This window comes from Peromyscus eremicus, chromosome 12 (genome assembly GCF_949786415.1).
Source record: "Peromyscus eremicus chromosome 12, PerEre_H2_v1, whole genome shotgun sequence".
Classification (NCBI taxonomy): Eukaryota; Metazoa; Chordata; class Mammalia; order Rodentia; family Cricetidae; genus Peromyscus; species Peromyscus eremicus.
This window is the reverse complement of record NC_081428.1, coordinates 4,541,102-4,663,057: the sequence shown is the minus strand read 5'-3', so window position 1 is coordinate 4,663,057 and position 121,956 is coordinate 4,541,102. Positions and strand designations below refer to the sequence as shown.

The 121,956-nt window shown below is 46.5% G+C and overlaps 3 protein-coding genes across 5 annotated transcripts in view; 2 read left to right on the top strand and 1 right to left on the bottom strand.

Moving 5' to 3' along the window:
* The first annotated feature begins 16,202 nt into the window (after nt 1-16,202).
* On the top strand, nt 16,203-67,507 carry Morc3 (MORC family CW-type zinc finger 3). Of its 3 annotated transcripts, none has more exons than XM_059277806.1 (17): nt 16,203-16,342; nt 24,022-24,094; nt 26,194-26,326; nt 27,556-27,770; nt 29,520-29,667; nt 31,499-31,646; nt 36,702-36,830; nt 37,401-37,520; nt 39,054-39,151; nt 48,737-48,841; nt 50,949-51,071; nt 51,176-51,250; nt 53,613-53,655; nt 57,584-57,747; nt 62,323-63,211; nt 64,898-65,055; nt 66,209-67,507. In XM_059277806.1, exons 1-17 carry the CDS (start codon nt 16,304-16,306, stop codon nt 66,360-66,362), a joined length of 2,814 nt encoding a protein of 937 aa, XP_059133789.1. In that variant the 5' UTR covers nt 16,203-16,303; the 3' UTR covers nt 66,363-67,507. The 3 variants fall into 3 exon arrangements, with proteins under 3 accessions (XP_059133789.1, XP_059133790.1, XP_059133788.1); XM_059277807.1 differs by having other exon boundaries at nt 53,610-53,655; nt 64,940-65,055; XM_059277805.1 differs by having other exon boundaries at nt 53,610-53,655.
* Nucleotides 67,508-81,906: 14,399 nt separating this feature from the next.
* Chaf1b (chromatin assembly factor 1 subunit B) lies at nt 81,907-105,514 on the top strand. The gene is made up of 14 exons (XM_059277128.1): nt 81,907-81,972; nt 82,442-82,628; nt 83,337-83,469; nt 85,185-85,302; nt 86,182-86,285; nt 89,099-89,195; nt 91,254-91,338; nt 91,764-91,857; nt 94,775-94,844; nt 94,924-95,015; nt 97,943-98,105; nt 99,328-99,759; nt 102,951-103,045; nt 104,096-105,514. The coding sequence occupies exons 2-14, from the start codon at nt 82,503-82,505 to the stop codon at nt 104,206-104,208; spliced, it is 1,722 nt and encodes a 573-aa protein (XP_059133111.1). The 5' UTR covers nt 81,907-81,972; nt 82,442-82,502; the 3' UTR covers nt 104,209-105,514.
* Nucleotides 105,515-117,150: 11,636 nt separating this feature from the next.
* The window catches only part of Cldn14 (claudin 14), a 10,643-nt gene continuing 5,837 nt past the window's right edge, over nt 117,151-121,956 (bottom strand). Inside the window, exon 2 of the mRNA XM_059277657.1 lies at nt 117,151-118,432. Coding sequence (XP_059133640.1) covers nt 117,632-118,351 — 720 coding nt within the window. The 5' untranslated portion in view covers nt 118,352-118,432 and the 3' untranslated portion in view covers nt 117,151-117,631. The remainder of the gene's footprint in view (nt 118,433-121,956) is intronic.

Below are 121,956 nucleotides of genomic sequence, written 5' to 3'. Positions count from 1 at the left end.
TCCTACACCGACGGCCTGGAGCAGTCGGGACTGCTGACTCTGGCCTCTTCCCTTTGCTCTCTCCTCCCTGGGATCTCCTGACCCTCTGCTGACACTGCTGTGCCGTAAAATAATCCCTCGGGCTTGGTGGCATCGGCTCTCCCTCTCCCAAGCCTCACTGCCTCCTGCCAGCTACCCTACTTACGTCCTGGCTTGGAGCCACGTCTAACTCTGCCAGTGAGTGCCATGCGCCTTCCAGACCTGCCTGCTTGGCGACACATTTTAGGCAAGAGCACTGTGTACTCTACTCTCCAGGCCTCGTGAGGCACGCGCTCTCAGAGCCTGCGCCTACTATACCAGGCTGGGAGTTCCGAGTTTGATTACTACTGCTCTTCTCTGTTTGTGTTGTTTTTGAAGTGCAAGTTGGTTTTTTTTTGTTGTTGTTGTTATTATTTGTTTTAATCTAATTACATGGGAGGGGCAGTTAGAGGTCACTTGTGAAAGTCAGTTCCGTTTTATCATGTAGGTTCTTGGGATTGAACTCCCGACCTCAGGCTTGGCAGGAAGTGCTTTACCCATTGAGTCATCTTAACCCTCTCTCAGCATTTCACTCCTTGTACAACAGAAAAGCAATTTATGTCCCTGGTCTCAACACAGCACGGGGGCTCACAGGACCTGGTCTGCCTAAACAAGGGCTGAAAAGTATATTTTAAAAATACATCTAGGTATACAGGTAGTCACACAAATACCTGTTGGAAATCACATGGGGATTGTGGTCAAGGGAATATGCTTAAAGTAAAAGCATTTGTCAATGGGTCACTAAAGTCTATCCGTGTAACCTTGGACTCACACTTGCTTGTACTTGTAAGTTCTGTGACTCACACTTGCTCATACTTGGAAGTTCTGTGACTCACACTTGCTTGTACTTGGAAGTTCTGTGACTCACACTTGCTCGTACTTGGAAGTTCTGTGACTCACACTTGCTTGTACTTTGGAAGTTCTGTGACTCACACTTTTGTAGGTGCAAACAATTCACAGTATGAGGAAGTAGCCACACCCCGCCTAATAATCAGTGTCACATCACAGTGAAAACGTAGGACAAAAATCACGGGTGGGCGTTCACGCCTGTAATCCCGGCACTCTAGAGTCTACAGCAGGAGGATCACTGCCAGCCTGAGCTGTGTCCAGAGTTTCAGACCCGCTTTGGCTACTGCAAGACCTTGTCTCGGAGGAAAAGGGGGAAAACCAACCGACCTGATGACTTACCCGTACACCCCAGCATTTGTGAGGCTGAGGCAGAATACCCGAGAAAACCTGTTGTCAGAGAAAACTGGGAGGGGCGGGAGACACAGCTCAGCAGTGAAGAGCGCTGTCTGCTTGTGGTGGTGTGAAAGGAAATGGCCCCAAAGGGAGAGGCACTAGGAGGAGGTGTGGCCTTGTTGGAGGAAGTGTCTCACTGTGGGGGTGGGCTTTGAGGTCTTTTTCTCAAGCTTCACTCTGACAGTCAGTTGACTTCCTGTTGTCTATAAGATGTAGCATTCTCAGCTCCTCCAGCACCACGTCTGACTGCACGCCACCAGGCTCCCCATCATGAGGACACTGGACTAAACCTCTGAAACTGTAAGCCACTCAGACTAAATGTTTTCTTTATAACAGTTGCTGTGGTCATGGTGTCTCTTCACAGCAAGAAAAACCCTAAGTAAGACACTGCTCTTGCAGAGGACCTAGGTTCAATTCCCAACACACATATGGAGGCTCACAATGGTTGTAACTCCACTTCTAAGGGATCTGACACCATTCCCTGGTCTCCTTGGGCACTGCACACATGTGATGCACAGATATACATGCAGGCAAAACACTTACACACATTAAAAAAAGAAAAACCTGGGGCCAATGAGATAGCTCGGCTGGTGGAGACGCTCGCCGCCAAGCACAGTGACTTGAGTTTACACTCTAACACCCAGGTGGAAGAGAGCGGACTCCCAAAAGCTGTCCTCTGACCTCACACGTGTGCACACACATGGGTACATACATAAACACACATGTATACACACAATAAGTATAAGAAAAGGAAAAAAACACAAATCAATACCTTCTTTACATCATCAGTTTCTATTAGACCATGAATTTCAACTCTTGACGTCTATGTGGAGATTTACAAATTTAGCACGGTGCTGGATAGTTTTGTGTCAACTTGACACCAGCTAAAGTCATCTGAGAAGAGGAAATGTCTCCATATGATCCAGCTGTAGGGCATTTTCTTAACTAGTGACTGATGGGGGAGGCCCAGCCCATGGTGAGTGGTGCCATCCCTGGGCTGCTGGTCCTGGGTTTTAGAAGAAACCAGGCTGAGTCTGAGGCAGATGGGAGTGCTGTCCCCATTACTCATCTGTCATGTGGTGGCACGGGCTGGGGAGAGATATACCCTACCCCAGATGGGAGAGTTGGCCCTGAGGTCATAACTGCCCCTTATCAGCCAGTCCTGGGCAATTCAGTAAAGCCAGCACTGAAGGTGTAGGTATGGGGTGTGAAAGCAGGAGAACTGGCCCCGCCCTTGCTCTTTGCTGCAAGGGGTGAACTAGCCAGGGTGGTGCCGGAGAGCTCACCCTGATGGTGAAGATGGGGGAGAGCTGGCGGGCTGACAAACACTGTAACTACCAAAGCCAAGAACCAAGGTTAAGTGTTGGCCCAACCCAACATCCACCCCATCTGTGATCTGCTGGGGGTGGAGGGGGAGCAGTGGTCCTGTGGACCGAGAGCTGCAGGACCTCCAGGATACAGGGCAGCAGCAGGGTGTCCAGGAAGATTCCCAGTGAGGGACCAGTGTTGATAGCGTAGCAGAGACCAGGGGCCTCGAGCCAGACCAACGATTCTTTGCAATGAACGCCTGAATATAAAGATGTACAGATAAAGGGGTTTACTGTGTGACTCATGGTGTCACACTGCAGCTTCTATGATGACATTTTCTCCTTTCTTCCTTTTTTTTCCTTTTACCTCCCTTTTCTATCTTAAATTTTATTTTGTTTTATTTTGTGGGGGGAGGTTGCAGGGGCAAGGGTGGATGCAAGGGGACCAGAGATGGGTGGGTTCGGGATGCATGTGTGCGTGGGTGTGCCCAAAACAGCTTGACCACAGCTGCCATGGCAGGCTTACTGGCAGGCAATACCCGGTTCCAGGAAAAGCCATACACCACCCTGGCACCACCCAAAAATGGGCCTGCATCTAAGGGGAAGTATCTGGCATTCCAAACATTCCAATTTTTAGATATGATTGGATAAGATTATCCCTGAGCCTAACACACACCTATTCCCTTTTTACCAAGATACCCTTAGACAAATAAATGTCAGCCAATCAGGGTCCTGAACCTTGGAAATCTCACCCAATCTCTGCTATGAAGAAAAAGCCCGCTGGGGCTCAGGCTCTCTGTTCTCACCACTGCGAACACTCACTCACATGTAGGATTCGGTCTCCGTGGTGGTCTTTTGAGGGGTCCCTGCAATCTGGGCATAACATATGATGTGAAAGACGCAACAAATAAATAAAAAAGAAAGTTTTTTTAAAAAAAAAAAAGCAGGTTAAGCAAGCCATGAAGAGCAAGCCAGTGAGCAGCATCCCTCATGGCCTCTGCATCTGCTCCTACCTCCAGATTCCTGCCCTGTTTGAGTTCCTGCCCTGACTTCTTTGATGATGAACGGCGATGTGGACGTGTAAGCCAAGTAAACCCTTTCCTCTATAGCTTGCTTTTGGATCATGGTGTTTCGTCACAGCAATAGAAACTCTAAGACAAGCACCGTTTTTCTTCTTGATATTGTATGCGAGGGGGCGCAACAAAGTAACCACAGACATGACCTCTCCATTAGGGGGAGGGTTCTTATCGTGGATAAGAGAGAGGAACTATCCAGAGGCATCTGGAAGACTCTAGAGAAGAGAGAGAAAAAAAGCACTGTACATGGCCAGGGCTAGGGAAGCGGGAGAGAGAGAAGATGCAGTGAGAGAGGGAGAGAGAGAGAGAGAGAGAGAGAGAGAGAGAGAGAGAGAGAGAGAGAAGGCAGTCAGAGGGCTTGGGCATGGGGACTTATAAAGGGACTGAGTAGCTTAGGGGAGGGACTCCTGGAGATAAAAAGCCATTTCACAAGTTCCTGCCGAACGCTGAAACCCTATAGTCTAGCTTGAGCTCATTTCTAGACATACAGAGGGCCTGAGACCTAGCGGGTATCTAGAACATCTTACTGATTTCTGCAAATATCAGATATAACAATCTGCATTTATTAACTAGGATCTTACTAAGTAGGTTTATGCAAGGTACCCAAGAAGAAAGCATCACGAGGTGATGTGCGTGTACCTCTTGGCTGTTGCAAAGGTGTAGGGGGCAGCATGTGGACTCAGGTTGTCTGAGTTTGACTCAGCTTCCTGTAGGCGGTGTTTTTGGTCAGGACCACGGATTCCCCAATAAACAACACAGAGACTTACTAATTATAAATGCTCTGACGATAGCTAAGGCTTGTTACTAACTAGCTCTCACAACTTAAATCAACCCATTTCTATTAGTTTACATGCTGTCACATGGCTCATGGCTTGTTGCCTCATTTTCTACAAGTCCTGCTCCCTCTGTGTCTGGCTGGCGACTCTGCCCTTCTTCCCCAAGTTCTCTGTCTCGCTCTCCCGTCTAACCTCTTTCTGCCTAGCTATTGGCCAGCTGGCTCTCAATTAAACAAATGAGAGCGACCATCTTCACAGTGTACAAAGGGATTGTTCCACAGCAGCTTCCACGTCCATGTCCTCGTCTGGCAGACACTCTGTGCCTCTGTTTCTTGTCTTTGTTTTTTGACACGGAGTCTCATCTCTCTCAGGGTTACCTCTAGCTGTCTCCGTCACTGAGGATGATTTTGAACTCCTGATCTTCCTGCCTCTACCTCTTTCGTGCTGGGATTACAGGTATGTGCAATGCCCTCCAGCCTCTGCAGTGTGGGTGCTGGAACCCAGAGCTAAGCAAGCACTCGGCCAACTGAGCCAAATCTCCAGTCCATCTGTGCCTCAGTTTGGTATTTTCTTTCTCCTCAATGAGTAAGTATCTGTGCCCACCACGAAGTCCACTGCTCCAGCTCCGTTCTCCTCCCAGAAAGAGTGAGATTGACCCCAAGAGTCGCTACACTGGGGCAGGCAGTGTGTTGGTAGGGGTGGTGCTGGCCAAGGGTAACAGGCATAGACGACAACATTCCTGGTGTTCTTCTAACGGGGTGTCAGTCGAGTGAAGACTGTGTGTACATGCATAAAACGATCCCTGCTGCAGGGACCGGGCAGAGTGCCCAGCACCTCACACGCACGGTTTCGATTCTTCCTGTTCTGTTAACATTTCCAAGGCAGCAGAGCTGAGGCCAGGAATCAAAACCAAAGTCCCTCAGACTCCCTGTAGCTCAGCACTGTCAGCCTGGTGTTAAGAAATCCGGAACAGGAAAGAGGCAGCCTGCAGTGAAAGCCAGTTAGTACTGGTTTCTTGAGCTGCCCCACCCAGCCACAACTTCCTGGAAACCAGCCTGTCCTGGGGCCACAGCACACAGGAAGCCTTCCCCAGGCAAGGAAGGAAATGAAGGGGAAGAGGAAGAAGCTATTAAACCTGGAATTCAGTTGTCTTCCCTGCTGAGTGTCAAGAAATTCCAGCACTACTGATAAAGCCAATTATCTGCAGAGATAATGTGTGTTTTCCCAAAGACAACTCAAACATAGCAAATGAAGAGTGTTAAGTCACAGACCCTGGGACAAAAGGCTGAGATGCCTACTTAACATATCGAAGCCAACCTAGTTCCAGGTTCTCCCTTGCACCCTCAGCCCCTACAGGGTCCTACTGGCTTGCAGGCCCCTCCCCAAACTCCTCCAGCCCAGGGGGCTGGGCTACCCTTCCCCATATTTTCCAGTTGTTTTGGTTACCTGCTGTAGTTGGGCCTCCTGGCCGCTGCACTGGGTTCTCCTCTCCTCACGTGGCTCTGCTTTGGGTCACAACGTTTGTAACCTTGAGTTTCAACCTGTTAGCACAATAGCTCAAGCTGCACACGCCAGGGAGCCAGGGCACAATTTCATTTACAAAGGAACCTCCTAGTGAGGAAAACCAGTAGACACGGCCAGATGCTTGTATTTAAGCTTTACTTAATCTTTTCAAACTTGTTGTGAATTATGCTCTTTAGACAATAGAACTTAGGAAGTCACAGGATCCTCAGCCCGGCAGTGATGGTGTGGACCTTTAATTCCAGCACTTGGGAGGCAGAGGCAAGAGGATCTCTGTGAGATCGAGGCCAGAGTGGTCTACAGAGCTGTCTACAGGACAGCCAGAACTACACAGAGAAACCCTGTCTGGGGGCCAGGTGTGAGGGGGGGGGGAGAAAGCCACAGGATCCATATAAAAGATGTGACTCTCCCTTGAGAAGCCCATACTCACACTTGGGTATATATTAATCTTTTCCAAAGTGCCTCTCTTTGTATTAACTCCTATGCTTAATCTGTGCCATGAACTCCGACTCTGTTTCATACTGCTTGTCATATTCTTTTCTGCAGTGAAAGGAAGGTTCTGTGGATGAAAAGAACTCAGAATGCCATGCCTGGCAGCCCAGGGGGTGGGGGATGGGGGTGTGGGGGATGGAGGATAGGGGTGGGGGGTGAGGGTGGGGGATAGGGATGGAGGATAGGGGTGGGGGATGGAGGTGGAAGATGGGGGGGTGGAGGATAGGGGTGGGTGGTGGGGTGGGGATGCTTCTTCTTCCTCTGCCTCTGACACCACCAGGTACTCTTTTACAGCTCAGTGGGACAAAGGAGACCAATGAACATTCAGGACAAATACTGTTAAAAAAAGAAGCTGTTGAATGCCACTCAGCCGCCGCTGGCCATCCCATAAACACAAACCAGGAACCAAATCTGAGCTTCATCCAGAGTCAGTCCGGGAAGTCAGAGCAACATCTATTCTCCATTTTTTTTATCATTAGCAATTTTATAGAGAACCAGAACAATGGCAATAAGGCAAGTCTGTCCTGTTCCTCTCCTCTGGTGGGTCAGATTCCCTGTCTCTTTCAACCTCAACTTCTGCCCCCACCACTGAGTGGGGGTGTGGGGGGGTGTGAGTGTGTATGGGGGGCAGTTGCAAACATCAAGTCCACTGCGTCTTACATTCCTTCTCAGCCACCAATGTGGGTGACATCTAGATGTAAGATTAACTCAGAATAAACCATTAACCAGATGTACACACCAAGATGCTTTCAAAGTGTACACACAGATGCTAATCTACATCATTGTAACAAGCCCCCACACCTTAGTGTAATAAGTGCCAAGAAAAACCACCCTGACCCAGACTTGACCTGCAAGACCAAAACCAGGACCAAGAAACAGAATCCCACCAATCCCTGATCTTGCCTCAAGATCAGGCCACAGAATCCCACCAATCCCTGAGCATGAAATCCCACCAATCCCATGCCTGAGTTTGCCACAGAATCTGACCTCATAATCCCACCAATCCCTAAGCCTACTCCAAGATCAGGCGACAAAAATCCCACCAATCCCAGGTCACCCTGGAAAGCACCCTCCCCAAGGAATCCTATGTAAACCCTGTCTTCTGCTCAGTCCTCTGCTGCTTTGCCCTCCCAATACATCTCTTGTGTGAGGTTTGTTATGTGGTGTGATTTTGTGGTGTTCCTTGGCTCCCTACGGCAGGCAGGATACCTTTCCCTTTAGAGCTGTTACATATGCACTGGGGAAACCTTCACCCAAAGCAGAGCTGGAACACATTTATTGGGGAAGCTTTTTGTTTGTTTGTTTGTTTGTTTTTGTTTGTTTCTTTTTGAGGCAGAGTTTCTCTGTGTAGCTTTGGCTGTCCTGGATCTTGCTCTGTAGACCAGGCTGGCCTCGAACTCACAGAGATGCACCTGCCTCTGCTTCCCAAGAGCTGGGATTAAAGGTGTGTACCACCACCACCTGGCTGTAGTTCTGCTTCTTGCTAACTGTTCTTACTAACTGATGAGGATCAACCACACAAAGGGGATGCATGATTTGGGCAAGTTCCCTGTGTAGATGCTGGCCAGCAATTACAGACTTTCTATTCAGCTTTCAGAGTGTCTCTGTGTGTTCTCTGGTGGACTTACCTCACAGCATGTTGGAGAAGCCAGCAAGATTCCAGAGACTGAAACATCAGGATGCCGGGGGTCTTGGATCCCCTGGGTCGCCAACATTTGGGGAATATACAGTTCCTAGGTGGTGTGCATTCTGAGACATTCCAGGACCCCAGGGACTTCTCTTGTCTCTGCTCCTATAGACACAGAGGTTCCCAATGCCTTCACCCTAAACAGGAAACTACAGAAAGTCACCTGGATTGTCCCCTCTGAAGGGAAGTCTGCTTATGGTACCTTCTTGCGTTGGACAGGACAAAGCCCTAATTCCTGCCTGGGATCTGCATGAGATGCCACTGGATCACTCTGTTTCAGTCTGTGGTGGTCACCCATGGTTGTCTTTATTGCTGTCAGTCTGTGTGTCTGTCTGTTGGTTGGAGAAACAGATCTAAAATGGAAGGGGGAGTGAGCAGTACCAAGACACCATTGAGGTGCATGCTGAAACACTTCCGGGAGGAGTTTGCAGACTAGGATGGATCTACTGAGCACTGGCTCTCTCTGGGCAAGACCCACCTCCCTGACTCAAGACCTACGCCGCCTTGTTCAGGACCAAATCCTTACCCAGTTACCCAGAGAAGCCCAAATTCTCCACCTGTTCTCTCAGCCCTGTAGGAGGAAATTGACATCCCCCTCCGTATGTCTCACTGTAGCCCCTGGACACACCAGGGAGGAGAAAGTAGCCCCTTGCCCTGCCAGTGTGTGTGTTGGGGGTTATTCTCTTCTAGCTCAGGCCCCCACCCCCTCCCTTCCGACATCACCTAGAAACTTCTTCCAGCATGTTCACCCCTGGCTCTGACTGCTTAGTCACCTCTGTCTCAGTCCATGTCCTCACTCTGCTCCCCAGAATGGTGCTCTCTACTCTGGGAGCACCTCCTGTAGGTGAGTGTGTTGCAACTCTCGGGGAAAGGTATCCTGACTGTTCGGGAGTCAGGCGGCACCTTGAGCTTCGGGAATAGCTCTGGCAACTGGAGCTGCGATGGGACAGTTTAGTGCTAGAGGAAAAGTATCCCAGACACCTCCTGCTGCTAGGACAGCTCTGATAGCTGGAGCTGCAATGGGACAGCTCAGCACTGGAGGGAAAGGTATCCTAACTGTTTGGGAGTCGGGCCTAGAGCTGCTGGGACAGCTGAGCTCTGGAGGGAAAGGTATCCTGACTGCTCGGGGGAGTCTGGCTATACCTGGTGTGGTGAGAGATGGTCTCCCAGAAGGATATAGTAATCCTGCTCCTCTCCTGGAGAGTTACTACAGCTGAGCTTTGCTCAGCCCCCACTTAAGGGGCCAGCAGAGCTCTGCTTCCTTCTCTGGCCCAAGATGTTGCTTCTTTTGCTTCATTCTGCAAAATGCAGGGAAAACCCCTGCAGAAATGTAGCAGTCTCCTCTGGCTCCAGCAAAGAAAAGTTGTTACTTTTTCTGCACCACCTAGCTCAGTCCTCTAAGGGGCATCTCAGCAATGTTCTTCTGTTCAGCTCCGCCTTGCTTAGCCTTGCTCGGCCTCCTAAGGGAACATCTCTGCAAGGGTTTTTCTGCTTAGTTCCTAAAGGGACGTCTCAGCAAGGTTCTTCTCTGCACTGGTGAATGAAGATCTTCGCACCCAAAACTCCTTTGAGAAAGAGATTTATTTGGGAAGGAGGAGTCCAAGAGAGTGGCTGCCTCTACCAGGGTGGGAAAGAACAGCTAACATCTGAACAGGCAGGGTGGTTTATATAGGGTTTCTTATGGGCGGAGTTTCTCCAGGGAGAAGATTTTCTGTCCAAGGATTGGTTAGATTTTTCTGCTCAGGGATTGGTTAGTTTTTTTCTGCTCAGGGATTGGTTAGTTTTGTGGGTTAGGGGCAGAGATGGCCCTGATCTCAAAGCCAAACTGTGTTTCTTTCACTGGCCTTTCCTAGCTTTTTGGCTCTAATTGTAAGGCCAGGGCACATTTCTTTCACTGACTCTGATTCCAGGGACAAAGGGTGTTTCTTTGGAACTGGTTTCAGAGTCAGGGCATGTTTTCTTGGTTCTGGGTTTGGGGACAGAGTGTTTCTTTCTCTGGCTCAGGTCCCATATCCAGGATATGTTTCTTTCCCTGGTTCTGGGTCAGGGTGGGTTTCCTTAGCCAGCCCCCTTTCCCTACACCTCCTCTGGTCCCTCTCTGGTCCCGAGAGCAGTAGCATCACCAGTCTCTCCTCTTGTCTAGGGGAGTGTGTACAAGAAAGGGGAAATAGTTCCCCTGCTGCACTGGTGGTAGCAGTGGGTGGGTGGTCTCTTCTACCTCAGGCCCCCTCTTCCCTCCACACAGAGTGGCTCTGGCTACGGGGACTTCAGGAGGAATTTCCCCGAGGCAGAGGCAGCCTCCATCTTTCCCTTATGGGAGGCACCTCTGGGAACCCAAGACCTGAAAGTTCCCACTCTCCACCTTACATGGTTTATGTATGCCTTTCAACCAAGGATCTGTATAATTAGAAAACTCAGAACCCACCATTCTCCAAAAACCTCCGGCTTTCATTAGCCTCTGGAGACTGCTGTCTTCTACACCACCAGCTGAACTGGGCTGACTGTCAACAGCTCCTGGCCCACCTCTTCACCTCAGGCATGAAGAGGGTAAGAAAGCAGCCCTCCCGCAGGGTGGGGGATTGCTTGAGGACAGTGCAGCCTGAATAAAGCAGATGTTCCCTTCTTCCTGACCTGACTGGGACCCCAACACTGACCAAGGTAGGGAAACTCTGGACAGTTTCAACAGGGCCCTTTTAGGAGAACTGAAAGCAGCTGCTAGGACACTCACTAATCTGTCTAAGGTGAGCAAGGAAATACAAGAGCCCCAAGAACTGTCCCTGGCTTCCTGGAGTGCCTCTGAGAGGCCTGCCAGCTCTTGACCCCGGTAGACCCAAACATTCCAGATAAACAACAAGCAATCGATACTGCTTTTGTTGTACGGTCAGCACCAGATAGTAGAAAAGGCTTCACAAGTTCGAAGGGTTTGAGGGTAAAAATAGGTCACAGTTATTAGAGATTGGTCACAAGGTTTGCAATGACTGTGACTCTGTAGAACAGTGGTTCTCAACCTTCCTACAAATATAAAGACCAATAAAAGAGATCCCAGCGGGGGAAGCCAGAGACATTGGGAGAGGGAGACTAGAGAGGGGCCAATGTGCTTATTGTAAACAAAAAGGACACTGGAAAACTAAATGCCCCAATCGAAACAGTAAAGAAGGAAGGCCTGGGTCAGAGCTGATAGGACCGGGGCTCCGTTCACTGAGCACCCAGGAGCCCGAGGCTGTGGCCATCTAGCCAAAAGACTTCATCCTGTTTCTTCCAGTTGGCTGGCTTTTTTGCTGGCAGTTGCCACGACAGTCATGCTAACAGAAGAAGCTGACCAACTGACTTTGGGGAGGAACTGTTCCTCCTCAGTATTGGTAAGTTTTCATCGACACCTTCTCTGGATAGGTGGAAGTCTTTCCCATCCTAATCGAACAGCCTCAGTGGTCACCAAGACAGTCCTTCAAGAGTTCATTCCTAAATTTGGATTGCCCCTTTCCCAGGGGGTCTGACAATGGCCTGGTCTTCATGGCCAAATCTGGCAACATTCCTAATTGTTGATTGGAAACTGCATCATGCCTGTAGGCCACAGAGCTCAGGACAGATAGAAAACATGAATGGGTGTAGTTGGAAGTTTTCCTGTGTCCTGCCCAACCCTGAAATCCCACAGCCACTTATAAAACAATCACTCAGAGGCTTATATTAATTATCAACTGTATGGCCAATGCAGGCTTCTTGCTAGCTAGCTCTTTCACCTTAAATTAACCCATTTCTATTAATCTATGTATCGCCACATGCTCTGTGGCTTTACTTGTGTCCCATTACATGTTGCTTCTTGGACCGTGGTTTGGCATCTCTCCCATCCTGCCTTTCTCTTTCCTGTATCGCTACTTGGATTTCCTGCCTGCCTCTAAGCTGCCTTGCCATAGGCCAAAGTAGGTTATTTTTTAACCAATAGGAACAACATATATTCACAGCATACAGAAAGACATCCCATAGCAAATGGGACCTTAAAGGAGACTTTAGGTATGTCCTTGAGACCAGTGAAAATTGGACCAGCCTCCCACCTTTTGTCCTAAGCACCAGGTGCTGCCAATATCCAGGTGTTTTCACCTCATTTGAAATCATGTTTAGGAGACCTCCTCTGCCCTGAAATATTCATAAAGCAGAAATTACTATCCACTTCCTCTTCAAGTCCTTACAGGCCCTACAACAGACCCAAAGGGCTACTCACCAGACGGTTCAAGAGGCCATGCCCTTTTGCCTATGTCTGAGCCTGCCCACAAGTTCCAGCCTGAAGAGTTTGTGTGGGTAAGGAGGTCCTGACCCACAGTCTGCAGCCAGCATGGTACAATCCATATCCCGTGGTCACTACCACTTCCACAGTAGTGAAGACCACCAATGTCACTCCATGGATCCACCACACCTCACTGAAGGAGGCTACCGAGGGCAGTAACAGATGGATCATCATCAGGTCATCTGACCCCCTGAAAATAAGACTGATATGGGCCCTATAATTATGGTTGTCCTATTTTGTCCTTTTGTCTCCCTGTGGGAAAGGCCCAAAGCCCCTCTGAGCCAGGAACTTGTGTATGGGAATTAAAAAAGACTGGGCCCAGGAGCTCATGGCCAGTCTGTTCTCTGAGACCCAACCGACCTTCCAGGTAGATCTCTGTAAAATATTACATGGTTTGCTTACTCCTGGGGAGGAATACAGCTCTGGGGCTGTGAACCCACCAGTGAAGAGATAGGACTCCCATCTATGCAGTACCATGCCTGCCCAGATGACAGCTCCCTGAGCTGCCAGGAGCCCGGCAAATACCACTGTGCTCAGTTGTGAAACCAAGTCTTCCTGGGAGCATGGTGATCCTTTCACAGTCCCAGAAAAAAAAACACACACACACAAAAAAAACACTTGGGGTCCTCTGACTCATTGGCCCAAAGTGGCCCATCTGGGTACCCCTAGAATATGAGCCCCCTAAGGTGGCAAGCCCTGAAATCCAATTTCCCCAGGAATTCCTTTAATAACTCCAGGGAATAGAGGTTCAGGAATCAGCAGAGCCAGCCCCTCAGTGTTCAGGATGCTGGAAAGAGTTTATCAGAAACTTTACCATTCTCAACCAGACATAGGTCAGAACTGCTGGCTGTGCCTAGACCCCAACCCCCACATTATGTTGAGATGGAACCGATCATACACACAGGGTTGTCTCTTCAAAGGATGGATAGTTTGCTTTTCACTCAGAAGATTGGGAATGGATATGGCTAGAAGGCTGGTGACCTCTGTGCTGTCTGTAGGGCCAGGCCACAGCTGGCTCCCCAGACTCATGTTTATTCCAATCATCCTCCCTAGACTCTTAACTTGGGCTTAAGGCATGACTACATCGAAACTCCTCATAAGGTACATGTGACCTCTTCCGTAAAGAAAGAAGATAAGATTAGGATAGGGGGCAAGGGACAGCCAGAGCCCACCAATTCTTCTCTAGATGCAAGAATATCACATTCTTCTATATATACATGTACATATATATAATTTTCTTTCTTTTTTTTTTAAAGATTTATTTATTTATTATGTATACAGTGTTCTGCCTGTATGTGTCCCTGCAGTCCAGAAGAGGGCACTGGATCTCATTACAGATGGTTGTGAGCCACCATGTGGGTGCTGGGAATTTAACTCGGGACCTCTGGAAGAGTGGTCAGTGCTCTTAACCACTGAGCCATCTCTCCAGCCCGAATATCACATTCTTAAGATGAATAGAACCCATGAATGGAGAGATGCTTAGTGGTTAAGAGCACTGGCTGCTTTCCCAGAGGACTGGTTTGGGTTCCCAACCCCCACATGGCAGCTCACAAAACATCTGTAACTCCAGTTCCAGGGCATCTAATGGCTTCTTCTTGTCTCAGGCAGGCAGCGTTAATAGACAGCGGTCTGGAATAAAGAGCACTTAATCTGCACAAGGGGAACTGGGTAAACTTTATGCTTCTGTATTACTTGAACTTTTACAAATAAAATTATTTGGCTGGAATCTCCAGCTCACTCCTGCTTGAATCCCAAAAGTTTCATTCCTCTTTCTCTCCAAACCCCACCCTCTCCGAGAATCTCCAACAAAGAAAAGGCACCAAAAGCCCAATGCCGCATTCTGGCAGCTGCAGCAGCTCCTCCCCTGAAGTTGCCAGTGGCCCAAGACCCCGCCTAAATTGGTCAGCTTTTGACCACACTTGGGCACAAACCCAGCTTGTGGAGGACATGTCATCACCCCTCACCTACAGGGTATATGAGCTGCCTGCTTTAGTTCTGCTGCATTGTAAGCATTGCAGTTCCCATGGAAAAGGATCCTGGCAGTCGGAAGGTAAGGAGTACCACAAAGTGACCGTAAGCATACTAGCTCACAGCCCTGCTCCAGGGAAAGGTTTTCCCAATGTAACACCTCTACCCTGGCAGGGGAGGGTTTCCCCAGGGAAAGTGTTCCAGTTCTGCTCAGCTCTGCTCCATTCTGGCAAAAGAAGTTCTCACCCAGACCTCATTCAAGATATTTATTAGGAGGGAAGAATCCAGGAGGGTGGATGCCTCTGCCAGGGTGGGAAAAGGCAGCAGAAAGCTGAACAGGCACAGGGCTTATGTAGGTCTTTTTAGGGGTGGAGTTTTTCCAGGGTGGAGATTTCCAGGGTGGGAATTGTTTGGATTTCAATTCCTGAGCTTGGACAAACTCAGAGATTGGCTGGATTTTGTGCTCAGAGATTGGTTGATTTCATACGCAGGGAATGGTTGGTTTTCCTGCTTAGAGATTGGTTGTTTTTTGTACTGAGTTGGCCAGGGGCAGAGTGTGTTTCTTTGGCTCTGGTTTCAGGGTCAGAGTATGTTTCTTTGGCCTACTCTTTTTTACCCTACATGCATAACTTCTCTGGCCCCAATGTCTGGGGCTGGAGGACTCACCCGGGAGTTGCTTTGCTCAAATAAACCTGTTCTTTTACTTTTTCAGTTCGACTTGATCTGGCTTACTGCATCGACAGAGAAACCTATTATCCCATTACAGAAAAACCTATTAAAAATGTATGACTTTCATAAGGTTGCAGTAAATATTCTTGCAGACTTCTCAACCCTGTCTTGTACTATTCAACAGCCCTTGCTTGATTCATTTCCACATCCGACTCGGTGCAATACTGGGCTCAACACACACGATGAATTAGCGTGTCCGTGGCTATACTGCTGCCAAGACAGGCTCAATAAAAACCAGTCAGAGAGCAGGCCTAAGTTTCTGTTTACTGTAAGGCAATACCCAGTTCCAGGAAAAGTCATAAACTGGCACCACCCCAGAACAGGCCAATCAGCATCCAAGGGGAACATACCTAACATTCCAAACTCAGGATTTCTGACCGTTAGAGATACGATCACCAGATGTCCCTGAGCCCAGCACATGCCTACCCCCTTTCACCAAGATACCCTAGACAAATGTCAGCCAATCAGGCTCCTGAACCCTGGAAATGCCCTCACCCCAGCCTATGCTATGATAAAAACCCTACCCCGACCAGGCCTGGAGCTCTCTGCTCTCACCACTATGTCAGACAGACGGAGAGCCCAAGCTTGAGCTTGAATAAAGGCTCTTTGCTTTTGCATATGCTTGAAAAAAGGTTCTTTGCTTTTGCGTATGGATTTGTCTCCTGTGGTCTTTCAGGGGTCTCCGAAATCATGGCATAACAACCACCAAGATAAAAGCTGATCATTTTCAGGCAAATCCAAAATGCAATTATTTTCTTTGTTTTGTCTCGTAAGGTTTCAATAATATCCTTACTAGTGGACATGGAATACAACTTTGCAGTGCGATTCTCATTCGAGTTTATCTAGCTTCTCCACACACATCATTCTTGGCGCCAATCTTCAGTCTCCAGGTCCAGCTAGCAGCAGTTTGTGCCCGCTGCCTGCGCGCATGCGCCTTACGCCTGAGTGTGTGTTGGGGGCGGGTGTGCTGCGCGCGCAGCTGGCCCGACCGAGTCCGGCCATCCTGCCTACACTCCCGATCCGGCTTGGCCCGAGGCGGAAGTGAGTGGGCGGGGCCTCGCGGGGCGGCCCGCCCCGGAAGTGGGCTGGACCTCGAGCCCCGCGGCGGACTCCGAGCCTCCCAGTCGGGCTGCGGCCGAGGCCGGTCCTGGCTTTGTAGCTCTCTCAAGATGGCGGCGCAGTCACCCAGCGGGATCCGCCTCAGCGCGGTGAGCAGCCGCGAGGGGAGGAGCGGGCCGGGTCCCAGGAGGGCGGGCGGGCGGGCCCGCGAGGAGGGTGGCAGTGGGCGGCGGCGGCGCCAGGGCCCGGCGCGGCGGCCGGGGGGGTCGCGGCGCGGCCGCAGAGCCGCCGCCATGTCGCTGCGCTCGGAGGAGCGGCTGGCCGTGAGGCGACCGGTGCGCGCCGGGCGGCTCGGGCCGGGCTGCCGTCCCCGCCCGCCGCGGGCGGCTTCCTCCTCTCGGGCTCCGCGGCCGCCGCCAGCTGTCGTCGGAGCCGCGCCCTCCCCCGCCGACCCGCCGGGCCCCGAGCAGCCCGCAGGCGCCCAGCCGCACGGCTCGGTCGGGGGCGGCAGCCCGTGCAGACGCCGTCCCCACCCGGGTCCGTGTCGCGCGGGCCTGGCCCCGAGGTCCCGGGCCTCTCGTCTCCTCCCCGCCTGCCGGGTTTGCCGCTCTGCCTCTGCTCCCGACCGTGGCCGATTCTGACAAACCCTTGTGGAGCAGTTGGGAGGGGTCGCACAAAACGACTTATACTTTCGGATCCAAAACATGGTGGGCGTGGCTTCCTCACCTGATGATTCCTGCAAAGTTTTGCATCTGCAGGCCCCGAGGCTCCTGGCGGGGAAAGTACTTCCTCAGCCGCGGAGGAGGTGGACGTCTGGAGGGTGGCTGCTGGGGTTGGGGTGTCGGGGCTGTGGTGTGGCATACCTGTAACCCCCGCGCTCGGGCGACTGACTGAAGCAAGCCAATTCCGGGACAGTGTAGGGGATACGGGGAAGCCCTGCCTCAGACAAACACGAAAAGGTACTCAGTGTTGTTATATTTCATTGCTGGGCGGTACGGATTTCCGGGAGCACCTTCCGTAGTTTCTCGTTGGCTCTGGAAGAATGCGTCTGCTCCACGTTCATTCATTTGTCGGTGTTCTTCATGCGGGATGTGATAGTCCGAGTGTGCATGGAATGTTGCCCGGTTTCATTGCCTCTGCCTCTTTGTGAGGTTGAGCGTTCTTCACGTTTTCTGTTATGTTTTTGTTTTAAATTGCCTGTTCATACAGTTTGCCCAAATTTTTTCACGTTTATTCATTTTATGTGTATGAGTGGTTTGCCTGCATGTGTGCATGTATGTTACCCTCCTGTGTGCCTGGAGATGAGAAGAAGGATTCAGATCCCTTCACTTACTGAGGGTGTGAGGTGCTGGGAACTGAACCCTGATCCTCTGTAAGGGCAGCAGGTGCTCCTGCCACTGAGCCATCTCTCTAGAGCCCTAGTTTGGTCATTCTTATTCCCCTTTCTTTTGAGAGAGAAATCGTACTGATTTATGAGACTTGTTTACATATTCCAGGTCAAGGGCCTTTGGTTAAATAGTTTGTTTAATGAAATGGTGTTTTAGTAGTTAAAAGAGTAACTTTATCCCTTCTTTACGAGTTCTTAGTTCTTCTCCCCAACTGGGTTAATCTGGACAGAGTAATAACACTCACCACTCTAGAGCCAAAAGAGTTCTTGTTCCCAGGGAAATAATAGAAATTATTCTGTGTCAGGGCTAGAGAGGTGCCTCAGCAGTTAAGAGCACTGGCTGTTCTTCCAGAGGTCCCAGCAACCTCATGGTGGCTCACAACCGGCTATAATGAGATCTGATGCCCTCTTCTGGCATAAAGGTGTACATGCAGATAGAGCACTCATACATAAAATAAATAAATCTTAAAAAAAAAAAAAAAAAAGGAAGAAAAGAAATTATTCTGTGTCAGTTCTGGGTAACCAAGGTCCTGGAGCAGGGATATAGATTGCCTTGAGTAATGAGATGGTGGTGGTGGTGGTGGTGGTGGTGGTGGTGGTGTGTGTGTTAGGGGTTATCCAACAAGGGTCTTCTTCCTGTTTGCCAGGAAAGTGTTCTGTTGCTGTAGCCCCAGTCTTATGGAAGCGTCTAAAAACAAAATAAAGTCATAGATGAGTACATTGGCCACATAATTGGCTAGAGTGTCAGGTAGCAGAGCAGGGAGATCTCTGCTATGCCTAACAATACATTGAGTTTTACCTACTGAGAATGTTAGGTCAGATGCAGGGTTGATGGTAAAGAGCTCTAAGAGGGACTGAAAAGTCAGGCCTTGTGGCACAGGTTGTAATCTCATCTACTCTGAAGGCTGAGGAAGGGGGAGTATAAATTAGGCCTGCCTGGGCTACAGAGTGAGTTCAAGGCCAGCCTGGACAGCGTTCTCAAACTAGAAGGGAAAGCAGACTCGGGCTGTATTTCAGTGGGACAGTATCTGCCTTCCATGTGTCAGGCCGAAGTTCAATCCCCAGCACTTGAGAGGCGGGCACTAAGGATAGTTCACGGGAATTTTGGCTGCTTTACAACATTCCATTTCTCAATCATGGTGTTGTAGTTAGCCAGACACGTACAGGATCTTGAATGCAGATGAAGCTTCAGGGAGCTTCCATTCACACCAGTTAGCTTCAGATATTATTAGTTCTGCTACAGAGTTTGAAATCTCTATTCTGGGTCAGGGATGTAGCCTAGTGTAATGACACACACACTTAGCACGTGCTAGGTCCTTGGTGCTACCCCAGTACGAAAAATAAAGACAAGTGCTGTTTCTTTTAAAAGTCACATCCAAGTGACTAGGCGTAATTGCACACACATATAAGTGTTGTGGAATATTTGTTTAAATATGTAAAGATGTGTTGCTGTTTTGCCTTGCCTAAAGCACCTGATTGGTCTAATAAAAAGCTGAACGGCCAGTAGTGAGGGAGGAGGTTTAGGCAGAACTTCTGGGCAGGGAGAGTTAAGTAGGAGGAGGAATTTAGACTTGAGGAAGAAAGAAAAGGAGACAAGATGCCAGGGGCCAGTCAGATAGACAGAGAGGAAGCAGGAAAGTAGGACATACAGAAAGAAAGAAAGGTAAAAAGCCCCGAGGCAAAATGTAGATGAATAGAAACAGGTTAATTAAGTTAGAAAAGCAATGGAACAAGCATAAGATAAGGCTGAGCATTCAAATAGGTCTCTGTGTCTCTTTGGGAGCTGGTTGGTAGCCCAAAGAAAGTTCCAACTACATATAAGCCCAACACTAAGAAGGCTGAAGCAGGAGGATCAAGAGTTCCAGGCCAGCTTGGACCATGTTTCTTGGCCCTTTTCCTAAATAAGAAAGATAAGCCACAGCCTGAAGAGTACTCCCAGCTAGAGTCATGATCAGGAGAAAAAGGTGAATTAGATGTTTAATTGGTTCTGGATCGAGTTCCCACCCTCCCCACCTCCTTACATATTACATTCTCTGATTCTTCAAAATGGGGGTGAAGAGCTAGGGGAATGGCTGAGTTTAGTAAAGTACATTGAAAGCATGAAGACCTGAGATCAGATCCCCAGCCCCCAGTAAAGTGTCCATAATCTATCTATAATGTCAGGGAGATATCTTGAGCTCTCTCTCCAGTTAGTCTAGACAGACTGGTCAGCTCCAGGTTAGTGGAAGACTGTCTCAAAAATAAGGTGAGCATAATTGTCAACCCTGTCCTTCACATTCATGTACACTTATGCACACCCAACACACAAAAAGATTGAATTGATACTGGGACTGGTAGTGTGTTTTTATAGTTCTAGTTACTCAAGAGACTGAGGCAGGAGAATCACAAGTTCAAGGCCAGCCTGGACGGACAACTTAGTGAGCCCCTGTCTCAAAATATAAGAGGACTGGGGATATAGCCTAATGGTAGAGCACTTGGCCTGGCAAGGGCAAGACTCTAGATCCCATCCCCAGTATACATAAAGACAAACAAACAAGAAAGCTTGGCCTGTGCCTGTAATCCAGCACTCAGGAGGTACAGGCAAGCTCTGTGAACTCTGAGTTTCATCTACATAGATGAGTCCAGGCCAGTCAGAGTAGCATTGTGAAACCCTGTCTCAAAAGTAAAGATCGAATGAAAGGAGGAAGCAAGCAAACCAAATTCCTTAAAATTGTCAGCGTTGCCAAATAGAGTGTTGTTGAAACCCTGGGTTCATCCCTTTTCAGATACACCCAGCATTTATCAGTTGTGAGTCCTTGACTGAATAGTCCCGTCTTGGGGACTTCCTTTAACCTTTCCACAGGACTGTTGAGACTTATACTCCCTTAGTAAGCACTTGCTTAGTAATTAACAGCATAAGCTGGTCCTGCCCTCATGACCTCACTCCTGACATAGATGATTGGACGTGTAGTTCCTTTGTACCCAAGATTCCAATCCGAAGGATGAGTGTGATAACTTTACCCATAACAGGATTGTGTTTTAAGTTTTTGAGGAACCATCATACTGTGTTCCATAGCAGCTGTACATTTTACATTCCCACCAAGTGTCAGCCTAAATAACAGAATGGCTCTCCAGAACAGCAGATTGCATTAGCAGGGAATTGCAGGCGGAATATAGTAACCATCATGGATGTAGCGAGGCCAAGGAAGACAAGCATGCTAAAAGGAAAGGGGAAAGGGTTGTGTTTTGAACAATTGTCCTTGGCTGCAAGGACCAGGAGCCAAGGATCCTGTTAGCCCAAGGCTGATCATTGAGTTTCTGGACAGGTGACATTGCAGAGCTATTTTCATCTATATACGAGGCTGTGGTTTTAGCAGTCTTTTGTGATGGTTTCTGTTACCTGGCAAATACTTTCATGGATATTCCCTCCCTATGTGGCTTTCCCTGGTTTTATTTTGGTCCTGACATGTGGTGGTATTGTGTTCCCCAAAATATTGTGCACCCTAATGAACTTATCTGGGGTCAAAGAACAGAACAGCCACTAGATACAGAGACTAGAAAATGGTAGCACTCACACCTTTAATTATAACATTCCAGAGGCAGAAATCCCTCTGGATCTCTGTGAGTTCAAGGCTACATTGGAAACAGCCAGGCATGGTGACACACGCCTTTAATCCCAAGAAGTGAGCCTTTAATCCCAGGAAGTGAGGGCAGAAAGCAGAAAGATATATAAGGCGTAAAGACCAGGAACTAGAAGCTTTTAGCTGGTTAAGCTTTTAGGCTTTTGAGCAGCAGTTCAGCTAAGATCCATTCGGATGAGGACTCAGAGGCTTCCAGTCTGAGGAAACAGGATCAGCTGAGGAACTGGTGAGGCGAGGTAGCTGTGGCTTGTTCTGCTTCTCTGATCTTCCAGCATTCACCCCAATAACTGGCCTCAGGTTTGATTTTATCTTTAAGATTCCTGCTACACTGACAACTGGCTTATTTTTGTAGGCTCCTTTTAAGCACAACTAAGGGGAGTTTCAGGGTCAGCTACATAATTGGGTAAGCAAGCACCAGTTAACATTAGTATATTTTTAATTAGCTGAGGTTTAGTCTTATCACTTTTGGACACATCTGCACAAGCTTGGATGTGACTCAGAAGGGGGCTGCTGGGTTTGTCCTTGAGACACTGTGAGGCTGACTTAGACCCTCCGTGTTCATTCTCTCCCTCAGCCCTGAATGTAAGGGTCTTGTAGATAAATGGTCCTTTGTTGGAGAAGACACCTGTTTGCCCTTCTCAGAGGACTGGAACCTGAGTTCAGTTGTGAAAGTGGGAGAGTTTAACCCCTTCAAAACCCAAGATGCGTGTACCTGTTAAGCAAGTCCTCTGCTTCTAGTGTATGGGCACACCCCACCCCCACCCCCGTTTTCACTGTTAGTTGGGTTACTAGGAAGTGGGGTGTGCTATGGAGGCCGATCAACAGCTGTGGTGTGGAGAGGTTGGGATGCTATAAGTTCAGAGCCAGGTTACCTTAGGACACCTTTGGCCCCCTTAATAACCATGTACTGCCCTCCTCTGTGGCTTGAAACGTACCAATAGACCCCTGGTTTCCATCCAGCCGAAGGGTCAAGGACTTCTGTCCAGAGCAGCTGGTGCTGAAAGCAGTGTTTTCTTTCCTAGCTTTACTGTGTCTGGAGCCTGATGGACCAAAGGTCTTGACATGTGTCTGCCTTGTTCTGCTACTGTAAATATCTCATCAAACCATTCCCATATTGGGCCATGGGTTTGAGGTAACCTAAACCTGTGTTCCAGCCATGGGCACTTAGATTTGGCTCTACAATGAACTGCCTCTTACCCCTTTGAGGTGAGAGCTATATTTTTTCATGTTGCCACTGTCCTTAGATGTGTAGTTCTAAATTTTGATATAGTTTGATTTATATACGTTTTTGTTCTATTCAAGAAATGATTTCCAAATCTAAAGTCATGAAGCTTTTTTTTAATCTGTTATTTTAGGTTTTTGATCCATTATGTGTTGTAATTTAGGAATTTGGTTTCCCAGTACCATTTGTTGAAAAGGCCTTTTTCCTGTGAGTGATCTTGGCACTGTATGTATAGGGTTTGATTGCAGGTTGCTTGCTGACTTGCTAGTGTGAATCTTGTTTTGGTTGTCCTAGGAGTCCACAGCTTGCTCAGGTTATCCTGTAGGGAGCTGATGTCTTTTGTTGCCTAGGTTTTATTTGTTCGTTTTTCTTGAGATCTTCAACAGCCCATGCTGGCCTCCCAACTTAAACTCAATAAGGATGACCTTAAATTTCTGATATCGTGATTCCCAGGTGATGGAATTACAGGCTCTTGATTACCATGCGCAATTTTATGAGGTGCTGGGGGTTAAGCCCAGAACTTTATGCGTGTTAGGCAAGTGGTCTACGTATTGAGCTACATCCTCTTGGGTTGGGGAAGTAGAGGCAAGGGGAGCAGAAATTTAAGGTGAGTTCTAAGCTACCCTAGAATACACAACTCCCCCCACACCCCAACAGAGTAGCTCACTGTAGCTCTGGCTGTCCTGAAACTCACTCTGTAGACCAGGCTGGCCTTGAACTCACTCAGAGATCCACCGGCCTCTGCCTCCCAAGTGCTGGGATTAAAGGCATGTACCACCAAGCCCAGCTAAAGATTTTATTTTTTATGTATATGAGTAATTTGTCTGCATGTACATATGCACACCAGAGGATGGCATCCCACAGTTGTGAGCTGGGAATTGAACTCATGACCTTTGGAAGAGCAGTGAGTGCCCTCAACTACTGAGCCATCTTTCCATCCCTGCCCTTTTAAAAAAAAAGTGTTTAAATTAAGTGATTATGTGTGTGCATTAAGCTTCCTATAGCATAGGGCTGATTGGCCTCTCTCTCCTTCATGTCTTCATATCTGTTATTGAGAGTAAAGTCATACTTTAACACCTTGGAAATTGCAGTGGTTTGTTATTTGAAGAAGTCATGGATACATACCAGGCCAATGTTCAACTTCAATAAACTTGGAATAGATAATACAACCAACTCAGAGTGTCAAATACTAAGTCTCTGTGAGGCTGCCAGCAATGGTTACTTAGTAAGGTTATTAGACCAATCAGGATGCTAATGAGCAAACACCTCTTGGCAAAGTCTTGTCTCAAAGTAGTGAGGTTTAGGAATTGATGTTTGTCAGACTTTAGGGTCTCAGCTGGGTCATTTAAAAACAGGTCTTACAAGGGAATTGGGAAAGCTATGGCATCGTGGACATAAGGAGACAAGTTCTTGATGGGTAAGCTATTGAGTTGTTTCCCCAGCCTTCCAGGAAGCTTCAAGGTTTTATCTCTTTGGAGCAAGCAATTAAGTCATTTTTTATTTCGTCTCAGCGTTGTTTAACACAGAGACAATGTATATTGGGTCTTGTGCTCATAATTAAGGATACATTAAATTATATGAATTGTTGGTTTGTTTCAGCTTTGCCCGAAGTTTTTACACACAAATTCTACTAGTCATACTTGGCCATTCAGTGCAGTTGCTGAATTAATAGGTATGTAAATTGATATTTCATATGCTATCTGCTAATGTAATTATAACTTAATAACTTCTGAAAAGTAATATGCAACTATACTTGTTAAAATATATCCTGAATAACATTGGTGTAAAAGCTGAATTAACAGTTGTTTAAGTTTATAGCACATGAATCACTCCTCACCTTCCCCATACTACCAGGTGTTTCCATAGCTTTCTTTTAGTTCTTAATGTGCTAAGTTTACAAAGCACTTACAGTGCAAATATTTTTACTAATTGTGAAAGTAAAAAAATAAGAATTATGCTTCACAGTGTGTGTAACATATAGAGTGGATTCATCCTTCATGTGTTAGAATTAATATGTTAAATTTATGATAGTTTCTTATTTCCTCTAAGGGAATGATGAGGTCCAGGAATATGCCTCTACTGAGCATGAGGCAATATATAAGTTATATTCAGATTTGTATCATGAGGTCATGATTTTCTTCTTAGGAAATTACATGAGCAAGAATAGGGTTTTTTTTGTTTTGTTTTTATTTTTCAATGTAGGCTTATGTTTTAAAGGAGGAAATGTTATTCTCAGGAGTTTCTTTGTATATTTTACAATGGGATCTTTATCAAAGGAAGGTCCTACCTGAGATATGGGAGGAGGAGGGACTTCTGAGTGTTTGTTTGTTAAGGAAGGGTCTCTAGGCTGGCCTGGAACTCACAGTAAGTCTTGGTCCTCAGTTTCTCTAGTGCTGGACTTGCAGGATGAGCACCCTGCCCAGCTTGCAGGAGCCCCTTTCCTTTGGTATACTGCTAAGGTTTTTCTAACATCAGAGCCAACGAGCATCCAGTTGATTGTATTTTTCTTTCCCAACTCTACAATGGATGTGCTACATATAACACTGCGAGTGTTCTTTGTTTTTAAATGGCAGCCTAGCAGAGACACCCAGGCCTGACAGTTGTGCTCCCTACGGTATTAACAAGTTAAGTTCTTAGTGAAATACTATTTTATCTTTCCTGAAGTGGTTGGAAGAGATTAATTGTAAGATCCTTTATAGAACACTAGTTTAAAAGCCATTTTAAAATTATTATTATTATTAATTTGGTTTTTTTCAAGACTGGGTTTCTCTGTGTAGCTTGAGCCTGTCCTGGAACTCACTCTGTAGACCCAGGCTGGCCTCGAACTTTTTTTGAGGTTCACCTGCCTCTGCCTTCCAAGTGCTCTGATTAAAGGGGTACACCACCACCGCCCAGTTTGATTTTTATTATTATTTTTTTTACATCCAACCAAAGTTTTCCTTCCCTCCTCCCCTCCCAGCCCTTCCCCCTCCCCCTCCCCCTCCCCTCCTCAGTTTCTATTCAGAAGAGGGCAGGCCTCCCATGGATAGCAACCAAACATGGCATAGCAAGCTGCAGTAAGACAGGGCACTTCCCCTGTATTAAGGCTGGATAAGGCAACCCAGTATGAGGAAAAGGGCCTCATTATTTCTAATAAATACTTCTAAGTATATTTCAATTAGGGGCTATTCACATGGATCTTGGATAAGTCACAAATTGATTTTATTACTGATAAGTTAAATATTTTTCTTTTTTAACATAGTCCTTTATTGTGCCTGTTCTGAGAAATGAGTATATAAACACGATGTTAGGGTTAAAGTGAGAAATGTACAGTGATGGAGTTGTACAGTTGGAAGAAACTTCACACGAATCCCAATGGTAGATACTTGTAGGAGGTAAATCTTCCATCTGTATGTAGCTTAGAAGAAAGGGATACTTTCTCATTCTGAACTGTTAGTTAGCTTCTGTGTCGACTCCTAGTACTCTGCTCTCAGTTCTGTTTCCCTCAGGATAGATAGACAGGCTGGTTTTAGGTCTTTGGGAGCATGGTGTCTCACACTTCAGTGTGGTGGTCACCAGTCTTCATTCCCTGCGTGTTGTGAAGGGCTGGGGGAGCACTAATTCTGATGCGGTCAGTGGAGGCAGTTTAGTTGTGTGTTTCAAACCGTAGGAAGTCCTAACAATTAGCTTTTAAAGTAATAATGGTATTCTAGTGCTTGTTACAACATTGTTCTAATGAACGGCTTCTTTAAAATACAGAATCAGAACTTCTCAAAACCCTTTGTCTTCCAGATAATGCTTATGATCCTGATGTGAATGCTAAACAGATCTGGATTGATAAAACAGTGATTAATGACCGTATATGCTTGACTTTCACTGATAATGGCAACGGGATGACTGCAGATAAGTTACATAAAATGCTGAGGTGTGTACAACACGTTATACTTCAGAAAGTGATGGCTTCTGCCTATTTGAAAATTTACTTGTGTCATACAAAACACCATTTCATGTCCTGAAGTTTGTTTTTAAACACAAAATGCCATCTCCACAGTGTGATCAGGTCTTCATTATTTCCTACAACTAGATTAGTAGGCACTCCCTCCATGCTCGTTACCCTTCCCCGTGTCTGCCTTACCTGCAACTCCAGCATTCCTTTAGGGTTGGAGCACATAGGTAGTAGCTATTTTTACTTTGGTGTGAATTAGGCTTACCTAATAGAGTTTCTATAGAGTTTACTGTGAGAATCGAGGAGTGTCTTTAAAGAGCTTGGGAGAATGAAGGGACATAAAATATTCATGCGGCCTCGGTGAAGTGTCTACACTGGGTACAGAATTAACAGTATAGAGCAGAGGGAGAATTCAGAAGCAGAAGCCTTCTGTTGTCTGCTGTGGGATGTCTTTCTGTATGCCGTGACTATGGGTTACTCCAATTGGCTAATAAATAAAGCTGCATTGGCCTATGGCAGGGCAGGATGGAGACAGGCAGGAATATCCAAGAGAGATAGTGAGAGGAGAAAGTAGAGTGGGGGGAGACGCCAAACCGCCAACCATGGGACGCAGGTAAAGCCACGGCACACATGATGATACATAGATTAATAGTTACGGGTTCAATCAAGTTATAAGAGCTAGCTAGCAAGAAGCCTGAGCCATAGTCCATATCATTTAATATTAAGCCTCTGAGTGATTATTTTGTAAGTGGCTTCGAGACTGCTGGGGCCAGGTGGACTAGAGAAACTTATGGCTACAGTTGTCTTCTTAAATGTTCCTTATGTTGCCAAAAAGTCAAATTGACGCCATCATTAATCATGCCACATAGCCTTGTTCAGAACAAGAGAATTGTTTATATCTAGAGGAAGTGATCTGTGGCCTGAAATCTGAAGGTTTGTAGACCTCCTGTTATAGCCCAGACATTTAGCCGTACATTCCAGGTGATGAGCTGGTGTAAATCCCTGAAACCCATTCTCAGAGATGTGGAAACACATCAAGGTGGGTCAAAGTCAAGATTATTTATACTCCCAGGGTGGGTGGAATCAGCATTTGAATCCAGGCTTTTTATTTAGTATTAAATTTATTAAATTTTCAAAAGGTACTTATACTCACTGAATTTTTAAAAATGAATGAGTGTTTATTGTTTGAATCGTTCTTCTCTTTATAGCTTCGGCTTCAGTGACAAAGTCACCGTGAATGGTCACGTCCCGGTTGGATTGTACGGGAATGGATTCAAGTCGGGTTCTATGAGACTGGGCAAAGATGCAATAGTTTTTACCAAAAATGGAGAAACCATGAGTGTGGGATTCTTGTCTCAGACCTATTTGGAAGTCATAAAGGCGGAACATGTTGTTGTCCCTATCGTGACATTCAACAAACACCATATCCTTTTGATTTTGGAATTAATCTGCAGAGAAACTTAAAAAAATCTGGACACTCCTTTTTATCTTCCTCAATTCTTGCCTTGCCCTGTCTTTTGTTTTAGAAAGGGTCCCTCCATGTTAGCCAGGCTTGCCTCCAAACTGCTGATTTTTCCATCCCATCCAACCAAAAGCTGGAATTAAGAGCACATAGCACCATACCATTGTCCTAGTTGGGGTTTCTATTGCTGTGACAAAACAGCATGACCAAAAAGCAAGTTGGTGAGGAAAGGGTTCATTTGGCTTACACTTCCAGATCATAGTCCTTCATTGGAGTATGTCAGGACAGGAACTCAAGCAGGGCTGGAACCTGGAGGCAGGAGCTGATGCAGAGGCCGTGGAGGGGTGCTGCTTACTGACTTGCTTCCTATGCTTGCTCAGCCTGCTTTCTTAAAGAATCCAGGACCACCAGCCCGGAGATGGCACTATCCACCATGGGCTGCCCCCCCCCCCCCCCCCCCCCCCGTTGATCACTAAATGAGAAAATGCCTTACAGCTGGGTCTCATGGAGGCATTTCCTCAACTGAGGCTCCTTCCTCTCCGATGACTCTAGCTTGTGTCAAGTTCACACATAAAACCAGCCAGCACACTCATGCAAAATTTTGTTGTTCTTTTTAAAATTATTTTTATGTGTGTATTGTTTGTCTGCATAGTGGATATGCACCATGTGCATTTGTGGTGTCTGTAGAGGTCAGAAGAGGGTGTTGGTTCCCCTGGTACTGCAGTTACAAATGGCTGTGAGCTGCCATGTGGGTACTGAGAATCGAACCCTCTCTACAAGAGCAACAAGTGCCCTTAACCACTGAACTAGCTCTCTAGCCCCCTAATTCCTGTTTTTTTAAATCATGTATATTTCATTTCTTGTCTGTATATACTTCTTTTACCCTGTGCCTGAAGCCCAGCGTTTGTTTTTTCTTTACTGGAAATTTGCTGTGGAAATCTTCAACATAATGAGGTTATGGTTGTAGTTGTTTGGTTGTTGGTTGGTTGGTTTGAAACAAGGTCTCACTAGGTAGCCCTGGCTGGTCCTGAAAAGTCACAGCGATTGCCTGCCCTCCCTGCTTCCTGCGTGCTGGGATTGGAGGTGCAGGTGCCCCCATGTCTAGTCTGTTGATTGTTTTCCAGGGCTGCAGGTGCAGCTTAGTAGTAGAGGACCTGGGTGTGGTCTGTAGACCACAGGAGGGCAAGCTTACTCCATAGCTCTCCTTGTTCTTCAACAGGGCTTCGTGTGTGGTAGAAATGACTGGACTCCACCTCTTAGGCAGCGGGATTACAGGCATGAGCCACTTTGCCTACCTTTTATATAGTTCCTTATTTCAAGCTTATTGTGGATTAATGAGAAAGCCTGGCTTGAAAGTTTCCCTAATAGTGAAAAAAAAGCAGGATGATTTGAGGAACTTATTGACATAAATCACTGAGTTAGTTAGAAATAATGAGTTTGCTCTCTTTTCCTCCCCCTTTTACAGTTGAAGTGAGTTGCCTGGAACTCACCCTCCTTCCTTACCTCACCCAGCTGGGTTATCGGTAGATTCCACTGAGCCCTGGGACATGCTCACTTTTCATCTTTCCTTGTGTTCATTTGAAATCACATTGCTTTTTTAAGAGTTATAAATAATTTAGGGATTGGTTACTTTGAGTTTGTTAAAGTTTGCTTCTGTATTGTAATTGTATAAATTTTGTTGTTGATTTCAATCTTTAACTAAGGACATACGTCAGATGATTAATTTAGCAGAATCAAAAGCAAGCCTAGCAGCAATTCTGGAACATTCTCTGTTTTCTACGGAACAGAAATTAGTGGCAGAACTTGATGCTATTATGGGTAAGAAGGGGACAAGGATCATCATTTGGAATCTTAGAAGGTAATTGTAGACCTCTGTTGGTAGTTGACCGTTTGGGAAGTAAAGTCCATGCACAGAGTTGGTTGCATTATGTTTAGCCTTATTACACAGACTAGAAATGAATGGTATACTTCTTCATTTGTGGTTTCTTTTACTTTCTCTTTCTTTCTTTTTTTCCCCGTTTTATTTATTATGTATACAGTGTTTTCCCTACATGTTTGCCTGAATGCCAGAAGAGGTCATCAGACCTCATTATGGATGGTTGTGAGCCACCATGTTGTTGTTGGGAATTGAACTCAGGTCTTCTAGAAGAGCAGCTAGTGCTCTTAACCTCTGAGACATCTCTCCAGCCCTGTAATATGTGTTTTCTGAGGATGTTTTATTGAACCCACTTTGGTTTCAAAGAATTACTTCAAATTGCTCTAAAAATTTCCTGATCCTATCATTAGTTTTGTTTGTTTGGTTAGGGTTTTTTAAGACAAGGTTTCTCTGTGCAGTTTTGGTGCCTGTCCTGGATCTCACTGTAGACCAGGCTGGCCATGAACTCACAGGATCCGCCTGGCTCTGCCTCCTGAGTGCTGGGATTAAAGGCGTGTGCCACCACCACCTGGCTATTATTAGTTTTTAATAGTATTATGTCTCTATTATTCCATTCCTAGGCTCAGAAACAAAAACTACCTTAAAAAAAAAAAAAAAAAAGAAAGAAAAAAAGATGAAATACTAGCTAGGAAGAATAGCTTGTAAAAATTAGACTGCATGAGCTAACAATCCAGCAAAATTTTGCCTTGCTAAAAATTTCAGCTCTTGAGTTTGTGAGATGGTTCAATGGGTAAAGATAAGCTTGCAGCCACGCCTGCAGTCCCTCAGATGGTATGGAAGAAGAGTGACCTCACCAAAGTTGTTCTTAAATCTTTAAGTCTCTCTCTCTCATGCACACAATACGTAAATGAAATAAATTTAAAAATTAAAATTAGTCCTTCTTTGTCCTTGGATACACTCCTTTACAGTCAAGAGCTTTAAATCTCAATAAGTAGTTGTTAGAAGTCTGCAGTAATTGAACCGTGGAAACAAAGCACAAATGGTGTGAAACTAAAGCGCTTTAGCATTTGTTTTCCTGATGTACTGCATCTCCTTGTGCTTGCCTTCACCTTCTCGAGAGTCCCTCTTTCTGGTTAGTTCTCCTCTTGTCAGTCAAGCTCTCTGGTTTTCAGTAACTGGTAATTCATGTGCCGTGTGGCTCTCGCGTCCCCTATGGTGCAGTGCAGGGCACTTGGCTCAGGCAGCACCCACATTGTGCTGTGGCCACACTCCCTTCCTGTGCTGTGCTTCTCTAGTCAGGCAGCCTCTGACCTTTGCTTGATCCTGTCCCTTCAGAAAGTGACATAAAGGTAACTAGTGTGAAACCCTTGGGTCCTCAGGTGTCTCCAGCTCTTGTATTTATCAGCACGGTAGTTGGCTGCTTTTCACACTGACATGAGTTCAGGTTCAGTTGTTCACCACCTCACCTGTTCAGAAGCATGTGGATTGTGCATAGCCTGACACCATCAGAGACTGCTGTAAAATCAATGCTGTGTCCTTGGGAATGCCAAGGAACGGAGTTTCTGTGTTGTTAGGCTTTCTCCAGGGGCACTATGCCATGTTATGTTCTGCCTAGCAGCTCCTGGTTGATGTGGTTTTCCTGAGTCCTCCTGGTGCTTCTTCTTTGTCTTGGATTGCTTTATACTTGACCCCTGACCCCTGTCCTACTGGGTTTTTTTTGCTTTTTTATTTGTTTTTTCTTACCATTTAGTATTTGCTTATTTTTCTTGATGTAAAGTTAAATTTTGCTTCTTTCTGAATTCTTTTCTTACAGTTACAAAAATGCAACAGAATTTGATTTTGAAAAGGATAAATATGACATCAGAATTCCCGAGGATTTAGATGACATTGCAGGGAAGAAAGGGTACAAGAAACAAGAAAGGATGGACCAGATTGCCCCTGAGAGTGACTACTCCTTAAGGGTATGTACTCAGCTGTCGCTGGAAACGAGCACTCAGAAAGCACTGAGCTCTTAGGCTTGCATTAGCCACTTGGGTTGTCTCTACTGAAAGTGTGTTAGACGTGAGTCACCATACTAACCTGCTCATTTGGGCACTGGTGGTGTTATTTGCTGTGAAAACCCTTTTTAATACGTGGGTTGGTGTATAGCTTAGTTGATAAGTGCTTGCTTCGTATACACAGGGCCCTAGGTTTGACCCATGGTACCACATAAGCTGGGTATGGCGGTGCATAGCTGTAATCCTAGAACAGGGGAGGTGAAGGCCAAAGGGTCAGGACTTCAAGGTCATCCTTGCCTACAGAGAGTTAGAGGCCAGCCTGGGTTACAGGAGACACAGTCTCAGAGAGAGCAGGGAGGAAGAAAACCTTGTTTTAAGTTTGAAGACATCAGTTCATATGGTGCTTTTGCTTCTCCACTCTGCACTGAGTTCATTGGAGTTGGCGAATCCATACATCTTAGGTTACCATACTGATGGATTCAAGTCACCGAACACCAAATCAGTGTTTTAAAAATGTGATGCTTTAGGATACACACCTAATACACCTTGATTTGTCTTCTAAAGCAATACATTATTGACCAGATATATACAGTAGTGACATTTGTAGTAAGTATCTCTTGAGGTTTGACTGCAGAAGTAGGGTTGTGTTTGTGCGAGTAAGTGTGTTAGTTACTTTTCTCCCGGTGCAGACACCCTTGAGTAGCACTTGAAGAAGGATGGTTTACTTCAGCTTACACTTCTGAGGAAGCTGTGATAGAAGGGAGAGGCAGAGAGGACAGAAGGAGGAAGATTTTGCTGAGCCAGCTTTCTCCTTCTTAGGTATTTTGAGACCCCAACCCAGGTGCCACCCACTTTTAGGGTGGATCTTTCCATGTAAATTAATCTAGGAAATCCTTAAAGGCACCCCCAGAGATTATCTCCAAGGTGACTCTCAGTCCTGTTCAGTTGACAGTGTGAACGTCACATGTGCACACTCACAAAGTGACTCTCAGTCCTGTTCAGTTGATGGTGTGAATGTCACATGTGCACACTCACAAAGTGACTCTCAGTCCTGTTCAGTTGATAGTGTGAACGTCACATGTGCACACTCACAAAGTGACTCTCAGTCCTGTTCAGTTGACAGTGTGAACGTCACATGTGCGCACTCACAAACTGCAGTGCTGGGATGTTGGTAACAGGATCAGTGTTTCTTGATTTGAATGAGAGGATACTAATTTTATGCTTTTTGTGCTAAAGTTATTACGTAACCCAAGCCAAGAATCTGACCTTTGCAATGTACATTTTCTGAGGTCTGAGGTATACATAATAGCAAATGTATACTGTTCGTCATATCCTGTTAAAGTCATGTTTAAGGGTGGAACAGGTCCCAGGCAATGAGAGCAAACAGTTCGTCTTGCAGTCTTTATAGAGACCATGAGTGGGTTTTAGAAAAGACATCATACCATGTCCTTGAAATCAGAAGCCAGGGGAAAAGTAAGAAATGTTCAGATTTTACTTTTCTACTGAGTCTTTCATCTGTTCTCTGAATTATTCAACACATTTTGTTCAGAGATTTCTTATAGTAATGGGGAGACGGAAGAACGTGTTTTAGCGTTTAATGGTTGTTTTTCAGTTTTCTAAGGTTTTCTGTTTCCTGGGTAGCCTGGACTGGCCTTCCGTCTCAGTCTTCCTGTCTCAGCTTTTTAATTGCTGAGATCTAGGCATGTGCCATTATGCCAAGCTTAGGTTGTCCCGTGTTAAGTGAAGACAAGCTGGGCGTGGTGGCTCACATCTCTCTCTTTATCACTCTGGAAGCTCAGGCAGAGGATTGCTCTTAGCTCAAGGCTGGCCTGGACTGCAGAGTGAGTCCCCATTTCAAAAATCTTCCCCCCAAAAAGAAAGGAATGAAAACATGTTTTGAGCTGGGCGTGTTAGCACAGTTTTGGGACCCCCCCACTGGAGAGACATAGAGGCAGAGGATGAGTGTACACAGTCGTTCTCAGCTACGTGGAAATAAATTGGAGTCCAGGCCTCCCGAGAAAAACACCTGCCAAGCTGACAGCATTCTCCTGTTCCAGATCGCTTGTTACTTTTTGCCTAAGACATTGTTTAGCTTGTCTTTAAATTAGAACACCAATAATGAAAGGTCAGGGTCAGAAAATGTCCTTTTTGTATGTTCTTTTCTCATCCATTTATTTGTTGTTGTTTTTTTAACTTAAAAAAATTAGTCTTTGGCCAGGCAGTGGTGGTGTATGACTATAATCCCAGCTCTTGGGAGGCAAAGGCAGGCCTTTGCCTTTGAGGACAGCCAAGGCTACAAAGAGAAACCCTATCTCAAAAAAACGCCTTCCCCCAACAATTCTTTGAGAATATGTACATGTATGCAGTGTCTTTTGTTCATATCCACCCCTCTCTTCCCCTTTGTTCTTTTGAAGCAGGGTCTCTTCGCATGCTGGCCTCAAACTTACTCTGTAGTAAAGCTGACCTTGAGCTCTGATTCTCCTCCCTCTACTTCACAGGGTGGGTATAGGTGTGAGCTTTCACTCCTGGTTCCTGTTGGGACCAAGCCAATCCAAGGCCTTCTGAGAGATCCTGAAGAAAGGACAAAGGGAATACTGTGTCCTTGCCTAGGATCAGACTTGGCAAGGTCTGGTTTGGGGCTGGGGACATGGCCTCTAGGGAGTCAAGGTTTTGTGGGAACCCAACTTTTACCCCTGAAGGGCTGTGGCTCTTAGTCCCTGAGACATGGTATGCTGGTCTGTGACACACTTAAGATGTCCTGTGTTCCCTTTGCACAACCATACTTGATTAGTTCAGCTGACCTTGTCCCGTTTTCCCTGTAACAGTATATGGGATGCTGTGCTGCTTAATAAACTTGCTGGCATGAGCCGCCAGCTTTATTTTCTCATCCTGGCCCTCCTCTTTGACGTCTTGAAGTTTAGACCCTCCTTCCTGCAGGTTTCAGTCAGGTATATGTGAACATTTTCTAAAAGCTTTAAATAAAGCCAGGCAGTAGTGCACACCTTTAATCCCAGCACTCAGGAGGCAGAGGCAGGTGGATCTCTGTGAGTTCTGAGGTCAGCCTAGTCTACAGAGTAAGTTCAGGACAGCCAGGGCCACACAGAGAAATCCTGTCTCGAAAAACAAACAAATTTTAAATGATATTTATACATAGCACTTGACAACTTTGATTCAGTAATGTGTCAGTATCTATGTAGATCAGCACATTTTTCACTGGTCTTAGTGTCATTGAGTGTCACTGCTCTAGAAGTGGTAGGACCTAGGAGAAGGGAGAGATAAATGAAGAGACGAAAGTCTCATGCAATAGCCAACTTTATTCAGAGCCTCAGACAGTTTATATTCTGAGGGTTAGTACGCCTTTAACCCCAGCATTCAGGAGGCAGAGGCAGGTGGATCTCTGAGTTCGAGGACAGCCAGAGCTACACAGAAAAACCCTGTCTCAAAGAAACAAAAAGTTCTCATGAGTTCACGGTGTATACAATCCCAAGGACAAGCCACACAGGGCAAAAACATTTTCTGTAGAGGCAAACATATAAAGGGTAGTTTAAACATTTAATTGAATAACAGCAGCAAGCAGTAGTGAATAATCTGAAGTCAACTCACTCCTCTCCCTGCAATGGGGAGAACCATGAAAGCACATGCCAAAAACAGTTTCTCCTGAAGAAACTGAAGTCACAAGACTCGTGTTTAAGTGTTCTCACAAGCGTGAAGAATTTTCCTCACACGGCTCCATTCCTGAATTGTGTTCTGACAATTGAGTTTGTTTTGGAGAAAGATCTCACTGGGTAGCCACAAAGTGGAGATCCTCCTGCTTGGGCTCTGAGTGTTGGAGTTTATAGGTGTGCTGGTGCACACCCGAAATGCTCCTCAAGGAGGTAGAAGCAGGAGAAGTACGTGTTCAAAGCTGTCTTTAGCTATATGTTGAGTTCTAGGTAGCTTGTTGATTTAGAAATGTATTATATAGAAATGATAGGATAAAAAGTAGATTATTGAATCTACTCTAAAAAATAGAAATGATAGGATAAAAGGGTATTGAATCTACTCTGAAAAGAAAAAAAGAGGATATAGATATGATAAAAAGTAGGTTATTGAATTTACTAAAAAAAAGTATAGAAATAATAGGATAAGCCGGGCAGTGGTGGCACATGGATTTAATCCCAGCACTTGAGAGGCAGAGCCAGGTGGATCTCTGTGAGTTTGAGGCCAGCCTGGTCTACAGAGTGAGTTCCAGAACAGGCTCCAAAACTACAGAGAAACCCTGTCTTGAAAAACAACAAAAAAACAAAAACAAAAAATAATAGGATAAAAGGTAGATTATTCAACCTACTCTAAAAAGCAAAGGGGGAGGATATAGATAGAAGATAAAAAGGTAGACTATTGAATTTACTTTTAAAAAGCAACTACTAGTTTTACATATTTTTTATTGGATTGGGTTTTTGTATATTGTATACAAATTTTGTATATTGATACAAATTTGAGGTAAATTGTTAGAATATACTGTACATACACTTCTAATCTTGTTCAGGTATTGGGGAATCACATGCCTTTAATCCCAGGAAGTGATGCCTGGGCAGAGAAAGCTATATAAGGCGTGAGGAGACAGGAGCTAGAGGCTTTTCAGGCTGAGGAGTCCTAGAGGTGAGATGTGGCAGTGGCTTGTTCTTTGTCTCTCTGATCTTTTAGCATTATCTGGATCCGGGATTTTTATTAAAAGACCATTTTTAGAAATTCGTATTGCAGTTTGTGCTATTTTGAGACCCTGTCTCAAAAAAAATTCTTTTGAAATCAGAATAACTAATGTCATTTCGTGTTGTTTTCATTGCTTGATACTTGAGTAGAACCCAGGCCCTCCTACATGTTCAGTGCATACCTTTTTCATGAACTCTACCCCACCTCTATAGTCTGTGTCGCTTTAGTGAGGAGTTAAGGCGTTCGTTACCACATTCATATCTGAGTAATACTGAATACATCTATGAATAAGTCTTTGGAAAAGACAGATTTTGCTTTGTTTCTCTCCAGGCTTACTGCAGTATTTTATACCTAAAGCCACGAATGCAGATCATCCTGCGTGGACAGAAAGTGAAGACACAGCTGGTCTCCAAGAGCCTTGCCTACATTGAACGTGATGTGTACCGGCCTAAATTTCTAGTATCCTTCATGTCTGAGGCTGTGCAGACAGAGGGACACACATTCAGTCAGTTGTTCTTTCCCTCTCTGTTCCTGGGACGTTAAGGAGTTAACGTTCATTTGTGTGTTCGTAAGTGGGTGCATGGAGATGAGCACGGCTTGCAGGAGCCCTCCTCTTTCACCGTGGGTCCCAGGGGTGGAAGTCCGTTTGTTTGCCAGGCTTGTGGCCAGCGTCCTACCTGCTGCTCCATCTCACGAGCCCTCCCCACAGCAGTCTGGTCTCCAGATTTGCTTTCTTTGGGACTTACTTATTTTTAATAGATTTATATATTTTCATTTTATATGTATGAATGTGTTGCCTGCGTGTATGTATATCACGCGGTGCCTGGTGCTCAAGGAGGCCAGTGGCGTATGAGATCCCCTGGGACTGAGACTGCTGTAAGGCGCCATGTAGATGCTGAGACTCAAACTTGCATCTCATGGAAGGAGACCCGTCTATGCAGTCCCTGTGTGTCGGGGTTTATTAGTATACAGAAAGAGTCATGCAAGGGAATGAAGTGTTGTGCTCAGAATTTTCCTTAATATTTCAAGACTAGAACAGTGAGAATTACTTTTGGGTTCAACTGCAGAAATAAAGATCATTATGGGATAATGATGTATCACAAAAATAGACTCATCAAGGCTTATGAAAAAGTGGGATGTCAGTTAAAGGTAAGGTTTATATTTGAAAAAAAATGATTTTAGCAAAAGAGTAATTTATTTTCTGCTCATGACTTTTTAGGTGTCAGTCTTTTTGGAGGTGGGAAGGGGTGTTTGCTTTCTGACAGGGTCCCTCTATGTGTCCCTGGCTGTCCTGAAATTCATTGTGTAGACCAGGCTGCCCTTGAACTCACAGAGATCCACCAGCCTCTGCCTCCCGAGTGCGGGGATTAAAGGTGCATGCACCACACCTGGCTGGATATCAGTCTTTTAAAGTAACATTAGCCTGTCATTGGCCGTGGTCACTTGTCATTTGGTTCTCCATCCTACAAGAGGAGACGGAGTATTTACTTTATCTTACAGATTTGGAGATGGGGACTAGTAAGTAGTTGCCCCAGACTTAGGGAGTGTGGTTCTTAGACGCAGAGGTACATCTCTGTGCTGAGTTGTTTGGAGGGAAGTTTGGGTGTTTTGTCTTTTGTGTGTGTGTGACCATCTCACTATGTATCACAGGCTGGTCTCAAACTGAGCTAGCATGACTCCTGTAGATGCCAGTCTCTCAACTGCCTTTGGATGTGGGTCACGTGATTAATGAAATGAATTTGATTGGTGTTTGTTTGTTTGTTTAACTTGGCTGTTTCTGTTGGTGTTTATGGAACCAGCCTAAAAAGCAGTAGCTGATAGGTTAGAACTGCCCTCCTCCCATGTGAGGCCACAGGTTAGGCTTGGTACCAGGGGCCTGTTCCCCGAGCCATTTTTCTGGCCCTGGAATTACTGCCCTTTTAAGTAACTTTCATTGTTGTAATATTAGTTTAGGTTTTTTGTCATAACCTACCATGTAGTTTGTTCTGCATACATCAGAGCATCTGTATTTTCTAGTATTGGGTGATAATCATGAGCACACATGGCCCTGTTAAAGGTAAGGACTTAGATAAGGACTCTCGAGGCACAGGGGCCGTGTTAACCTGTGTGCCCTTCCAGCTTTGCATGGGCTGCTGAAGTGAGCACGAGTGAAGGGTTCAGGCACGCTTTCTCTTTGTCCCCAAGTATATTGGTTTCATTCTTTTCAACTTATTCGAAGTTCCTGTAGAATGTATTATACATTCTGACAGCATCGTAGTGTGGGTTCGTTTAGACTGCTGTTTGTACCAGGTGTAAGAAGGAGACATGAACTACAAGCTGCAGGTGCCTGTGGTACAGTGGTTTACAGGTGGCAGGATGAGGGGCTGCTGGTGTGGGTGCTCCGACACCAGGACTGTGCTCACCCGTGGCTGTGCTTGTGAAAGTCCCTGCACTGAATTCCGTGTGGTCCTTTCCTTTGGTTAGTTTGCTCACAGTTCTCATCTAGACGGACACCTGCCAGGAGTGGGTGTGGAAGAAGCTCTAATATATCCAGGAATTAACTTAATAAAAAACACTAAGCACTTACCAGGAAATTTCAGGGGAGTCATATAAAGTATAAGAAAGCAGTTTATGATGTAAATCTTTGTTGAAGGATATAGTAAACATGTGTTATGTCTGAAATGCTGTTTCATTATATTTCAGGCAAACAACATGGGCGTTGGAGTGGTTGGAATTATAGAATGTAATTTCCTTAAGCCAACTCATAATAAGCAAGATTTTGACTATACTAATGAGTACAGGTATGTTGCCCATTTATATACTAATGTTCTGAGGAAACATGTTCCTGAGATGGCTGGAATATTCACCCCTTTAGCCAGAGAACATATTTGAGATGGGGTAGACCTGTCTAGACTGGCCTTGAACTAGCTATGTAGTCTACTCTGCCTTGAACTTCTGACAGTCCTTCCTACACCTCCCAAGTGCTGCAATTACAGGTAGGTACCCCAATACCCACAGGCAGAGATTTGCTCTATTTTCTGTATCATGTTGAGATATAGAATTGTATATTCTGCTCATGGTGGGATAGATGACAAATTCTGAGATGGAAGAGAAGACCAGCCCCTTTTCTATATGAGTTACTCACCGTTTTAAAGTTCTGTAGTGTAGGGCTTCTCTCCTTTTTATTTTCTAAATGTATACATATGTGTGTCTGTGTGGATCTGTGAACATGTGAATGCAGATGTCCACAGAGTCCAAAAGAAGGTTGGATCCCTTGGAGCTGAAGTTATAGGAGGTTGTAAGCCACCTGATTTCGGTACTGGGAACCGAACTCAGGTCATCTGCAAGAGCAGTAAGCTCTCTTACCCTTTGAACCATCTCTCCAGCCCCATACATTTTCTTTCTGGATGTCTTTTTATTTGCTATGACCAAAGCAATTTATAAAAGAAAGCATTTAATTTGGGGCTTACAGTTCAGAAGTTAAATCCATGACCATCACAAATGAGAGCATGATGGCAAGTAAGCATAGCACTGGAGCAGTGACTAAGCTTCACCTTTGCCCACAAGCACAGGGCAGAGAAGAAAGCTAACTGGGAAATGGTGTGAGCTTTGGAAACCTCAAAGCTCACCCACCAGTGACACACCTCCTCCAAGGCCACGTTTTTCTAATCCTTCCCAAATAATCCACCAACTTAGGAACCAAGTATTCAAACATAAGAGCCTAGGAGAGCTGTTCTCATTCAGTCCACCACAGTCCACTCCCTGGCCCAGGTAGGGTCATAGCTATAATGCAAAGTTCATTTAGTCCACCTGTTGCTGGAGAACTTTTCTCCAGCTCCCGCCACCAAGTCCCTCCAGTCCCAGAGCCCACTTATAAAATAAACACACAAACTCTTACATTATTTAAACTGCTTGGCCATTAGCGTAGGCCTGTCATTGTCTAGCTCTTTCTCTTATATTTAGCCCATTTCTATTAATCTTTACTTTGCCTCATGGCTCATGGCTTACTGGTACCTTACATCTTCCTTGTCCTGGCAGTGGCTCCAGCCAGTCTCTCTCCTCCCTTCCTGTTCCCTCAATTCTCTTCTCTGTTAGTCCCGTCTATACTTCCTGTCTGGCTATTGGCCAATCAGAGTTTATTTACATATAGCGATATCCACAGCACTTCCCCTTTTCTTCTTTTTTTTAAAAAGGAAGGTTTTAACTTTAACATAGTAAAATTACATATAACAAAACAATTATCAAGCAAGAATTACAGTTACAATATTAAAGAAGAGATCCTATCTATCTTATATTTGTGAGTTTAAGGTTTTATATCTAACTTATCTTTTATCATAACTAAGGAAAATTGTAAGTATCTAGTCTTTAACCACATTAAAGACCTCAGAAGGATATAACACTGCCTGAGAAATGGGAGAAGGATGCAAGCAACTTTTGGGAGTCTTGCAGGGTAGACAGAGACAGCTGAGCCTGGACAGTCATCCAAAGTTTTCTTGTAAAGTTGGGGCATCTGTCTTCAGCCCACAGGCCTAGAGTCTCTTATTCACTTTTTTCTGTGTCTTGTAGAATGTCTGGCAGTTTTCTCTGCAAAGCAGGAACCTGAAGGACCATTTTGTCAAGCAAAGTTCAGTGGTCACCTTTCTATGGGTCCTGCATGTCCAGTTGATCAAGCAGTCCAGGCAAGAACAGTTTCTTGCCCAAATGGCCATTTTTGTCAAGGTGAAGATAAACTCCATATGGAGTGTCTTCGATGCCCATCCTCCTCTCTGAAGTAAATCGGTGCTGTCAGGAGCAGACATGTCTCACTGTCCAAAAAGTCTAAATTTTTAAAACATTTTAAATGCCATATTCTGTAGGTCTTTGAAGTGTTTGAAGACTACCTATCTATCTGCAATATATCTATGTATACCTAGAAGACTTAACTAACATGGCTACAAATATTATCATAGATGACTAACTATTAATCTATTTTTTAATTATCCATTACAATTTTAAATGAGTTACATAAACATAATACCTCAAACAAGAATAGAAATATATATACAGTATAACAAAATTAAGTTTAAATTTGTATCAATAAATTAAAATCTGTAGCAATGTAAAACATTTTAAACAAGTTGTTACTCTTTAAAAGTAGGTTCATTAATCTACCCTTTCATCCTATCATATCTAAACTATCCCCCTTTTTTTTTTTTGAAAGAGATTGTATTTATAATCAACCTGCTTTAAATAAAAATATTGGTTTTTCTCTGTCCCACACCAGAGGGCTCTTCTGATTTGGGACACAAGAATCTCTTAACCATTTTTTTTTTTTTTTTTTTTTGAGCAATATGTCTGGGTTTAGAGGGGGAGTGAGCCAATTCCATCTCTAAAGCCAGCTTGGTATATTTTGGAATTTGGGCGTAGCTTCTCTTACTACTTCCTGCTGGAGGGGGGCGCTGTATCTTATGGGGACACAAAGAAAATTTTAGGATCATGGAGTAGTCCGTGAGGCTGTATCGTCTGAGCCAGTTGCCTTGAAACCATTCTGAATGTTGAATCATCTAGGCCATGGTGTCACTGGAGACCTTTCAGGGGGTCTTGGCTGGTCAAACCTGATGTATCTTAATCTGGAACAAATCCATAGTCTCTGGCTTTCTGTGGAAACAAAAGCAGAGACTCTTTTCCAAAGCAACATATCCTTATATCCAAATTTTGAAGTCAAGGTACCTTTAAAATACACATTTTGGCATAACTCAACAGCTTTTACAATCAAATGTTTTTCTGCAGTTACGAATATCAAAGAGAACATAATCCAGATTCTCTGTGTGGTAGCCATCTTTACGTGGCTTATTTTTTTATATTAGCTTGAGCCTATTCTTTTTAAACTGCAGCCTTCTAAGCCTGAAATGGCGCAGTGGCTGCTGGCTCCGCCCACTTCAGCTTCCCAACATGGTGGTGGTCCGCTTTCCGCCAGCTCTGGGAGCCGTAACTCTCAGAAATAGTGGGTCTACGCTTTTACCAAAGTAGCGTGTAGCCCAGAAACCTCTTTTTTTGTTTTGTACTAGCAAAGGCTAAATCCACCACACAGCTTAATGTGCCACTTGCAGAGGCCTCATTCCCACCATACTGTAGGTCGAGAGCGCACACTAGGAACCCACAAGTAACTCAAACCGGCAGCTGCTGCTCATTTGAGAGAGACAATTAGGAAGCTGTTTTTAGCTCTGTTTTAGAATCTTTTTTCTAAGTTTTTAGGTGGAAACTCTTGCCACCACGTTGGACGCCATTTGTTGCTGGAGAACTTTTCTCCAGCTCCCGCCACCAAGTCCCGCCAGTCCCAGAGCCCACTTATAAAATAAACACACAAACTCTTACATTATTTAAACTGCTTGGCCATTAGCGTAGGCCTGTCATTGTCTAGCTCTTACTCTTATATTTAGCCCATTTCTATTAATCTTTACTTTGCCTCATGGCTCATGGCTTACTGGTACCTTACATCTTCCTTGTCCTGGCAGCGGCTCCAGCCAGTCTCTCTCCTCCCTTCCTGTTCCCTCAATTCTCTTCTCTGTTAGTCCCGCCTATACTTCCTGTCTGGCTATTGGCCAATCAGAGTTTATTTACATATAGCGATATCCACAGCATCCACCTTCAAAAGTCCCTGTAGTCTTTCACAGTCTCAGCACAGGTCAAAAGTTCAGAGTCTCTTCTGAGACTCAGGCAATCTTTTAAAAACCCCTGGAAAATAAGAAAAAGCAAACTGTGTTCTTCCACAAAATATAGGTTGTCATTCAAACGCAAGGAGTAAGGAAGGGCGTGGAGAAGAAGTAAATACTGGACCAAAACAAGATCCAAACCTATCTTGGCAAACTTCAATGTCTGATGTCAAAAGGCTTAGATAGCTTTTCTCTTTCAGCGGTTTGTTTGTTTTTGAGAAGGAGCTTCTCTCTGTAGTCCTTGCTGTCCTGGAGCTTGTTGTGTAGAGCAGGCTGTCCTCGAACTCACAAAGATCCTCTTGCCTCTACTGGAATTAGAGGCTTTGTTGACTGCAACACACTTCTCCCTCTCCGGCTGGTTCCACACCCTGTCTGCACTCTCCATGGCAGACACCCCACAGCTGGCCCCTCTAACATCCTAGGGTCTCCAGCACAATCCAGACTTCACTTGGACAGCTTCATACAGTGTCCTCTTCGTGCCTCCATACAGGGACTTCCCACAATACAGCTGGTTTCAATAGCTTTCCTTAACTGAGGAAGAAGTTTGCACAGCTCCTTCACTCCACTTTGCCTCTGCTTCCTGCTTGGGATGGAGACTGACCCCTCCCTGAAATTCATTTGCATAAGTGTGGTGATATTGTGTCCCCTAATATATTGTGCACCCTAATAAACTTATCTGGGGCCAGAGAACAGAACAGCCACTAGCTAGACATAGAGGCCAGAAAATGGTGGCGCACACACACATACCTTTAACCTTTCAGAATTTACACCAATAGCTGGCACCGAGTTTTTTATTAATTAGACCCTTTAAGATTCATGTTACACGTAAGTTTTCCTTTGTTGCTTCTTTTTAGGAACAGACAATTCCTAGGCCTTTTCATTATACAAGTTGGAAGTTTAGCTGGTTGGTATCTGCATAAGAATAATTGCTAAACCTGGTGGTGGTTGCTTGCGCCTTTAATCCCAGCACTCTGGAGGCAGAATTTCTGTGAGTCCAGCCTGGTCTACAAAGTGAGTTCCAGGACAGGCTCCAAAGCCTGTCTAGAAAAACGAGGAAAAAAATAACCGATAAGCTGGGCATAGTAGCACATATTTGTAGTCCTAGCAGTGGGGAGGCAGAGGCAGGCAGATTTCTGTGAGTTCCAGGACAGCCTGGTCTACATAGTGATTTCTAAGTCACAGAGACACAGAGAACCTGTCTCAAAAAAACAAAACAAACAAACAAACAAAATAGTCACTAATAACCATGTTAATGTTAGGCTATCTTGAAATCTCCCCTGCCAACAAAATTATTCTGAAGATTTTCAATTTAGCCTCAGGCATATTCTTAGGACAAGGGCAAAAACCACCCAGATTCTTGGCCCAATTATTAAATGAATGATCACTAGCCCAGCTGTAACATTGTTTCCTTCTGTATCCTCTTGAGCTGCACCCCAGTAGTCCATATTGCTCTCAGCCTTGCTGGGCACAGCTGGGGCACAGCTGGGAGCATTTGCCTTCAGACCAGAAGTTCAGTAACAGTGAAGACACAAAAATGCTTCAGCATAAAATAAGCACAGAGTCCTCACTGTCCCGGACTGGATTTGGAGCGGAAAGCATGCCGACAGTGGGCACACCAGCAAGTGTTGTTGGAGACCAGTAGTCTGTAAGATACAGTGAGACTGGGGGATGCCAGCAAGTGTCCGTGTCAGTGGTCACAGTAAGAAGTGGTGCAGACCTGTAATCCCCGTGCTGAAGAGGCTAAGGCAAGAGAGCCTGTGAGCTAAGGCAGCTTAGAGACTGAGGCCCTGACGGGAGTTGACTGGGAAAAGCACTTGCTGCCACGTCTGCTGCTCTGAGTTTGATTTCTGGGATCTACACGGTAGCTGGAGAGAACCAACTCCTCCAAGTTGTCTGACCTCTAAAGGGCGTCATGGTACACACACACACACACCAGTAAGTAAATGTAATAAAAATTTAAGAATTAGGGTCTGTCTCCAAAAAAGACCATTAAGAGGGTAACAGAACTTATTTTCACAGACTTAGAAAATAAAATATTTCTATTACTTATTTTCTAAGTGCAAACATTTAAGGAAGATGTGTTATGAATCTCACAAACTCTTTGAAAGCTATTATGAAAGTACATAGCCTTGATAATAAACCCAGGCACATTGTGAAAAGAAGGTTATATGGACCCGTTACTGTTACTGATTTAAAATAGTAGCAAATACTATTAAAACCAAAGGGGCTATATTCTGAGAAATTACTGGTAAAAATTGTTTTATGTTTATTTATTTTGAGCATCTGTGTGGTTCACAAGGAAGTTAGTAAGTTCAGGGAGTCAGCTATCTACCACCATACACCCTGAGGGGCCATCAGGGTCAGTGACAAACACTTCTGTTTAATGTCAGGACCCTGATGGGTAGTTTCAATATTGAAAAAACAGCATCATTGATCACATTGATTGAAAAAAACCAAAAATACCAGGTGTCTTCATATCCATGGAGAAGTGTACTTGATTAAGTTCAGTACCCGTTTGTGAACTTTTTGGGGTTGGGGGGGGTTTTTTGGCTTGTTTGTATGTTTTATGTGCTCTTCATTAAGTTCAGTACCCGTTTGTGAACTTTTCTTGTTTTGGGTTTTTTGGCTTGTTTTCATGTTTATTTTATGTGTGGGGTGTTTTGCCTGCATCTGTAACTATGGACCATTCGTATGTCTAATGCCTGTGGAAGCCGGAAGGTGGCTTTGGAGCCCCTGGAACTGGAGTTAGGGATGGTTATGAGCTACCGTGTGGGTGCTGAGACTCAAACCTGGGTCCTGTTGAAGAATAGCCAGTGTTCTAACCACTGAGATATCCCTCCAGCCTCAAGTTTGTTTGAGACAGGGTCTCACTATGTAGCTCTGGCTGGCCTAGAACTTGCTATGCAGACGAGGCTGGCCTCAAACTCCAAGATCTGCCTGCCTTGGCCTCCTAAGTTGCTGGGATCTAAGGTGTATACCTTAACCAGCCCCCATTTGTGAGGTTTTTAAAGGAACCACTTATAACCAAGGGCATGCTAAGCCGAGGTAATTTATAAAGGAAGTGAGTAACATTTCTAATGGCAGCTTAGTGGTAGTTTCCTCTAAGAGCGAGAACGAATGGGAATATCAGCTGTTCACCATTGTTGCAGGGCAATAGCTGACATAATCCAAGGAAGGTAAATGAAGTGAAGGACTAGTGGCTGGCAAAATTGCTTGGTGGGGGGGGGTAGTGCTGGCTACGCAAGCCTGGCAACCCGAGTTTGATCCCTACTCCTGGAAGTGGTCCTCTGACTTCAACGTCTATACCCACACACACGTCGTACATTAATATAAGTCATTTAATTCAAATATTAAGAGACTGGAAAGAAAAATAACAATTAGCTGGGCTGGTGACTCACACCTATAATCCCAGTAATAGGGAAGCTGAGGCAGGGGCATTGAATGCAAGACTTCTCTGGTCTGCAGAATGAGGTGTGAGACTCTAGCTCAATAATAATAATAATAATAATAATAATAATAATAATAGTAATAGAGTAAGGGAAAAAATATCACCTTTATGAAGAGTCTGTTATCTGAGAGTACGGAGACATATAAATTAAGAATGGAATTGAAGGTGATTGATTTCTTGAAACACATGTGCGTTGGCGTCAGTACTTAATAAGCCTGTTTTATATTCTATCCAGTAAGTCCCTACAGAAGAAAGCACATGGACTAATTTTGAATGTTTATGAATTGTTGGTGTGTTTTTGTTTGTTTATTTGTTTTGAGTTGTTTTGTTTTGTTTTGAGACAGGGTTTCTCTGTTTCAGCCCTCACTAGCCCAGAACTCTTTGTAGACCAGGCTGGACTAGAACTCAGAAAGATGTGCTTGCCCAGTCCTGGGATTAAAGGCACGTACCACCATGCCCAGCTTTTTCATTGTTGGGATTTTCTTCTCTTCACAGTATTCCTTTAGTCGTTGCTAGATTGCACTAAACTTGTAGGAACTAAGAAGTCTATTTTAGTGGGATGATGGACAGATGGTCTAAAACTGGATGGCTTTTTATGCCTCTGAGCATTCAGTTTATTTCAGAGGTTATAGCGTAGTAGGAAAGTGATCGTCTCTAAAACTGTTGGTTTGTGGCAGTACTGGAAAGAGAACCCAAGGGCTCCAGCTTGCTGGGCAGGTGCTCTACCACTGATTCCATCTCAGTTAGGCAGGCTATTTATGTAGGACCAAAAACATTGGTAGCATAGACAAAAATTAAAACATGAAAAGGACCTGGTAGATGTTGACACATGTAGCAGGGTTGGCATTCTTAGATCCCTTGATAGCTGTGGAGATTATTGGCTCTTTTTGAAAACCAGTAGTCTATTAAGTAAAACTGTATATTAATATACATCCTTTGAAGACTTGTTCCCACTAAGAAGAAATGAATGTAGTTCAATAGCTTGAGTTATGTAAATGATGATTAAAATGATAGACAGGTGTGACTTTAGGAAGGAAGATGAGTTGTCATTAGGGCATCTATGTGTCGGTGATAGAAGCACTTCCTGAGGGATCAAAATAAAGCCTCCGGCTGGGCATTAAGTGGGAATAAGTTACATGGTGATAGTTCTCAGAAGCAGGGATAGGTGTTATCTTTGAGTTCATAGTCAGCCTGGTCTACATAGTGAATTTCTGGATGAAAAACTAGGAAAAAGAAAGAGAGAGAGAGAGAGAGAGAGAGAGGGAGGGAAGGAAGGAAGGAAGGAAGGAAAGAAAGAAAGAAAGAAAGAAAGAAAGAAAGAAAGAAAGAAAGAAAGAAAGAAAGAAAAAGCTGTGAAGCAGTGACTTTATTAGTTGGGATTGAAATGCAAGGGGCTTCTGGTTCTCTCGGTATATTGCTTTGCAGCTGTACTGGCTAGTTGTGTGTGAACTTGACACAAGCTAGAGTCATCAGAGAGGAGGGAGCCTCAGTTGAGGAAATGCCTCCATGAGACCCAGCTGTAAAGCATTATCTCAGTTAGTGATCAATGAGGGGAGGCCCAAGCCCATGGTGGTGGTGCCACCCCTGGGCTCCTGGTCCTGGGTTCTATAAGGAAGCAACTGGGCAAGCATGGGGAGCAAGCCAGTAAGCAGCACCCCTCCACGGCCTCTGCGTCAGCTCCTGCCTCCAGGTTCCAGCCCTGCTTGAGTTCCTGTCCTGACATAGTCCAGTGAAGGACTATGATCTGAAAGTATAGCCAAATAAACCTTTTCCTCCCCAACTTGCTTTTTGGTCATGGTGTTTTGTCGCAGCAACAGAAACCCCAACTAAGACAATAGCGTGCGTCTCAGCAGTGGTAGGTCCTAGTATCTATCCTACTGCTCTTTCTTCTGGGTGCTTCGTATCTATCCTACTGCTCTTTCTTCTGGGTGCTTCGTACGTATTAGATAAGTACACTGTTGCTGAGCTGTACCTCCAGTCCTCCCTATCCCTTTCCTTCACTTTTTGCGTACCCCCCCAGTAATCTAGGAATTTACAACAATCTTTACAGAAAGAAAGGTGGCATACTTGAATGTTTTTTATTAGTCATACAATTGGAGGTTTTTGTTTCTACTCACAATATTGTTATAATCATTGTTAGATTTTGTTTTATGTTTATGTTTTGTTTTATGTTTACTTTTTAAAAATTGATCTTGAATTGATGTTTTATTTTTTCTTGAATTAATGTTATGATTTATTTTTTTAAGGCTTACAATACTAGCATTAGGAGAAAAGCTGAATGATTACTGGAATGAAATGAAAGTGAAGAAAAATGCAGAATACCCTCTAAATTTGCCAGTCGAAGACATACAGTAAGTACTGAATGCTAGGTCCTTTTAAAGGTGATGGTGCTTCTGTGGCTTTGCACAAACGTAGGGCTCACACGAGAAAGTAAATAAACACACTCCACATTAGTGAGTAGATGTGTATTTATTTATTTATTTTATGTGTATGTGTGTTTTGCCTGCATGTATGTTTTTGTGCACCACTTGTATTCCTGGTTGGAGAGGGCGTTGAAGGACCTGGAACTGGAGAGGTTACTCAGTGTTAAGAGCTGTTCCAGAGGACCCAGCTTTGACTTCCAGCACCACCTACCTGCTGGTTCAGCAACAGTCTAACTCAGTCCCAGGGAATCCTACAGCCTCTTGTGGCCTCTCTGGGCACCAGGCACTCACCTGGTGCATAGATATACATGCAGGCAAAACTCTCACACACATAAAATGAAACAATAAAGTAAAAAAAAAAAGAAAAAGAATTGTACAGTATGATGCCTGGCATGTGCTCATTAGTACATGTAGCACATACTAATAATTCTACAAATGAGCAGTGAGTAAAATCCCTATGCAGTGATAGGCAACAATAGAAAGGTACTGGGCCTGTGCCTTTGTGAGCATGAAAGACCTTGCCAGGATTTGGAATCCTAGAAATCTTAGGGAACAAGGGTTATTAGGTTAGTTTGCTTTCTTAATTTTGTAAACATTGAGTTCATTTGAAGTTGTATGTTCATGAGGCCTTGTTTATACAGAATACCTGTTCTGCCTCTGAGCTTCACCCTGGGCCCATGCTGGGCAAGCATGTCAGTGAGCTGTAGTTCAGCTCTTGTGGCCTGCAACAAGGACCCACTAAGCTTACTTTGGCTTCGAATTTGCCTCCCAAGTGCTGGGATGAAAGGTGTGTGCCCCATGCTCTGCTTCTACCCACTGTTTAAAACTGTATTGAAAAGTTATTGGTGAGGGGCTAGAAATACCTCAGGCAATACAGTGCTTGCTGGCAAGTATGAGGATCTGAGTTTGATTCTAGAACCCAGGTGTGACAGCTGGGCATGGGAGCATGCACTTGTAATCCTTGCCTACATGGCCCACGAGAGAACTGCCTCAAAAAACTAGGGTGGATGGTGTTGCTAAAGAAAGACACTGCAGGTTGACCTCTGCCTTCCACAAGCACATGTGCACACACAAGCATACATGCACACAAACGTTCACAGCAAAGAAAATGTTATTGGTGAGTCAGCTCTGTGATCCAGCACTCAGTGATCAGAGAATAGAGGACGAAGAATTTGAAGCCAACTGGGCATGGTGACATACACCTTTAATTTCAGTATTCAGGAGGCTGAGGTAGGTGGATCTCTGAGTTGAGGCCACCCTGGTCTACAAAGTTTGAAGTCAGTCTGGAGTTGAAACCCTTAAGAAAGTCTTCTGTAAAATGTGTCTTCATAATTTTTTTAAAATTTTTTACCTAAGTATATGGTTGTTTTGCTTGCATGTCTGTGTAGCTCATGAGTGTCTGGTGTCCACCTCGCTGTTGGATGCCCTGGAACTGGAGTCCCAGATGGTTGTGAGTTACAAGTGTGTGCTGAGACTTATACTTGGGTCTCCTAGAAAGAAGCAAGTGCTCTTATCCAATGAGTTCTCTCTCTAGCTGGCTGTGTACACCTCTTCCTAAGACAACCTCCCTCCCCTCTCCCTCACTTTCCCCTTTGTCTTTCAAGACAAGGTTTCTCTAGGTAACCCTGGCTGTCCTGGAACTTGGTCTGTAGACCAGGCTGGCCTCAACTCAGATCTGCCTTCCTGTGCTGCCTACCAAGTGCTGGGGTTAAAAGTGTACACTATCACCACCTCCCACCCTCACTCCCCAAGACAGGGCCTCATTATAGCCCTGGGTGGCCTAGAACTTACTGACATTCTTCTGCCTTTCAAGCGCTAGGAGTAAAGAGACATTTGTTCTATTAAAATGATATGTGACCTTAACCTCTGCAAAGTTGCCAACTTTAAAAACTTCATTATACATTAAATACAGTTTGATCATACAGTTTTCAGGATTGGAGATAAGGAAATATTTAGTGTGGAAACAATGTAGAAAAGAAATGGAATACTTGAGTCCATAATTCCATTTTAATATTTTGTTTTTGTTTTGTTAAAGGAAGCGCCCTGATCAGACATGGGTTCAGTGTGATTCTTGTCTAAAGTGGCGAAAATTACCAGATGGAATAGATCAGCTTCCAGAAAAATGGTACTGCTACAATAACCCTGACCCACAGTTCAGGTACCAACCAGACCGCAGTGCCCTTTCTGAGAGGCAGACAGCACTGGGGGAGGGGGCGGGTGGGACTGCTGACGTGTGACTCTCCTGTCATCTTTGTTTTCTAGAAATTGTGACGTTCCAGAAGAACCTGAAGATGAGGACTTGGTCCATCCCACTTATGAGAAAACCTACAAAAAGACGTGAGTGTCGTAGAGTGTGGTGAGCAGTGATCCCGTGAAGAGCACTGGTGTGTGCAGTGTCGTAGAGTGTGGTGAGCAGTGATCCCGTGAAGAGCACTGGTGTGTGCAGTGTCGTAAAGTGTGGTGAGCAGTGATCCCCGTGAAGAGCACTGGTGTGTGCAGTGTCGTAGAGTGGTGAGCAGTGATCCCCGGGAAGAGCACTGGTGTGTGCAGTGTCGTAAAGTGTGGTGAGCAGTGATCCCCGTGAAGAGCACTGGTGTGTGCAGTGTCGTAGAGTGTGGTGAGCAGTGATCCCGTGAGGAGCACTGGTGTGTGCAGTGTCGTAGAGTGTGGTGAGCAGTGATCCCGTGAAGAGCACTGGTGTGTGCAGTGTCGTAGAGTGGTGAGCAGTGATCCCCGTGAAGAGCACTGGTGTGTGCAGTGTCGTAGAGTGGTGAGCAGTGATTCCCGTGAAGAGCACTGGTGTGTGCAGTGTCGTAGAGTGGTGAACAGTGATCCCCTGAAGAGCACTGGTGTGTGCAGTGTCGTAGAGTGGTGAGCAGTGATCCCCTGAAGAGCACTGGTGTGTGCAGTGTCGTAGAGTGTGGTGAGCAGTGATCCCGTGAAGAGCACTGGTGTGTGCAGTGTCGTAAAGTGTGGTGAGCAGTGATCCCCGTGAAGAGCACTGGTGTGTGCAGTGTCGTAGAGTGTGGTGAGCAGTGATCCCGTGAAGAGCACTGGTGTGTGCAGTGTCGTAGAGTGGTGAGCAGTGATCCCGTGAAGAGCACTGGTGTGTGCAGTGTCGTAGAGTGGTGAGCAGTGATCCCGTGAAGAGCACTGGTGTGTGCAGTGTCGTAGAGTGGTGAGCAGTGATCCCCTGAAGAGCACTGGTGTGTGCAGTGTCGTAGAGTGTGGTGAGCAGTGATCCCATGAAGAGCACTGGCAGTGCCGCTCTGTGTCAGCATGTGCTGTGAGGACCCAGGTTTGCTGGCTTCGCTGCACGTGCTCTGCTAAGTAGAATTTGGCCTTTGGGGCTGTGTTAGATGAGCTGGGCAGAAACACTCCTGTTAGGAGCCTCCGTCTTGACAGAAAAGGTGCCATGTACATTGACAATGAGAAGTTGATGAGCCTGGCCTAGAGAGATGGCTCGAGGTTAAAAAGCTATTCCCCAGAGGATGCAGATTTGACTCCTGGCACCCATGTGGGAGCTCGTAGCCACCTGACACTCCAGTCTTAGAGGACCCAGCATCCTCCTCCTGACCTCCTAGGGCAGTGCACACATGTGGTACGCAGGCAGAGATGCAGGCAGAACATACATACATTAAAACAGGTGAAGTCTGTCTGTAAAGGGCACAGTCCTGTGTTAGGAGCTCAAAGGAGAGTTCTTCTGGCCTGGCCAGGGACAGCAAGGATGGTATGGACCAGGAAGTTTCATGAAGGAGGTCACTTCTATAATCAGTCTTCACCGGGTGGTAAGAGTGTAGTACGTGGGTACAGTCAGTCATTTGTAGGGCTCAAGCAGTGTGACTAGGGGTAAACAGGAAGTGGAGATGAGCTATGGAGCAGTTATGTAATGCACTGAACATAGAAGGCTAAGAACCTTTTGTGTGTGTTACATGGATGTGTGTGTGTGTGTGGAGACCACGGGTCAGTGTCAGCTGTCTTCATTTGCGCTCTTTTTTTGTTTTTGTTTTGAGACAGGATGTTGCTATGTAATCCCATCTGGCCTAGAACTTTCTATGTAGACCAGGCTGTCCTCAAACTCACAGAAATCCTCCTGCCTCCACCACCCAAGTACTGGGATTAAAGGTGTGCACCATTGCACCAGGCTCTTCCGTCCTGTTTTTTTTTAGTTTGACTGGCCTGCCAGTGAAGGACAGGGCCCCTCCAGGCCCCCACTCTGCAGCACTGGGGTTAGATGTGTGTCGTGCCCAGCTTGTACTTGGAGTCTAGGGCATTCGAGATTGGTTTCTCATCTCAGGTTTGCTCAGCAGGCACCTTGCTAACTGAGTCACCACACACACACACACGCACATCCATGGTCTGCTAGTATTTACATAATTTTAGAGTGGTTTTGGAAGTAATGAAACCACTTTAAAGCCTTTAATATCCTTGTTTATGTTTATGTAATGTGGCTTAGGCAGACATTAAGTGTTACTAAGGTTTTTTGTTGTTTTTTAATTAAAGGGGAGAATGTGTATGGGGTGGGGGTTACTCCATAGTCTAAATGTTCACCAGTGATCATAATGAAATCAAAGCTAAGTTTATTGTAGATATTTGAGTAACTTGATAGTGAAATAGATATATCATTTGAAAATAGGATTGTGGAAATATTGATAGGCTAAATATCAAGATGTTCATTTTCATCTTTCTTTTAAAGCAGCAAGGAGAAATACAGGATCAGACACCTGGAAATGATCCCTCGGGTAATGAATCCTTCCATTTTATATCTGTCTTAATTTTTAGAAGTACTTGGTTTAACTGATGCTGAATTCTAAAGTTTTGGACTTTTATAACCAGTTGAAAGGAACTTGTTGCATTCACACTCTCTCTTTTTAGTGCCCATTCTTGCTCTTTTCCCCAAGTCTTCCTAGCCCAACAGTGTCTTCAGACTGTCCTATTAATATTTAGTGGTGTATCATCGAGGTAAGGCAGCCTTTCACAAATCTTGTCAGGCACTCAGAATTGCTGAAATGAAGAGAATAAATGTCTGTGGAGTGCACAACCATAAATGGGACTTGGACCTCATCCTTATTCGCCTAAAGTTGAGGAAACATCAGGGAAGAGGTGGTGGGATGATGATGAGGACCAGAGGGCCAGGAGGAGAGAGTGAGTTGAGAGCTCTGTGACTGTCAGCACAAGGTCAGACTAGTCAGCTTCCCACTTGAAGGGAGGGGCATTGTCAGCTGTTGATGGTACTAGGGGAGTCAGTTTTCCTTTTTTCTTTCTTTCTTTCTTTCTTTCTTTCTTTCTTTCTTTCTTTCTTTCTTTCTTTCTTTCTTTCTTTTTAATTCCTTTTAATTTTTTATGTGCATTGGAGTTTTTTGTTTTCCTGCATGAATGTCCATGTGAGGGTGTCAGATCTCCTAGAACTGGAGTTACAGACAACTGTGAGCTGCTGTGTGGGAGCTGTGAATTGAACCAGGCTCCTCTGTAAGAGCAGCCAGTGCTCTTAACCGCTGAGCCATCTCTCCAGTCCTGTGGGTCAGTTTTCTTTAAGGGTATGGCTCCTGTAGGTTGACTTGGCTCCAGTGGGCGGCTCCACCACTTTATCTAAGGGCAGCCTGGATTGGATTTCAAAGAATCTTGTTATTAGAGAGCTGTTTGTGGGGGAGGCTGACAAGGGAGTCGTGAGGTGGAGGCCAGGCAGTCTGATGAGCTATGGGCAGGCTGGGTGGGATATTTTGGCTGACTGTAAATATTTCTAGGAGGCCAGGCAGTCTGATAAGCTATGGGTAGGCTGGTGGGATATTTTGGCTGACTGTAAATATCTCTTGGACAGGAAATCTTGGTCTGCCTGGGGTGTAGGTTTACTTGTAATTGCATTGCGGTGCTTTCTCGTGTGGTGTGGGGAGTACAGGATTTGGGAGAAGAACAGTGGGATGACTTTGGTTTTGAAAGTACTGTATGATTATTTTCACTTTCGTTCCAGTTTCTCAAAAGGATGTTTTTGTTCTATTTTCTAAGTTGTTTGTGTGTTAGGTTCACAGCCTAGCAAATCTCTTTTGTCTTTGTAGCCACTTACAGTCTGTCTTGTGTGTTTGCTTTGTTTATCTCCTCACTGTCTGTCACACGAGTCTGGAGATGGCTCAGCCAGCTAAGAGCACACTGTGCGAGTGTGAGGAGCGGAGGCGCGGGTGCCTGGCACCCAGGAGTAAACGGCTCGTAGTGAGTGAGTGTGACCCAGTGCGTGGGAGGCCGAGACAGGGTTCCCAGAAGGTTTTTGGCCAGCGATTCCAGCCAAATGGGCAAGCTTCAGGTTCAGTGAGACCCTATGTCAAACATGAGGTGGAGAGTGAGTGAGGAAGACTGTAGCTAGAGTTTTCCTGCCTGGCCCACAGTCAGGACAAATCTCTTTCACCTGCCAGTCCCACAGCCCTCAGACCCGACCAAGTAAACACAGAGACTTATGTTGCTTTCAAACTGTATGGCCGTGGCAGGCTTCTTGCTAACTGTTCTTATAGCTTAAATTAATCCATTTCCTTTAATCTATACCTTGCCACATGGCTCGTGGTTACCGGCATCTTCACAAGCTGTTTCTCATCGTGGCGGCTGGCAGTGTCTCTCTGACTCAGCCTTCCACTTCCCAGCTTTATTCTCCTCCTTGCCCCGCCTACACTTCCTGCCTAGCCAACGGCCAATCAGTGTTTTATTGATTAATCAGCAACACATTTGCCATACATCCCACAGCACTTCCCCCTTTTTTTTTTTTTCAAAAAGGAAGGTTTTAACCTTAACAAAGTAAAATTACATATAATTTGGGAATTTGGGCGTAGCTTCTCTTACTACTTCCTGCTGGAAGGGGGTGCTGTATCTTATGGGGAAACAAAGAAAATTTTAGAATTATGGAATAGTCCGTGAGGCTGTATCGTCTGAGCCAGATGCCTTCAAACCATTCTGGATGTTGGATCATCTGGGCCATGGTGTCATCGGAGATCTTTCAGGGGGTCTTGGCTGGTCAAACCTGATGTATCTTAATCTGGAACAAATCCAGAGCCTTTGGCTTTCTGTGGGAACAAAAGCAGAGTCTCCTTTCCAAAGTAACATATCCTTATATCCAAATTTTGAAGTCAAGGTATCTCTAAAATATACATTTTGCTATAACTCAACAGCTTTTACAATCAAATGTTTTTCTGCAGTTAAAAATCCCAAAGACAACACAATCCAGATTCTCTGTGTAATATCCATTTTTACGTGGCTTATTTTTTATACTACCTTTACTGTCTCTTTAAAGACTTTATTTTTAAAAACTGTTTATTTCTTTATATAACTGTATATATTCCTTTTTCTCTCTTTCAAGCCTACATACATTTTTACATACATTGTAAACTATTACATCTGAATCTGTCTTATTGTGAATTTATTGCTTTAAACTGCAGCAGCTGTGGCTGCTGGCTCCACCCACTTCAGCTTCCCCACATGGCCGTGGTACTTTACCATCAGCTCTGGGAGCTATCGTGGGTCTATGCTTTTATCCAAGCAGCGTGTAGTCCAGAAACCTCTCTTTTTTTTTTTGTTGTTTTGTACAGCAAAGTCTAATTCCACCATGCAGCTTAATGTGCCACTTGCAGAGGCCTCATTCCCGCCATACTGCAGGTCGAGCACACATGCCAGGAACCCACAAGTAGCTCAAACCAGCAGCTGCCGCTCATTTGAGAGAGACAATTAGGAAGCTGTTTTTAGCTCCGTTTTAGAATCTTTTTTCTCAGTTTTTAGGTGGAAACTCTTGCCACCACGTTGGACGCCATTTGTAGCTTAAGTTTTCCTGCCTGGCCCACAGTCAGGACAAATCTCTCTCACCTGCCAGTCCCACAGCCTCAGACCCGACCAAGTAAACACAGAGACTTATATTGCTTTCATACTGTATGGCTGTGGCAGGCTTCTTGCTAACTGTTCTTATAGCTTAAATTAATCCATTTCCATTAATCTATACCTTGCCACATGGCTCGTGGCTTACCGGCATCTTCACATGCTGTTTCTCATCGTGGCGGCGGCTGACAGTGTCTCTCTGACTCAGCCTTCCACTTCCCAGCTTTATTCTCCTCCTTTCCCCACCTACACTTCCTGCCTAGCCAACGGCCAATCAGTGTTTTATTGATTAATCAGCAACACATTTGCCATACATCCCACAGCAGAAGACAGCCAGCATTGGCCTCTGCCCTCCACAAGCTTGAGTCCACATGTGCACACATGCACACACAGCCATATACGTGCACATACACAAACAGTAATAAGATGTGAAACCATGCTACCCTCGTAGCAGGCTGGATTAGTTTACTGGTCCATTTACCCATTTCTAATTAGCAAAAGAAATCCACATGTGGGGCTGGAGAGATGGCTCAGCGGTTAAGAGCACTGGCTGTTCTTCCAAAGGTCCTGAGTTCAATTCCGAGCAACCACATGGTGGCTCACAACCACCTATAATGAGATCTAGTCCCCTCTTCTGGCTTGAAGACATACATGCCGGCAGAACACTGTATAAATAATAAATCTTAAAAAAAAAAAAAAAAGAGAGATCCACATGCTTAGGATGATTCTCAGTATCTTCCAAGGTAAAAGGAAAAAGATTGTGTGTATCTTGTGTTTGGTAACTATTACATTAAAATAGTTCCTTTTTCTTTTTTCCTCCAACAGATTAATCCTGAATTACTGTATCCAACAAGTGTTTCAAGTCAGAGCTTTTCTCCTATGAAGGAGAATCTTCCAAGACCACATCTTTCAGAAGTCGGGAGTCCCTTTACAACAAGGCTTATAAGTAACCACCTTGTTTCACCTCAGTCTGAACCTGAGAGCAGCAGGTTAGTGGTGTCTCTTGTTTAGCAATAATGCAATTCTAAGAAATTAGAGTTCATGTGAATGTGAAAATTCTCAAGGATTTTCCCTATTGTCTTCAACTACATAGTTAAGTTAGCTAAAAACCATTAACTGAGAGCTATAATAGCACATACTGGTAATCTCAGCACTCAGGAGGTTCTTGTTTGTCTGTGGAGAGTTGAGGCCAGCCTATGTAAGACTGTTGTTTTGGGGGAGGGAGGGAAAGCAAGATTTTACAGGCACATGGGTGTGGGTGTGTGGTTTGATCAGATCTCTACCTCTTGCTGGGTTGGTGGCAGAGGCGCATAATCCTAGCTCCTTGGGTAACTAAGGTCTGCTTGGAGCTACAGAATAAGAGTTCTAGGCTTTTGTACACCCCATCTCAAAGCAAGAAGCATGGGAGACCTAGGGCTATATAGTTTAATTGTGTGAGCACCTCCCTATTGTGCACAAGCCACAGAAACCACACCCTGTTTGACACACTTGAGTTAGCAAGTGTAGTGAGCAAGAAGCAGAACTACAGAAGCAAAAAAGCAAGGGTAGTGCATGTGGGGACTTTGCCTGGACCGGTGGACCTAGTCTTTGGTGGAGTAGATCTTTCTTGGATCGGTGGACCTAGTCTTTGATGGATTAGATCTTTCCTGGACCGGTGGACCTAGTCTTTGGTGGATTAGATCTTTCCTGGACCTGTGGACCTAGTCTTCGATGGAGTAGCTCTTTCCTGGACCTGTGGACCTAGTCTTTGATGGAGTAGCTCTTTCCTGGACTGGTGGACCTAGTCTTCGATGGAGTAGCTCTTTCCTGGACCTGTGGACCTAGTCTTTGATGGAGTAGTTCTTTCCTGGACCGGTGGACCTAGTCTTTGATGGAGTAGCTCTTTCCTGGACCTGTGGACCAGCTCTTTCCTGGACCGGTGGACCTAGTCTTTGGTGGAGTAGATCTCTCCTGGACCGGTGGACCTAGTCTTTGGTGGAGTAGATCTTTCCTGGACCGGTGGACCTAGTCTTTGATGGAGTAGCTCTTTCCTGGACTGGTGGACCTAGTCTTTGATGGAGTAGCTCTTTCCTGGACCTGTGGACTTAGTCTTTGATGGATTAGATCTTTCCTGGACCTGTGGACCTAGTCTTTGATGGAGTAGCTCTTTCCTGGACCGGTGGACCTAGTCTTCGATGGAGTAGCTCTTTCCTGGACCGGTGGACCTAGTCTTCAATGGGGTACCTCTTCTGTTCCTGTTTTGGCGGGTGTTCAGAATGGCGCCTCTGACATGGTGTCAGTTGTGTCAAAGTCTGGGGCCTGTTAACAGTATGTAGTATAAAAATCACTGCCTTTATAATGGCCAGTGACCATCTTAGTTATTTATTCTGTCCTTGTTATAAAACACCCTGACAAAAGCCACCTAAGGGGCCTAGAGATGGCTCAGCAAGTAAGAGCACCAGCCGCCTGTCCAGTTAGGATTCCCAGGGGATCTGACGTCTCCTGCTGGCCTCCCTGGGTATTGTATGCATGTGATACACAGACATAACATTTAGACAATTAAAGAAAAAGGACAACTGGGGAAGGTTCATTGTGGCTCAGCTTGGGGTACAGCCTATCATCAGGGAAGTTGTGGCAGCAGGACTTGTTGCATGTTGTCACATGGCATCTAGGGTCAGGACTCAGACGCAGTGAATGCTAATGCTCAGCTAGCTTTCTCTCTGTGCAGTCTAATAGGCGGATTAAGGAGTCTGTTACAGTATCACTGAGTCTCTAGTCTCTCTGTCTCCACCCTCTAGTGCTCAGTGCTTCTTCCCTTGGGTGCTGGGGATGTGGACTCAGGTCTTCATTCATTCTTTCTTTTTTAGATTTCAAGATAGGGTTTCTCTGTGCAACAGCTCTGGCTGTCTTGGAACTTGCTTTGTAGACCAGGCTGGCCTTGAACTCACAGAGATCCTCCTGCCTCTGCCTCCCAAGTGCTGGGATTAAAGGCATGTGCCATCACCACCTGGCATCAGGTCCTCATTCTTAAACAGCAAGTACTCTTACCTCCTAAGATATCTACCCAGCCTCAAGACAATTTCCAATTTGGGGGAATCATTTTATATGAAATTGACTTGGGCCAGCAGGTCATCCTTCAATAATTGGTCCTAAGTGGGAGGTGGGCAGCAGATGGGAAGGTGAAGAAGAAAGGAAAGCTGAGGTCAGGAGGTCTGGCACAAGCTATGTCTTATGTCAGGCAGGCACATAGCTCAGCACTACATCTTATGTACAGGTTTTCCTGAAAGGGAAAACAGGAAGGACTAGCTTCAGTAGGAAGCTCGTCAGACAGTAATACACAAGGGGAATGTACAGATTGCACACAGCAGCCTGAGGACTGATGGTCATCACCCTGTACAGTAGGAAGAGTTGGCTTCTCAGCATCCACAGCCCCCTAAGGTCCTGCCTGGCCCCAGGCCATTACTGGCTCTACCAAGCTCATTCCTGATTTTAGACAAGGAACTACATTGCTTCACAATATTTCAGTGAAAATCTTGGATTAGACTAGCTCTCAACACACAATAATAGAGAATCTGTTGGGCTTTGATCACTGTTGGTTTCAAGAAAGGCTCTGATTTAGGGCTTGTATTTATTGTAGTGCTTAGAAACCACCTGTGAAGAGATGTTTGTCAGCATAGACAATTGGTACTCTAAACGGATCAATGGTGGGCTGTGGTGGCGCACGCCTTTAATCTCAGCACTTGGGGGGCAGAGGCAGGCGGATCTCTAAGTTCAGGCTAGTCTGGTCTGCAGAATGAGTTCCAGGGCTACACAGAGATACCTATCTTGAAAACCCAAAAGAGCCCGGCAGTGGTGGTTCACACCTTTAATACTAGCACTCGAGAGGCAGAGGCAAGTGGATCTCTGTGAGTTTGAGGCCAGCCTCATTTACAGAGTGAGTTCCAGGACAGCTAGGGCTGTTACACAGAGAAACTCTGCCTTGAAGGAGAAAAAAAAAACCAAAAAACAAAAACCAGAGAGAGAGAGAGAGAGAGAGAGAGAGAGAGAGAGAGAGAGAGATCTCAATAGTCAATTATTTCCTAATAGTAAAAGGAGAAAATAATTTGTATCATTAATTCAACATTAGGACTGAATAGTGTGATATTGAAAAAGTCAACCTGGGCATTCTTAGAATTTCATGATAATTAGAGAGTTGTTACAGTACCTTGTTGGGATGATCACTCAAGTCCTTTGAGCACTGAGTCCTTAGTGGAGCTGGTTTAGAAGACTGAAACTGAAGAAATCGTACCTCACTGGGGATAGATGTGAGGGTGTGTAGCTGGCCCTACTTTCTGCCTGTTCTGCCAAGATGGAGGGTCCCAGCTCCACATGTCCATCCCCACTGAACCTCCTGCTGCCGTGGTTTCCTTCCCACGGTGACTGTGTGTCCTCACACTGTGAGCCGGATGAGCTCTTCCCACGGTGACTGTCCTCACACTGTGAGCCGGATGAGCCCTTCCCACGGTGACTGTGTGTCCTCACACTGTGAGCCGGATGAGCTCTTCCCACGGTGACCGTGTCCTCACACTGTGAGCCGGATGAGCCCTTCCCACGGTGACTGTGTGTCCTCACACTGTGAGCCGGATGAGCTCTTCCCACGGTGACCGTGTCCTCACACTGTGAGCCGGATGAGCCCTTCCCACGGTGACCGTGTCCTCACACTGTGAGCCGGATGAGCCCTTCCCACGGTGACCGTGTCCTCACACTGTGAGCCGGATGAGCCCTTCCCACGGTGACCGTGTCCTCACACTGTGAGCCGGATGAGCTCTTCCCACGGTGACCGTGTCCTCACACTGTGAGCCGGATGAGCTCTTCCCACGGTGACCGTGTCCTCACACTGTGAGCCGGATGAGCCCTTCCCACGGTGACCGTGTCCTCACACTGTGAGCCGGATGAGCCCTTCCCACGGTGACCGTGTCCTCACACTGTGAGCCGGATGAGCCCTTCCCACGGTGACCGTGTCCTCACACTGTGAGCCGGATGAGCCCTTCCCACGGTGACCGTGTCCTCACACTGTGAGCCGGATGAGCCCTTCCCACGGTGACCGTGTCCTCACACTGTGAGCCGGATGAGCTCTTCCCACGGTGACTGTCCTCACACTGTGAGCCGGATGAGCCCTTACCACGGTGACTGTGTGTCCTCACACTGTGAGCCGGATGAGCTCTTCCCACGGTGACCGTGTCCTCACACTGTGAGCCGGATGAGCCCTTCCCACGGTGACCGTGTCCTCACACTGTGAGCCGGATGAGCCCTTCCCATGTTAAATTGCTTTTGTCGTATATTTTGACACAGCAACAGGGAAAGTTGTATTCTGTCATGCCCATGTTTGTTTGTTTGTTTGTTTTTCGAGACAGGGTTTCTCTGTGTAGTTTTGGAGCCTGTCCTGGAACTCACTTTGTAGCCCAGGCTGGTCTTGAACTCACAGAGCCTAGCTCTGCCTCCCGAGTGCTGGGATTAAAGGCGTGTGCCACCACCGCCCAGTAAAATTTTTGTTTGTCATGCCCATGTTTTACAAACTTACATTTTATGTCTATAATTTTTTCCAGCCTGAAACGGAGACTTAGTACTCGTTCATCAATTCTGAATGCAAAGACTCGGAGATTAAATAATCCTCCTTTTGAAAATTCAAAACCTTACAAAGATGATGATGACGAAGATGTCATCATCTTGGAAGAAAATAGTACCCCCAAACCTGCGGTCGATCACGATGTTGAAGTGAAGGCGGAGCAGAGCCACTCTGAACAAAGTGCTGTGCAGGTTGAACTTGTAGGCAGCCCTGAGCCCTGTGCCCAGGCCAGTGCAACCAGCACCTCCACCTCCAAGTGCGACCCGGGCACTGCTGTGGGCTCCACGCAGACTGACGCGCCAGGTTTGATTGTGAAAAAGGAGGAAAGTGTTGACGACGAGATGGGCGTGACGCGTGATCCAGTGACACTGCTGTCCTCCTGTGTCAGTGCGGAAGCCAAGGTGCAGGAAGCTCTGGATAGGTCAGCGGATGATGCTGGCCGTCAGTTACAGGAACTGAGGAGTGAGCTGCTTTCCGTCACACAAGAGAGAGATGACTACAAGAGACAGTGTGAGATGTACACTGATGAGATAAAAGTGCTACAGCAGAGGATCCTGGAGATGAATGACAAATGCGTGAAGAAGGAGACTTGCCACCAGTCCACCGAAACCGACACTGTGTTTGTGCTTGAAAGTGTTAACGGGAAATCGGAAAGCCCGGACCATGTGGGGTCCCAGTATCAGCAAGCTTTGGAAGAAATAGAAAGGCTGAAGAAACAGTGCAGCACTCTGCAGCACGTGAAGACTGAATGCAGCCAGTGCTCTGGTAGTGAGAGTAAGAGCGAGATGGATGAAATGGCTGTGCAGCTGGACGATGTGTTCAGACAGCTGGACAAGTGCATCGTTGAGAGGGACCAGTATAAAAGTGAGGTGAGTGCCAGCTAGTCAGCAGCCATCGTGTGCGTTTTACCTGGGGAGAGGGCCTCCTGGCGGCATGGAGGGATACGGAGAAGCTGTTTTTTTTTTTTTTTTTCCGGTTTTTCGAGGCAGGGTTTCTCTGTGTAGTTTTGCGCCTTTCCTGGAACTCACTTGGTAGCCCAGGCTGGCCTCGAACTCACAGAGATCCGCCTGGCTCTGCCTCCCGAGTGCTGGGATTAAAGGCGTGCGCCACCACCGCCCGGCGAAGCTGTTTTGATTCTTAGAAATGTCTAAAATAGGGACTGACAGGATGGTTCAGTGAATAAAGCCCCTGGTTCACATCCCACCACCTACATAAAAGCCCAGTGGGTGTGGCAGTTTAATCTGGGGTTTGTAAGCTCTAGGGTCAAGAGATGCTGCCTCAGTAAATGAAAGTCAAGAGTTAGTAATGTCTGCCTCAGGCTTCCACATACACACGCCAATAAACAAAAAAGTAAAATAAATTAATGCTATGTATTAAACCAGGTGTGGTAAATACCTGTAGTCCTAGCACTTGGGATATGGAGTCAGAGATTAGGAGTTCTAGGTCATCCTCACTACATGGTAAGTTTGAGGCTAGCCTGGGCTACATAAGACCGTGTCTCCCCTCCTTGGCCTTCCATCCCCCCTCCCCGCAAAAAAAGAGGTTTGAGAGTACTAGAAAACAATGGGCAATGGTTAGTTATGGTGGTGAGTGTCCTGTAGTGAATGGGATGTTGCTTTGACTGAGTAACTTTTACTCAGTATAGTTAGAACTTGGCGTGTAAGACTAGTAAACCTTTTAACATCCATGTGGGGTTGTTAAAAGTAGTACCCTCCTTTTATGGAGGAGACCTCTGAGTGCAAGCAACATAATAAAGTCCAATAAAATGGCAACTCTACAGTTCAGACACAGGCTCCTTGTACGGTGTTGGTTTACTTCTTAGTGTGCAGTAAATGTGATCTGAGATGGCTCCTGGGTCCAGCCATCGCACTTGGGTCTTCCAGGCTGCAGGAAAGCAGTGTTTATATTCTGCTGGGCTAATCAGTGCCTGGAAAATGCAGTTACCGAAGGTGTTTTCTTCGGAGGAAAAAGAAAAGCATTAGCTATCAGGATATGAATGGTAGCCTGTGCATATGTCCTACTTCAGATTTGCAAAGTATTTTATTTTTTAAGATAGGGTCTTACTGTGTAGCCCTGGCTGTCCTGGAAATTGATGTGTAGACCAGGCTGGCCTCAAACTCAGATCTACCTGTCTCTCCCTTCTAAGTGCTATATTAAGGTGTGTGCCACCACATCCAATGTAACGTTAGCTTTTTAAGTTTTCTTTACTTTATTATTTTATGTGTATAGGTGTTTTCTCTATGTATGTGTTTGTACCTTGTGGGTGCCTAGTGCATGGAGGGTATGGGTTCCCCTGGAACGGGAACTGCCAACAGCCAGTGCTCTTAACCAGTGAGCCATCTTTCCAGCCCTGTATGCACTCTGAATGATAGGTTATTGTGTTAAGTGATAAAACACAAGCAAGTTAATACAAGCTTTTATTGTAATTAATAATATTAAGTGGATGAAATGAGAGCCTTTTTCAAACAACAGCATTAACATCTTGGTGTTTCACTTTTCTAGGGTCCACTTACAGTGTTTTTAAAATTTTATGCTTATAAACTATTTTTTGTCAGGTTCAGTTATTGGAAATAGAAAAATCACATGTTCATTCGCAGTGTGAAGAACTCAAAACTGAAATTGAACAGTTGAAGTCCACAAGTCAGCCGGCAGGAGCAGATGTTTCAACTTCAAGCAATGCTGAGGAGTCCGTCAGTTGTGTGGACGGGGAAAGGTATTGGAGCTTGTTTGCAGAGTGGGGGTTGTCCGCTCACTAGTTACCTCTGCTCACACACGCTCCGTAGACACTCTTCTCTGTAGTCACTGGCACACATTGTGGTCCTGGCAGAGCTGCTGATAGAGAAGGTTAAGAGAAGGAACATTGCTTCAAGTTGCTAAATTAAGGGATAGGAAATGGTTTGGGTTATTTGGGTAAAAAAAATGAACACTGGGCTGAACTTCACTATAACCATGACCTAGGACTCTATTAAAAGTGGGGACATTGGATAACCACCTGAGTGAGAGCTGGGTGTTCAGGTTTGGGCTTTCGTTTAGCTTTAGGTGATGGTGGTGAGTTTTGTTCTTTTTGATACAGGATCTCAGCTATTTACTACGTGGGTGCAGGGTTCTGTGTAAGAGCTACAAGTCTAAACAATAAATGAATTATCACCTGATCTCAGTTGGCTTCTTCTATGGCCGAAAGCAACTTGGGAGTAAAGAGTGTTTGGCTTAAGCTTCCAGGTTGCAGTCCCTCTAAGAGGGGAGTCCGAGCAGGAGCTTGAGGCAGAAGGCTGCTGCTGGCTTCCATCCTGACTCGTGCACCTTAGACACTAATACAGACCAGCCTGACTGTTGAAGCTGCTCTCAGATGACCTAGGCTGTACCAGCTTAACAGTTAACCTAGTGGACACACATTAGAGAAGTCTCACAGATGAACAAAGCCCGCTTCATGGTATTCAAGCCACAGTTTTGGATACTTACTTGACCACAGAATTTTTTCCTAACATAATTAAAGTACAATTCAGGTTATTTTCCTCCAATAGAAGGTGAAATTCAAAGCTCAGTGTTTTAGTTCTTAGTGTTCTCACTTAGTGCTGTCTTCCTAGGTGACAGCAAATTGGAACTAACATCTAATTTGTGTGTTTTTCTAGTCCAGGTTATCTCAAGAGCCTCTAGTTTAATGAAACATTCTAGTTGGGTTTAGCCTAGCATCTGATGAGTCAATTGGTTATTGAATTAAATCCAATTTTTGAGGGAGTTTCTACTTTTCATTTTACTCTGTATCATTCCACAGAGGTTTCTGTATTTCACTTTGAATTTTTAAGTCCCGTAAGAGAAGTCATTTATATTGCAGTGTTCACCTAATCAGTTAATACTTGTATTTGCAGCCTCAAACTTCGTTCTCTTCGAGTCAATGTAGGACAGCTGCTAGCTATGATTGTGCCTGATCTGGATCTTCAGCAAGTCAACTATGACGTTGATGTAGTGGATGAGATTCTAGGACAAGTGGTGGAGCAGATGAGTGAGATCAGCAGTACATAAGGTGCAGACATGTGGTTACAGCTTTCACGATGGCAAGTTCAGTTGGACAGGCAACAGACTGACGGACCGCATCTTCCCTGTGTTCTATGCATCTAGTGTCACAGCTACTGTGGACACACTTGAAATAACCTGTGACTGGCTGGTATTGAGCAACTGAGTAGCTACCCTAGCTTCTGTTCTGAATGTAAATATTTGTATTGAGCCCACACGTATTTTTTTATTGCCCTAGAGACTGGTGTTTTTCACCAGGAGGTTTTCAGGTTGTTCCTACGGTTTGTGCAATTTTTCTGGCTCCCTAAAATGTATTTTTCTCAAAGTTGAGGGCTGTGCCATAATGTAAATGGATATGTTGCTACTGTTGTTTCTTTTCAATGAGCATAAGTAAGATTCTCAATAATGTAGTGACCCTCCTGATGAGGACTGCTTGCAAGGGAGCTGAGGCTAGTGCTTGTCTCTGTAAACTCCTGTCGGAGATCATTCTGCATAAAGGAGAAAGGAAACCCAAAGCTAGCTTCATTTCGCCTGGCTTTTTCTTGTGCTGAGATTGCTTGTCATCAAGTCAAATGTTTTCCAGGACAACGAAAAGATCTTTGAAGTATTAAAAATATCCAGCGACAACCATGTTTACTTAGAAGCCCATTTTTGGCTGTTGATTCAGTATGAAGTGGGCGCAATAATTATTTGAGATTTCTTTTTGTGAAATTTCCTGTATAGCCTCTGTAGGGTTACTGCAGGCCAACGTGAGCTGAGAGGGCGGTCTTTCTCACACAGTACTGCGTATCTTCTACGATATTATGAATGTACGTGTTTTTATCCTGGAGTTAATCACAAACGGGCCTGCGATTACAGTGTCACACGCCGGAAAATATGCTTTTACTGGTCCCAAGTTTTGTGCAATCTGAAAAGAGGAGATGGCCTTTTATTACATATGAACTGTATATAATTAAGAATCATATTTTCCACAACTCAAATGTGTTATTTTTTCCAAAGTTTTATTGTTGCTATTTATTTTAACTTTTGTTTCTGAAAATTCAGTACATATTCATTTTGTGTGTGTGGTTAGTTACATATCTGTTGTATACAACATTGAGTCTTTATGTATATTACCTTCTGGAAATTGCAAATAAATGAAGTTTTTGTTTTTATTTACTTGATAAAGGTGATAGTTATTTTTGGTGTCAAGCTGATTTTCTCTTTAATACATGCTAAGTGTATGTAATGACAGATCCTCACATGCTTTTGAAGAATCAGTGTTAATTCAGATATTTAAGCACATACCCACTGGGCCCTCAGTTGACATAGTGTACTGTATTAATTATAAGCTATGCTCTTATGAGACTTTCCCTTCTGTAAGGCCAGGCTCATTGCTCTTGAGGGTGAGAGTTGTGTGCTCAAGAAGACTCACGGTCCTAGGGGTGAATCTGAAGCCCTGTACTCTTATTACTGAGCCATATTCCCAGCCCAAAATGAAAGCTTTTGTGTAAACCATTCACCTTGCCTGAGTGACAGCACCTATGTAGGTCACAGAAGCTTTGTGAATGTTTGAGGTGTGCACAAGGGTTCTTGGAAGATGCCATCTTTCTTTTGGTTGGCTATACCCCTGAAAATGTATTTTATATGGCTTTATGTGACTTCATGAGAAATCAATCATAAGCTTCCTAAAATAACTTGCTTATAAAACTGGTTCTTTGAAGTGTTTTCATATCTTCCACCCTTTAGCAAAAGAGGCTGAAAGGTGGAGATAAAGAGAAATGCATGGGCTTCACTGGTGCACAGGATTAGATGAGCGGTCTTCCTGTTCTGATGTGCAATCTAAAACAGAAACTGTAAGCAAGACAGCCAGAGCGATATAGAGTCTCACAAGCAAAACCCGCTTTAGTCAGCTAAGGCTTCAGGCGGAGAGAAAGTTGAGACCACGCCGAATAGGAGTGGTGTGTATATCCCCGTGTCCTTGGGTTGGACTCCAGACCCCTTCTGTGCCTGCTTCCTCAGTGACACTACCCATCATCTCAGATGTTTTGATTTTCACACTTCTGTCTGTGAATGCTCCAGGCCTGTTCATGCTGACACTGACACAAGGTTGTCATCCGTGAAGTTCACACACAAGAACCATACAGTTGAGTAACCAAAGGAGCAGTGTTACAGCAACAGTCTTGTGCTGCCTGTGTTTATAGCTGTTATGGCTTTGTCAGACACACCTAAAGGTAATCTGCACTGGGCCACCTCAGTGAGGTCATATGGGGAGTTTTTAGAGCTTCCAAAGTTGTTCACACCCCATTATTAAATCAGTCTTTGGGGGCTAGGCCCAATAACAGGTTTTTTTTTTTGTTTGTTTCTGTTGTATGTCCCTAATTGACCTAGAGCTCATTACGTAGGCCAGTCTGGTTTAGAACCCGTGGTAGGCAGCCTTCCTGCCTCTGCCTCCTAAGTGCTGGGATTATAGGTGTGTGCTACTAGGCCAGCAATAAAAGCATTTTTTAAAAACACTTGCCCAGTTAATTCCAGCTGCCGCTGGTGATGAGCCTGTATTCTGTAGCTCATGGATGGGTATCCACAAGCACTGTACTCAAGGAGTTTGTGAATTGAACAATCAACAAGCAAGAAAAGAGAGTGAGTCATACTCCAGTGGGAAGTGTGAAGACTGCCTCCCCATCGTCTGAAGCCATACTCCTTTGAGTATGGCCTTCCAGAAATAGCTGCATTCATAGAAACATTCATATACTTACTGAATTTATGTCTCAACTTACAGTGGTACTTAGCAAGATGTTGGTAACATTTCAGCATCACTTCTTGAGAAAGGTTCAAGACAGGCTGAATTGCACTATGGATGCTAGGGATCTTAGCTGCATTCTCTGAGAGAAATGTGCTCCAAGTCTTCATTTGTGGTTTTCTTTTGCTGTGTAGGAGTTGGAAACAGGGCCATGCATATGTTGTTTGTCTTTTAATATGTCAAAAATACCATGCAAATGAATAAATACCAAATTCCCTTTTCAAATATATCTGGAGTGTAAGTTCTTCGCAGGAAATATTGATAAGGTTGGAGAATGTACATTTTACTGTTTTTCAAAGAAATGTTGCAGGGATTTATATTCCTTTGTGAAGTTAAGTATATGAGTTGTTCCTTCTCCCCCTAAAAATCTGTACATCATACTGATTTTCAGTAATTTGACATGTATAAAAACAGGACAATTGCACTTTGTTTTAGGTTGAAAGTGTTGACCTTTTTTCTTTGCCTGCTCTTTCATGTTTTGCTGCTGTAATGAATCTAAAAGCTTGTACTGATGTATTCATAAACACTAATAACATCCAGGCAGCTATATCAGAAAACACGAGTTACTTTATTTCATGCATGGATTCACTTGAGAGAGTCTCAGTGGATTCCTAGATCCTGAAATTGTCGTTTGGACACTGAACCACAGGTCCCCAAAACCATGAATGTCAGCTTAGTGGAAAAGAAAGTGTAGCCATATCCATTGCTTCTCAGAATTCAGGTTCTTAGTTACAATGTTAATTTTAGGGCTCTGGAAAGGAACTATTGCACAGTCAAATTGACTGCCACCACTAAACAGTAAACCAAGATCTTTTGTAACATGTTGATAATTAAGGAAGGCTATAAAATAGAAAAATTGTAGGTGATACTAGGGGGTTGTCACTTACGATTTCTATTGCTGTGAAGAGACACCATAACCCCAGCAACTCTTATAAAGGAAAGCATTTAATTGGAACTAGTTTACAGTTCAGAGGTTTAGTCCATTATCATGGCAGGAAACATGGCATCGTGCAGGCAGACATGGTGCTGGAGAGAGAGCTGAGAGTTCTACATCTTGATCCTCAAGCAGCAGAAGGAGAGTGTGTCATCCTGGGCGTAGCTTGAGCATCTGAGACCTCACAGCCCTCCTCCACAGTCACACACTTCCTCCAACAAGGCCACACCTCCTAACAGTGCCACTCCCTATGGGCCAAGCGTTCAAACACAGGAGTCTATGGGGGCCATTCCTATTCAAACCAGCACAGGAGTTGTATGTAAGAAGGGTAGACACAAAGCCTAGGTAAAGTGGCCATGAAAACCAAAGATAGTTATTACTGAAACTCTGGAATTTGTCTACTGGAAAAAGACCGAATAAAGTCGGCACTCAAGATGTGCTTACATGCCAGGTGGTGGTAGTGCACACCTTTAATCCCAGCACTTGGGAGGCAGAAGTAGGTGGATCTCTGAGTTTGAAGCTAGCCTGGTCTATAGAGCGAGTTCTAGGACAGCCAGGACTACACAGAAACTCTGTCTCAAAAAACAGGAAAAAAAAATGTACTTAACATACCAGCAGGTTGTGTCTACTGCTGTAGTGGGTAGCTATTCTAGCTAATGACCTTGAAGCACTGCCCCAGTAAGGCAGCAAGTAACAGCTACATCTGCCTATGACCTTAATATACATGCCCTCCCCCCAAGGCACGGCCACTTGGGACCCTTAATACCTGGGATGCACATATGTGGTGCTCTCTTTGCTTGCTCATAGTTTGGATGTTGGGACTGACCAGGTAGATAGATCTTGGAAGAAGATCAGTGTGGGACATAGCTTGACTTTACCGGACTCCATGATGAATACATGTGCTGTAGTGAGTTACCCCCTAATAAATTCCCTTGCTCTTTAAATAGACTCAGACTGGTAATAATGACTTAAATAGATGGATTCTTTCTATGGAGCCTGCTAATTTACCACAAGAGATAAGGCTTTACAGAATACTAATGAGGATTTAAGAAAGTGGATTCTTTCTGTGTAATCTGCTAACTTACTATAAGAACTTCAGCCGATTAATAATAACTGGACAACCAGATTTAATTTTATTGGTAATAAATATGAATACTTAATGGATAAAACAATAACTTTTCAGAGCAATCTTAATGCCATTCAGATAATTTATAAGGAGGAAAGATCATCGCTAGCTGATAGAATAAAGTCTATGGAATCGTTTGTGTCTAATGGACTTATAAAATTGTATGATTCCATGAAATCTCTAGAGTCCTTTACAACAGACGAGGATCAAACACTGCAACAGGTGGTAGTCAATCGATTTCAAGCTCTGGAAGAGTCTCTCAGTAAAGATAACAAAGAAACTAATAAGCAGAAGGGCAAAGCCATACAAGTAATAACATCGCCAGGTAGCTCTTATAAAATGGCTTATCCTGTCAATATCTGTAAAAAGTCAGCAGATGATAAATAAACATTTTGAGGCATCGTTGAATATATCTGGCAACCTATTCATATGGGGGATTTAAAAACATTAAGAAAGTGGTAGTCAGCTATGGTATACATTCAACACATTTAAAACATATTAAATACATGGTCGTCTACAAATAGAATCATACCAGATGATTGAAATAAGTTAATCTCAGCTGTCTTAGAATACAGCCAGCAATTACAATGGAAAAGCTGGTCTAGAGAAGAGGCTAAAGTGTTTGAACAACAAGGTAAGATCAGAGGTTTTGAGATCTCCCAAGTTCAAATTCTTGGTGAGGCTATTTCACTGATATAAATGTGTAGCACGAATCTTAAAACCCAGCACCAGTTATTGGGGTGAATGCTGGAAGATCAGAGAAGCAGAACAAGCCACAGCCACCTCCCCTTGCCAATTCCTCAGCTGATCCTGTTTCCACAGGCTGGAAGCCTCTGTATCCTCATCCAAATGGATCTCAGTTGAACTGCTGCTCAAAAGCCTAAAAGCTTAACCAGCTCTAGTTCCTGGTTTTCACGCCTTACATACCTTTCTGCTTTCTGCCATCACTTCCTGGGATTAAAGGTGTGAGTCACCATGCCTGGGTGTTTCCAGTGTGGCTTTGAACTCACAGAGATCCAGATGGATCTCTGCCTTCCAAGTGATAGGATTAAAGGTGTGAGTGCCACGATTTTCTGGCCTCTATGTCTGTCTAGTGGCTGTTCTGTTCTCTGACCCCAGATAAATTTATTAGAGTGCACAATATATTGGGGAACACAATATCACCACATAAATGTACAAGCTACCTTTGATGAGCATATAGTATCCCTATGCTGTACAGAAGCTTTAAATGCTCGGGAAAAAAATTCCAGAACCAGGGAAACTAACTGAGCTATACACAAAGGTTTTCCAAGGGCCAAAAGAACCATTTACTGATTTTTTTTTTTTTACAAGGCTGACCACGGCTGTAAACAAGGCAATATAATACCAAGGATTAAGACAAGTATTAACTCAATCCTTGGCTTTTGATAATGCTAATATAGAATGAAAAAGAATACTTACACCTTTAAAGGTCAAGCCAGCACCTTTGGAAAAAATGGATTCAATATATAAACAGTGTTTAAGTGTCAACTATGGTAATGAGGCTTGGATAGGAGAGGCCTCCTTCCAGAGGTGGAAGGAGGCTTCAAGGAACCAAATGTTTTAACTGTGGTACACCAGGTCTTATGAGAAGAAATTGTATACAGGATGCTCCTAGAAGAAATGCTTCTAGAAATAACCCAAACGGGAGACCCCAACCCTCTGGATTATGCAGAAGACATGGCAAAGGCCGACATTGGACCAATGAATGCAGATCAACAATAGATATATGAGGCAACCTTTACCAGTGGGAAATGCCTCAGAGGGCCTCTCACGCGCCCCCAGATGGAACATGGTCCAAAAATGTCCAGCCACTGTGGAGGAAATTCCTCTCCAGGACAATTAAATAACTGAGTGTCTAATGTAAAGAATAATACTGCACTGGAAGATAGAACAGCTCTGATAGATGGATCTTCCAAAACTTCCAAAACTTCCAAAAACACACCATAAAACAAATAGTTTGGCAGACTTCCATAAATGAACAAAGACCAAAGCTTAAAGTACAATTTAATGGCGATGTTCTGGAAGGCCTGGTAGACACAGGTGTGCACATGATTATAATTACACCAAAATCATGGCATCCGAATTGGCTTCTTCAAGGGGTAGATATCCAATTTCTAGAGATTGGAACCCTATCTCAATTAAAACAAAGTTCGAGATGGGTAGAGTGCATAGGGACAGAAGGACAGAGAGGAAGGCTGAGGCCATATGTGGCAAATGTAGCAGTGAATCTTTGGGGCCGAGATCTGTTATAGCAGTGGAATACCTAGATTAAAATTCCTGCAGTCTCAGAAATGGAATACAGACCAATTCATATTTCTAGGAATAACATTATAAGATACTATAAAAAACCAGCCACCAACCATTCAGGCTGTACATAAACAGAGCACAACTACCGTTAAACGCTCAAAAGTACCAACAGCTCTACCTTTAAAATGGCTAACTGATAAACCTGTCTGGATTGGACAATGGCCTATGACACAGGAGAAACTACAAGCTTTAGAACAGCTGGTTCAGGAGCATTTAAATGCTCAACACATTGAAGAATCTACTGGCCCTTGGAATCCTCCTGTGTTTGTTATTAAAAAGAAATCTGGTAAATGGAGAATGCTGACAGATCTGAGAGCCATTAATAAAGTAATTCAGCCTATGGGCTCCCTACAGAATGGGATGCCCTTGCCCACTATGTTACCAAAAGAATGGCCTATTATACTCATTGACTTAATGGAGTGTTTCTTTACCATACCTCTACAAGAAAAGAATAGAGAAAATTTGCCTTAACAGTACCTAATAATATTAATTCCCAGCCAATCAAGAGATATCAATGGAAGGTCCTCCCACAGGGAATGTTAAATAGTCCCAGCCTGTGCCAATATTTTATGCAAAAAACATTGAAAATAATTCATGTGAAATTTCCACAATTCATAATTTATCATTATATGGATGATATCTTATTAGCTGATCCAAAGTTAGGTACCTTAGAGAATACATTTAAAGAAATAAAAAAAAGTTTTGCTTCACTGGGGACTACAAATTACTTCTAAAAAGATACAAAGATGAAATTCTATTAATGACTTAGGATATAATATAGATCTCCAAAAAATTAGACCCCCTAAAGGTATAACTCAGGAGAGATCGATTGCAGACTCTCAATGATTTTAAAAAATTGTTAGGAAGCATTTTCAACTTAGAGGCTATCATTGGAACACCTAAAGATTGACTAGTAAATTTAGCCAATACCCTGAAAGGGGACAAGGACTTAGTCCAAGAGAATTATCAGCTGAAACTAAGAAGGAATTGGCTTTAGTAGAAAAGAAAATACAAGAGGCACATGTGGGTTGTGTGAATCCAGAACTTAACTGCATTCTGGTCATATTCCCCTCCATACATTCTCCCATAGGTATTTTGATGCAAAGGGAAGAAACTATATTGGAACGGATATCTCTACCATGTAAACCAAGAAAGCAGTTAAAGACATATGTAGAAAAGATCTCTGATTTGATTCTAAAAGGAAAATTAAGACTTCATAAATTGACAGGAGTGGACCCAGCAAAATTCTAATGCCTTTAACAAATGAGGAGATTTCCTCTTTATGGAAAGATAATGAATACTGACAAAGAGCCTGCAGTAACTTTTTGGGAGAGATTAACAACTGTTATCTCCAAAGTAAGAGAATAGAATTCATAAGAAGAACTGAATGGGTCCTTCCTCACATTATATGGCAAAAGCCAATCTCTAGAGTCCCCACATTCTATACTGATACAAATAAATCAGGAAAGGCAGAATATAAATCAGGAGACTTAAGTAAATTGTTTAAAGCCCCTACAATTCTGTACAAAAGACAGAACTGTATGTCATTCTTATAATACTAATGGACTTCACGGACTCCCTCAATATAGTCACTGACTCTCAATATGCAGAGAGAGAGAGAGTTGTTTTACATATTGAAACTGCTGAATTTATTCCTAATAATACAGAATTAACTTCACTATTTATACAATTATAGGAAGTCATCAGAAATAGGGAACATCCTATACATGTAACATACATCAGATCCAATACGGGTCTGCCAGGTCCCCTAGCACAAGGTAATGATGAGACTGATTAGCTATTATTAGATAATATGATAGAAGCCTCAGAATTTCATTAGAAAAACAATGTAAATAGCAAGGGTTGGAAGAAGGACTTTCCCATCACTTGGCAACAAACCAAAGAAGTTATAAAAATATGTCCTACTTGTTCCTTCTACAACCAAACTCCATTACCTGGAAGCAATCCAAAAGGTATGCAAAGAAATTAAATTTGACAGATGGAGTTATTTCATTTTACAGAATTTAAAAGATTACAATATGTACATCATACCATTGACACCTATTCAGGATTTCATTGGTCAACTCCTATGAGTTATGAAAAGGCTGATTCTGTGACTATACACCTATTGGAAATTCTGGCCGTCATGGGAACCTGTACAAATTAAGACTGACAATGCCCCAGCATATGTCTCAAATAAAATGAGGCAGGTTTTTTTTTTGCTTATTATAATATAAAGCATATTACAGGTATACCACACCATCCCACAGGCCAAGCAGTCATAGAAACTAATGATCTAATCAAATTTTAAAGGATATGTTAAATAAACAGAAAGAGATAACATGACCCCTAAAATAGATTACATAATGCTTTATTAACCTTGAATTTTCTCAATGCTGATGAGAAAGGGACAACAGCTGCGGACAGACAATGGACGACAGAAAAAACTCCTGAGCTAAACCAACTGGTTTACTTCAAAGATATGTTGATCTCAGGATGGAAACCAGGATACATCCTATGTTGGGGAAGGGGTTTTGCTTTTGTTTATACAGGAGAAGAAAAACTATAGATACCAACAAAATTAATAAAAATTCAATTTGAACAGGAGAAACCTTGATGAAGAGAAGTAATAACTCATACACCAATGTGACAACTCTACAAGTTGTAAGGAAAACTCAACAAACAAGGGTTGGGGCAGGGTTTTGTATTTTGTCTTTACAGGATAATAGGAATACCCATCTTCTGAAAATCATAAAGCCTTGGACACCTAGACATCTACAGCAGAAAAGAAAGACCTATTGGTACCAATATATACTTCGGGTTAATATCTAACTGCCTAACATCATTATCTCTTTAACTCTAGAATAGTTATGGTCCCGATTCAATAATAAACCAAGCTGGCTTCTCTAAACCCAAGCATGTTGCTAAAAGAAGAATTTGGGGATCCTGTCTCATATAGGAAGAGCCAATTGGTGTGAGACAGAAGAAAACCAATAATGTAGGAACCATTGTTGTCAAGATTCTATTTCTTTCCATGCTTGTCCTTGCTTTCAGAGAATCCTTTCTCTATCCAGAATAAATCCAAACTTTCCATTTTGATATTAATAATGTTCAAGTTTTCCACAGTAAAAAATAAGTCTTTCCAATAGCAATCTCTTAAGTCTCCAGAAGGAAGATGGGGCCCCACAACAACAACTTTATCCAGTCCAGAATGATGCCATGGTACCCATGAACATTACTCAATGATCAACTTTGGGCTGAAAACTCTCCAGGACAGTTCCAAGGTGAGATGGTCCATCATACTACATTTCTAGCCAGATCTCAGACAATCTTATCCATTACTCTGAGACTGGCTGCAGAATCTACAGCTAGTCCTGTTGAGACCTAACTATCTAAGCTTTCTTTTCTTTTCTCTTCTTTTCTTTTCTTTTCCTTTCTTTCCTTTTCTTTTATTTTCTTTTCTTTTTGTTGTTGTTGTTGTTTTCAAGACGGGGTTTCTCTGTGTAGCTTTGTACTTTTCCTGGAACTCACTCTGTGGCCCAGGCTGGCCTCGAACTCACAGAGATCCACCTGGTTCTGCCTCCTGAGTGCTGGGATTAAAGGCATGCACCACCACCACCTGGCTATCTAAGCTTTCTTATAGGAACCCAGAGATATGTTTGCTCCCTAAACAACAGGAAACAATTCTAAGAAAATGATACCCCCTCTCCCAAAGGTTTCATTTTTTTCCAGGTTATGGATAATGGTTATAGGGTTGAGGGTGGAACAATAAAAATTAGAATAAATATTCTCCTTAAGTAAAGAAAAAGAAGAACGGATAGGTATAAGATATTAAGGTAGATTATTGTATATACTAATAAATTAATTTAGTAAAATATCAGCCTTAGATAATTTGCACTGTTATGGATTCTTATATATTGATACAAATGTAAACTATTTTTATAATCTTATTTAAGATGATTTGTATATTGATACAAATACAAAACTATATTCATCGTATTGTACATATATTCCTACTCCTGTTTGAAATATTTTGTATATTGATACAAATGTAAAATTGTATTTGTCACACTGTATGTATGTTTTACCTCTATTTAGGATAGTTTGTATATTGATACATATTAAGGATATTGCTGTCATATTGCATATTGCACTATACATTTCTACCTCTGTTTAAGATATTTTGTGTATTGTCACAATTTTGAGGTGATTGCCCTTTACTGTACATCTGTTTACAGATTGTTTACCTTGCTTATATGAAGCCTTAGTCCTTAGGTTATTTAAGTAGATAGGAGTTACAGATTTATAGTCACTCATGCTTGTCATTTCTATAGTTATGTAGTTAGGTTGTCCAAATTTACAGATACTTAGTTCAGATGGATAAGTAATCTTCAAACACTTCATAGATCTAGAGAATATGGCATTTAAATGTTTTGATAACTTAGAATTCTGTTGACGTGAGACATGATTGCTCCTGGCAGTACTGATCTGATCCCGAGAGAATGTTGGGCTTCTAGACATTTCTGTTTGGAAGTTTGTCTTCTTGGCACAAAATGGCCTGCTGGGCAAAGAATTACCCTTGCCTGGACTGCTGACAGTACAAATGCTCTCCTTTCCAGACGAGTGGGACACAAGGAAAAGTGACTACTGAACTCTGCCAAGACAGGATAAGATCTTTCAAAATTCCTGCTTCTGAAAATGATCTGTCAGATATTGTAGGCCTGTAGCCAAATTGGATGCCCCAACAGTGCTGAGAAACTTTAGGTGTCTGTCCAGGCTGCCAGCTGTCTCTGTCTATTCTCACAAGATTTTCTAAATTTGCTTCTGTGCATTTCCCATTTTCTCAGGTATTATTATATTCCTTCTCAGGTCTTTGATGGAGTTGAAGACTAATAGTTACAGTTACAATTTTCTTGTATCTTAGCTAGAACATAGTAAGCACTAGATTCAGATTCTTCAGGATAGGACTGGTTTTGGAATAATCTGTGTAACATGCCATTTATCTGTGTTCTAGAAATCTCTGGATTTTAGTATGTGTCTCTTGTTTGATGTTGTTCTTGTTGGTTGTAGTTCCATTTTGTTTAGATCATTACCCTTTATTTCTCCTGGACAATACTTGATAATCATTTCTATTGTATATAGTTTTGTGTTAGGTTAGAATTTTTTTGTTTAGACAAAAGGGAGAGATGTAGTTGGTAGCTGTTCTAGCACTGCCCCTAGTGAGGAATCAGGTAACTGCTACACCTGCCTATGACCTAGAAGTACATGCCCCTGGGGCATGGCCACCAGGGACCCTTAAGACCTGGGATGCACATATGTGGTGCTCTCTTTGCTCCCTCATTGTTTGGATGCTGGGAGTGACCAGGCAGATCCTGGAAGATCAGTGTGGGACATAGCTTGGCTTTCTTGGACCCTATGATAAATACCCATGCTGTAGTGAGTTACCCCCTAATAAATTCCCTTGCTCATTAAATAGACATTATCCTGCATTCCTTCCCATGGGCTTCATGAAATGAACTACTCACACCCTTCCCTCCTGTCATGTCAGGTCACTCTTCACGTGACACGAACCATCTGTACCAGGGCTCGAGTGATAGTTGAGATGGTGTTTGCACAAGGACATGACGTGAGTTCAATGCTCAGATCCCTTGTAAAAAGATCCAATGTACTGTCACGTCTAGTCCTTGGGAGTCCAGGCGGATTACCTGGGGCTTTCTGGCCAGTCAGCCTAGCCTACCTGAGTTCCAGCTAATGAGAGAACCTGTCTTGGAAAAAAAAAAGTGGTCAGTACTTCAAGGACTTTAACCTCCTCATAAATGCACACACATGGGTTTGCACAGACACAGAGGAGAGCAAAAACTTGTGCCACTCCGGGGGGTGTGTTTTGTCACACCAGAAGAGTTCTGCCATACCGCCTGCCATGATGATCAGGGACTCACCCTCTGGAACTGTAAGCCCTAATAGCCCTTTTTATTATTTATTTGTTTATCTTTTTTAATGTTGCCTCAGTCATGCTGCCTCTTCCCAGCAATAGAAATGTAACTAAAACACGGGCACATCTTTTGGTGTTGGTTGCCCCCATAGCAATGGTACCACTGTTACACAAGTGGGCTCATCTTGCTTTTGGGAGAGCTCCTGGAATACCTATATGAGAGAGAGAGAGAGAGAGAGAGAGAGAGACAGAGAGACAGAGAGAGAGAGAGAGACAGAGAGACACAGAGACAGAGAGAGACAGAGAGAGACAGAGACACAGAGAGAGAGACAGAGACAGAGAGACTGACAGACAGGGACAGACAGAGACAGAGACAGAGAGACAGAACATATGAAGCAGTAACACTATGGTATAGTATTGCTGGGATCAGCGGGGCACACTACTGCAGTTGAAACCACTTTTCCATGAAGACTCAAATGGATGAAGTCTTTGGGCTTTTCAGAGCTCCAGGTTCCTGATAACAAAGTGGTGTCTTTACACAGCTCTAAGAATATATTCCTCAAGTGCAAACCAGGAGGCCATGCTTCTCTTGTTGAAAACTGGGTGAAAATGGCTTGGATTGACTGATGCTGCTAAATGAATTCTTATGCAAATGACACTGAGAAATATTTTGGTGGTTTGAATAGTTAGGTTAAAATGATGTAGCTTTTTGTCACAAAGTTTCCACACGCTGTATCAAGAATGGATAGTTAAATGCTGGGTGGTGGTGGCACACACCTTTAATCCCAGCACTTGAGAGGCAGAGGCAGGTAGATCTCTGTGAGTTCGAGGCCAGCCTGGTCTACAGAGCGAGTTCCAGGACAGCCTGGACTGCACAGAGAAACCTTGTCTCAAAAAACAAAACAAAACAAATAAAGAACAGACAGTTGGGGTTTTACTGCTGGTCCTTTCTATCTTGTATGTTTTGCTTTGTTGTAAAACTTATTCTGTATTTCTAACATTAAAGATATCACTTGGGGCTGGGGATGTAGTTCATTCAGCTCAGGTAACGAGCACGAGGTTTGACTCCCAGCATAAACCAGCCATGGTGGGTGTTCAGGCCTGTAATCCCAGCATTCTGGAGGTGGAGGCAGGACCTTAAACATGGTCATTCTCAGGCTATATCATGTGTTTGAGAGCTACTCTGTTTGTGGGGATATAAGAGACCCTGTCTCAGAATAAATAATAACTGAAAATGTAAATATTATTCTGTCAGAGGTTGATTACAATTTCAATTATTTTTTAGATTTCTAAATTTTATGTGTATGAGTTTTGCCTGTATGTATGTATGTGCACCATGCATATGACTGGTGCTCTTGGAGGTCAGAAGAGAGTGTTGGATCACCTGCATCTGGAATTAAAGATAGTTGTGAGCCACCATGTGGGTGCTGGGTACTGAACCCTGGCCCTCTCTCAAAGTAGCAAGTGCTTTGAAGATAACCACTGAGACATCTCTCCAGCTCTTGAAATTCATTCTTTATAAAAAATGTAATTTTCATACGCTGGCCTATAAGAAGTCAGGATCAAAGGAGACAAGAGTCTTGCCATTTAAAAGTATGTGAAATTATTAAGAAGGGCCATGGAGGATGAATTAAACATTAAATAATTGGAATGGGAGTTACAACTTGATTTCCTACATTCATGTAGTCCATGCTGGCCTCAAACTTGGCCTTGAACTTCTGGTCCTCTTTTTGCCTCTACCTCTTGAGGGCTGGATTAATATCATAACTATGCCAGGCTCACATCACTAGGAGAGGGCAGAAAACAGTTTCCCCAGAGGCATTCTGGGATCTTTGGTGGGGAGTGACAGCATTCAAATACTCACGGGGTGGGTGGATGTTTTCTGGTAATATTGGGTGAGTCCCAGTTTCCCATCTGTCCTATAATAAGTGTTACATTTTGTTTTTGTTTAGTCTTAAGTAGACCAGGCTGGCCTGGAACTCTCTAGGTAGCTGAGGATAACCTTGAGCTTAGGGTCCCCCTGAGGGCGGGGATCACAGTCAGGGTCTGCTGATGGAACCCGCCACTGTAGGCTGGCCTTGGTCTCTAGCCCTGCTTTTCTTCCAGACTGTAAATTCCCCTCAGGCAGACCCGGGTCGGCTGAGCAGGCTGCGGCGACGCCTGGAAAAGCACCGCAGAACTGTCGGCTTTGCACCTCCAAGGTAGGACCTGCCTGGGCTCGGGAGGCGCGGGGACAGAATTCCGGGTCCCGCCCAGCAAGAGCCACGGGCCCCGGCAGCCCCGCCCACGGGAAGGAGGGGCGTCCAGAGCCCCGCCCACCGGAAGCCTCGCTGTCGCGACAGCCCCGCCCACGGGGAGGAGGGACGCCCTAGGACCCCCGCCCAGCAGGAGCCCTTGCCCCGAGCCAGCCCCGCCCACTCAGAGGAGGAGCGTCCGTAGCTCCGCCCTCCAGGAGGCGTGGTCTTCGGCGCGCGGGAAGCCGCGGGTGGTGGCGGCTCCTTGCGGACCGCGTCCCTGCAGGTAAGTTCCTTGCTGATCCCGGGTTTCGGTGCCTCTGAACCGGGTCGAGCTGCAGCTGCTCGCCGGGACTGCGGGGCGGGATCGCGGCGCGGGCGCGGGCTCGGGTGCAGGCAGAGGCCGGTCGGTCCCAGGCCGCAGTCCCGACCGGGACCCGGACCCGCGCGCCTCCCGCCAGGCCCGGCTGCGCCGCCCGAACCCGCGCCCCTCCCCACCAGTCCCTCTCCCGGGAGGCCGCTGCCCAGGGTGACTGCCCGTACCCAGTTGCCAGTTCCTGGACCCCACCTCCGCGGGATGCGCTGTACCCCCCGCCTCGCCTCCATCTGGGGTATTTGGTTTCTTTCTCTTCCGGAACGGTAAAGTAGTGGAAGTCAGTGCCGGTGTGAGCATTTTAGCTGAGGTTCGCAGATGCCCGCGTCGGTAGCAGCTTGCGTTGCAGTGCAGTTTACCTGGTTCGCCCTTGCTGTTCCAGGGTCGCTGTTTAACTCTGCTAACGTTTCCAGCCTCTCTCTGCCCGGTGGGGACTTGGGAGGATGAAAGTGATCACGTGTGAAATCGCCTGGCACAACAAGGAGCCAGTGTACAGCCTGGACTTCCAGCATGGTGCCGCCTGGAGGATCCACAGGCTGGCTTCCGCAGGCGTGGACACCGCCGTCAGGGTAAATGGGCCGGTGGGAGGATACAGGGAAGTCCTATGTGGAGTCCAAGTTTTCATTCCTGTATTTGAAACTGAAGCCAGCACCTCAAGTCGGTAAGCAAGGAGTGCTGGCGAGATTGGCTTTTTTTTTTTTTTTTTTTTTTTTGGTTTTTCGAGACAGGGTTTCTCTGTGTAGCTTTGCGCCTTTCCTGGAACTCACTTGGTAGCCCAGGCTGGCCTCGAACTCACAGAGATCCGCCTGGCTCTGCCTCCCGAGTGCTGGGATTAAAGGCGTGCGCCACCACCGCCCGGCGAGATTGGCTTTCTTAATTAACGTTCTCTACTTTGTTACGAGTGGGTTCCCAGTACCTTAGAATAGTGAGAACTCTGTTGCTGGCGTGCACTCCCAGCACCTGTGAGGTACAGGATGGAGGATCCGAAGTTGGAGATTCTCCTTAGCGATGAGTTTGAGGCCTGCCTGCGTTAGGTGAGACATTGTCAAAATAACTGAGTAGAGTGCCTGTGCCGTGCCCATTTCCTCTAGAAAGAACTGGAAGGGAAGATCGCAGGTCCTGGGACTGCTGGCTTACATTTTTGCTAACACTTCCTTCAATTTGCCAAGTTTCAAAAAGGAAATGCATTTTCTACCAGAAAACAGATAGTTGTCTAGTGAGAGGGAGAGAGGAAGGTGGCTAGTGTCTTTCTCTTGTGAATATTTTGCTGTCAACAGATCTGGAAGGTGGAGAAGGGGCCAGATGGGAAAGCCATTGTGGAATTTCTCTCCAATCTTGCTCGGCACACCAAAGCTGTCAATGTCGTACGTTTTTCTCCAACTGGGGAGATCTTAGCATCTGGAGGAGATGGTAAGTATTGTACTTAATAGCTCTTCAACCTGACACTTAACGTGTTTCCTGTCTAATAGTGACTTTTGAGCTAGGAGTGACATGGGCCTGCAACCATAGCACCTTGGAGGCTGAGACAGGGTGACTGAGAATTGAAGGGCTGGCCTGGGATAAATAGCAAGATATTGTTGAGGAAAGAAAGTCAAAAAATGAGACCTGAGACCTGTCTTCCATTTCGGGTGTCATTACCCTCCCTGTATGCCTTTCAAATTATTTAATAAGTAACATTTTTGGACTGTATCAGAGTGTGAAGATGGAGGACAGAGCATTACACTCAGAAGATACCTCTGAAAATAGCTCCTTCCCCATTTGTCCCCTGCAGGCTGGTTGGGTGTGGTAGGAAAAGTTGACACACAGTGACACTGTCATTGGCCCAGGATGGTGCTGAGCTTGTCTACGGTGCTGGGCGTGGGCCTGCACCTCTGTATAATCTTCCCATAATTTGTGCCTGTTTGCCATAGATTGATTTGTATTGTCTGACTGTGCTATGATGGGAAAAAAGGATACAGGAAAAGTAATCTTTATACCATACCTTAAATACTCTAGAGGACAGAATAGAGTAAAGCAAATCATGGTTTTTGTTTGGAAAAAGTGTCATGATTGAATTCTGTGTCATGACGCCCAGAATGTGTGGGTGTATGTCTGTGTACATGCATACAATGTATATGCATATACACATTTACAGGAAAGTGGTACGTGGAACAGCATTGAGGAGACTGTAGGCTGTCTCCTATGAACTGGCCCTGGACAGTTCCCCTTTTACAAAGCCCCTTAGCCTTGAAGACCAAAATCTCCCTCTAGTCACCTCATGGAGAGTGCCGATCTTCCCAGACCTGCTTCCTCTCCCGCAGGCTCCATGATGAGCTTGTGAAGTAGGATTCCAGGTGGCTTTGAGTGAGCTGTTTTTGTCTTCTTTCCTGCTCACTCATCCGATCTTCCTGGACCTGCCGAAAGGATCGCATGGCAGGTTATATGGTGAGCCTGTAGTCAGCAGGGAGAAGTCGTCGGTTCAGACCGTTGCTAGTGTCAAGCTAAGGTTTCTGATGTGTCCATGAAGATATGAATAGGTGGCAGTAGTTGGTGGCTTACTGCATCCAAGCCCCCATGTTGGCTTCCTGCGGACTGCCCTGTCCAGTCCTCATAGGGGCTCTGTGAGATGGGTATGCAGCACGATGAAGCTTCCACGGGCATGGTTTGCAAACCCTTACTTTTCCTCTTTCTGATCAGCTATCTGTGTTTCTCTGGTTTCTCGATGCACTTTGAAGTGGTCTTTAGCTGGCCCAGGGACGCCTATATGTATGATGATCCTAGGTCGGGTCTATTATGAATTGGTTTTGTTTTTGTTTTGTTTCATTGATGAAGGCAAATTTACTTATCCTGTTCAAATTCTTTGTGTTTTTCTAAGAGAGGGTCCCATGTAGCCCAGGCTAGCTTTAAACTCACCATGTAGCGAAGGCTAGCCTTGAATGCCTGATCCTCCTGGCTTAGATTCCCCAAGGCTGGATTACAGGCACATACCATCAGGCAGTCTGTCCATATTCTTAGAAGTGAATGACTCTTCATGGCCAGAGTGTCCACTGAGCAACATAAAACTTACAAAACACCCTAAAACTCCAGAGATGGAGGAGGCATGGCGTGGGAAAGCCTTGTTCATGCTGTGCCTGTTTGCTCCACAGACGCCGTCATTCTGCTATGGAAGATGAATGATAGCAAGGAGCCAGAGCAGACCGCCTTTCAGGATGAGGATGAGGCTCAGCTGAATAAGGAGCACTGGACTGTGGTAAAAACCCTGAGGTAAGGGGAGGGGCTGTGGGAGTGACCCTTCCCTTTTTTTAAATTGAAGATCTATTTTTATTACTTTTTATAATTTATGATTATTTATGTGTACGAGTGAGAGTGCATGCCGTTGTGTGCGTGGGTACCTGCACAGGTCAGAAGCGGGCGTCAGGTCCCTTAGTATTGGAGTTACAGGGGATACTGTGGTACTCGTTGGTGCTGAGAACCAAATTTGATTTCTCTGAAAGGGCAGCAAGTGTGCTTAAGTTCCAGCTGGCGTGACTCTTCTTTACAGCCTGAATACTTTAATAGTTTGTGTACCTGCCGGATGGTGGTGGCACATCCGGCAGAGGCAGGCAGATCCCTAAGTTCAAGGCCAGCCTGTTCTACAGAGTGAGTTTCAGAATAGCCAAGGCTGCACAAGAGAAACCCTGTCTCAAAAAAAAACCCAAAATGTTCATGTGCCTAACTTAAAACTTTTGCCTACTTCATAACATAATAAAGGATTAAAAACAGATAAGAATAGATATTTCCTTCTATTATGAGATTTTCCTTGGTTAAAAAAAATAATTAACACATCCCCCCTCCCACCCCCCTCACCCCCACCTTCTGCAACTGGTGGTTTTGAGCTAGGCAGCCTAGCTGTGTAGCCCAGGCTAGCCTTGAATTACCTCCTGTTGCCCAGGTTCCCAGTGCTGGGATTGTCCCCGTAGGCCTGCAAGGCCCTCTGACTTATTTTAGATCCAGCTATTTGAAAACACGTTTGTAGCCAGGGCTGACACATCTCCACGAGACCTTCTAGAGTCTCATTTGAACGCATGGTCCCAGACTTGGAACTTTTTGAAAGCTTTTCTCTTCTGCAGAAATGATGTTATTTCTCCTGACTTTGGGCTCTAGGGGCCACTTGGAAGATGTGTATGACATTTGCTGGGCCACTGACGGGAATTTGATGGCCTCTGCTTCTGTGGATAACACAGTTATCATATGGGATGTCAGCAAAGGTGAGTGATTTATTTATTTTATTAAAATGATGTGTATGTGCGTGTGTGTGCAGTGTCGTGGAGTCCAGGCTAGGTTGGCCGATCCCCTGGAGAAAGAGCTGTAGGCAGTGGTAAGGCTCCCAGTCTGGGTACTAGGAACCACCGAGCTTGATTCCTGTGCAAGAGCAGGAAGTGCTCCGATCTGCTGAGCTCCAGCTGGTGGTATACTTTTGCTGTTATGAGGAGGCGGGAAATGTTAGGTTGGGGGTGCTGAGCCGGGAGCAGTTTTGGTAGAGGCAGAAGTCAAGGCCTCATCCCAGACCTCCATCACTTCTTCTGTCAGTGTCAACCTCAATGACGTGTCCCTCTCCTGCCTCCTGTTTACCAGAGCTATTACTTGAGAGCCGCGCTCCCCTCCCCCTTCCCCCCCCAGGTCCCAGAGTTCTCCCTCTGGTTTGTTACCCCTATCAGGTTACTGTTCTGTTGCTGGGATAAGACACCAAGACCAAGGCGACTTATAAAAGAAAGTGTTTAATTTGGTGATCATGGTTTCAGAGGGTCAGAGTCCGCGTCCATCATGGTGGGAAGTACAGCGACGACAGGCAGGCACGGCACTGGAGCCACACCCGAGAGCTTGCATCTTCCTCCACAGCCGTGAAGCAGAGAGGGAGAGCAAGCTAACTGGAAATGGCACAGCCGTTTAAAGCCTTAAAATCCAGCCCCAGTGACACATCTTTTCCAACAAGGCCACACCTCCTAATCCTTCCCAAACAGTTTCACCAACTGGGGACCCAACATTCAAATATATGAGCCATGGGGCCAGTGTCACTGAACCACCAGGCTCCCTCTGGCCTGCTGTTCTCTGTCTAGTTTGTCTCCAGTGTGATCCTAAACCATCAGAGTCTGTCCCACTGACCCCCTTCCTCCCCTTTCACCTTGGGGACAAACCCCAGCTGGTGTCTGTGTTGTGTCCCGCCTCTGTTTCCCAGCCCTGGCCTCAGGCCTGTTTCTCGAACCCTTGCCCTTGGGCAGGCCTGTCCTCGTGTTCCTCTCTTGACTAGCTGATTTGCGATCTACACAGGCCCCCTTGAGCGCTCTTTTCAATCCCTAAAGATTGAGGAAGGAGGACGGCACAATTAGAATTAGGCTGCGTGGTGTTGGTGCATGCCTTTAATCCCGGCACTCAGGAGGCAGAGGCAGGTGGATGGATCTCTGTGAGTTCGAGGGCAGCCTGGTCTGTGAGTTCCAGGACAGCCAAAGGTACAGAGAGAGAGAGAGAGCTAGAGAGAGCGAGAGAGGGAGGGAGATCAGACTGAAGCATGTCCCTGTGCCGTGTGGGTCATGGGCACTGGGTTAGCGGTGCTGGTGGGTGGTGGGTGTGGAAGCGGGGTGGCAGTGGGGTGGGTGAGAGGATGGGAAGGAGGTGAAGGAGTTGGGAAAATGAAGGGTAGACCACTTCTTGGAGGAGGTTTTCTCTCCCACCCCTCTCGTGGGTTGAACCCAGGGCCTTGGGCTTGCTTTTTTGTTTGCTTTCAAATGGTTAAAGCCTTTGAATGGTAAGTGGTGGGAGACCTGCTCCCACTTTTACCCCAGGGAACTCTTGAGGAGGGAGAAGTGAGAAATATTAGATGGAAAGAGATACCCAGGTGATGAGAGGAAAGACAGAAACACAGGATAGCCTTGGGAGGGCCTGGGTCCTTATTCTTCAACCCTGAACTTTATTCCAAAGGGCTTTTTATGACCATGCCAAGGGGAAGAACAAAAGACACCCCACCCCACCCCCCGCTCAACACAGCCAAGTGCAGACCCTTCCAAACACCTGGTACCCAGGCCTGTGCCCAGTCATCCTCTTATGCAGCCCTGCTGGTAAAGCAAGCTCAGATCTCACTAGGAAACCTAGGTGGGCTCCCACAGTAACTTAAATTATTAACTATTGCATAGTTCGAGTGAAGTGTACTAGTCTGAAGTATACTAGTAATTTGGGGGCTAGTCAGTGGTTGTAGCTTGGTAACTTTTCCTTTCATCCAGTAAAGCTCTGTGCCGCTGGCTTTCCCACTGAGTGTCCCTGCCATCCCAGCTCCAGCCCCTCCACCCTTCTGTGGATATGACCTAGCTTATGACTCTTTCTGTCCTATTTTCTAAACTTCAGTTTATTGGTTTGTCTGAGTTTTTCGAGACAGGGTCTCAGGTAGCCCAGGGTGTCTTGAAGCTCTTTATAACCAAGGCTAGCCTTGGACCCTGGATCCCTCTGCCCTCCCCTTCCCAGGTGGTCACTGGTGTGCACATCTGGCTTGAGCTTCCTCTTCGAAACACAGGTCGGTTCCAGCTGTGGGTCCTCCCAGCTTGTTGCTGACCTGCAGAGTTCTCTGACTGTGCTGTGGCTCCTCCTCCTCCTCCTCCTCCTCCTCCTCCTCCTCCTCCTCCTCCTCCTCGCCTTGTTCCCGCCCCCTCTCTCCACCATTAGCAGGTGTCACCACCACGTATGCTAAGCTCAGCTGTGACCGGGTGAGGGATGCTCTCGTCCCCGTCCCCCCTTCTTACCCAACCCAGAGGACTCAACTCAGGTCTGGGATGCTCACACCTGCCTCCTGTGACCCACATAGCCTTATGCTTGCTGTAGATGCCCGGCTCCCTTACCCTGACTGCTGTGATTGGAGGGCAGGGCTGTGTGGAGTGACCTGTGGGTCCCTCGAGCCTGACACGGGATTTGGAACACAGCCTCTCTGGACTGCCTGCGGAAGGGAAGACTGGAACTAGGTGGTCGTGTGGAAGTCTTAGTTCGTGCGGTGCGCTTTTCGGGAGTCTTGGTAATGCTTTTGTGTGCTTCTTTGTAGGACAGAAGATTTCCATTTTCAATGAACATAAAAGTTACGTACAAGGAGTTACCTGGGACCCTTTGGGTCAATACGTTGCGACCCTGAGTTGTGACAGGTGTGTAAGTGACAGGAAAGGTTTTGCAGAGTTTATCACGGCCTCTCTAAGGGGATTGACGGTCTGGTTTGGGCTTTTGTTTTTGTTTTGCTTATTCTGACAAGACAGGAATTAGAGACCAATGAGGTCAGGTGCCTTATGCAGAGCTGACAGCATTGAATCTTCATTGGCTGGGTGAATTAATGGAGAAGGAGCTTGTGTGTGTGTCTGCACGTGTGTCCATGCACCATGTGTGTGCCTGGTGCTCTTGGAGGCAGAAGATGGCATTGGATCCCCTGAAACTGGAGTTACCAGCAGTTGGGAGCTGTCAGTGCTGGGAACAAACTGGGGTCCCCTGCAAGAGCCACGCGCGCCGCGCTCTTAGTCACCGAGCCCTCTCTCCACCCCATTACGAAGAACGTTTTAACGTCAACTCGACTGATTTCCAGGAGACACACTAGTAAGGTGGTGGGTGGATTGAGATGGTCACTTCCCATTTCTTTTGCAGTGCTGGGGATCAGACAGAACCTGCTGATGCTGGGCAAACACCCCACACTTGACGCTGATCGTGGTTTACTGCTGTAGCGGCTTTTATATACTTTTTTTAGATTGATTTATTTTACTTTTACGCGTATGAATGTTTGGCTGCATGTGTGCCCACAGAGGTCAAAACAGGTGACAAATCCCCTGGAACCGGAGTTCCAGACAGTTGTGAGCCACTATGTAGGTGCTGGGAATTGAACCTGGGTCCTCTGCAAGAGCCGCCAGTGTACTTAACCACTGAGCCATCTCGCCAGCCCTTTATTGTTTTTTTTTTTTTTTTTTTTTGAGACAATATTTCATGTAGCCCAGGCTGGCCTCAAACTTTCTTCATAGCCAAGGCTGTCTTGGAACTTCACACCCTCTTGCTCCACCTCCTGAGTGCTAAGCTTTCCGCTTGCTCCACCATGCCTTGGGCTGTGCAGTGCTGGGGTCAGGCTGCCGGGCAAGCGTTTGGGCAGTGGAGCCACAGCCCCAGTCCTCGGCTGCTTTTGATTTAAAGATTGATTTAATATGGCCCTGAGATAAGGACAGTATGCAAGGATTGTAGATGCTCCCTGTCTCAGGGTTTCTGTTGCTGTGAAGAGACACCATGACCACGGCAGCCCTTAGAGAGGCAACTTTTATTTGTGGTGGCTCGTTTACAGTTTCAGAGGTTCAGTTCACTATGGCAGGGAGCCTGGCAGCAGACAGGCAGACATGGTGCTGGAGATAGCCGAGTATCCTGCATCTTGCAGGCAACCGGAAGTCAACTGACTCACGGGGCAGTATCCTGAGCATAAGAAACCTCAAAGTCCACCCCCACAGTGACACACTTCCTCCAACAAGGCCACACCCACTCCAACAAAGCCACACCTCCTGATAGTGCCACTCCTTGTGAGATTATGGGAGCTGATTACATTCAAACTACCACACTCCTGCTCGGAATGCTGTGCATTTTCTGATGTCTCCTTGAGGCACGTGAGAGAGAACAGTTTGGTTAGTGGGAACAATGTAACTTGGGAGCAAGATTTATTCACTGGCGTTTTCCATCCTTGCTCTTTTAGAGGGCGGGAGGGGCACAACCATGTCTTTCTGATCCTCCTGCCTCAGCTTCCAGCGTCTCATTCTGTAGCCAAGGCTGGCTTTGAACTCATGGTGATCCTCCAGGTGCTGGAATCACAGGTGTGAGTTTCTGTGTCTGGCACTCCTTATGCTAGAAATCTCTGCAAACAAGACTGTCCACGCAGAACAGATCTCACTCTAGTCATACGTGTTGATATTGGGCCAGTCGTCATGGCCCACAAATGAGGATTCACCTTCCTCGTGTGGGCAGCAGAACTATTTATTCACTGAGAGATAAGTAAGGGAAGTGAAGTAAAAATAAACGTGTTCCCTATTTCCCACTGTGGCATACTTAGGTGCTTCCTTCCGAATCCCTCAGTGAAGTCTAGTTGTCCGTAACGGTTCAGCTGAAGCTGTGTGGCACACACAGACGGGCAGTAAGTTGTTAGAGATCCAGTTCCTGTGTCCAGTCGACTCAGACTTCTCTTTCTTCAGGGTGCTGCGTGTCTATAGCACTCAGAAGAAGCGTGTGGCCTTCAACGTTTCAAAGATGCTGTCTGGACTAGGGCCTGAAGGAGAGGTAGGAAGTACTTTTTATTGTAATTTCATCTGTGTGTGGGCACATGTCCCAGCGGGCTTATGAAGGTCAGAAGTCAGTTCTCTGAGGCCACTGTGTGAATCCTGGGGACTCTGGTCAACAGGCTTGGCAACAAGTACCTTTTACCCCTGAGCCATTTTGCCAGCCCAGCATAGAATATTTCACCTTTCCTTTCAACAATACTTTGAGATCTGGGGACTCCTAACCCTTGCGGACCTGTGAACCAGCTAATGAGGCTTCCTCTCGGACTGCCTTCTTGGCTGACGAGTTCTCATGAGTGATTTAATTCTGTGTTTCTGGGTAGTCATTCCTGACTGGTTCTCAGTCAAGTTCTCAGCAAGCCAGTTCTAGGTGGTGAGCCTTTGTGTGAGATGTCTTGGAATGACTTCAAGCTCTGTGTGCCACAGGCAAGAAGCTTCCGGATGTTTCATGACGACAGCATGAAGTCATTCTTCCGCAGACTCAGTTTCACTCCAGACGGATCTTTGCTTCTCACTCCAGGTGTGTCTGACAACACGTGACAGGGGTGTGATGGCAGCATGGGGACGTCTGTGTTCCCATTGTGACACTTTTCAGCTCTGGCAAGTGTGAGCAGAGCGTACTGTCTGCACAACGTCCTCCGGGAACTTCAGACACTGCCACCCTGGCCATTGGATAATGTCATGATTTTGATGTTCATAGAAGTTTGGGAGTTGAGAGGCTTGGAGCGGTGTTTTCTCTAAGATGAATTTTACTTAGAAGAGTTTTCGCTCTTACACATTCCCATCCGTCTGTCCTAATTTTTGTTTGTTCCACACATCCCAGGCAGACCTGGAATTCACTGTGTATCTGGGGGTAACCTAGAACTCCTCCACCCCCAGCAGCTGGGATGACAGGCATGCACCAGCACACGGTGTTTAAACAGTACTGGGACTTGAACCCAGGACCTCAAGCATACTAGGCAAGCATTCTACCAACTGAGCTACATCTGTATCCCAGAACTTGTTTTGTTTTGTCTTGTGTCATGGCCTTGTGTGGCTCAGGTTAGCCCTGGACTTGTTATGTAGCTGAGGATGATCTTGATTTCTGATCCCAGAATCCGTTTCCTGACTGCCGGGGTTATCGGTGTGCACCGCCAGGCCTGGGTCTGAAGGTTTAGCTTTCATATGATAAAGGTGTAGCCGCCTGTGACACACGATAGAAGTGGCAGCTGATGCTTTTGATACAATGTATCCTATGCAGCAGCCCTCTCAATTGGCAAGAAAACAAAACACAATTGTAGAAAGCTTTCCTAAAGGAAAATGAGGCCTGGCTGTAACTTATTGGTCAAGTGCTGGCCTAACGTGTGTGAGGCTCTGAGGGCCATAAATAAATAGAGTAATGAGGGAAGGGTCCAGTTGCATCCAAGAACCAGTTCTGACGCCCAGAAACAGGCAAACGCAGAACTGAACTGTGGTGACAGTGTAGATGTTGCTACTCTCTTCAGATTGAAAAAAGTAACAGTTCCCGTTTTACTGCGGTGCAGGATGTGGGTACGTACACTGGGAATGCCGCTTGTTAGTGTTTCCAATGCAGCCTGGCAACAGTTAACGCCATCCAATCCCTGTCTCACATCTGAGGCACAATTCCTTAGCAAGGAAAGGGCATAGGAATCTCTAGGCCTGTATGTCAATGCCATGTGGTGGCACTTGGCTGTAATTCATCACTTAGTGTTGGAAGGAGGAGGTAGGAGAACCAGGAGTTCAAGGTCATCCTTGGCTGTATAGTGAGTTCGAGGCCAGCCTGGGATGCATGAGACCCTGTCTCAAACAAATCAAAACCAAGCAAATAAAAACAACCAACCCTCCCACCAAACCAAAGTATCTAAAGCCCCCAAATCAGTACCTCTCAACAGAGGATGGTATTTTTCTACTAGTAAATATTGTAGCATGACCAAAAAAAGGCCTTAGTGCCCTGTGTGCCAACTTATGAGCCGTTGACAGGAACAAGCAAACAGTGTAAATCTGCTTCTTACAACAGATAGACTGAAAGACCACCCTGTGGGAGTGTGTGTGCCTGAGCTGTGGGGAGCTGTTGGATGTGCCCAGGGAGACAACCAGCATTGGTTTGTCACAGTGGGGTAGTGAGGAGAGGTGGGCAGGGACTAGCTAAGCGCAAAAGCAAGAGTAATGCATCCCTTGTAGTTCTAGAATGGTCCGTTACATGTCAGACGCATGCACATACGTTTTAAACCATGTGACAGTCAGGTTCTGCAAGAGGCTGCAGGTTGCAGCGTGGGCTAGGTCTCCAGACAACCCAAGGGTTGGTTTGGGGAGATGGACAGCCAAGGTCTGAATGCTGGGAACAGATCTGGGAGCTCTGAGGTGGAGCGCTGGCAGCTGGGTCTGCCTCTGCTCTCTTGGCTCTCTTTAAGGGATTTATTGATTTCTTCCAATCTTTTGTTTGTCTTTTCCTCAATTTCTTCAAGGGAATTTTTTCATGTCCTCCTTAAGGGCCTCTATCATCTTCATACAGTTATTTTTAAGATCGTTTTCTTCTGCCTCATCTGCGCTGGGATGTTCAGGTCTTGCTGATGTAGAACCACTAGGTTCAGGTGGTGCCATATTGCTCTTTATGTTGTTGAATGTGTTCTTACACTGCTGTTTACCCACCTGGGTTTGGGATAGTTACAGGTACAGGTGTTGATTCCTGTGATGTCTTTGCTGGTTGGGTCTTTTGTTCCTTTTTTGTCTATTTCCTTTATAATCTTCTGGCCTGAATGGCCAAGGGTTCTGGTGATTGGCGGTTGTCAGGTCCAGTAGGGTTGTCTCAGCTGAGGTTTGTGGGGTTTGGGTGCCTAGATCCCGCATATCGTCTGGTTCTTCTGGCTGATGTGGGCTTTCCCTGTGCCTGTGGGGTCTGTTCTTCCCGCTGGTGTGGGTGGTGCCTGTGCCTATGGTCTGCTGGTGTTGCTGGAGAGGGCTGTTCCCGGGGAGGAAGCTGGGGTGGGTGGGACTGGGCAGCAGAGTGGGTCTGCTCTTCCAGCTGGTGTAGGTGGTGCTTGTTTCTCTAGAGGCCGCTGGTGTTGGCGGGATGGTTGGGCAGGGGAGGATGATGGATTCGGTGGCTCTCGTAGGTTAGTCCAGTGGGTGGCGTTGGTGCGGGAGTGGCCTGCCCGCAGGACGCTTACCTGCTGGACTGCCTCTGTTCTCAAGCACAGGGTTTACAAGTGAACGCTCCTGACTCCAGTTCTTCCTGCCCTGGGCTTCCCCCCTCAGGTGGAGGTGACAGGCAGGTGGAACTGGACAAAGGGAACATTTGTGTGTGTTTCTGTCACAGACATGTTGTCAGTTTACCACTCCAGGGGAGGAATATTTTGCAAGCCAGATGGGAAGGCTTGGGACCTTTTGCTGGGCAACAGTGTAACCATGACTCTTCCCCCCCCCCCCCCACTCCCCAGCTGGATGTATGGAATCTGGTGAAAATGTGACAAACACAACGTATGTGTTCTCCAGAAAACATCTGAAAAGGTACGCGCCTGAAGAGCTGCCCCGGTTTTGCCTTGCCGAGCAGCGGTGTCTGATGCTAACCCTGTGGTGACCCTTGCAGGCCCATCGCCCACCTTCCGTGCCCTGGGAAAGCGACCCTCGCGGTCCGCTGCTGTCCTGTCTACTTCGAACTGAGGCCCGTGGCGGAAACAGGTACATCAGAACCACAGTGTGTGGGGTGTGTGCTTTCCCCGAGTGGGCACTTGGTGGCTGTCTTGTGGAGAAAGCTGTGCAGATTTGGCTCAGATTTTTAATTTTGTTCCTTTTACGTGTAAAAGTGATCCATTTCTGAGGGCATCCTGTGTTTCAGTGTGTGTACAATGTAATGTTTATATTAGGGCATGTCTCATAGGATGTTTCAGTGTGTGTATAATATAATGTTTAAATCAGGGTGTGTCTCATCTCTTCGATGTTGACATTTGCTGTGAAGACATCAAGAGTCCTTCCCATAGCCTTTTTGACATGCATATTCCTGTGTAGTGTCCCGTAATGCATAGTGTGCCTTATTCTCGTTATCAAGAGTACACTTTCTCATCTATAGCAACGTTAAAAAATACATTAGTACTAACTAGTTTCATTTTGTTTTTCCACGAGGCTTTTTGTTGTTTTGGGTCTTGTGTTGTCTAAGTTGGTTTCAGACTCACTGTCACACGGCTGAGGATGTGTGGCCCTGGACACTGGGGTCCCGGGCATGCACCACCACACCCAGTTAGGTGTCCCTGAGTATTGAACCCGGGGCTCTGCATGCTGAACCAGTTGAGCTACGGCCCCAGCCCTTCCTCTTCTTTTTGTGTGTCTGAATTTTTAATCTCGTGCCATAGATTGTGTCCACCTTAACCAATGCTGGTCTTGTAAATATTCTTGAAGTTTGTTCAGGGATGAAGTTATATTGCTTAGAAACATTTTGATCCTTTGGGCTGTTGCTTTTAAGGTTCATTAAATAGGACCAGGCAGCATTTGGTGCACAGCACACTTGGCACCCTAAGGCAAAGCCTTTTGTACACTAACTGATGTCCAGCGACTGTGAGGTTTCCCTGAGCCTGGGAAGCACACACCGCTGGGGATGTTTTGTTCTCTGAGGTTCTTCCTCAGTCTCAGGAAGTGTCTCCGCTGGCCTGCTCCAGTCCGCACTGAGCTGACAATTCACTTGTAGCCTGGAGCTTTCCAGCTGCCTTGGTCTTCCTGAGCTCTGAGGCTCAGGCTTTCAGCTGAGAATCTCTGAGGTCGGGCCTGGGGTCTGTGCCTTCCCTGGGCTTGCCCGGGAGCCAGTAGAGGTGACTGTGGACTCTGTGTACCTGCTCACTCTCGGGGTCACTGTCCCTCACCATCTGCTGGCCAGTGTCTTGAAAGCTGCTGTCCACTTACTTAGTCTAGTAGAGTGGGGAAAGTATTCTGGTCCCTATTTCCTTCAGGGTGGAAGCAGACGCTGCTTTAAACTTTTTTTTTTTTTTTTAAAGATTTATTTATTATGTATACAGAAGAGGGCGCTAGATCTCATTACAGATGGTTGTGAGCCATCATGTGGTTGCTGGGAATTGAACTCAGGACCTCTGGAAGAGCAGTCAGTGCTCTTAACCTCTGAGCCATCTCTCCAGTCCTGCTTTAAACTTTTTAAAGATTTATGTATTTAATATGTATACAGTGTTCTATCTGCATGTATTCCTGCCCACCAGAAGAGGGCACCAGATCTCATTATAGATAGTTGTGAGTCACCATGTGGTTGCTGGGAACTGAACTCTGGATGAGCAGCCTGTGCTCTTAACCTCTGAGCCGTCTCTCCGGCCCTACTTTAAACTTTTTAATCCTTAATGTAAATGACATCGCTAACTGTATAGAGCTTTAAAAACATGACTTGAGCAGGCATGGTCAAGTCTCAGCACTTGGGAGGCTGGCCCACGAGTCTTGCTGTGAGTTTGAAGTTTGCTTGGGCTGTATGGAGAGTATAGGTCAGCCTGGGCCAGAGAGTGAGGCTTGTGTGTGCGTGCGCACACACACACAGAGACACACACACACACAGACACACAGACACACACACACAGACACACACACAGACACACAGACACACACACACAGACACACAGACACAGACACACACACACAGACACACACACACATACACACACCATACACACACACACAGACACACACACACATACACACAGACAGACACACATACACACACACAGACACACACACACAGACACACACAGACACAGACACACAGACACAGACACACACACACAGACACACACACATACACACACACACACATACACACACACACATACACACACCATACACACACACACAGACACACACACACACACAGACACACACACACAGACACACTCACTCCTGCCACGCCCTCCCCCAAAAGAGACAAGCCATCACTTGCTAAAGGAAACACTTTCTGAACTCTATAAAGTAGACACTAAATGAAAGAAACTGTTCTCCTAACAGAAAGCTGCACTTCTTAGAAGGTTCACGACACTCAGAACCCCTTGGTTCCTGATTGGGCCTCTTATTCTTCCTCACATAAATGGAAGGAGCTGAATTCTTTTTTTGTTTGGTTTTGGTTTTTGAGACAGAGTTTCTCTGTGTAACAGCCCTGGCTGTCCTTGAACTCGCTCTGTAGCAGGCTGGCCTGGAACTCACAGAGATCCGCCTGCCTCTGCCTCCTGAATGCTGGGATTAAAGGTGTTCAGCACCAACACACCAACACACGTCTTGAATTCTTTTTATTGAAATTTTTATTTTATTATTATGTGCAAGTGTGTTGTTGAGGGTGGTGGTTTCGTGCCTCACGGTATGTGTGCGGGTCAGAGGACAACTTGAAGGAGTCAGCTCTCTCCTTCCACCATGTGGGGATCAAACTCACATGGGCAGGCCTGGTGGCAGTTCCCTTTACCCACTGATCCGTCCTGCCAGCCCAGGAACTGAGCTCGTCTGTACGGCTTACAGTAAACTAGCCCCTAGTGACATGGCATTCCCTTCCCAGAGGGAGGAATTTGGGGAGGACTGGCTCTCTCCTTTGGGAACTGCTCCTCTTCAGCCTCAGTCAGCTTGTCCTCTCCCCACAGAGAAAGCGTCGGAGGAGCCCAGCCCCGAGCTGGTGAGCCTGCCCTACCGGATGGTGTTTGCCGTGGCCTCCGAGGACTCCGTGCTGCTCTATGACACTCAGCAGCCTTTCCCATTTGGCTACGTGTCTAACATCCATTACCACACCCTGAGTGACATTTCCTGGTGAGTAGCTAACAGACAGAGGATGTGGAGGAGGTGGGGCCTCTCCGACAGGGAGTGTTTTGTCTCCACAATCTCCAATTTGGTCTTGTTCCCCAGTTTCTATTTTGTTCCTGGTGTGTGTGTGTGTGTGTGTGTGTGTGTGTGTGTGTGTGCACATACATGTACATAGTGTGCATCTGAACGTCAGAGAACAACTTACAGGAGTCTGTTCTCTCCTTCCACACGGTTCCAGGGATCTGAACTGAGGTCATCGGTCTTGCACACAAACATTCTGACATGTTGAGCCATCTCTCTTCCCAGCAGTGAGTTCTGATGCCATGCACATAGCTCTGTGGGGTCAGCCAAATCCCAGTTAGCTGAGGGGAAGCCCTGGGGACTTGTTGGTCAGAGACCTCACCTGCCAGGATCACGTGACACTGCCCTTCCTCGATGCCTTAGCTCCTGGCAGACTCCATTGCCTTGGGCTCTCCTGTACCCCAGCAGCCTGGCCACTCCATTATTCTTACCCTCCCCCCAATGCCATGTAGCTTCGGGTGGCCTAACTCTATTCTGTGCCTGAGGATGACCTTGAAATCCTGATCCTCCAGCTTCCCCTTGCCTTGTGCTGGGGTGAGAGGCATTTACCCACAATCCCAGTTCATGCTTGGTACTGGACCCGGGGCCTCAGACACACTAGACAGGAACTCTACCGACCGAACTACCTCTGTAGGTCCTTTGTTTTTCTTTAAATTTTTTAATATAAGATTTTTTATTTAGTGTGTGTGTATGTGTGTGTGTGGGGGGGGGTGTGCCACAGCTCACATATGGAGGTCAGAGGTCAGCTCCGTAGAGTTGGTCCTCTGCGGTCTCCTCACATAGCTCCCGGGAACAGCTCATGGTCAGGCCTGAACAGCAAGCGCCTTCACTGACTGACCTGTCTCAGCCGCCCTAAATTTATTCTTTATGTTGAGAAAAGAAAAGATCGCCTCACATTTATCCAGGTGAAGGTGATGGGAGGGCACATAGATCCCGGTGGCTCCGGAGACTGAGGTGGGATTGGGAAAGGACACTGCGTGCCTGAAGAGTGTGTTCAAACCGTCTGTTGTGCGGTTCCCCTGACTGTTGCCTTCAAACAAACACAACTTGTGATTGGCTCCACCTTCCATTTCCTGCCTGGTCTTGGAAGTGTGAGCGTGATCTGTAGACGTCAGTAACTGACTTCTTCCTTGTTCTGGGAACACAGGTCCAGTGATGGGACCTTCCTGGCCATTTCCTCCACGGATGGTTATTGCTCGTTTGTGACCTTCGAGAAGGGTGAACTTGGCATACCTTTGAAGGAGAAGCCAGTTTTGAGCATAAGAACTCCTGATACAGCAAAGAAAACCAAGATCCAGACACACCAGGGATCTTCACCAGGATCCAGATCGGTCGAAGGGACCCCCACTGGCAGAATCCAGGACCCCAGCAGTCCCTGCACCACCCCCTCACCAACCACACAGTCTCCAGCTCCGTCTGCCATCAAGGACAGTCCCTCAGCCACGCCTGCTGGCAAAAGCTCCTTGCCACGACCTTCTGAGGAGAAGACCCTGCAGCCCGCTAGTCAAAACACAAAAGCCCCTCAACCCCGGAGGGTCACACTAAACACGCTGCAGTCCTGGGGCAAGACAACTCCCCGGTAAGAGCATTTGACAAAACAAGAAACTGTCATTGGGAAATGAGCCCCGGCAAACACTGAAGGGGCCACTTCCCTCCTTCTGGACCTGTGTGTCCTACCTAGGGGTAAAGCCTAGCCTCTGCCCGTGGTACCATCTGTGATGTATGCTAGGTGGCCTGCCTCCCCTGCCGTCGGTCCTGGGTCTTTTCTTCTGTCTTCTTGCCTTGTCTCCTGACTCTGCTGTCGTGTTTCCAGAGTACACTCTGCCCTTTGCGATCTTCGTGCCTGCTTCCTGGGGGAGGCCCTGGACCAATTTGAGTGCATCTTCTGTCGTTCTGGTCTTGTGACCCCCGCCCCGGTCGTGTTCTCTGGCAGGGGTTTGTTCCTCTTAGGTTATGAGCATACAAGGACAGGAAGAGCCCTCTTTTCAGCCAGCGACACCAGGCACCCCGTGGTATAGGAAATCACGGGAGTGCTACATCACGGAGCTCTCCGACACTCACTAAATGCCTGAAACAGTCACTGAGAAGGAGGAAAGCCTTGTTTGGCTCACAGGCTCTGAGGCATCGGTCCACAGTGGATCGCCTCTTAGCTCTGGGCCATGTCACTACAGGATGGTGGGCGTGTGGGGGAAGGAGGCTGCTCATCTCATGGAGGAGAGGACCCACCAGGGAAGAAGGAACCAGTGTCCCTGTATCCCCTTCAAGGGCACCCTCAGTGACCCAGCAGCATCCCTTGGACCTCCTTCCCATAACACCACAGCCCAGGGACCTTCTGGGCCTTTGCAGGAGGCTTATCCACACCATCACAGGCACATTCTTGTAAACTTCGAGCCTTGTATTTATTTATTTAAAATGGGAGCAGGGTCTCACGGAGCCCAGGCTGGCCTGGAACTTTCTGCAGTCCTCCTGCTCTGTCCCGAGTGCTAGGGTCATCTAGTTTTATGTACTGCTGGGGACTCTGTCCGTGCTAGGCAAGTACCCTACCAAGTGAACTACATTCCCAACTCCTGATTTAATTTTGATTAGTACATTATTACCATATGTTCCCATGGGATACATTGCGTTTGTTTTTTTCCAGACAGGGTTTCTCTGTGTAGCCCTGGCTGTGCTGGAATTTGCTCTGTAGACCAGGCTGGCCTGAAACTCAGAGGCCTGCCCTTGCCTCATGAGTGCTGGGATTAAGGCATGAGCCACCAACACCCAGCACGTTATGGTATTTTGGTATGCGTGTACGTTGCGTATGGGTCCAGTTGGGTCATTTAGCATTTCCATCCCTAAGCAGGTAGCCTTTTGAGACTCTGCTCTTACGCACATCCCCATTGTTAACCATGTCCCTCGGCTGTGCTCTGGGCCACCAAAACTTACTCTTTGTCTAGCAGTGACACTGCCAACTGCCGAGCCCCTTGTCCCTCTCCTCACTCCAGCCTCCGTCACGCTCTCACTCCCTGTGAGATCAATCCACGTGGCATGATGGCACGCACCTCCAGGCACTTGGGAGGCTGAGGCAGAAAGACTGAGTTTGGGGCATCCTGGACCACGTAATAAGTTCCAGACCAGCTTGAGTACATACAAGACCCTGTCTCAGTCCCCCATCCCTACCCCCAAGAAAAATCCATGAGCACAACCCTTCTGATCCCTCATCTCGAGGAGATCCTGGTCTTGTACTCAGCAAGTCTTCCAGGCTTATCCACGTGACACAAATGGGGGATTCCCTCCTTCAGGGCTGAGGAGAGCTGCTGTGTGCGCATCTTCCTGAGCTGCTTGGCTGTGGGCATTGGTGGGCTGGGGCCTCCCGGGTGATGTCCTGGCCACAGCCATCTGCTAGCATGCATTTGTGCGGGCATTTCCTGCTGCAGACAGCTGCTGCCCACGTCCTTCTGCACCAGGAGGTGCCAGTGCCAGCCCGGGTTTTCCTTCCTTCTTCATCTCTGATGCCCAGTTGTCCCCTGACACTGCACTGCCCACTCCACCCGTCCCTTCTCATCCTCTAGGTGGACTCAGTGAGGTGTGGGCTGCTAGGTTGGATTCCCACTTGCCTCCCAGTCTCCTGCTGTGTGCCTCCGACCATTAGTGAATTCATAATACAATTCAAATGTAATGTTTGGCTCTTTTGAAATCTATTTTGTATAGAATAAGAATGCATTTTAAAAAACTGTGTGTGTGTGTGCATGCACGCGCGTGCACACGCATGAGTGCACATACTCATGTGCACACAGGTGCCTTTGGAGGCTAGAAAATGGTGTCAGGTCCCCTAGACATCCTTGACAGTCCTGGGAGCTGTACTTGGGTCCTCTGGCAGAGCAGCAAACACTCCTCATTTCTAAACCATCTCTCCAACCCCACAATGTGGTGGATTTTTCTTTTTTTGTCTCTTGGTGTTTTGAAACATGATTTTACCATGTATCCCTGGCTGTCCTGGAACTCGCTGTGTAGACCAGGCTGGCCTTGAACTCACAGTGATCCACCTGCCTCTGCCTCCCTGAGTGCTGGGGTTAAAGGCGTGCGCCACCACCGCCACCACCAGGCATAAGATGTGTTTTTAATATTCTGTTTCTTTTAGGTGTGGGAAGGCATTCTTTGAGATATTTTTGGTGTTAAATTGCTTCTCTTGATGTCTTCTGATCCATTTACCAAGTTCCCTGCAGTTTTTTTTTTAAAGATTTATTTATTTATTATGTATACAGTGTTCTGTCTGCATGTGTCCCTGCAGGCCAGAAGAGGGCGCCAGATCTCATTACAGATGGTTGTGAGCCACCATGTGGTTGCTGGGAATTGAACTCAGGACCTTTGGAAGAACAAACAGTGCTCTTAACCTCTGAGCCATCTCTCCAGCCCCTCCCTGCAGTTTTAACTTTAAAAAGAAAACACTAGTTATTGGGAAGCAAAACTCCAAATTTAAAAAGGGACCATGTGTGTTTTGGGTTCACATTCTGCAAGGTGTGAACTAGACTCCTACCCAGCAGGGCTCAGCTTTTGGAACTTGGTGATTGGTTATGGTGACGGTTGACTATGAACTGTGGTGGCAGAGCCTCCCACGAGAACATTGTCCTCACTGGGCATGGCAGCATGTCACAACGTTTACGACCCTGCTGGATATGCTGTGGGGGAAAATCTATGCATTTCCTTTGGTGGTTTTGAAACTTAGCTTTATACCTAAACAGTTTCTCTGACACTAAGGAGCAGCTCCCCCTTTTACTTTTTCTAATTAAGGAGAATAAACTTAACACCGTTAAAAGCAGAAGCTTCGCCAAATCCACTGCCCACCAGCGGAACTGCCCCCTCCTCCACAGAAGAGATGGAGCCAGGTAAGAGGGTAGTTCCGGCTTTGGCAGGCATTTCATCGATAGGATGTGTTCTTTGGAAGTTAACACCTGACCTTATAAAGAAAGCTCTGAGAAGGCCAGTGTCCTATTGCAACCGTCCTTTGGACATGATGGCATTTGCTTTACCAGGAGTAAAGTGACCCTTGCACTGAACGGTAGAGGCTTCTGGGGGATAGGTCTCTCCACTTCATGCCAGCTGACGTCTGGGGCAGACGAGTAGTATTGTAGGGGACTTAATAACATCCCTGATGCCACCTTTTTTTTTTTTTTTAAAGGATTTATTTATTTAATGTACTTTGGGGTTTTTGTTTTTTTTTTTTTTTTTGGTTTTTCGAGACAGGGTTTCTCTGTGTAGTTTTGTGCCTGTCCTGGAACTCACTTTGTAGACCAGGCTGGCCTCGAACTCACAGAGATCCTCCTGGCTCTGCCTCCCGAGTGCTGGGATTAAAGGCGTATGCCATCACCGCCTGGCTTACTTTGGGTTTTGTCTGCAGGAATGTGTGAGGGTGTCAGATCCCCTGGAACTGGAGTTACAGAAAGTTGTGAACTGCCGTGTGGGTACTGGGAATTGAACCTGGGTCCTTTGAAAGAGCAGCCAGTGCTCTTAACCTCTGAACCATCTCTCCAGCCCCAACCACCTTTTTCTTTTTTTTTAATTTTATGTGCATTGGTGTTTCGTCTGCATGTGTGTCTGTGTGAGGGTGTCAGATCCCCTGGGACTGGAGTGACAGACACTTGTGAACTGCCGTGTGGGTGCTGGGAATTGAACCTGGGTTCTCTAGAAGAACACTCAGTGCTCCTAACTGCTGAGCCACCTCTCCAGTCCCCACCTGATGCCACCTCTTACCCTGTCACACCCTCAGCTGTTGCAGATGTGGCCCGTCTTGACACACAGTCACCTTGGTGTACCTCTGCCTTGTGGCAGTACCAGATCTCACAGGCCATTCGCCCCTCATCTTCACTCTGTATTTCCTGTCGCCTGACCTGACTCGCCCTCACTGCTTGCTAACCTTATGCCTGTTCATTTTTCAGAGATGCCTGGCGAGCCCCAGGACGAGCCTCCCGAAGTGAAAAGGCCCAGACTTCCGGAACATGAAGGAGGTGCCCAAACCCTGGGTCCTGATGAGGCTCCCAAGTCTTCTTGAGGCTTACCGGGGTCCGGCACCCCTGTGTGCAGGAGGCCCATGAGCTGAGAGGCTGGTTACAGTGGTATTGGAGCGGAATAAATACCCATGAGTTGATTCCCGTAGAGAAATGTGTCTGCTGACTTTGCTCCAGCAGCCTGCATACCCTTCTCTGTCATCCCTTTCTACGGGGACTCTGTGGAGCGAGGCCAACGCCTCTTTGTTTGTTTGTTTGTTTTGTTTTGTTTTTCGAGAGGGTTTCTCTGTGTAGCCCTGGCTGTCCTGGAACTCACTCTGTAGACCAGGCTGGCCTGAAGCACACAAGAGATCCACCTGCCTCTGCCTCCCGAGTGCTGGGATTAAAGGCGTGGGTCACCACTGCCCGGCTAACGCCTCTTTGATGAGTTTCTGAGACTAGGAAATGTGATCTGCACCTGGGTCCCTTCACTTGAGGGACTTAACACACTTGGGTGCTGAGGAGAAGAAACAGGAGGGGCAGGCCACCTGGACCACAAATGAGAACTCCAAGTGGAAGCATGCAGTGCTCCCAGTGACCACTGGAGGTCACTCGCTCACTGACTCTGCTCGGAGGCCTTGAGGGCTGTCCTGCCTGGCCTTGCAGCAGGCATGGCCAGAGTGGTCTCCCACGTCAGCTTAAGGCCCTGGTGGCCAGAGCTGGACACACATGCAAGGGAATTATGAGTGAAACGTGTGAATGCTCATTGGTTCATTTGTGCTTCCTCTGGTTTTGTACGTGTATGTGCACGTGTGTGTGCGTATGATCCGTGTGCACATGCCGAGGTCAGAGAACAATCTGGTAGTTGGGTCTCTTCTTTTGACAGTGTGGGTCTTGAGAACTGAACTTGGGTCTCCAGGCCTGGCAGCAGGCTCCTTTATCTGCTGAGCCATCTCAGCAGCCTGTGTGGTGGTTGAGGAGATCTCTTCAGTGTGGCCTCTGCCTCGTGTCTTGTATGGAATGTACCGTTCTCACCAGCAAAGCCTGGGCTTTCCTCCAGTTTGGGCTCTGAAGGGAGGTGTGAAGAGTCTGTAAAGTTGTGGTAAGGAGTACTTAGCACTGATCACCCAGGGGTACTTATTTCTGAATACTCAACTGACTTGGTGTCCTCAGATGTTGTCCCCAAAAGGCATCTCAAGTGGGATTTGCTCTAGGTTACTTGTCCTCTGGTCAAGGCCTTTGTCAGACCTTGGGGAAAACATGAATTTGGAGGAGAGGAGACGTGGGAGGCCCTGGCAGCGCCCCTTCCCTGGTCTCCCTTTCCCTAGCAATTCCCTTCTTCCCTCTTATTTCCCACCCCACCCCACCCCTGCCTATCCACCCTAGAGTGGTGGACCATTGGGTCCCAGCCTGCTTTGCTCAGAAAGCAGGATAAAATCAACCCCCATGTGGGTTAGGTCGTTAGAGTCAGCCTCTGTGGGTGAGCCAGGCATAGTTAGTACTCACCCCAGAGGCTCCAGGGCAGCCAGCGTTGAAGGGTCCCCTCTGGGGAGCTGAGGGAGCTGGAGGACACTTCAGAAAGGCAGGTGGGACTTGACCTCAGGAAATCGGTAAGAGACGTGTAGATGTAGCTGCCCAAGACACTCCTGGTTCTCCAGAGAACAGAGCCAGTGGGAAGGGCGGCCGTGGACTAGGGAGGGTGGACGTGGACCAGGGAGGGTGGCAGGAAGCAGGTCTGCTGCAGGCTCCCCTCGTGCCTAGAGGGGCAGTTCAGCCTCAGGTGTTGGAGTGGTTCCACTGCACTGAAGACAGGCTGCTTACTCAGTGTCCGTGTTCTGTTTTGTGTGGGTCCGTGAAGGAATTAGGGTCACTCCAAGGTGAATTTTAGGTTTAGCCAAACAGCAGGGGAATCAGCCGGTGAACTGACAGTTACTTTGAAAAACTTTTTTTTGTTGTTACTATTTATACCTCTTAGCAAGTCAGTTTCCACAGATCAAAACCTCTTATCTGAAGCTGTTTGAAGGAGCCAGATGCCCTAACGATTCTCAGCAGTGAGACATCTTGGTTTTCCTCCCATAACTAAGTTTTGAAAAGGCTCTGAGTCCTTTAGGAAGAACTCAGATAAGAATCAAACACTTCAGAGTTGCACACCTTTAATCCCAGGACTCAAGAGCAAGAGGCAGGTGGATCTCTGTGAGTTCAAGGTCAGCCTGGTCTACAAAGCAAGATCCAAGTAACAGTCAGAAATGGTAGTTCAAAGCCCAGATGCAATGCTCTTCAGCACCTCTCGCTACGCTCAGACTTGAGAATTAAACTTTTTAAGAATATTTGATGTGTATGAGTGTTTTGCCTGAACTTATGTATGTGCACCACATGGGTACCTGGTGCCCAGGAAGGCCAGGAGAGGGCGTCTGATCCAGTGCAGTGATCAGCTGTCTTGTGGGGAACTGGGGACTGAACCCGGGTCCTGTGCACAAGCAGCGTGTGCCGTTGACCTCTGAACCATCCAGCCTCCAGGGATTTAACTTCTAATTGCATCTAAAAACTCTCGGAGTTGACTCACAAAATTAGCCACCAACTCGGGACAACAGGGGGAACTGAGATCAAACGCACGCACCTCAGTGAGTTGAACCTGCCTAGACCAGAGCAGTCTGCAGCCTGAGTCTGTGGCTGATTTACCTCCCAGATGCTGAGTAGAATCCCTCCATCCAGACGTCCTTCCTCACCTTCAGAACGAAAAGACACTGGACCAGTATGAGAGCGACTGAACATTGGAACGGCCTCAAAGATGGAGGCCGTTCCTTCCCAATGAGCAAACACACTTGATCAAAAGCCCTGGTGGGTTAATCTGTCCCTGCTGCTGATTCTTACCCAGCCTCAGCTTCCCTCTGGCGACAAGGAGCTCACCGCTGAGGGGCTGGGTGCTTCTCCATGGGGGCCCCTCGGGTGGCCTTACCCTCCGCTGAGTCGAACCCCGGTTCAGCTTGCATTTGCTGGGCCCCACACAGCAGCCCGCACTCTTCCCCGGTACTCAAGACAACTCCACTTCCCGTGGGCTTTCTCTTCCAGGCTAAGCACCCTTGGGGAGAGGGGGCCTTCAGACTTAGAAGCTGCCAACCCCTGCACTTCCCTGGGTGGAGGAAACCAGGAGGCAGAGCCATGGAGCCACCTGGCAGGAGGGACAAAACAGGGTCTGTGCTTTCGGCCCTAGCCCATGAAGCTACTTTTTCTTCTCAGGCAAGCGCTGTGGGTTTGTCCGGGGCTCCTGGTTCCTGGCGGCTGGACAAATGGAAGAAATGGTCTGGCTAGCCACAGACCCATGTAATCCTCAGGCCCTGCTGGGCAAGTGTCCCAGCCCCAACTGGAGGACCTGAACCTCCTCTACCCTCCTGAGTCCCAGGCTGCCAGATTTGTCTCCATCCTCCCTGTGGCTTGGCTTGCCTCTACTCAACCACTGGGGCCATGCAACTGTGACTTGAGTTCCCAGGACAACATTGCGGAGCTAAGACAAAGGGCGTGGATGAGCCGGTGGACCTGCCCAGCTTTGATTGCAGAGGCTGGTCCTCAGAGCAGCACTCCTCAGTCTGTTTATGGCCCAGCTCCACAGCCAAGGGTGAATTGAGGGGAGTCAGGACAGGAACTCAGGCAGGGCAGGAACCTGGAGGCAGGAGCGGATGCAGAGGCCATGGAGGGGTGCTGCTCACTGGCTTGCCCAGCCTGCTTTCTTATAGAACCCAGGACCGCCGCCTAGGGATGGCACCACCATGGGCTGGGTCCTCCTCCACCAATCACTAATTAAGAAAATGCCCTACAGACTTGTGTAAACCTGATCTCATGGAGGCATTTCCTTTTCTTTCTTTCTTTCTTTTTTTTTTAAGATTTATTTATTTATTATGTATACTATGTATACAGCATGTATGACTGCACACCAGAAGAGGGCACCAGATCTCATTACAGATGGCTGTGAGCCACCATGTGGTTGCTGGGAATTGAACTCAGGACCTCTGGAAGAGCAGCCAGTGCTCTTAACCTCTGAGCCATCTCTCCAGCCCCTGGAGGCATTTTCTTAATTGAGCTCCCTCCTCAGATGGCTAGCTTGTGTCGGGCTGACAGAGAACTGTCCAGCACAGTGAGGTGAGCTTCGGCCGCTGCACGCCACACACACCTCTCCGGGTGGTTCAAAGTCACAGCTGTGTGGGGGGCTTCCATGGCAGTCTGCCGGAGCACTTGCTCCTGGGGCCTTCGGTGTCTCCAGGCTCTTTTATTTCTCCAGCGCTGGCTGGGCCCTCTGGCCTGAAGTCATTAATCATAGTTTACTTTGATTTCTCCTCTGCATAACTCAGTGTATTAATCCCTTCTGGTCAGCATACTAAGCTAATTAAATCAAGCTCTGCTCCCTCTCTTCACACACACACACACACACACACACACACACACACACACACGCCCTTACAAATATAGTCCCCAAACAGGTCAATCTGTTACAAATGCTGATGTTAATTTTAATAAAATATTAGAACAAAGGTCACATATAAATATGCTCAATAAAAATGTTTACTTTTTAAATCACAGAGCTTTCAATGGGTGGGAGAAGAGTGGTACGGTATTACTAGAGCCCCTGACATTCTATGTACTTCCGCTAGCTCTCCTGTGCCTCCGAGTGCTGGGATTAAAGGCGTGTGCCACCACCGCTCAGCTCTTATGTGTGTATTTTTTTTTTAAGATTTATTTTTTATTTTTTTAATTTATTAAGTATACAGTGTTCTGTCTGCATGTATCCTTGCAGGCCAGAAGAGGGCACCAGATCTCACTACAAGTGGTTGTGAGCCACCATGTGGTTGCTGGGAATTGAACTCAGGACCTCTGGAAGAGTACTCTTAACCACTGAGCCATCTCTCCAGCCCCGTGTGTATTTTTTTTTAATTTAACGTTTTTTAGTTACATTTTTTTCTTTTTTTAATGTGCGTATGCATTTTGCACATGTGTGGGCAGGCACGTGCCACCGTGCATGTGTGGAGGTCAGGACAGCTTGTGGGAGTGGTTTTCTCCTTCCACCGTGTGGGCTGAACTGTTTTCACACTTGGCAGCAAGCTTCTTTCCCCTTGGGCCGCCTCGCTGGCCTTTACTGTTACTTGTGTGTTATTTACGCTCTCCTCACCACCTTCCCCCTAAACACACTGGTCTCTACTTTCTACTCTGCCCTTCAGAAGGTAATAAATCTTGGGTTCATCATCAGTCTTTCCTTCCTCTTCTTCATGGTTTTTTTTTTTTTTGTATGAACTTTTATGTCCCCCCCCCGCCCCCCAGTGTTTGTTTTCTATGAAGCGTTTACAGATATGATTACTAGTCTGCCTTCAGCGTTGCCCACCTGGTAGGGATTTGATACAGTAACTTTGCTATTGTGACTTCCTAGATAGGCTGTCACTGTGCTTTGAGCTCCTCTTTAAAATGAGAGCGAGAGCGAGAGAGAGAGAGAGAGAGAGAGAGAGAGAGAGAGAGAGAGAGAGACTTTTGTTTTTACATTTCCAATAGGTTGAGCATTAATTTCTTTTTTGCTTCAACATTATCAGTTTCAGTTTTATTTATTTCAGGTTCTGCCTGTAGTTTCTGTTTCACTTCTTGGAATCTGTGGGGATTTGGGGACTGGAGGGAGGGCTTAGCAGTTAAGAACGAACATTGCTCCTGCAGGGGACCTGGATTCAGTTCTTAGCACCCACGCCGAGCCGCTCTCAACCTCTTGTAACTCCAGCTCCAGGGCATCTGACGCCCTCTTATGGCTTCTGCATGCAACTGCACTTGTGCACATACATACACACACACACACACACACACACACACACACAACTAAAAATAAGATAAATCTTTAAAAATGCATTACTTGTATGCTTCCTCCCATCTCTGCTTCAGAGTTGACCTTACCTGATGGCCAGCTGTGGGGTAGCCTGTGGCAACAGAGGCCTCGTGTTCTACTTACTGTGGTCCTTTTTACCCATCCCAAAGCCGTGCTTTTAGCTACATTCAGCCACAGATGGCTTGTTGGTCAACTACAACGTACAAGGCCATGGGAATAAAAATGTAACCATGACAGCAGAGTTCACGAACTGATGGAGAAAATGGACCAGCACTGAGTGAGCTGTGAGCACAGAGCTCAACAAAACCCGTCCTGATTCTGAGTGTCCACCACAGAGGCCGCTGGGATGAATACACCCATATCACTCCCTCCAAGGTCCACAAGGGGAGTGTGGAGCGTGCAGAATCTCCTCTTCGGGGATGAAACAAGTCATCACCCTACTTCATCTCCACAACAACTGTGAACTGTGGCTGCTCCTCCTTGTCCACACTTGACATTGTCGTCTTTTACATTTTGTTCGCTGCTGTTTCATCCTGGTTTTAATCAGCTTTGGTTTTGTAAAAATAAAAGCATGTGAGATCATTGGGTGAGATGGTGGAGGCCTATTAATCCCAGCACTGGGAACACAGAGGCAGGAGGATTTAGTTTAAAGCTAGCCTGGACTACATAGCAAGACTTTGTCTCAAAAACAAAAACTAAAAAGAGACAGAAACCAAACGGGTGTGACTGTAAGTACCTTTCAGGAGGGAGGGGTCTGGGTGGAGGACTCCCAAGGACAGCCTTAGGCTTCCCATTCCCACTTCACTTCCCAGGGCCCCCTTGCTCATCCAGCTCATGATCGACAAGGTCATGGAACGCCCACCCAAGGCAAGCATCCACTTCCTCAGACACCTGTTGAAGCTACTGGACCAAAACCCTCCTGTTTTTCTCTCTAGTTATTAGGCCAGATGAGAAGTCTATGCAAATGCCTTATGTTGGAAAAATGCCTGAGATGACTAAAGAATTTCCAGACCCCCCCAAAGCTGGAGGCAGCTGATGCCCCGGGCAGGAGCTGGTAGGCTGCCCTGGCAGAGGGAGCGCTCCAGCCAGTTAATCATTTGCCAGGCTTGCCAGCCGCCGCCGGGAAAGGTGGTGAGCATTTCAGTAGAAAGGCCCTCAGGAGAGCGGAATTAAGGTAGACCTGTGCTGGGCTGCCTACCTGCCTGTGTGAGGCTGGCTGAGCAGGAGGAGACTTGAGGAAGAGGCAGGTGATTAGCCTGGGGGTGTGTGATTTATGGGGTGACCTCCATTGGCCCTTCTCCGGCAGGAAATGGGCGGTTTACTAATGCCTTCCCTTCCACGCACCTGCAAAGCCTGTTGGTAGTATTTTAAAATAATTTACTAGATGAAGTTCTATGTTTTCCTTTGGACAGCTGCCCAGTAATCGACTCTGTTGTTTTTTTTTTTTTTAAATTCAGATTACAATGTTTTCCTGTGTCATTCTCTGTCCCTCTCTCTCTTTTCCTTTCTCTTAAGGAGAGAAAGTCTGAGGACCTTTATTTGGGTATTTTCTGAGGCAGGGTCTCCGGTATCCCAAGCCTCACTCGGACTCGTTATAGCCAGAGGATGACTGAACTTCTGAACCTCGAACTCTTGACCCTCCTGCCTCCACCTCCCGAGTACTGGGTATGTACCACAATGCCCAGTATATGGGGTGCTGGGGATTGAACCTAGGACTTCATGTATGCTAGGCTAGCGCTGTACCAGCTGAGCCATGCCCTGAGCCCCCGTGGTACAGCTAGAAACAGACCTCAAGTCTCAGATAAACCTGCCCAGTTCAGCTGTCACACCATACTCATTTTCTCCTCTCTCCCATGGGCAATCCCACCTCTTCATGTGCGTGTGCGTGTGCATGCGTGTGCATGCGTGTGCATGTGTGTGTGTGTGTGTGTGTGTGTGTGTGTAAGGGCTTCAGGTAACACATGACCCCTGAAGCAGAGGACAACTTTCAGGAGTCCTCTCCTTCCACCATGTGGGTTTCTGGGGTTCAAACTCAGGCTGTGTTCTCTTTCCCGCCTCAGTCTGTGGAACATGCCAACCCCAGCCAGAGGAACCTGACCTGGAGCTGTGACCCAGGCACCCAGCTTGAAGGTCAAAAGCCTGATTCTGTCCCTGGTTTGTCACTAAGGTAAATGCCTGTTGTACAAATTCTGGACTGCTTTGGTTCCATAGTCTTTCCGCTGTGGTCACTGTAGCCAACGTGAAGTTAGGATGTTTCAGGGAGATGTCAGAGGTCTTAGATTTCAAAAGCCATGAGAGCATTATGAGGTCCAGGAGAGGGGAGGCAGATGCCGAGTACAGGAGGGCACAGACCCATGGCAGGATATGGCTTCCTCGAGATCCACTGAGAAAAAGGTATTTTCTCCAGGGATCCAGAGATGGAAGATTCCAGTGTCTCTCCTCAGCGTGGGTGGAGGAGACATCAGAGCCTGGTGGTCCGTGTATATATAGGCTGGTCTCTCGCTTCTCCTGAAACTAGGCTCTTCCTTGCCAGGGCCCCTAGGCAGCCTGAACTGAGGAGAGAGGACCCAGAAAGCAGGGCTGACTAGGACCTCTCAGGATCAGAGCCAAGTTCAGAGAGAACCAAATGTAGCGTTTCTCAGTCCACAGGGGCAGTGCTGTAATTCATACCACATTGTAACAATGGGTTCCTGGAACAGTCTGAGTCTGACTCACGTTTCCTTTTCATTCTGACACTTGAGGTCTTGTGTCGTGCCTCAAAGGAGTCAGTCTTGGTTAAGACCTAGTCCTGAAGGTTTGAGCAGGAGGTGGCATCTACCCATGGCGTGGCGTCTACTCCACGGTGATGGCCCTGATTGTAAGAGGCTTAGAAGGGCAGAGACACTTGTCCTGGGGGTGTATGAAAACGAGAAAGAGAAAGTGATGGGACGTACTGTTACCTGCAGGAGGAAACCCAGTCTTCCTCAGATCGACTCCCAGGTTTAGATGGCCAGGTGTAGGGCAGACCTACCATGTCACTTCCTGTTAGGTGTAGGGCAGACCTACCATGTCATTTCCTGTTAGGTGTAGGGCAGACCCACCATGTCATTTCCTGTTAGGTGTAGGGCAGACCTACCATGTCACTTCCTGTTAGGTTTAGGGCAGACCTACCATGTCATTTCCTGTTAGGTTTAGGGCAGACCCACCATGTCACTTCCTGTTAGGTTTAGGGCAGACCTATCATGTCACTTCCTGCTAGGTCTAGGGCAGACCTATCATGTCACTTTCTGTTTCTCCTGGGGATTCAGATGTGTGACTGATGTTACCTTTCATCTTATGTAGTCAGGAACCCCACCCCCATGATCTATGAATGGCAGTTCCGGGAAGCTCCACATATGGCCACAAACCACCTATGTGCTGGTCAGGATTCCCATGGTGATCAGACTGGAGGGGTCCTGTGCTGGCGCTAACCTACATCCCTGCCTCATCATCCAGATTCAAGTCCTGGTTCAAATCCACTTTCTAAGGTTCTTTTATTTTTAGACTTATTACTCTATGTGCGTGCATGTGTGTGTGTGTGTGTGTGTGTGTGTGTGTGTGTGTACACACACTTGCGTGCGCCCACTATACATGCAGGTTCCCAAGGAGGCCAGAAGAGGGCGCCTAAGCCCTGGAGCTGTGGTTACAGGTTGGTATGGACTGCCTGATGTGGGTGTTGGGGTCCAAACCTCTTTTGGAGCAGCAAGTGCTCTGATCTGCCGAGCCATCTCTCCAGCCCACCTTCTCCTGTCCTGAACATTTCTGGGTCAGGCAGTTTGCTTCAGGTCTGGTTTCCTGCCTGGGTGACTGAGTGACCCATTTGGATGAACTCTTAAGAAAGGGACTATGGCATGTTTTTCTTTACTAGAGTGCTTCTGGCTATATAGTAATCTAATAATCAACCAAGGAGTTTTTGTTTTATTTTCTTCTTTTGCATTTTTCAAAGAATTTTATTTATTTTTTATTGTTTGAGACTGAGGCTGGCCTTCAACTTGCTGTGTAGTCAAGGATAGTCTTTCTTTTTTCTTTTTAGATTTATCTGTTTTATGAGTGTTTTATCTGCACGTTTGTATGAGTGCCTGGTGTTCTCAGAGATCAGAGGAGGGTGTTGGATCTTCTAGAATGGAGTTACGGATGGTTGTGAGCCACGATGTGGGTGTCGGGAACAGAATCCAGGTCCTCTGTAAGAACAGCAAGTGCTCTGAACCACTGAGCTCCTCTCCAGAGTGATGTTAAATGCCTCGCTCTTCCTGCCTCCTCCCAAATTCTGGGATGACAGGTGTGTGTCAGCACACACAGTTTAAGCTCTGCTGGGGCTAGGACCAAGGGCCTCATGCATGCTGGGCAAGCATGTTACCAACTGAGCCACATCCTTAGCTACCAGGTGGTTGAGAATCAACCACCCAAGGTCATAGACAAACTCAGATCTCCCCAGCTCCCCTGTAGCTAGAGTTTTCCTGTTTCTGCCTGGCCCAGGGTCAGAACAAATCTCTCTCATCCGCCAGTCCCACAGCTACTCAGACCCAACCGAGTAAACACACAGAGACTCATACTACTTACAAACTGTATGGCTGTGGCAGGCTTCTTGCTATCTAGTTCTTTTATCTTAAATTAACCCATTTCTATTAATCTATAAGTTGCCACGTGGCTCGTGGCTTACCGGTACCTTACATCTCGCTTTTCATGGTGGCAGCTGGCAGCGTCTCTCTGCCTCAGCCTTCCACTTCCCAGAATTCTCCTCTCTGCTAGTCCCGCCTATACTTCCTGCCTGGCTACTGGCCAGTCAGTGTTTTATTTATCAATCAATCATCCACAGCACCCCCCTTTTCTTCTTCAGTAATTACATAGTTGTATACACAGCTCTTATTCCGTTGAGTTCCTCATTTTACAAGCTGCTGATTATGAGGGAAGGCCCATCCCTGGGGACCTTCAAGCCCACTCTTATCTGACTAGTTACCTCATGTTGCTAGGTGTGCTGGCTAGTTTTATGTCAACTTGACACAGGCTGGAGTCACTGGAAAGGAGGGAACCTCAATGGAGAAAATGCCTCCAAAAGATGTGGCTGTAAGGCATTTTTGTAATTAGTGATCGATAGGGGACAGCCCAGTCCATTGTGGGTGGTGCCATCCTAAGCTGGTGGTCCTGGGTTCTATAAGAAAGCAGGCATGTAAGCAGCGCCCCTCCATGGCCTCTGCATCAGCGCCTGTCTCCAGGTTCCTGCCCTGCTTGAGTTCCTGTTCTGGCTTCCTTCAGTGATGGATTACAATGTGGAAGTGTAAGCCCAATAAACCCTTTCCTCCCCAACTTGCTTTTGGTCATGATATTTTGTCACGGCCATAGAAACCCTGAGACACCAGGAGATCTCTGTGAGGCTCATGGACAGAGTTTGTAGGTCGGACTGGCTGCAGGAAACGAAGAGGTTCCTCAGCTCTGCCCACCCCTAGGAGCCTCTGCCTGCCTAGAAATAGCAGCTCATTTCTCCCCAACATTCGGGGACCTGAGGGTCTAGAGAGCCCTGCAACATCAGGACAAAGTTGACGCCAGTGTGATGGTTAACTTTGGTTGTCAACTTAACAGGCTCTAGAACAGTGATTCTCAACCTGCCAGTCACGACTCCTAGGGGGTCACGTAGCAGATATTTACATTACAATTCGTAACAGCAGCAAAATTAAAGTTATGAAGTAGGAATGAATAATGTTCTGGTTGGGAGTCAGCATGACATGAGGAACTGTATTAAAGGGTCGCAGCTTTAGGATGGTTGAGAACCAATCATCTAGGAGATTAACTACCTGGCATGTCTATGAGGAACTTTCAAGACTGGTTAACAGGGGAAGGAAAACTGCCTTAAATGTAGGCAGCACTATCCTGTGGGCTGGGGCACCGGACTGAGAGCAGGAAGAAAGCAAGCCGAGCACCAGGATTTCTCACCCACGGCTTCCTGACTGTGGGTTCCACGTAACCAGCTGCATCATGATCCCACTGCCGTGATGGACTGAACCCTTAGACTGTAGCCACAATGAACACATTCCCCTGAGTTTCATCTTAACAGGCAGTTTGTTTGTTTGTTTTTCATTTCTGAGACAGGGTCTCATGCAGCCCAGACTGGCCTTGAACAGGCTGTATAGTCAAGAACTTCTCATCTTTCCATCTCCACTTCTAATTTCTGGGACAGCCGGTGCACACCTCCACACACAGTTTTATGTGATGCTGGGGACCAAACCCAGGGCCTGGTGCATGCTAGGCAAACACTCTCCAGCGGAACCTCATCCCAGTCCCTGACAGGTATGTTTATTATTAGAAAAGTCGCTAGTCCAGGGGTAAGGAAGTTCCCTGAGGCCTGTCTAGGTCTAGGACTTGGGTAGTGAGCCCCTTTCACCTCCCTTTTGGATATTTGTTATCACCTTTGTGATCATGGGCCAGGGTCTCCCCAGGCAGAGCCACTGAGCTCTCCTGTTCCACTTCAGTTCTCTTGTGGATCTTTCCTCCACACTCAAAGCCTGGGACCGAGGCTGAGGCACAGCAAGGATGCGAGCCCAGAACCACCGTTAGGCTGCGGGAGGGAGGTTGGGGGAGACATTATTCAGCTCTCTGGTCATGTGATTGAAGCCAGAAAGGACAGACACTAGGATTCTCGAAGCTTTCAAGCCCCACCCAACTTTCTAGGAGTTTTTTTTTTCTAGTTGAAGGAGCCCTCTAGAACCTGTTGTCATGACAACTAGGACTGATCATCCCAGAAAAAAAGTCTAGCAAATTCAATTAAGTCCTGGGGGCCAAGCACTCCTGACTGAACATCTGGCCAACGCATAGTAAGTGGAGGCACCAGACACGCTTCCCTTTCAGCTCACTAAAGTGGGAACTGTTGGGCCAGCAAGATCACTCAGTGTGGAGAGATGTTTGGGCAGGCCCAGTGACCTGAGTTTGATCTCAAGTCCCACATGGTGGCAGAAACAGACTCTCTTTCTCTCTCTTCCTGTCTCTCTTCCTCTCTCTCTCTCTCTCTCTCTCTCTCTCTCTCTCTCTCTCTCTCACACACACACACACACACACACACACACACACACACACACCAATACATTATTTTAAAATGAGAATGCTTTGCAGGTAGACAGCAACCTCTTTACTTTTGCTCGAGGCTTCTGTGACTTCCTGGGGGTGGGGTGTGGGGTGGGGCACAGCAATCGGCTGTCTGTGATTTTCCCATCATGCACTAGTGGATGCTAGTGCTTCAGTGTCAGGCTCGGGGTCCTCATCCTGAGTGTGGCTGCACAACCAGGATACTCCAAATCCCTAGGGCTCAGATGAGATTTTCCATACCTGATGCAGGACCTACTGCTGTCCACCTCACAGACCCACCTCCAAGAGGCTTGTTCCTGGGCCGCAAACCAACCCCGTGGGCCCAGCTTCCAGGCCACTCTTTATTGAGCTCCTATTAGATCACTCACATAAATACATAGAATAAATACAAAAACAGCACTTCTAGAAGTCTTTGCTTTGAAGAGCACCCTTCCCATGTGTTCTGGGCTCACTTCCACACATGCACGTGGGTCTCTGAGTCCCCCCTGCATCCGTCAGCAGTCCCTCGGGGCCCAGCAGCCCTGGCAGAGGCCTGGGGAAGGAACTCACACGTAATCATTCAACCTGTACCCACTGTGCGAGGCTGAGGTCACCGAGGGGGCACGGTTGTCCTTGTAGGCTGCTGGTGGGCGGTAGGCAGGGGCAGTGGCCGTGGTGGTGGCCCCAGCCCTGGACTGGGCCTGGTAGGGCCGGTAGGGGGCCTCATCCTGGCAGGACAAGCAGAGTAGGGTGCCCCCGATGAGAGACAGGGAGGAGGAGATGAAGCCCAGGTACAGGGCCTGGCCGATCTCGAACTTCATGCCGCTGGGCAGCAGCGGGTTGTAGAAATTCTGCACCACATCGTTCGTGGTCCAGGACACGGCCACCATGCACAGCAGGCCGGCCAGCAGGAAGAGCGCACCCCCCAGCACCGCGAAGGTGGTCTTGGCGGGTGTGCCCTTGGCACAGCGAGTGCACTTCATGCCCACCACAGCACAGGCGGAGGCCATGCCCGACAGCAGGCAGGAGATGACCATGAGTGCCCGGGCTGCTTGTAGGTCCCGGGGCAGCGCCAGCAGCGAGCGGTAGATCTGGCACTGGTAGATGCCCGTGCTGTGCCACACGCACTCCATCCACAGCCCCTTCAGGTAGGACACGGCAGTCAGGATGTTGGTACCCACGTGGGCCGTCCTCCGCCAGTGTGGCAGGATAGTGGTGATGAGCGTTCCCACCATGCCCAGGAAGCTAAGCAGGAAGCCCAGGAGCTGGACGGCTGTGCTGGCCATGGCCAAGGGCCCCCGCTAGCCGCGCGGGGCAGCGCCCAGGTCCCCAGGGGTGGGTCTGGTCCTTAGGTGCCCGCAGGAGGCCTAATAAAGCCGAGGAGGAGAGGGAGGGCGAGAAAAGGGAACTGGGTTAAATATTATCTCGATGCACTTATTTCTGTCGCCCAAACACTGTTCCATAGGCAGTTGGTATGATAATTAACATATCCTAAAAATAAAATGGTTTGGGGGACTTCACAGGGTGGACAGACAGATCTGGAAGAGAGAGATGCAGGTCCCAGCAGCCTGTGCTTCCTGGAGACCCTCAGGGAATTGCACTTCAGAGGCCCCATTCTGAATGTCTCCTGGGAAGCTTCATGGGAAGCACGTGGAGGAAGTTCTGCCTTTTGTCTACCCTCCAGTTTTTCTGTTACACCTGGACCTTCCTTCTGTTTGGTCAATCATTAGAGATGACAAATGTTATCCACACAGCCTGGACTGACTGGCACATGTTAAGGTGTGACTGGGAGAACAGCCTTGGGTGGCTGTGTCTCTAAGGCGGTGACTTCCTCAGGCACCCCAGAGGCAGGCCAGAGGCTGCTTTGGAATTCAGAGCTGATGGGACATCAAGGTTGCTGACTGCTGCCCAGGGACAGGTTTCCCAGGTGGCCAGGAGCTTAGGTTCTGTAACAGGGTATAGCCCCCCCACCCCCCACCCCCCCACCCCCGCCCAGCTTAGGGCCCAGCTCTGCCTTGCTAACCACAGAGGCAGCCCAGGGTGGGGAATTCCCTCAAGCAGGAGTCAGGTCAGTCCTCAGTTGCTCCAGGTGGCCCTGGGTGGGACTACACTGGGCTCCCTGGCTGACCCCTGACCCTGAATTCTAGAGCCTGTTCAACCCTTCCTTGTGGAGTTACTCATTAAGGACCGTAAGGAAAGCTTGCCTGCCTGAGTCTACCGGCTTGGCGAGTGGACCAGTCTGGGGAGGTCTCAGTGTGTATTTATAAAAAGCAAAGAGGGCTAATTTTAGAAATCAGTAGGTTGCTATTTTTAATTTGAGGATTTTCTAATTTAAGACGTGTTAATGAGCCCCCCCACACACCTCCAGCTCCCCCCCCCACACCTCCAGCTCCCCCCCACACACACCTCCAGCTCCCCCCCACACACACCTCCAGCTCCCCCCCACACACACCTCCAGCTCCCCTCTCTCTCTCCCGTAGCAGCATTGGCTGCTGGCATCAAGCATTTCTTCCTGGCCTCAATCCTCACTTTAAGGCCGTTCGTTCTGTAGAGAACATATTAACTGAACGGCTCCTTGGAAGCCTCGTGACTCTCCTCCCAAGCTGCTGTTTGCATAGGAAGGCCCTGCTTCCTGCTGGAGCTGTGTGCACCCGGCAGCGGGGTGTGTGTGTGTGTGTGTGTGTGTGTGTGTGTGTGTGTGTGTGTGTACTGGCCCCCCCCCAGGGCTGACTTTGGAGTTCCCAATGGGCTACTGTTTTCCCCACAGGGATGTGTCTGCCTGTGCAAACATTTGCAAGAGAGATGCAGGTCCAAGACAAAGGTTCTGAAAGCCCCCGGTGGGCCAGGTGGGCAGCGCGGCATCTGACAAGGTGAAGCCATCAGGTCTTGTGTGTGTGTGTGTGTGTGTGTGTGTGTGTGTGTGTGTGTGTTTCAGGGGGCTTCCCTGCACCCTAAAGAGTCTTAGAGATGGTTGTTACAGCTCCACACTTTCTACAACTTTAAGTTTCCTGTCCGTCTTGCAGGCACTGATAGTTTAAACTGACAGGACTTTCTAGGCCGTTCACGAGGTCTGTGAGAATCACAGGCAGGTAATTACACAACCAGAACTAAATGACATGATAGTGCCTACTGTGCTCATTCAGGACACCAGTGGGAGATGTCTTCCCCCAAGTCACACAGAAATGACACGTTGTAGCTTAACCCATGTCTGTAAAGAAAATGCCTTTTCCAAACAAGAACGCTTGTGTTGGTTAGATGAAAACCAATTCGGGGTGCAGGACCTCAGAGGTCATTTCTACTTCGGTAAGTTGCAAGAGCCGCCAGATTCGGTGTAAAACACCGAAAGTCACCTGGATCCCAGGAACTCTAAGCGTTTCCCAGGAGGCATCATCCCACTACTCAAACTCTTTACAAATACAGATCAGGGCTGGCAACAGGCTCAGTGGGCAGAGGTGCTGTTGCCAAGCCTGAGGGACCCGAGTTTGGTCCCTGCGATCCAAACGGTGGAAGGGACTGAACCAACCCTTCAAGGTGTCCCCTGATCTCTGTCTGCACGTCCCCCCACATATGTGCACATATGTACATGCATAACATACTAAACGAATAATTTTAAGAATACAGATTGTCAATATTTTAAGATGAAATAACTGAGTTTCAGTAAAAAAAAAACAAAAAAAAAACAAAAAAAACCTGATTTTTTTTTTCTTTTTTCCCAGAGCTGAGGACCGAACCCAGGGCCTTGTGCTTGCTAGGCAAGCACTCTACCACTGAGCTAAATCTCCAGCCCCAAAAAACTGTTTTTATAGCTGTTCTTTTCCTAGTTGCATAGATATGCTAGGTTATTTTTCATTTTTCAAAAACCTGCCTTATAAGAGCAAAGCCCTCTTAAGCGCTGAGCCATCTCTCCAGGCCAAGATTAGTGTCTTTAGGAGAAGATAGAAGACACATGAAGACTAAGAGAAAACATGGTGCAAAGATTGATGCAGAGTTTGGAGTGATGCATCTAGAAGCCCAGAATGTTCCAGATCCAGCAGCCAGTGGAAGCTTGGACAGTCTTGGGACAGGCTGCCCCTCACAGCCCTCAGGAGGAGCACCCCTGAGGAGCCTAGGTCTATGGTGGTATTTTATTTGTACTGAATTGTGATTTTATTTGTATGTTAATAAATAAAGTTGCCCGGGGGTCAGAGCTATTAGAGCCATAGCAAAAGCTGGATCTTTGTGGTGTACACCTTTAATCCCAGCACTAGGTAGATTTCTGTGTGTTCAAGGATACAGCCAGCATTGGAGACACATGCCTTTAATCTCAATACCAACCATAGAAGACCTGGAGGGCTGTACAGACAGGCAGTGACAAGGCAGTCACGTGGTTGGGTTTACAACCAATAAGAAGGCAGAACAGAAAGTCTATATAAAGACAAACAGACAGGAAGTAGGTCTCTTTCGGAGAGGTCTCTTGGCTAAAGAGGCTAGCTGCAGCAGGTGGGTAAGGCTCTTAGCTCTGATCTCTTGGCTTTCTTCTTTGCATTGGTTCTGTGTTTCTTATTTAATAAGATGGTTGGATACATCTACATAGGTCCCAGACTTCTAGAATCAATTTCTGTTCGTTAAGTGTCCCCAGCTACTCTCCCTCCCTCCAGTTACTCCCCCTCCCCAGCTACTCCCCTTCCTCCAGCTAATCCTCCTCCCCAGCTACTCCCTCTTCTTCCAACTACTCCCCACTACCCCCAGTTACTCATCCTCCCTCCAGCTACTCCCCCCTCTCCCCAGCACTGTCTACTTAGCTCGGGAAGTTAGAGAAAAACACACCCAAGTCTGAATACAAGAGTGAGCCTCCTCCAGAGCAGAGTGCTGAAAAAATCTGGTGCCTTTGTGTTGGTCACTCCATTAAACA

Bases quoted from the DNA above. Each gene is read 5' to 3' on its own strand.
- Morc3 (XM_059277805.1), top strand. From the start codon at position 16,304: ATGGCGGCGCAGTCACCCAGCGGGATCCGCCTCAGCGCG. The intron at 24,095-26,193 runs GTATGTAAATTG...TTTGTCTTCCAG, and splicing joins TGCAGTTGCTGAATTAATAG to ATAATGCTTATGATCCTGAT. The intron at 37,521-39,053 runs GTAAGGTTTATA...ATTATATTTCAG, and splicing joins AAGTGGGATGTCAGTTAAAG to GCAAACAACATGGGCGTTGG.
- Chaf1b (XM_059277128.1), top strand. From the start codon at position 82,503: ATGAAAGTGATCACGTGTGAAATCGCCTGGCACAACAAGGAGCCAGTG. The intron at 83,470-85,184 runs GTAAGTATTGTA...TTTGCTCCACAG, and splicing joins CTTAGCATCTGGAGGAGATG to ACGCCGTCATTCTGCTATGG. The intron at 86,286-89,098 runs GTGAGTGATTTA...GCTTCTTTGTAG, and splicing joins CATATGGGATGTCAGCAAAG to GACAGAAGATTTCCATTTTC.